The sequence below is a fragment of the Gambusia affinis genome, linkage group LG19 (genome assembly GCF_019740435.1).
Source record: "Gambusia affinis linkage group LG19, SWU_Gaff_1.0, whole genome shotgun sequence".
NCBI lineage: Eukaryota > Metazoa > Chordata > Actinopteri > Cyprinodontiformes > Poeciliidae > Gambusia > Gambusia affinis.
This window is the reverse complement of record NC_057886.1, coordinates 3,665,248-3,805,739: the sequence shown is the minus strand read 5'-3', so window position 1 is coordinate 3,805,739 and position 140,492 is coordinate 3,665,248. Positions and strand designations below refer to the sequence as shown.

Genomic DNA, 140,492 nt, shown 5'->3' with positions numbered 1-140,492 from the left:
ACATGTACATATGGGTAATGCATGCACATGTACCACGCCGGGCCCATTCTAGTAATTCAGAACAAAAACTAGACAGCTTCTCATTATGCTGCATTTTCATGAATGTCAGTGAAATTCCGTTAATCTTCATCACCTCCCGTCTCTCCTCGGCTGGCTGTTGATGCGCGCACTCATGTAATCGTCTCTGGGTTTTTATGGGGAGTCTGGGGGGAAGATCCAATCAAAGCTCCGTGTTTCCCTGACCTCGGGGCAAAGACGCTGACATTTCCTGTGAGTCTGGAGCTCTGTGTCATGACTGGGACTGCTTGAGTGGGAAAGGATGATGTTTGTTCCGCTTTTCTCTCTAAAAATATAAGTTTTAGCTTCACGATGCAGTAGAATCTCATATGTTCTTGGCAAGATGCGATGTTTTCTCAATTGTTTTGCTTCTACGATTTCGAAGTTTCGTGTTTTTATGCTGTAAAGCTCTTTGAATTGCCTTGTTGATGAAAAGTGCTACACAAATAAACTTCATTGCCTGATTATTAAGGATCAGTCTATGATACTTAGACTTAAACCAGATGTTTGAATACGTTGCCGTCTTCTCACTTTTCGCATTAAATTTGACTTAACGCTTCCGGTTTTATGCTAGTTACGATAGCCAAAATATATTGTTGCTGAATGTACTAATATGTTAAGGCTGCAGCTAGCGATTACTTTAGCAGTCGATTATTTTGACTATCTGATTTTAAAAATTAGCACACTGCAGATTTTTCATTTAACCATCCAAGCTTATTAAAAAAATGTATTTAAAAAAATCCAAGTAACTAATTTAATTCCTTTTTTAAGTAAGAAAAACATTAGCGTTGGGGACGTCTTAGCTGCTGCTACTCAAGCCTTTTTATGGCTTCACAGAAATGCCGACTTGAACACAGCAACAGTATTTTCCAGCGTGCCAACAGAACACTTTATGAAGCAGAAATGACTCCCCAGTGGGCCGAGCCGATTGCTGTGTCGTCCATTGCTGTTGTTTGTGGACGTTGCTTGTGCATCAGATTTAAGGGAGTACCAGAAACGCCCCAAAACAGAGGTTCTGGCTACCAATAAGTTTCCAGCTGAAACATTTGTATTTAATCTAATGCAACACGTTAAAATCTTGGCCCTAAAAAAGCAATCTTGTATCTTTCTGCAAGATCGGTGAAGTGCACGACTAGATAAATATTTTACTCCCTAAAATGCAAAAACGGAGCATTCCTTTAGCATATGCTTGATCTTTTGTAGCAAATACTGCATCTGCAGCTAATATATATATATATATATATATACATATACATATATCAGCATGTGAAAAGCTGCCACACAATGCCTCAACACTCCGTAAGGATAAAGTTTCAGTCCTGCTCCAGTGGTGCTCACAGAACATTTTTTTGAGGGGAGCCAGACCAGGCCAGTCAAAACTTTATGGATACACAGCCAAAAAAAAAACAAGAAAAAATAAATACATTAGGTTTTACATTTATGTTTTCATTGAAGAATTTGCCTTTGTATGCCTTTCCATGACAAGAACATGATTCTTGTCACGGCCCCACCCTAACCACCTCTTAGGAGCGCCACTGTGCAGTTCTTCATCGCTCCTGTTCTTTGGCACAGAACAGGAGCAAAGGTTTGTCCCAACCTTAGGCAAAGGTCCGAACTAAGTCTCACCTGCCCTGCCCTCCTTAAGGTGAACACAGTGTCCCGTTCACACTCCTCCCTTCCTTCCCACTATTTAACGTTCAACCTTCAGGTCGACTCCTTTCATGCTCCCAGATTAGATCAAATTCGCCAGGCTTGCTTTCATCATGCCTGCATTCACAAGCTGCGGCTGCAGAAGTCGGCGATAAATCTCGCCTGCCCTGCTGTCACCGTGCCGCCGTCCTGTCTTTAATCTCGGCGAGGGAAGTGGACCGCCCTGCTGTGAGGTGGATAATTGCTCATAATATGATAAACCATGTCACTTTCATTCTCATTATTACCGTTTTACAGGCCACTTAGAGGAATTCATCAGGGGACGGGAAATTTCCCAGCCGGACCTTGTAAATAAAGGATTAGCTTAGCAAGACGGTGTAAATTAATCACATCTATTAGAGAGCAAAACCTTAACTCAGCTCTTTGGGGTCGGGGATGGAGCTCTGATGAGACATGTGATTCATAAAAAGCCAATGATAACCCTGTTAGCCTCGTAGACAGACACATAAAAATGACAATTTGGGCTTTTGGTGCACACAAACAAACGTTTAACATAAATCCTTAAAATCTACTGCAATAATAAACATCTGAACTCTTAAAGTCAGCGCTAGGCTAGCTTTTACAGCCATTTTATACAACTGTTTACACTCTCATACACCAACTGCTCACCAATGCCTTCGAGCAAGACTTGTTTTATTGCATGCCACAGTCGGATTTACTCATTTATTAGACCCGGTGATTGTTTGGGGTTTTTTTTGTCTTGTTTTTTTTTTTTTTTTTTTTTCCTGCAGACCCTAAAACAGCAACACTGTGTGCGTCTATGGGAGTCGTAAAAGAAAAAGCGGAATTTGATCTCCGTCAAATATGCCAACTACACGGAGCATAACAGTTTAGCAATTTGTATCGCGGGCTTGAGCGAGGCCAGGCGTTTGCATGCAAATTCAAGGTCGCAAAAGGTGCATTCCAGACATATTCCTTCAAATTGTTGTCCTCTTTTCTTGGAACCACGAGTCACAGGTGTGGACATAACTGAGACGCAAAAGTAAAATAACAACTTTTTTCCTTTTCTTTTTTTTTTGTTGTTGTTGTTTTACACAAATATGATAACTGCCATCGTCTGTGTTTTATTAGATGTTCTTTTCAGTTACTCAAAAAGCATTTTCACAAAATCCTGTTTTTACTTTTACTTGTGTAATTTCTTGGCTGGATACTTTTTTTTTCTTTTTTCTTTTTTTTTTTTTTTTACTTTTACTCTTCAAATCAACATGTTGAAGTAGAGCTGCTCTTTCTTGACAACATGCTATGTCGTGTCTTCATGTGCATTTCATTCAGTCCCAGTGCAACTCATTGACGTTTGTGGCTGTAACACGAATAAATGTGCATTGTCGGCCAATCCCGCTCACGTATTGTCTTCCTAATAAAATATAAACAAATATAATAAAATAAAATATTTCTTCTCTCATTGGGGAATTCATGTGAACGAAGAAAGTATTTAATTTCTGCTAATTATATTGAAATGCACCTCCTGCCTCATGGCCTCCACAGGGCTGCTCCCTCGAGTGGCGTCCGATCTGGTCTAGCTGGCAGTTAGGCGTCGGATTAGATTGATCTCTAATCTCGTCTCGACTCACCCTTCCAGTCGACACGGAAACCTTTCTTGCACCTCTTGTGCTTGCACTCCCATGCTCTCACTCACAGTCAGGCATTCACCACGCCCCTTCACTTGCGCTCAAAAATGACCATTGAAAATGATTCACGCCATAACAAACGGCCTTTAGGTTTAGATTGAAACACAAGCAAGAACGATATTTTCCGGTCTCAGGTATAGACTGCAATCAAGTCTCCAAATTGATAAGATTCCACCTTCGGGTAGCTCTATGAGACGGTTGCCAATGGTTGTTGTTGATTCTTCCAGTCTGACTCTGACTTCCTTTATCACAAGAAGCAAATCAACATGAAAACAAAAAAGCCAAGAAAACGTTTTGAAAACGTATTCAGGGGCAAATATGTTAATTTTTATTTTATTATGTTTTCTGATGTGAACGGCAAGTACACAAGAGTGATTGACAGCGCTAAGACCCTCCTCCTGGCTTTGATCGGTTGTTTCTGACTGAGGCAGAGGAGCTCGATTTATTTTTATTTTTTTCACACATTATCTGTTTTATAGACAATCCATAAAACGTGACGCAATATGAATGAAATGTCAAGACATTCAATCAATATGCAAACAAGCATTTTGGATTAAAACATTTTCAGAAAACAAGTTTCCACAAAAAATAGTTAGTGTAGTAAATGTATTCCTTTGTAGCTCTCTTCCAGCCAGTCAGATATTAGCGTGGGTGCAGGTATTATTTGAGTGTGCTTAACCTCTCCAAATGAGGCCATTGTTTTATCAGCGGAAGGCCGTTGACAATTCAGACTCCCAAGTCTGGAACATGTTTTTGATTAGAGCTGGGGGTAGATAAGAAGTGGAGTCGAGATGGGTACAGTAAGAGTCAGCAGGAAGCAATGGCATCATGCTGGGGGAAGAGGTTATTCTAGAGATAAATGTCTCCGCTGTCGCTCTGTTCACGTGACGTCAACAACACAAAGGAAGGAATCATTCATTTGTCCAGGAGGAGTGAATGACTCCATGCAATCTGCCGTGTTCCTTAGAAAACTTTTTAATTTGACTAAAAACATTAATCTTGATGCACTAGCTTGCTAGGACCAATGAGAATGTATGTAAGACTGCATTATGATTATGTTTTGGTTTTTTTGTGAAGTGCCTTCAGATGATGTGCATCGAATTTATGAATGAATAGACAGAGATGAATAGAAGTGAGATATTCTCAGAAACGGAACGTGCGGTAGAACCAGACCGACGGCTTCAAAAACAAAGCAGTCAAACCGTAAAGTGGAGCCTTCCTACTGAACAGGTCAGACGGTTCTGCTTTGAAAAGAACCAACAGACTGCAAAATATTCAGGACCTTTTATTTTGAAACTGCGACAACATTTGTTTCACTACCTTTTCAACGAGCCTTTGTGGCAAGAAACGAACGCTCTCCCAAAGGAAGTGCATGTCTGAGGAAGAGTTTCCTCAAATGCTTCCTCTAACAAATAAAGTTTGAGCTTGACTAATGCTTACTGTGCAGTATAATTTAATACACAGAAAAACAATTATAGCAATTGATTAAAAAATGTTTCATTTAAATTTTTTTTTTAAGTCCCTTATGCCTTCAGCAGACTTCCTTACATTTCCTGTTGAGAAAACATATTGGATGCCATTTATATACTGATCAACCAGAAAGGCGGGAAGGACAGCAATTTCTGCTCAAAGTGTTCTGCAAATAAAATTCTGAAAAGTGTGGTGGGCATTTATATAAATCAATGCAAATAAATATTCAGTCCAAATGTAGCTGTTCTGTGAAGGGTTATTTTAGTGTGAAATATGGTGGTAGCAGCATCATGATGTGGGGAAACGCTTTTTTTTTTTTTTTTTTTGAGGACTGGAATTGAGAAGCGCTGGTCTATAGGGAAGCCCTAGTCGAAGCACAAACCTAAATCCAACTGCGAAGCTGTGCCGAGAGTTGATGCTGTTTTTATTCCAAACATTTGGAAGACAAGTGCAATAGTTCAACTCAAACATTACTTTGCGTTGCTCTCTCACATTAAGATTTCAAGATTTTTTTTTCCTAGTTTGATCATATCTGAACCAAACACCTTCTTCCAAGAATGTGGTGTCGTTACTTTTCTAAATTTTATTTATCAAAATTAATGCCATGCATGTGATTTATTCTGCTTTCTGCAGATATATCTTGTGAAATAGTAATAAAACATATCTAGCTAATTGAATTTGAATATACTTTTTACCTTTTACAAATGATCAGGTCTGTTCCCCGGTTTCCAATAAATCTGTATTGAAATGCTGTTGGTAGTGGTGATATTCCTAAAAGGAAGAGGGGCCCCGAATCAAATTCTGCCTAGGGCCCCATACAACCTTAGGCCAGCCCTGCGAACTCATCCATAAATCATATTAAAGCCTGGCCTTTGTTTCTCGTGGGTGTAGCCCGTGTATGGCAAGCCGTTTTGACATAAATTCGGTTTTGCCGCCCTTCCATTCCAGATATCTCAAATTGTATTATGACTAGACGTTTTAGCGATTTAAGATATCTCTAATTACATTCTGACTAGTCGAAATGACGTCAGATTTACCATTCAGTTGTATGGAGACTTCAATTCAAGATATCTACAATGAATTACTGACTATCTGAAATACACATTTCAGATATCTACAATTAAATTACGACTAGTCACAAAGTAAATTCAAGATATCTCAATTTTAGTTTTGACTAGTCATAATTCTCATTAAAGATATCTCAAATTACACCATAATTCAAGATATCTTAAATGTATTTTTGGATAGGAGAAATGTAGTTTTGACTAGTGAAAACTAAATTATAGATATCTAAAATGCAAATAATGACTAGACAAAACTAAATTTAAGATATCTTGAATTGTAATTTTGACTAGTCAAAATTCCTTTTAAGATATCTCTAAATGAATTTGAGATATCTTGAATTATTCAGCTTTTCCATTTAAGATATCTTAAATTAACATTCTGTCTAGTCAAAAAGTCACAGATTTACGTAACATATTCAGGCATTCTAGCCTTCGGTTACTTGATTATGCAGTGGTCCACAGTGTCAGATCAGTCCAGCTCAAATGTTCGTTTTTTTAACAATATTCAGCGCTGCAACTCGTGCTTGACATGAATTAAGAAATATGAAGACTTTTTCGACGTCAAGTGCAGAGAAGTCAAGGTAAGTGGATGCTCAGTTATCGGTTCATATAACTGTAGCTTTCCAAGCTACGTTAGCTTCGTGCTAGTGGAATAATGAAATATTTATTGAGAAAATTTAAGTAGCCTATTTAGTTAGCACTGGAGTTGCCATCCGCTTATAAAATATGGAATTGTCTACAAGATAGTCCGGTATTTTGGCAAATAAATTTTACGTCCCGAAGCGATATGGAAAGCAATTTGTAGTGTATATGATTTGTTCCAGCAGCGGGCGAGAGGCGGGGTACACCTGGACAGGTAGCCAGTCCATCGCAGGAGCTAAAGGATGGGTGTAGTGCCGTGTAGTATGTCAAAATCAAGAGCTGGCTGGCTTTACTATAATTTCCGAAAAGGCAGATAGCTTTACCACAGTATAAAAACTACATCTGGTTATTACTTGAACTGGCCCGGGCTGCGGAATATTAATATCAATACAATAAAATCGCGCTCTCCGCATATCCCATACTGAAGAGCTCTTTCTATATTGTGGCATTTCTTACAATTTTGTCCAAAACTGCCAGCGCCATTGAATTTGTTCAGGCAATTGTTTGGACAGCTCAGTACAGCCAAAGAGGGGCTTACACGCAATCTCTTAATTCAGATATCTAAAATTGTAATTCTGACTAGTCATAATTACGTTCGAGATATCTTAAATTATAGTTACGGATGTGTGACCCTTCTAATGACGAATCCGATGACGTCATTTGAGATATCTTGAAAGGAATTTTGACTAGTCAAAATGAAATTGAAGATATCTTGAATTATTCTTCCTAGTCAGAATGTAAATACAGATATCTTAAATTACCATTCCGGATAGTCAAAATGTAGTTTTGTCTAGTCAAAATGCAATTTTAGATATCTAGAATGTAATTACGGATAGTCAGACGAAACCGAATTTATGTTAAAACAGCTTGCCTTAGCCCGTGTCCAGGGGGGCGTGTGCACGCGGAGGCGGGTACGTGCCGACGTCACCGCTCGCTCGCTCGCTTTCTGTCAAGAGTCAAAATAAAACGACTAAAAAAAACAAAAAACTTTTCTATCGGTACTCTCGTGCGAAAACACACGAAAGCGAGGACATGAGGCGGTGAGAGAAGCCATTGCTCTCCTTGTTCGCAGCGGCTGGTGGGACGCGCGGCGCTTGTCTTCGTGGCGGGGGAAGGAAAGGCTGTTGTGCTGTTCCTCCGCTCGTCCTGGGGGTCTCGCTGGGAGAGCCAGTGGCGCCGCTTTCAGTTTTAGCCGAGCCGCTAGCTAACGTCAAGTTGAAGGAAAGTGGAGAGAAGACGCCCACAACAACACAGGTGCTACAACGGGGCGGGGGGTGGTTTGTCCGCCAACTTGTGCCCTATGCGACGGCTAGCAGGTAAAACGGACCTCATACCTCCTCTTCCACCGCTACGAGCCAATGTATTCTGTCTGCATTTTACCTTAGACTTTTCTGTTTGTCCTCCTTTTTATTCGTAGTTGCCAGCTCATACGTAACTCCGTGTTCGGACCTGGTAACGGGGACTGCTTGTTACAACTCGTTCCCCACCTGTCTGGGTTTGGATTCAAGAAGGGGAGGGGTGGGGGGGGAACAATTAAAAAATAAATAAAGCGACGTTTCTTGTTGCTGATGCGTTCCTCGCCAAATCTCGCCATTTTCTTGGCTGCCTGCAACGCTTTTGTTGTTCGTTTGCATCCAAAGAGCAGGGCGCACTGAATGTCTTCGTGGGTAGATAATCTCATCTTTGCTGCACATCCCGGATAGCGCGAGCCGCTCCGCGGTGGACGGCGTGCAGGTCCCTCCACATCGTGGAGGAGGGAGGTGGAGGTATTGTTATAGGGTCTGTGTGCAAGATGCACCCATCAGCCGTGATGTATCAGTATTCATGTCAGGATCCAGCATGCTGGAGGAGACCGGTGCGATCAGGCTTCTGCGGGAAGAGAGAGAGAGGAGAAGGAGGTGTGTGTGTGTGTGTGTGTTGGGGGGGCTATTGTGCAAGTCCAAGCCCAGAGGTTTGGTGTAGCAATGCGGTAGACTGGGGGTCGGTTTGGATTTCCAAACGAACAGAGTCGTGGGAGGGAAATTGAAGCGCTATTATTTATGTTTGGTCGATATGTCAGTGGGGGGGTTGGAGGGGGTGTCACGGTTTGCTGACAGCAGCAGGATGGTCCTGCGGAAGAAGGTCAGGAGTGGATGACGGAGCGGGCTCTCCTGTTCCGGGGCCGCGAGCCGCAGAGAGGAGGCTCCGCGGGCCGCCTCCTCTCTCTCCACGGGGCGGGATATGAAGCAGCCTGCCAGGTGAAGGATGCTGAATTATTCAGGCGCAAGCTGCATATATGATCAGCGCAGAAATGTGGGGAATAATGGGCTCACTGGGTGTTGTGGAGCTTTTCTCTGCTTTGCTGCTGAACCTGATAGTTTTTTGTTTTTTTTAATAATGAGGATTTGCACTGCTTAAAAAGTCTTTGATTAGTGTGTTTAATGCTGGTGACTTCAACTAGGAGTTGGCGATATGGACTTAAGAGTTTTATCACAATATTTTGTGGTACTATTGTGATAACAAGAAAATGACTAAAAGAACTACTTACTTTTTTTTAAAGCAACTTTAGGTATGGCTGTGACTGATAATCATTATTCCACAAACAAACACTGCTCCTGAAAAACAATCCCATTTATAATGTGCTTCTTTAGGACACCAGTCACATAAAGAAGTGTGATTTATGTCACTAAAATGTACAGAGGAACTGCATTTAATCATATTTTCAAATGCATTGATATCTATTGAACAAACAGTGGAGAAAATGGCAGAACTAACTGACATCATTAATTGGAATTTATCATGGCAACAATAACTTATCAATTCTTATCATGATGAGACATTTATCACAATAAACAATATGATGAATGTCCATTCCCACATTCAAGCAAAAAAAATAGTTGCCTGAAACTGCGTAGAACAAGATTGAAACTTCTGCTTTTTGGAGTGTAACTTGGACCAGCCATATTTTAAAATCGTATCCTTGTCAAGTAAGGACAGTTTGAGAGTTTTGGTACCTTATTTGTTGTTTTTCTATTTTACAATAAAAAAAATAAACAAACCCAAAGACTATCACCTTTAGTGCATTGTTTCACCAAAACTACTCTTAAGAACCACGGGTCTGGTTCAAGTTGAATATGAAGTTGTCCAGAGGAAAAGTCTGTAGGAATCCTGTGTGTGGTGGACCAACACAGGACAGGTCTTAATCGTCAAATGAAAGGAACATCTTTTTTTTTTTTTTTATTTATTTCTATTTTGCAAGCAGACAGGAAAAGTTTGGGTTCTCCCCCATTACCAATACCTAAATGAATAAAGATCTTAAAGTACCCATCCTCACAAACAAGTTTTAAAGCCACGGGATAAACCTACTTCACCAGACTCAGTCCATTGTTAAGACCGACTGGATCACCGTTCAGATAACACAAGTTCTGAAGCCCCCTCTGTGGGTCGGCTTGTTAGCGTACGAGCTAAAATCTGAGAATACTTGAGACCAAATGTGCTTCTATCTGCCTATTTTAATAGTTCAAACACTAAATAAACCTTAATATGCATTAATGCCCACAGTGCTAACCGTCTTAACACTACCACAGAAGCTAACATCTACAGTCTTCTTTATTTCCGGTCTTGGTGTTCAATCAATCAGTGCCAAGAAAAATAAATGGAGCTCTTAAGTTGGCTACCTTGCAAACGCCACGAAAGTCTGGTATAATATTTGCCGTGAGCCACGTGGAAGACGGCAGACATGTTGAAAAACGTGCTGCGGTCAGATGAGACCTGATAGTACCTTTTGGTCAGTGGGCACTACTCTGTGTTGGTCTATCGCATAAAATCCCAGTAAAATATAAGGATGTCTTTGGATTTCTGAACACTTCTCCAAATCACTGTAGGTGTGTGTACATCACATACACAAGGCGTCATGTGCAGCTTGGCGGTTAACCCACTTAGATTGCTTTGCAAACAGAATAATTCCACAGATCTGTACCGTATCAGATTCCCACTGCTCTCTGCCAACTCTCAGTAACCTTTGTCTTGCACAAAGTAATCTGTTAGCGGTAATTAGCGTTTGCATAACTCTCATAATTCTCTGGATTTAATCAGCAGTTCAGGGTATGTAGCAGGTGACAGTCCAGGCTGGCGCTGACGCAGGATCTCGCAACGGATAATAACTCCGGACGCAGGCGAAAGCTCATAATGAGCCTTCACCTGTTGTGACCTGCACTTTCCTGCTAACTTTACAGCCTCTTCTGCTTCCTGCTTTGTTTTTGTTCAGTTGGAGTTTTAACCCAAGAACAGAAAGCAGAAACAAAAAAACACAATTCAGATGATGAGGATTTTGTTCGATAAATAAATGTCCAAATAATAATAATTTTTTTTAAAAGGGTTGCAAGCGGCGTCCGCGTATTCATCAGTTAACACAAGTTAAGGACTGCTGTGTTTTTGGGAAGCAGAGCTGAGAGGAAGTCGACTTGACGCGTCTGGCGAATCAATAGTTTTGTTCTTGAACATAAGCAGCTGTAGAAAACTGATGAGAGCACGGTGTCAGTGTCGGGGAGCAGAGGATCAATAACCTCCACCACTATACTTTCAAAAACATCAAAGTTCACAAGAACAAGCGATCTCCTCTCAGTGCGTCTTTAATGTTTGTCTTCATTTTGCAAAGACAAACATCCAGTTTGTTGACCTCAGTGAAGGGAACCAGATTTCCCCAAAGGAGTCACTGTGGTGTGTGCAGTTCATGTGGAGACGGCTCACATGCGGAGTGATCAAAATCAAATTACTCATCGCAGAGAGAGTTTTTTTTTTTTTTTTTTTTCTTTGTTTACCCCAAACGGTTTACTTTACGACAAAAAAAAAAAAAGATTGAGCCCAGTAGAAGTCGCTTTTCATCCGAGCTGTTCACCGATTGCTACAAAAGTTTAGAAGTGCTTTAAATGACCTTATTGGTGTCAATATTGTTGGCATGGAAGTGGCCTCTAATATAAGGCAGCTGCTGCTGAGAATATTGCAGGTCACAATACTTGGAGTGCACCGATTTCAGTTTTCTGGCCAAACACTGATGTTTAAAAAGCCAATACGGATTTAAAAAAAAAGAAAAAGAAAAAAATATTTATGTTTTGTTATGAGGCCATCTAAACCGGTGTGTATATAAATAGGCAATATGATTAAATGTACTCATTTCATGCTGTTTAACTGTACTACATATATTATCCAGGACTCTGTATTATGCAGCGAACCGATCGATCTGCACCTGTTTTCTTAATTTTGAGTGATCATTCGATGATTGCGTCAAATGATCACTTTTAGAGCCGCACAGTTTATCAAAACACAGTATATACAATATCTTGGTTGCAAAATTGCTCACATGCAATATCTGTCGGGGTGCTTTAATAAAGGCGCCATACGTTCACTCTCTGCACGAGAGCAATGTAGTTGGCCTGTTGGATGATCTCCAACTGTTCTTGATGTCAACACCTCATGTATATTTATAGTAGTCGGGTTACTAAAGCTGATGGATATCAGTGTGAGAATGACACAGAATGAGAAAAGTGTAGTTTGACACAGTAGTATCATAGTTCCATATTTCTTTAAAATTTGTACGCGGTAATAATTCAATTAAAAACATTCCTATATTAAATTAAATGTCATAACATTCAAGTGTCTCCAAAGAGTTGTCCTACGATGATGATCCATAGTAAAATGTCAAGGATGACGCTGTCAGTTTGCAAGCTAGCACTGCTAATCCACCTAATTTGAAAATATCTCTGTCTGGCCGTGTTGAGATGCTTACCAGCTGCTCTCAGTTGTAAAAATTAGAACTTGTTTCCATGGTTGTACATCATAACATTTATAAATAAAAGCAAAAATTCCTCCAGCTGCACAACATACAAAACCAGAGGGAATAAATGTCCCAAAATGCAATGCTCCAACAGGAAGAGAAAAGAAAAGGCGATGAAAATCTACAAAAATAATGAATTAAAGCTAATGTGTCAGAGATACTCCAACATGTATTCTAAAATAATAATCCTATAAGCAAAGCTAACCATTGCAACAGTCTTTTAGTTTAACATAATTTTTATTTTATGGCTGTAAAAACTGACTTGGCGCAATGGGAATGTTTTAAAAACTGTGTTTAAAGTGTATTTAAATGTTTGGCCCTGGGCGAAATTCTGCCTTATGATGTGAGCCAAACACAGTCAAAGTCTCAGCTTCAAAGTAAAAGCATGAGCTACTTGCGCAATTTCAACCCAAATCTTTAGTAAATGTAACATTTGGAGAAAGCACTTCTACACCGCTGTGGTTGTCTAAATGCTAACAGAGCTAGCACAGGCTACAAACGGCTCTGTCGACACACAAGACGGGAATTTGATCCGTTTTCCAACCACAACCCGGCAAGCTGGACGGTGATTCCAGCAACCTTTGACATATTTATTGCCAGTAGATATATTTTATCACAGTGTGTTTCAGAGATTGTTTGCCTTTTGTAACTCGACTCTTTAAATACATTAGAGCTGAGATAAAACACGCCGACCAGGCAGTGTTTCACAACAAATGGTACACAAGAAGTATACATGAGTATCAACGAGTACCATGTTTTATTTATTTTTTTCTTTCTTTGGGGGGTTTAGGGTGAGGTGAATGACTTGTCCCAGCTGTACAAATTAAATTTTTGGTTTTATTAGCTCTGATACTCCATTTTGAAAGACATTTGCTGACAAGGAGGTTAAAAAAATGTACATTGCCTCGTAAAAGTCTTCATACCTCTTGACGTTTTTCCACATTTTGCATAAATTACAGCCACAAGCTTGGATGTTTGTATGTAGATCTATAAAGTAGGATGTGCAAGTGCATTTAGAATCATCTTTTGTTGCAAGCTGCAGGAGAAGACCTAAACCGGCTCAGTGTGAGCCGGTTTAGGTCTAGACACTAAAATAGTCTAGACACTATTTTAGTGTCTAGACTAAAATATTGACCCGTTCTTCTTTGCAAAATTTTAGCAAATTTGAAATTTTATTTTACATTAGCTGTCTTACCCCCAATTGCACTGAACAAATTTAAAGTTGTGTTGTTTTTCACTCGTTTGACCAAGCCTGCGAAGCTGTATTGCATCGGTATCAGCCGATGTTGCACCTCAGATACCTGTATCAGTATCGGACACAGTGGATCGGTGCATCCCTACTCTGACATTTCATACTTTACTCATCAGAGTAAAGAACGAAGAAAGCTAGCCAAATTTTTCTGGAGACTTGATTGTAAAAAGTGTCTCTCTTCTGCTCCTCTCCGTGTTCTAAAAGCCTTTTTAATAGTAATATGGCGAAATGTTCGAGCCATATGAACACTTTTTAGCAAGGCGCTGTAATGCCCAGCTGATTTAAATGTATTTATTTATTTAAAGCAGACTGTAGGAACAATGAACAGCATTGTTGAAGTAAACTCTTGTTTTGCAAACTGCTTGCGCCTCATAAGCTTCATCACCCGTTGCTTCATTTAAAAAAAAAAAAAAAAGACTTTGTTTCCTTCTCGGGGATTGTTTCTCTTTTTTTTTTTTGCCGGTTTCCCGGTAATCCGCTTGCAGAATACGCATAATGGAGACCTTTTATTCCAAATTCAGCTCCTGTGCTGCCTGCTGTATTCAGACTCATTTTCCTACAGATTCTCAGTCTTGTCCTTCTGCTTCCCTTTCCTCTGCTGTTCGTTTCGTCCGTAAAGCGAGGCTCAGCTGAAGCCCGCCTGTCACTTGCATTAGACGGCGTTTGTTCTCAGTTTATCTATTTTTCCCTCTGTCTCTTTCCTCTTCCTGTTCGGTTTGGTGGACTTGATGAACACGCAGCCTCCCACCGCCACTGTCACATCGGTTTCCTCTGTCGCCGCCGCCGCCGTCCAGGATGACTGACAGTGATCGACCCAACCTGTCTGTGTGGATCACTCACTCCATGTCCCTGTCCCTTCCTGCCCCCCCCCCCCCGGCCCCTCCCTGTTGTGTCTAGGTGAGTGATGGAGACGAGAGAGTTGAGCGTCGTGGCTGGCAGCTTCGTGGGCTTCCAGATTCTCTTCTCGGTGGCCAGTCCGCGGCTCTCGCTGGCCGTCACTACGGGTTACAAACAGCTACCTCCCACCAAGCTCACCGAATGGAACTCCAGGTGCGTGGGTGCGAAAACCTTACATTGTGAACATATTTATATTTTGCCTCCCATTCATGTCTGTCCACTTTGGCGTAACAGTAAATGATGCCACGCCAATTAATCACACGGTAAATTGAAGCGAGCGCAGTAATTTCCATCTGCTTGATTGCATTACTTTAAAATCATCTTAAAACAACAATACTATCATTTATTGCATTAATTTCCGGGATAATTTATTGTCCAACAAAACTTGTTATTGTGACAGACCGAATTATTTATATTGCAGTTGTAAAATACAATATAAACGAGGTGTCAATTTTTAATCAGATTTTTTTTATTTTATCTTGGAGTTTCATTGAATCTTAAGTGAGAACCTGTTGGAAAAACAAAAATATGCTTTTTTTATATCTTTTTTTTTTTTTTTTGCTTACAGACTAACCATTTCCTGTTTAAGATCACGTAGTATTGCCAAAGTTTCTTCTATTTTCTCAATCCCAGAATTAATCAATTGCCTGATCAATTGATACAGACTATTCATATAGTAAAAAAAAAATTTAAAACAATCCTGAAAAGCATACTCATTGGTGTTTTTACACGTGTTTAAATAAATGAAGATAATGTGTTCGGGAATCTGTAAGTTGTACACGAGGCTGAATCTGATTTTTGATGATCCACAGTCCACTTCCTGATATCTTTTGATCTTCCTGTGATGTCACACAAGGAGGAAGTGTTGCCTCCATGTTGACACAGGTCTCATGTGCGTCCTGAATGGTACAGTGTCTAGTCACTCCCATGCTGCATATGCTTTTCTACATAGTTGTTTGAACAGATGGACGCTGGACCTTCAGCCATCTGGATTTGTACTGTAGAAGAAACTAAACTTGGGGAATTTCAAATATCTCTTCCTGATATCTTGGCTGTTCTTTTTTTTGTTTTTTGGAAGCAGAACACCAGGAAGCAGCGTGTTAAAGTGCAGCTTTTGAATTCACCCACAGAAGTTCCTCATCAACCCAAATTACAAAACCATGACATCATCATCTGGGTTTTCCCAAATGGTTTAAAGGCACAAATAAAGGAATAACAAAACAGGAAACATTTAATCTAACTTAAGGCCAGACAATCGAAGGAAATTGAGTCTATTTGTCTTTTTATAGTCTAAAATCATCTAAACCAAAAGAGGATGTATATGATCATTTGATTCAGCAATAATGCAGTTATAGATACAACAGTTTAGTAGAATTATAACTTTGAGTAAAAATATCTGAAACGTCTCAGGCTTTCCAGAATATGTCACTTGTAGGTTCCATATTGCTGTTTTTAGTTTCCACATGGTATAAGTCTGTGCTAGCTGACTGTCAGGGCGCTGCAGCTAACAAATGTGACCCAAATCCGATTTTCTTTGTGCCGATATTCAACTCTTTCATGGCAGTCTGATCGGCCCAATTCCATTTTTTAAATTTATTTTTCTTTCACCCCAAAAAAATCTGTCACTTCCGTACCCGGTACTAAGTGAAATGAATACATGACAGTTTTAAAAGCGTCTGCAGTGTGAAATCTTATCCAGCTTTTATGTCGATGTGAGACATCCATCATAATTCTGCTCCAGAAGAAGCCTGATGTGGTAAATCCGGATGTAAACTATGACGAAAATGTATAATTGCAAAATTATGAAAGAGGTTTGTGTCGGTGAAGTGCATCACATCCCAGTCCCACCACTCTGGGCTCTGACTGCACCAAACTGACTTCTTCTCTACAGAGGTTGCAGTCAATGGCCCACAAAAGGCCGTTACTAGTAGTTCTGGTTTTCTTAGTTTCCTCCATCTTGTTATGATCTTGTGATGACACTGTCAGCTCCCATCACTGAATAAACGTTAAAATCGATCCAACGGCGGCGGCCATTTTTAATCTCATAAACCGTGCGACGCTGCGTAACATCTACGTTCTTCTTCTGCGCTTGTTTTGAGGTCGTAAACCGTTCACAGAGAAGTTGGATTCCAGCAAAAAGTAACTTTGCTCTTTTCAAACTATAACTCTCTCTCTCTGAATACCTTGAAGTCGGCTAATGTTTTTATGTATTGCAGACTTCTGCCCACGTCCCTCTTGAAAATGACATCCAGATCTCAATGGGGTTTAGCTGGTTAAATAAAGGGAAAAAAAAAAAAAAAGTTTCCAGTCGACCAATCAAACTGCTGCTTCAGCTTTTCTACCTTCCTCCCAACAAAGAGTTTACATCCAGCGGTCGCGAGGGGCAAGCATTTATGCCAAGTCCTCAGTGTATAGCGTTACAGTGAAAGGACATCCTCACCAAACTGACCCCTGAGTGTTGCTGATACTGACGCTGTCATGAGCCGCGTCCTGTCATGATTGAAGCAAACTCATCGTCCTGCACACGTGCGCCGCAGTGGGAGGCTTAATGTTTCAAGTGGAAGCCCCGTGGTTTGAGTTCAGAGGGCAACTGTCTGTTGTGCAACGTCTTTTTTTTTTTTTTTTCCCCCCCCACTGACCCCGATGCGTGCGTCCTCTCGGCCCGTTTGTTTGCTGTCGGCCCAGCTCCCTTTCATTTGCCCGGCCGCGGCTGGCATCAGTTTTTTGTTTGACCCTAGGAGAAAGAACGGAGTGCCTCGGCCAAGTAGTCCCAAACAAGTTGGAGGCAAAGCATCTACTAATGGGTTCGCTTCAGAGTGCTTCTCCGTTGCATAAGACCCAGCTCCGAGTGTGTCAGTGTTGGTTGCGTAAGAGTGACTTAAGTGCAAGGAGACAAGTGTGAAAGTATCTCCGAAGAGAAAGAACAGAATGTTTTAGTAAAGTTAAGAAAAGTACAGAGTTCTCAATCAACAAAAGGATTCACGCGTCTTCCTATTGTCACATTTCATGACGATACCTCCAGTATTGTCACTTTAAGACGATACTGTATTTTATGATAGACCAACACTTTTTTGTTTTTAGCACTTCACAGAGAGATGAACAACATAAAAGTAAACTGCTGTAGACAGAATCCCTTAATCTAATGGTTTAAATTAGGGCTGTGAACAATTATATTAGTAATTGAATAATCTATCAATTATTCTGATTTGTAATTGAATATGAAAATGTTCTCCTTCTGTTGTAGATACTTAAGCTAATGAAAGAAATATGAGAGAAAATGCTTGTAAATAAACAATTCAGTTCCTTTTTTTTAAAAAATAAGAAAGCATGTGGTCATTTAAAATGCAATTCGATTCAAACATCACTTTTATTCTGAAGTTTAGTCCCAATTTTACGGCCTTAAATTACAAAAGCAAATGTTTTCAAAGTCATATTTGATTTATACAGCATTTTTACAACAACTGAAGGTAACGTCGTTTCTGCAAATGGCACAATGTGCCTGGAAAATGCATAATGCCAGCCCTGTAAATGAAAAATCCACAGACGGTGCCAATTTTTGTTTGATTAATTGTCAGAATAAGCTATAGCGTTATCAATTACTAAAATAATTGTTGGTTGCAGACCTGCTCCAACTATAACACTTATAGTTGACAATGTTAAAGCGTGTCTGAAAGGCACCACAAGCCGCTGCTCTTCTGTCGGCATTCTCAGAAGCTGCTTGGTTAGCCGACTGTACAGCCAGCTGTGGCCAACACCTGCAGCCTGTGGACGGTCCCAGAGACCGAACAGTGATGGTGCAAGAACTGTGATCCTGGTAACAGGGAGATAAGAGCTGCTGGCTCTCAGGAGTTCTTCTTCTGTGACCCAGATAACCACTCCAAAGGTCAGAGGAGAGGCGAAATTTAAATGTCCCCGTAGGCTCAAATGGCTATTTATCAAGTCAAACTAAAGCTTCCTCATTATGTGGACAAAACCCGTTGTGGTCATCTTGACTCAATACGATCCTGTGTGTGTGTGTGTGTGTGTGTGTGTGTGTATTGTCAATCCCCAGGTTGGTGTCCACTGTGCACGCCTTGATCGTGGGGCTGTTCTGTTTGTACATCCTGTGGTTCGACGACGCCGTCAACGCCAACCCCGTCTGGTGAGACTTCTGGAAATCCCTCTGCCTCGTTATGTTAAAGTGCAGCTGCAGCGCCAACCCTATCGGGGCGGGGTGGGGAGAGAAAAGGGAACGATTTCTTTCGTTTTCACGTATCAGACTGGCAGGGGATCAAGAATTTGAAGCTGAAAAACGGTGGAGGATAGTCTGAGTTGAAATGTAATGCCTTCTGGGCTGACAAAGATGCCGTTCATTTCTTCTTTTAGACAGAGAGAGAAGAGGAGAGAGCAGATCTAACATGTCAGAGGAGTCTCCAGTGGGTTTTAGATTCACTGGATTTGGCCTTTTCCTCTCCTGTCTGTTTCTTCCCCTCTCTCTGCTGCAACTATTTTTTTCCCCCCACTTGCACAAATTATTATCCTTCCAGCCCCTCATTTGTTTTTCATTATATCCGTCTTGTAGATATTTTCCTCTTGAGTTTTTGATTTTTCTTGTCTTTGCATTCTTGCAGCACTCCTTCCTTCCTTCCTTAGTCTCATTTCTAGAGTCTGTTTCACTTCCTCCAGCTGTCCTTTAGACATAAATCCAACCAGAAAAACTCCTTTTCCTAGCCGTGGAACGGCAGCCTGCCTCATCGCGCCCCGATCAGCGTCCTCCTGCTTTCAGCTGCCCGGTGTACCCCACGTCTCTGGCTGAAGGCACACCTCACTTGTGTTCACTGTCTAACTTTGCTGATGGAGCAGAGAAGTGAAAGTGGGGTTCAGGTTGAAGTGGGGGGACGAGTAAGGAGAAAAGATGGAGGCGCCGCTCTCCTCTGTCCTCCTTGTTGCAGAGTTTCTGTTCAGGTTCTAAGCGGTTCACCCCACCAATGGACTGTTCTGTTGCACAGTTCCCTCTACTTTGTTTCTGTAACTTGCTTTGTCCTTTTTATTTCTTCCACTGTCTTGCAAATGTATTCAAACATTTTGTCACATGCCCTTAAACTTAAATGTGTTGTTTTTTTGTTGTTGTTTTAGCCACTTTTGCAGGCAGTTCTGCATGAGGGATTAACACGGTTTTGGTCCCTCTTTGTTTTTTTTTTGGGTTTTTTTTTGAGAAACAGCTCAAGCTCAGTCAAATTGGACCGAGAGCCTCAAGATGTCATTACAATTTACATCTGTACTTTTTCCCATTCTAACATTTGCTGGTAGTTTCATCTTAACCAGAAATGCACCCATTGCAGTTTTCTGACCAATCTTTAAAAAGCCTGACTTGCCGATTCCGGCTGATGCACTTCTTTTTTTTTTTTTTTGTCTAAAAAGTTGCTAATTAAAGCTACAAAGTTGCTAAGTCAGCAACATTGGGGTGACTATTGCTGACCACTCTTGCAGTCAAGACCTGGTGGCTGGTTCTCTGTCAACCCTCTCTTACAAAAGGAAACAGTGACTGATTTTCAGACGTTTACAGACGTAGTGAAGATCAGTGGATAAGAGCTTTTTCTCATGGAGGTATCGACTGATCGCCCAAAATGACAGAAACTTTGTCCCGATTTAGCAGTACACTCCTAACCAGCATATCGACTATTTAGGTCAGAGGTCAGAAGGGCTTATTACCATCACCCTAATCTTTAGCTCCCTCCACAAATTCTTTAGATGAAAGTGAAGAATTTCTCTCCAAACCACAAATTTTCCTTTCACCCAGAAGGAACATGTTTGTGAAAGTAGAAGTTACTTTAAAGCTAAATCTCTCAATAATGTTGAGCATAACTGAAAATACTTTCACAAGGCACTGTGAATATATCTGCTTATTCCTTCACTCCTCTTTTCTCAGCTCATCCTTTCCACCCACTAGAACTAACCCGATCCACCGCACGATCCTAATGGGTTTAAGGCTAACCTCCTGGCCGCTCCGCCGTTCTGCATGCATGAACTCTCCAGTCAGTCCGATTGTGTCGCAGCTTTAAGACGTGCCAAGCTGCAGCGCCGACCTCTGCTGGCTTCAGAGGCCAGAGCCAAACTGTTAGATGCCCACATTGTTTTGTAGCCGGCTCGGGCTCTTATCATAATTCGCCAAGTATCTCTGATGGCCTCGCCTGGCCTGCCTCTCTTGATTGGCTTATCTGGACTTGAACTCAGTAGGCGTGTGTGCGGCATGTTGTAGACATGGTGAGGCTTCAGGGTTAAAGACGTTGGACCACGTGTAGACCTTCAAACGTTATGGAGACTCAGCTGTTGGAACCTCACCAAAGACATTTCTAGGAATTGAATTGAGATGTTGTGTGTGTTGCTTAGCAGCAGTGAAGCTGATGGCATTGCCAACAATCCGCAGCAGCTACCAAAATAGTTGGACCCGGTCAGTAGATTATTTAAACCTAATGTCACATCCGCGTTCCCACTCTGTCTGCAGACACAGTCTTCACATGTTCTGATGGTGTTGGAATCCACAATATGTTTCTGCAGCCAGATATTGGTGGCACGGTTGTTACCTCAAGTTACTTTTTTAAGCCAATCCCTGACTAAAGTGAAGTTTACACAGCAGGCAAATGCAACCCGAATTTCGGACCCATTTCGTCCAGCTTTCATGTTCGGATTTATGCCTGAACGTAAATAATGGCTGAAAGTTATAGTTAGGATTTGCTGTGTCATAACAAATTAGAATTTGTTCTGACTATCTCACACTTTTCCAAGTGAGATAGTTGAACAGTTTCACTCTAAAACCACACTTCCAGTCTTGTCCCTCCATATTACACTGCTGATAAATTTGCGGTTGTACAGTGAACCCTTGTTTTTCGCGTTCCAAAAAGAACCCATGACAGGCGAAATCTGTGAAGTAGTTGCCTTTATTTTTTACTATTATTATAAAGCATAATTAAATACTTTACACTGAAACCAAAGAACAAAACCAGTTTCAGGCCCAAGCATTTCTTTAAACAAATATAACGCTGTGTTACAAATAACTACAATAAAATAATCATTTTAACCATCAATACGAAGTACACTAGGACAAATTGTGACTTGCGTATTTCACTGTTCCTCTGACTGTGACGCTGTGACCTCATTCTGCTCTCTAGTGTCTTTTTCTTCTGAAGCCTGTGGTGCAGGTGTGTTTTTTTCGAGAGGAGAACAGAGTTATCTATAGTTGTTGTCGCTCTTTTTTTCTTCTGGGCAAAAACATTTGCCAAAATTTGCCCAGCTGCATTACGTATATTTAAATACTGTAACGTTATTGGCGCTGTTTAGCCAATCAGGACGCAGAACAAAATGCACTGTGGGAAAAAAAAAAACGCACAAAAAACTCCGCGAAGCAGCGAGGCTGTGAAAGGAGAACCGCGTTACAGCGAGGGTTCACTGTATTTGTACCACCAACCTGAGTGTCCAGTGAGACTGAACCCTGGCTCAACCTAAGAGGTGGGCTGTAGAGGCTTCCTGCGGGAGTTCAGAGCAGAGCTGCTGCTCCTCTGCATCAGTAGTCAGTTGATATGGTTCTGGCTTCTGGTCGGGATGCCTCCTGAAAACTTCCCTCTTGGTTGTTTTTTGTCCCTCAAGGAGAAGACTCTTGGGAAGACGTCGTATAAATCCGCTGTGGCATGGGAAGAGCTTGGGATCCCCCAGAATGAGTTGGAGAGTATAACAGGCAGCCTATGATCTAATATAGGAATGCAATCTTTCTGACATATAGTCTGATACACTGAGTTTTGTAGAAACCTAATCAATATTTAAAAACAACAATACATTCGTTTATAAGATGGTTCCCTACACTTTGGTTTACTTCCAAAACGGGTTCCTGTCTAGGATGCACATTCATTCTACTCATGAAAAGCTGCCAGCAAAAGTAGCTCAAACTTTCCAATATGTGCATCTGGAATTGTAAGAAATGTGTCTGACTGCAGATCATACGCTCAGTATGAACACAGAAAATGTAAGGATCTTTTGAGACGAGGCTATCACGATCCTCCGAACATAAAAGGTATCCATGTCTGCTGTATTCCAGTCAGTTATTGACATATTGAATTAGGAACGCGGGTTTACTGTACATTTGATTAACTGCAGCTGAGTCACATTGATGTGATCATGGAAAAGACTTTGGACTCTGTGGCGGCAGCAGCCTGCAGGACCCCTGATTGTTTCACCACCGTTCAGGTTGGGTTCTGTTCAACCTGATATTTGCTCAATGTGTCTAAGTGTAAGTGCAGTAAGGCGATACAGCAGATTGGTTAGCAGGAGGAGCTCAGGGCTGGAATGGCCGTTAATGGAATGTGAGGAAAAGAGAGAATCCTGAATGATTCAATATCTGTTTCCAAAATGGGATAAAACTGCATATTATGGTGCGGGGAAAGTGACCGTTCATGTTTTGGGCCTACTATAGTGGGCAGCTATCCAAAACATTAAGACACCGTGTCTAACGTTGATTGTAAGTACACAGTGCACTGCCACCTTCTGGTCAACTAGTGTAAATGCATAAAAAAACAATCTTAAAACCCACATGGTTGGTACTAGTGCTGCGCAACATAATGAACTGCAATCATCGCAATATCAGTGTGAGCAGAAAAGCTGCAAAGGACTGATTTTATGTTGTGTTAGCATCGTGCTTGTTTTAAGTGTAATGCATTCACATTTTGAAAATCAATGATGTATTGAGAAAGTAGGATGGATTCTAATTGCTCCTAATGAAACACTCAATTTATATTTTTCAAATGTTTGTGGAGACTGATGGGGACATTGTGTAATAGTAAAGAACGATGAGAGTTAATCGTAGCTGTTATTCCAAATTTCAGCGAGACCCAAATTTGCAAAACATTGTCCCCATTTTTTAGTCGTCAGTCTCAGGTCCCTACACGCAGAGACGACGGCTGTAAATTTTTGTAAAGAGCTAAAATTAACACTGAAAGCTCTGTAGTGGGCATGCCGGGCCAATCGGTGGCGCTGTGACACTCCCACAGAAGGACACAAAAAACAAACACTGGATGTGGGATAGAGAGAGAGAAGGAGAGGTGGAACTGTGTCATCTTTTAAAAGAAAAAGAAACAAAACAACTCAGTGTAAACATGAAGTATTCATTTAAAAATGAATCCACTCTGGGACCTGCTTTCAAAAATGACCATTTCTGGTCTCCCAAAAAGCAGTCAAGACGACAAAGAAATCATTGCAGATGAACCTAAAATGGTCTTTGTGTGGACAGGACCTAAAATATCAGAGACCTAGAAAACAATATTGTATTAGTCCTTCTTTAGTAAGACACAAAAATATTGGGAGCAACAACTATCAACTAAGGACCAAACAAATTTATAGAATTTTGAAGATTCACATTTATATTGGGAAGAATATGCAGTTCCATTAAAGTGGAGGTCTTCTATCAATTATATTTTTTTAAATTACCTTTTTTTTCTTAAATATCCTGCCAGGTCCTGTCCTCACCAGCGCAGGTTTTGAGCTGAAAATCCGGCCAATCTGAGCCAACAGAATAGTTACCACCCACAAGTGACTAATTTGCCCACTAGACACAGAGTTCACGCTCAACTTTCTAGCTAATGCGCTCTCTCAACTAATAAATAGGATTTCTTAATAAGCTCTGGGCTTATGGCCGGAATATGACTCCTAGTACTAATGCAGCTACTTGTACTGACAAGCTATAAATATGTTTGTGACGCACTGAATAAGTGATTAGTGGCCACTAAGGAAAGAGTGAAAGATGATAGGAAAATCTTGGCTGACCTTAACATGATCCATGACAGTGGACGGTCAGCTGTGTTTAGGTCAAGGTCTGTACTGAGTTGAGGAGTCATCGCTGTGTCCCTACATGACAACTGAACAGGGTTCCCCCCAGAAAACCTGCTAAGTTTGATGTTAGGGGGCGCTAGCACAGTCCACGAGCGGCCCACCGTGTTTTTGTGGTGAAAAATGTTAAAAGTCACAAACATTTGGAGCAGACATTATAATTTGGAAATAATGGCGTGTGAGGCCAACTGGCAGGGACGGCGCAAATTAATGCATCAACTATAAATCTATTAGTCCATCTTTTCTGTCACTGTAAAAAACCTTATAAAAAACAGTTTGTTTTTTTATTTTAAAACCTGATTTAAAATAAACAACACTTAGCCTGGTGGAGGGGGGCTGGGGGCTGGTAAAGCCTGGAGGCCCGCCAGGCTTATAATAAACTGGAGGAAACCATGACTGGGCATATATATATGTGTGTGTGTGTGTGTGTGTTTCTGAGCGTTGGCTCCTTGTAGTGCGAATGTTTTTTTTTTTTTTATTTACAGTACATGTGCAGTAACGTGAGGTCCTGTTACAGGAACCGTCAGGCAGCCATGTGCCACACGACACCTGCGACTGATACCACCGTCACATGTAAACTGAAGCAAAGGCATCTCCTCCATTGCTGCTGTGAATCGACGTTATTCACAGACACTTAAAATCCTCCAGAGCCGGATCATAACCAGAACGTCTCTCCTCATCCCAAACGTACTGGTTCTTACGGTTATCCCATCAACATGTTGGTTTTAACTAACATGTAGCGACACACCGATAAGATATGATCTTGAATGACCACCAAGCATGAATGATAATGACTCTGTTCCAGATCGCCTGTTAATTAGTCTTCAGATATATGCTGTGCGTTTTGAAGCTGCCTATAAGAGTCAGCAGATCCCCCTCCTGGTTTGCTGACATTGATTGTAATATCGTCCCAGTTTCACTGCAAGTACCTTTAAACTTTGTTTGCTGTTCCACAGGGGTGACCCTAATCTGGTCAAACTAAATGTAGCCATAACCTGTGGCTACCTCCTCTACGGTAAGCGCCTTCCTCGACCTCTATTGATCATTTACCAACCTAACAGGACGTGGCAGGCATTATTTTGTTAGTTTCCTTATCAATACTTTTGCAACTTACCCTCTTGTAGCTTGTGTAGCTATCCTTTGAACCTTTTGTCACGTTACAACCAGATAGGTGGTTTTTCTTCATTTTTTTAAATAAATAGAAATAAGAAAAATGTGGCATGTATGAATCCAAACTCCCTCTACTGCATAATTGTTAGACACACTTTCTGTTTTTATTTAACTGCTCAGCAATAAATTTAACAAGCAGTATTTTTAATAAAACCGAGTCAGTTTTTTATTTTATTTACTTATTTTGTCAGTTTAAAAACAAAAGTTTTAAGTGTCAACAAGAAAGGAATATGAGTCGGTCTTTCCTTTGAATAAAAGCTTGCTGTAATTGAGCAATAACTTAATGAATGTACGTGCCTGGACCTGTTCTTCAGTAAAACTTATTGGACGTTTGTGCTGCCTGCTTTTGTGAGATTACAAAAGAAGAAAAAAATAATAATCTTCATATCTCATTGAAGCATGTTGGGGGATATTACACACAGCAACATTGTACTAAACAATTTCTGTTTAAAGTAGACTGAAAATTTCTTTGAAACTTTCAGCCGAAAAACGACAAACTGTCCATCTGTATATCAAATCCCTGTTCATCATACCATTCTTAGATCGAGGTGGAGGAAGCTGCATAATATTCTACTAAGGGCTGCAAAAAGCCTGGGAGCTGCACTTTGAACACCTCTCCTGGAAGAAAATCTGTTAGTCTGTGAAGTTATTGAGGCTGTGGTGAAGGTTCGCCTCCATAACCCCTCAACATTCATCCATAGGTGCAATAGAATGGTCAAGGTATAATCATGTGTTAGAATGGCCTAGTCAAAGTCGAAACCTGAGTCTAATCTAATGATTAGAGCTCCAGTTCTTTTGAAAATGAAAGTAAGCAAAAACTTGCGTCTCTAACAGAACAAAGCAAGTTAAGAAATACCTCAAACAGTAGTAGTGTTATCTTTTGCTTCAAAGGACTAAATATAAAATGCATTATTTTAATTACTTTATTTGCAATAAATTAAATTAAAAAAAAAACAAAGAAACACCAAAATAATTTCCACTTTTTGGCTGTAATGTGACAAAATGTATGTTTGTTGCCTCTGTTAAACCCAGAGAAATAATAACTGCTCATTGTATCCCAGTTAACAGCCCAAACATCTATTAAGCTGTTTACAATTTAATATTAAACGTCCTTTTGATCATAACCTCAGTAGTTCTTCCACCTTCATCTCTCCTCCTCAGATCTTGTCCTGCTAGCATGTAACTGGAGCACAATGGGGGACAGCTTTTTCGTCTGCCACCACTTGGCGGCGCTGTATGCCTATGGATTCGTGTTGGTGAGGACGCTGTTTCCCAGGAGGAGAAAACCAGATTAAACTCTTCCCGTGTTTCTCCGACTAATGCATCCATTTGGCTTTTGCAGACACGCGGGGTGCTTCCTTATTTCGCCAATTTCCGTCTCATTTCAGAGCTGTCCACGCCGTTCGTGAACCAAAGGTGAGACGGCCGCAAGTCAGGCAAATTCCTACAAATTTCCAAATTTGTGGTTAAGTTTAGGGTCAAATATAAAGCACAGACTTCAGTGCTTTATATTGGTTGTCCTACAGAAGCGTATTTCACTTTTTTGTTTTTATTTTTCAAGAGCAGTGATGTTTTTGTGCCGTTATGACTCATAACATACCAATCATGGCGCCCATTGTATGTTACAACCATACCTAAAGTTCCCTGCAATAGAAGTGCCAAATAATTCTTATTGTCACGTTTATCTCTGTCACAATAGCACCACAAAATGTCATGATGAAACTTCAAATATCACCTACCCCTAATCTGTGACGCAACAGTGTTCAAGACGTCAACCCCTCTGCCTCCTCTGTCCCTCAGGTGGTTCTACGAGGTGTTGAAGTACCCCCGCTCACACCGGATGGTGGTGCTGAACGGCGTTGCCATGGCGGTGGTGTTCTTCGTCGTCCGCATTGCCGTCATGCCGTCCTACTGGGCGAGCGTCTTCGCCACATTCGGCACGCCCGAGTTCGAGCGGCTGGGCCTGGGAGCGCAGGTGGCCTGGATCACGTCGTGCATCGCCCTGGACGTCCTCAACACCATCTGGATGTACAAGATCGCCCGCGGCTGCTACAGAGTCCTGACGGGGAGAGGCGGGCGGAAGGTGAAGGCCGACGTGGACGAGAAGCACGCGAACAACCACACGGACTAACGCGGGGACAAAGAACCCTCGACTGCATGATGGACGCGGGGAGCGGAGGCGTTCCAAACCCGCCCGCCCCTCGGCCTCGGAGTCCTCAGGTTTCCGACGAGGAGAGCACTCTTTGACTCACGCAAGCACCAGCGATCCCAACCTCACTGGGTGTTGTTTTTTTTTTGTTTTTGTTTTTTTTGTGTGTCTCTCCCTTCTCACCCAGTGAGCGTGATTACTCTACTGCTGGGAGGTAGCTTTCTTCGGTTGCAGAAAACAAATTAGAGATCACAAGCACACTTTTAGCACCATCTGTCACTCCCGTCTCTCGCCGATTCATCCCCAGCCTCCTCTTCAGCGCTCAACTTCAGCCAAAGCCTAATCCTCTGAAGTGCCTGTGGAAAAACAGGAAAGCAATAATAGTGGAGGTATAGCAAAGTTGAGGTTTCTTCCCCCTGCACCTCACCCCCCCGTCCCATCATCATCACCTCCATCCCTCCTTTCAGTGAACAACTGGGAGCTCATTTCCCGTCCACGGCGGAAGAGATGTGGTCAACCTACAGGGCTCTTGTCTTAAATCCATCAAACCTCAGAACAAGAGACAGAAAAAAAAACACCAGGATGCCTCTCCCAGTTTTTACCTGCTGTGGCCTCCTTATAATAAGTAGCGCCTCTCTGCGTCACCAGCCATGCTTCTCCATCCAAATCTCATCTAAGTACTCGACACTCTCCAGGATTTTTATTTTGTTTTGTTTAGTTTTTGCTGCTGCGCCAGTATCATTAGCTGTGACGGTACAACATCCATTACAACCCTCTGCCTCAGCTGGAATGTTTTTGTTCTACCTCTCCCCCCTGCCTTACAGACTTTGTAAATAATCATGGTTTACTCAGAAGCATAGTTTTTTGTTGTTTTTTTTTTTTTTTAAACTAAGGAGAGAGTTTATCCGTGAAGATCGTGACATTAAAATCTCCGAGGGACTTCCCATTTCTTCCGGTTTCGGAGGTCATCCCGGTCCATCCACCAGAACGCAGCGGCATCGCTCCGGGTTCTCAGAACGAATCATAAGTGCCTCGCAAAAGTTTTCAGACCCCCATTTTTAACTTCATTTTGTCGCGCTTCTACTACGAACCTCAATGTCTTTAATTGGGATTTTATGTGCTAGATCGACGCAAAAAAAAAAAAACGTGTAAAAATTCAGTCGGATAGGGAAAATGAAATTAGAAATTTAATTTTCTCACATATAAACACCTAAAAAGTGTGATGTCATGTCTTTGCAGTTCCAACTGCAAGCCTTTGTGGGTTACTTCTACATTGAATATCCTCTAGAAATCTATTCCAGATCTCTGATGGAATAGAAACACATTTGTTTCCCCACAACAATATTTAATTTAAGTATTTTTGAATTGAAGGAATTCGCTACCAGCGAGAATTTATTTAAGCTAATCTGAACACAAAGCACTTTATATCATCTCTCCACATTAATGAGCCGCTATGTGTTGGTCTATCATTAGATGAAGTCATCCTGTAGTTGCGACAGTCTTTAGGAAGAGGGGCGTGAACACTTTTACGAGGCATTGCAGGCCAACCCTGAGATCCGGTACCTGCCTGAAAGCATCGCTGATTATTTGACAGAATGTCAGCAGTAGAGTTGCTTGAAATCTCTCTCTCTCTTTTTTTTTTTTTTTCTTTTTTTTCCCCCCCTCTCGCTCTCTGTCCATGACTCAGATTGATTTGGAAACGCTGTGCTGCTGGAAGCGGCCCGGCAACCTGCATGCCCAGTTTTTCCCGTATAAACTGTAGATCTTCATTGTAGAGCATGGTAAGACTGACATATTTCTGTGATGCCTTAGTGAACTGTCAAGGTAGATGAACACCATCTAATTATTGATTGCATTAATCTAATTGTGGGCTGGGCGGGAGTGGGGTAGGAGAAGGGGTTGTCTTCCAAAATGTGCCCCCTCCCCACCTTTCTCCACCTCCTTCAACACAGAGCATAGTCAAAGCATGAACTTCTTGTACTTTTGATGATTTCTCCTCACTGTGCATGTTTCAGTATTTACACGTTCAGCATCTATGCAGGTGCCTTCTGCATAGCGGTAAACTCTCTTAATTGTTAACACATCTTCTATATGCCAGTTGCCAGTACTTGTATTTTGTTTCATTTAGTTGTTTTTTTTTTTGTTTTTTTCGGTTTTTTTACAGATACAGAGAGATTTCTTTGTAAGAGGTTTGCTAATAACCACAACCTGGCAGACAGAAACATGGGATCTCTCCGATTTAGTTTCACAAGAAGACGACGGGGATCGACATCATCACTGTTGGTCCCAGCCAAGGTTTCCTGTATAAGCACAAACATTAACCAAATGTACCCCGGAAGCAGAACGACTGAATGTTTCTAACGTGCATTACTGCGGTAGAGTAGTTCAAGAAGTGAACACTAGAGGGAGCAGCGAGATTGTCAAATCAAGCTTGTGTGAGATGAGATCTGTTATTCCAGTTGTTCTCAAGTCTTTTATAGCAACTTCCATCTCATTATCAAAACTTAGACTTTTTTTCTTTTTTTTTTTTTTTTACATTTCTTCTTATGTTTTTTAAAAAAACAAGAAAGACGTGAAGTCAGAATTAAGACAGTAACCTCAGAATCTAATATGGTTCCCTGCCATGTAAAACTTAGGGATGGTTGAAGTAAAAAAGAAAGATATTTATTAGAACTTTTGAGTTTTTGTATGTTCAGTTAGTCTGTCTCTCTCACACACACACACACGCACACAAGCGCCTTTTGTGAGGACATTGTTTGAAAGATCAAAATACGGAGAAATGTAGTACTGGACGCACAACGTGATCGTTTTCTTCTTTCTTTTCAACAGTTTCTGGTTTTTCAACTCACATTTTTGGTAAATTTAAAATTTACCTGTCCTAACAACAGAATGAATGTTCACAGCAAAATACAACATTTTCTTCAAAATAAATCCAAAAAATAAAATAAAATAAACTGGAATATTCTCCAGGTTATGCCAGAATATATAGCTCACACCATTTTCTTTTATTTGCTTTTCTTTCTTCTATTTTTTAATTGTAATTTTTTTTTTGCACAGCTGAAAATGTACACCACTATCAGCTATTCATGTTAGAACTAGAGGCTCCATCGAGTTCGAACATCTAGACGGAGTTTGGGTGAGCTCTGTGTGTTTGGGTGAACAGTCACAGTGACACGGCTCCACAACTAAATGGGATTTTTATTATTTAAAAACCAACAAATGATAACAGGGTCCCAGGGTTAAACTGTCTTTAGCATCTTCTATTCACAGTAGCACTAAGCATGAACAGCAGCCTCTTCTGCGTATTATTAAACCTCTACTTTAACTGAGATTTCCCAAAAATGGCCGACGACTTCTTTTTTTTTTCTTTTTTTTTTTTTTTTGTCCAACATGATCGATGCAACTGGACTATTTAAAAGAATAAAAAGCACTTTCTGCTGTAATGCGTACAGCTTCCAGTATCCTGCAGACGTCTGACTCAGTCAACAGCCAGCCCCAATAAAAAAAAAATTGTTTCCCTTCTTATGTGTTTAAAAGAGGAAAAGTTCTCGCCAGCTTCTTTGGATCTCTGATTGTTATTAGCTTGTAAAGCTGATGGCGTTTAGAACGGTCGCCATGAATCATCAACGCGTTAACACTTTGGCACCAGGGCACAGTTGAGTCGAGTTTGATATAATTTCCAGATTCGAGAGGCAGCAACATGTAGCCAGCAGCTCTTGCTTCAGGCTCACTACTGTTTTGTTGCTTGTTTTTTTTTTTTTTCTATATTTCGTTTCATTTCCGTTCCTTCAACTCCACTTTGCAAATAGTGATACCAAACTCTGCTCTGGGTAAAGGGCATTTTCATGACTAAGGAAAATGACTAATTTTCATTAGTCATCTTCAAATCTAGCTTGACTATTTGCAGTTCATTGACCCTAAAACAAGAATTGATATAACCTGTTCAGTTCATTCAAACATTCACATCGCTTCTCAACTCCACACATTGTAAAAGTCGCCTGTGTGATCGTGGATGAATGGGTAGTTTTGGCCGTCTGGGACAGTCTAGTTGTATTTTTCACTGTGGAAGTCTAAAGCACACTCCCTATCTCTGGGATGTCCCTTATTTCTGTCTGCCACTTACAGAGGAGGGGCTACAGTCTCTTGTGCCTTTTTTACACAAAGTGGATGTTGCAATCGGATTCGGATAAGCATGATTATGTCCTGGTGTACATGCCTTGTGTATATTTTTCTAAACCCGCCTGCACAACGATTATCTGGTCGAGTATCCTAACCCAAAGCTGATCCCTCTTAGGGAGCCCCCAATTGTTTTTTTTTTGTTTTTTTTTGGTGACGGTTTATCGGCGGGGCATACCAATGTGAATGCTGTGATGTGTTATTTAGTGGCCTTAGGGCAATTTCAGATGATAATGGCAATCAGAATATTCCGGCGTGTAGGGATTTACGGAACAACTTTCGTCTCATTTATTTGGCCTGTTAAGGAAAAAGAAGAAAATCTAAGAAAAATCATAGATTTTCTGAGAGTGGCTGAGATGAATCATCCAGTAATTTTTCTGGGTCTCCTTTAGTTTAGACAGAAGCTGCTCTTTGACGCAGCACTCATCGCACAACGTGAGAAGTAAACCACCCAGTCATCTGCATACAGGAGGACTTTGACATCTGATTAAAGTGGGATTTCAGTTTGGCCTCCCACCCAGGGCTTTGTACAAAAAAACCTGAATGTGACAGTGAATTAATGTGGAGTCTGACTGTGATTTGTAATCAGCACCATCAGGCTGGAACAACCACGATGTCCTCGGATTAGATAGGAGACAGCTGCTCGTTGACGAATGAATTACAGTATTTAAACACAAACGTATAACTGAAAATGTATATGAATCATGTAAAACCTTGAACTGATCAAAATGATTGACCTCTTCGGTGCAACTTATAACGAAGGTATTACTTTGAAGCGACTATTAGTTTTGTTTTCTTTTTATTCTCTGATGTCAAATGTGGTGATCTGTACACAATGAAAGCTAATTAATTGAACATCGCAAGGATGGCAGCGTTTGTTCGATAGTGGAAACTGAATGTAAAAAGTAATAATAATAATAATCAAATGTCTTGCCTGGATTTTTTTATTTTTTCTTTCCCAGTGAATAACTTTGTCAGTGTGGCTTTCCTTCCTCTTTGTTTCATCTTTGAATGCGATGCAATCGGTACGACCTTCTTATTTTTCTCGATTTTAATGTGAAATGGCCTACACTACGAAAAGGCCCATTGGGTCACTGAGTTTTACCACATGACTCAGACTTTTGTTCTCTACAATGACCACTACTAATTATCTTGTAATTGTAGTGATTAAAACGCTGAGAATTACTTGAAAGTGTTGTTCTTCAATAAAGATGAACACGAAAAGTTGACGGAAGACTCATATTTCCTTCAGTTTAAAGACCAGAAAAAGATTTATTGGAGGCTATGGTTGGTTTTGTTTTGTTTGTTTTTCTTTTCTTGTAAACGGGTGTTTTTGAAGGAGACAACGGCAGGAAGTAGTTGGACGATCATGGTGCAGCTTGATAGGCACATCTAAGGACAAACCTTGGAGTTTAAGAGCAAAGCATATGCATTTGTTAGAATGACCTAGTCAAAGTACATACCTAAAATCAACAAAGAATCTGAAGCAATGCTTGAAAACGGATGCTATCATCCAGTCTGACTGTGTTTGAGCTTTTAGTCATAAGACATGAATAACTGATGAAGATATACCCCAAAGAACCTCCAGGGGCAAGTGCAGTGAAATTTATGCCAAACTTTTGAAAGCCTTGTATCATTTTCATTCGAGTGCTATGAGGCTCCATTAGCAAAGTTATGCAGAAAAACAATTAACAGCAATATTTTTGGTTTATTTAGTCTGTCGTGGACAGGAAAAAAAAATGTGGGTGTTAATTTTCACCATGTTTTTCATACGTTTGTAAATGTCAGTTTCAAACTAATATGTAATTCACAAGCTAAATATTTAGCTTTTGAAATTACATATTTCTTTCCCAAACTAAATATTTAAATCCAGATTAAATATTTATTTAGTTGACTAAATATTTAGTTCCGAAGTAAGCATATACTTTTCAAACTAAATATATAGCTTGCTAGCCAAATTTTTTAGAGCGCTAGCTTAATAGTTTGGAAAATAAACGTTTGGAAATTGCTAATTTCCTTTCTCAGGGTAAATTAACTAAAAATATTGCTGTTATGTTTTTTAAAAGTGTAACTTTACAGACAGAACCCTATACACTGCTTGTTTGTGTTACTCTGGCGCAAAAAGAGTTTGACCGGAACTCGGCGAAGTTTTGACGAAACGTGAAAATACTTCTAGAGCACAATCCATCTGACTGAAAAACCAACTTCAGTGTGGTCCAGAGATGCTTCTTGTTGATCAAATGCATTATAAAACAAAAAGAAAGAGTGTGTGTGGGGGTGGAATAAAAACACAAAACCTAAAGCCAAATCCCTCCTCGGCATTCTGAAGCGACCCAGTCATTCGTCAACCTCTGGCCAAGGCAGCGTTTACCCAGACCTGCTACTGAAAGCTGGCACCGCTCCCGCCTTTTACTCCAGTTTTGGCGAGTAAGACGTCACTTTCAACGAGAAAAAGGAAACGGAGACCCAAACACGCAAAACGAGATGAAACGTTAAAGTAAGCGAATTACCAAGAATAGGTCTGAAAATGAGTGAAGTAAAGGATGCAGTAGGGATGGGGGTGAGATTTACTTTTTGTACTTTTTTTTGTTTTGTTTTTTTTCTTTGTAGGTCTTTGATTGAAACCATCTCCTGCGTGAGTGAGCAAGCAGCACTCGGTCAAGGGGGCTTGCTCAGAGCCCCGCTCCTGAAGAGCTTTACCAAACATGGTCACATAGCAGAGACTCAATGAAGGTTTCCTCCAGCTACTACAGCAGCACAGCCTCCATCCGCGCAGGAGCTCCTGCTCCAATTCATCACCTGCATGTTCAGTAGGGCTGAGGGGCAGCACCTGTCCATTACGGTAAATACCGCCAATCGTCACCCGCATCTGCACGCGACACACACACACAATACCGTGTGCTGGTGCTCGTACACAGCAGACTTCATGTTTGCTTTGTGGCCGCAGTGACACGAATTCATGAGTGCTAACGTCAAGTCTCCTCTATAAGAGGTCTGATGTTTCACACTAATCACGAGTCAGTGAGTGCGGGGTAAAAATGAGCAGATTATAGAAATATGTCTATTTCAGGAGGAAATCACGCACACGACTTTTCCCAGACTTAGAAGAAACACAAATAGAGGAGAGGGGGGTGGGAGATTGAACATTCCAGGCTTTGCAGGATCTTTAAACCGGGGTTCATTTAACAAGGTAGTAGTTAGTCGGTGGAGGGTTTAATAGGTTTTTAAAGCTAGCTTGTTAGCTTAATGTCGCCTAATACCTCGTGATACAGATGGAAAACCCTGTCCGAGCCTTCAGGGGCACAACTCGTAGATATGACGATTCGTCCAGAAAGCTCTATGAGTCAGCACTTTTAAGCCAAACTGAACTTTAAACAGTTCCACATCCAGCTGTGACACTAAACAGAAGCAAATAGGCACTTTTTATGTAAACTCGCATTTCATTCAGTGGCACCTCCAGAAACGTTTGGTAAGGCCACTAAAAGGAGGGAGCAACTTAAAATAAGATATGTAATTTTATGTTGTCATGGAAAAATTACTATAAGGTCACATTTGCTGGTCATGTCATATGATATGCTTATGAACTATCACCAAAAGAATTATTTGGGTTTCATGTAGAAGGTTAGAAGTTGTTTTTCCACTACTGCGTCAGAACCAGACTATCTCTCCCTTTGTTTAATTCTTTATCGTTGGTATAAAACTCATGTGTTGTCTCTGCCTGGGAGAGCTTAGCAAGCTTTTCATCCAGACCTGCTTCATTACTGATTGTCCTACAAGCTCTCTGTATTGTGCACAATATATGAATAAACCTGACTGAGTGATTTCACCTGAACAGTGCTTGGAAATAGAATTTTTTCCACGACAATTTGGTGCCGTGACCCGGATCCCTCGACTGGACATCCGAGGACGTCGACGAACAGCGTTAAGGCGCCAACCTGGACTAAACACCAGCCTCAAACCTCGATTAGGATTTAAGAGAGAAGAGGGCTGTTGGTCGGCTCCACGGATCCAGCGCTGGGATCAACGAACTCAAAACCACTGTTATCAGGTGGGATACTCACTCAGGCTAACAAATTAATTTTACAAATTCTAAATTATAAAATCTAAAATAGTGAAGGATCCGATAAACCTTTCACCCTGGGGAATAGAGATTGGCGTGTTAAGAAAAAAACGTTGGGTTAAAGTCCCACGAGAGAATAAATAAAAGAAAAGAAAAGAAAAGAAAAATATAAAAATAATAATAAAAAATTAAAAATAAAATAATAATAAAAAAAATAATAAAACAAACAAAAATAATAAAAACATAAGTGTGGGGTGAATGTCCCCTCGACAGCCGGTTTTTAGACCGAGGAAATGATAAAGGGAACCACTAGTTTCTAGGCTGAAGGTCCTAGTTAAAGCCCTTATCGGTGAATAAGGCAGGTATTTTCTTCAGTTTTAGTTTTTTTAAATTAGGGGAATTAAACCTTTAGAGAATCCTAAAGACCTTAATCGGAAATAAAGGCCCCTCTTAAAGGAGTAAGAGGCAGAGCGACCACAAAGCTGATTTGTTGGATTCTGCGAAGACGTTTGCAGTCTAAAGAGGATATCCCACCCAATTCAGGAAGAATGGGTCTACGTGGTTCCAGAATGCAATCTTCTCCTCAGGGTGAATTGTTTGACTATTTGATAATGAAATTTAAAAACAAAGAGTGTGCTTGGTGTGAATGAATGTGTGGAATGATTTTAAATGTGGAATTTTCCCTGCAAAGTCAATTAGAAGCAGAGAAAAACAAATAAGGAAAGAAAATGCTGAACATAAATATTTAGTGGATAAATTACTGGCCTTCATATTTAAAACAAAATTTGTTTCGTTTGATTTTTTCTCTCTTTGAACAAAAATGATTTTATTTCTTAAAAGTATCAATCAATAAACTTATTTATAAGGGACCCTTTCTTACTAAAGGCATACTGGATGGAGATTAAATGACTAAAACTATATGACCATGCAAAAGGTTAAAATATGATTCATAAATACATACTGTATGTATAGAAAAACAAGGAAGGTAACAAAACAAGCCCTAATCAACTTCTACTTGCTTCTCTTTCTCTCTGTCTGAGCCTCACTGCAGTGCATCTGACCTCTGACCTCAACTCCTCAAACCTGTCCTCCCATGGACCGGATGCTGTCCCTTCTACAAAACCAACTGATGAAAGTGACCAAGAGAATCAAGAAGATGAAGAAGACAAAGAAAACCTCCATCACATTCAGGGGACGACTGTCAGGTCTCCTGCTGGACATTCAGACTGAAAACTGAGTGCAACTGAGCTTTAAAATCCTCCACTGGTCTGAATCAGTGTGGAGAAAGAAAAGATAAACATGCTTCTGAGCTGTGACAGAAGAAGACGAATAACTGTTTGATGCCTTTTTCATCTTTGGACAACATGGACATTGACTGAGGGACGATTTGGACAACCCAAAGAGCCAACACGAGAACCAGTTGGACAGACAGGAAGCCGGAGGAGAGAGAGACGGGGGAGGATTTCGCTGCAGCGATGCCAGCAGCAGGAGTGGAAAGGGAGCGAAAATAAAAATAAAAGACATTTAAGATAAGTTATACACACACATACAGCCACTGCAACGAAGACTGCTTGCTACTAACCCTGTACACATTTAGAAATTAGTGAGAAAGAATGTCTTCAAAAGAGTTTTGTGCCCCTGTTATCTCTGAGTCCTGAACAGAAGAACCTGTATTAAAGGTCCTTTACGGGTCCATGAGCCATAGATTGAGAAACTGTGAAGGGAAACTGTAATAACTGTGCTTCTGTAATAAAATTATGCCATTGAAATATAACAAATAAGATGTTGGAGAACATTTTAACCAAAACTATGGTTCTGAAAGAAAAGTTTTAAAATAAATAAATCATTTAAAAGCTGAACTGTTGCAGACACAGATAGTAAATATAATGTTATCAATGAGAATTACAAAGTGGTCCTATATAAAATACTGGTGTCCCTTGACTTTCCTTTCTTTTTGAAATTCTATGCTGTATTACATAAAATATTACTAATTTTTTTTTCCTTTTGTGTTAAGAATTACAAAACCTTGCTACTGCTGTGTTTATAATGTTTTGGTATACCATATAATATTTGGTTGCGTTTAAATTGAACAAAGGAAAGTTTCTATAAAATACAGCTGTGATAAATTTGAACTTAGAGGTTAAAAGGATTTTGTTGTCCTGGAACTACTAGTTATGAAAAAAACTAAATAATTTAAATAATTAATGAAGCGCTTCAGCAAAAACTTGATCAATTGGTTGATATGATCCTAAATTTCTACCTTGATCTTCACTAACTGAAATCATCTGACTAAACCTGACTTGATGCAGTTTGTTGATGGTTCTGCATAATGTGACCATGCTACTGATCTAACTTTGTTTGCTTTTTTGCATAAATCACCTATGTTTGGCTCCATGTTCAAACATTTTCCTGCTAAAACGTCTGCGCTAGTAGCACTAACTGATGCATGAAAACTAGTTGCTTGTGTGCTATTATTCTCACTGATTCCAAGATTCTTATTATGTTGTCTTATTGCTAAAACTTGTCCACTATGCTTTGTCGAGCCTCACAGACAGTGAAAACCTTCCTTCCATTTCCTGCCAAAGTGCTGCAGCCATCAGACCAGTTGACGGGTCCAAATGCTGGCAGAGGCCGTTCCAGAGGATTTTCCAGGTGTAACTGGTGACCAACACACCTGCTGAAGTCCAGGAAGGAATAACCTGAATCCACACCAACCACTGTGAAGGACTACCTGTCTGTAATGTGACTACGTCACAACTCTAAATCTGAAACAACAACAGATTGGTGTTAAGTGCTAGTAACCTCTGACACCCAACATTCCAGAAGAGGAAAGAAACGGAATGAGGGAATATGGAAAAGATGGAAAATAACAACAACCATTGGTTGCTTTTGTACGTCAAAAGGCTCCCCAACCAAAGAACTATTGCTGGTCCACTGGCGAGTGGCCGAAGTGGGGAGTGAAGACTGAAATAAATATTTAGTAAAGATCCTGAGAGAGAAAGAAGAAAAACAAGGACGTTCATTACTCATTGTTCCAGTTACAGACATTTGTGTTGGTTATTTCTAATATTTCTTGTTGTTGTTGTTTGTTTTCTTTGTAAATGTTTTAATGTTTGTTTTTTTTCTCCTCCTTAATTAGTTTTGTATTATGTTTTTATTTTATTGTTTCTTGGATTTTTATGTCTTTAATCATTGGTATGATACCTCCTCACTTTTCCTGGACAGAACATATACAGGGCCGCCTCCCTGGCAAAGAGGGGTTGCAAGATAAGTTTTCCTACCCAACTCAGAGAAAATATTGTTATGGAGTAGACAAGGTTGCTGCCGGTAGGTTTCTCGTATCTTGCGTATATGTTCCTTTTGTTACGTCTTCCAGGATAGTGTTGTGTTATGACTGAGGAGGGAAATGTGTTGATTAATATTAAATATTTTCATATTTATTTATAATCAAAAGGGGGGAAATGTCATGGAAAAATTACTATAAGGTCACATTTGCTGGTCATGTCATATGATATGCTTATGAACTATCACCAAAAGAATTATTTGGGTTTCATGTAGAAGGTTAGAAGTTGTTTTTCCACTACTGCGTCAGAACCAGACTATCTCTCCCTTTGTTTAATTCTTTATCGTTGGTATAAAACTCATGTGTTGTCTCTGCCTGGGAGAGCTTAGCAAGCTTTTCATCCAGACCTGCTTCATTACTGATTGTCCTACAAGCTCTCTGTATTGTGCACAATATATGAATAAACCTGACTGAGTGATTTCACCTGAACAGTGCTTGGAAATAGAATTTTTTCCACGACAATGTGTATATATAATTTTTACTTTTATATGTATTGGTTTTTGGGGTTTTGCATTTACATAACCGTATGTCTCTCTATGCGATGAACATGATTGTCATGTCATTTTTTTCAGGGTTATTTTGGGCGCCACTGACTATATCAGGCTTTTATGTTCATGGAACAGCAAGAAGTCTCTCACCAAGAAGGTCCTGGGTTTGAATCCCAGCTTGGAGTTTGCATGTTCTCCCTGTTTGGGTTCTCTCCAGGTAGTCCAGCGTCCTCCCACAGTCTAAAAACATGACTGTTGGGTTAATTGGTCTCTCAAAACTGAACTACATTGCCTTTCTTGTCGCTCTGCAATGGACGGACTACCGTCCACCTGTGGCTCCTTCCTTGTCTCAGGTGGCTGGATCTATTCCGTTATAGTGCGCTGTTAGGGGCAAAAGTAAGACTGTTGGGTACTTGTCAATTTGTCTAGGGTGTACGGCTGATAATTGCCATGGCAACTGACTATTTTGCAGGTTAGGGTTAGTTATTTACCTTTTAAGTCACAACTGAAAGCAATTGTTTGCATTGGATTTTAAGTTGGGGTCTTAAAGTAAAGGGGGCTAACCTGCCACAAAACCATTTTAAACAACTTCACAGTCACGTCCTACTTTGTGTTTGTTTCTTACATTAATAAATCCCAACAAAACGCCCTGAAGTGTGTGGTTGTAGCGCAGCTGAACTGACCAAACCCAGGCTTGTTTGAAGCTTCCCGTCGTTCTGTAGCTACAAGTTGGAATGATGATGCCATGAACTCAGAGCTCTGCTGAGTTGCTCCGGGCTGAGAGGCCTCCTACCATAAATAGCCAGAGTTGGGGTAGAGAGGGATACTGGCTCTCTGCAGAAATGCACCTGGGCGTTCCTCAGAGCGAACCGTTCCCCTTCCCCTCTTCATCCACCTCATTTTCAATCCTTTAAGCCCACAAACGAGTCCTCCTGTTGTAATAGAAGATCTTTGTATTCAATCTAAATCTAAGATAGGAATTTTATGTATGTAAATAGATAAGGATATATATACAAAGATCTGATCTGGCAAGAGCTTATGATCTTTTAAGCTCTATAATAGTGCTTTACAAAAGTAATCTTATCACTTCCACGTCTTCAAATTACATCACAACCACAAACTTTGATGTATTCTACTTTTATGTTACGTAATCCACCAACATAAAGCGATGAATGATGAAGTGTGAAGAAAAAGCCTGTCGACGCTTTTAACAAATCGAAATCTGAAAAGTGTGGAGCGGATTTGTAGTCAGCCCTTTTTCTTTTTCTTGTTGAGTAAAGTTCACCTGGTCTGTACCTGATTTGAACTCTTTGGTCGACCTGCAGATCTAACCAGGCTCGTCACCCGAAGTGTGCTATTCCCGTATTGGAAAATCCGGCGGTGGCAGTATCATGCGGTGGGGATTCTTCAATGAAGATGGAAACAGGAGAATCCTGCGAGGAAAGCTGTTAAAGGTTTTAAAATGGCTACATTGTAATGGTTTAGATGAACGCATATGCCATTTGAACGGCCTAGTAAAAGCCCAAACATTAGGTTTTTATGATTATATATATATAGTTTTTGTTTTTACTGTATTCCTTATTTTTATGTATAAAAATAGTTAGCTGTTTTTCTGCACTTTAAAAGTCGTGTATATCAAAATACATTTATAAAAATGGAATTGATGTCATTGTGCTAAATGGAGGTATTTTGTTTACATTTATTTAACAGAAAAAAAATCCGTAACTAGTTAACAAAATACCTTTCGTGCATGTTAACATTTTGTGTGAAATGGATTCAAGCTACTTGAGAATCAGGCATCTGTACTTCTCAGTACCACAGACCTCAATTAAGTATTCAAATAAACGCACTGCATCATGGGATATCGTAAGACTACGGATGGAAGTTAGCATTTCGCTAAATCCTGTATATCTGCGACAACATTTTACGTTCCCATTTAATTAAAAATAAATCAATCTCTCAGCTAACCTTTGCAAATCTGTAAAGTCTGTGGCAGAAAGGTAAACGTTGAGGTTCACATGAACTCTCTATCCAATCTGACGCAGTTTCGCCAGGAAGAACGCATTCTTTTCCTTCCGCCTTGCTTCCCTTTCTCGCCCTGTCTCAACTGAATCCCAATAAAGCGCTTCGTGATTTACTAAAAGATCCTCCCGGGCGATAAAAGCTTGGCACGTTCGCTCGGACTTGACGCTGTGCGGCGGGAGAACGTCTTCCCGACTCCGTCCGAATCGTTTCGGGTGTCGGATGACGCGGAATCGGCGTGAATATCTGACTGTAGTCTGTTAGTTTTACTGTGAGGGATTCCTGTTTCGCAAGACGTTTACCTCTGGAGCGCGGTTAGCCTAGCCCGCTCCATTCCCTCATAATGCCCAAATAAAGTGTCCAAATTCCATGTGTGTGTGCTTCTTCTCTCTGTGAGATGTTTACAAGACCCTCGCTTGGACGGCGTGTGTGTGTGAGTGAGAGAGAGAGAGAGAGTGTGAAGCAGCAGAAATGAGCCTGACTGTCAGGGTTTATCACATATAGCTTTTATGTTATTTTTTTTGTACTATAATGTGTAATAACTTATAGCAATGCAATAAATGAACGGCGGCAGTAGCTCCATCCAAGAAAGACGGACAGCTGAGCACAGAAGCAGGCGGCCAATGGTGGCAATAAAAACAGTTGGCGCTTCAGTCCAGAAAAAGAGAAGAAAACCCAGAAATTCACCAGAAAACACGCAGAAAGGCCCCCTCTTCCCAGAGCCAGTCAATAATGTTAACAACTGAACCACACTGAGCGAGTAAGTACTTTCTATGAAAAGTGAACACACACACACACACACACACACACACATAGAAAGAAAGAAAGTCCTCAAAAGTCAATGCTAGCAATGATGCTTACAGTGATTCTAAACAACAAACTCGTCATGGTTCAGTAAATCAAAGCTCTCTGCTCAACACATGACCAGGCGTACTTTCTACAGGAAGCGTCTTCTGCTTCTTTTCTTTAAATTTTGTTTTCTTTCCTGACCGCTTTCTGCATCAGTCCGTGCCGGGCTGTACATCTAACACGAAGGTGTAAACACAAACACATTCCAAATGTAGGATTCGCTCCGCCACGGCGGTGAGAACAATGCTCTCACTTGTCCGTCGCCGACTTGCTGGTCCGACCAGGGTGGGCGGAGTGCAGCTAGCAGATTGTGTCGGACATTTATTTACTTCCTCATCAAGCCGCCAATCATTTACCGGGCTTCAGTTTAGTATTAGCCTGATTCCTATAGCTTGAGGTTCGTATGGTTAAAGCTTCCAGCCACTGTTCGCTTTAGTGGATGAGACGGAATGGTCAGAGTTCAGTGTTGTGCATCTTTCTTTGTATCCCACCAGCTCTAAACCATGTTACATCCAAAGATAATTAGTCTAAATCTTTGGACTTTGTGTTTAATCACAATGAGAAAACTCAAACTTCAGTGATTTAATGACAAGTCGCAGCTTATAGCAAGATTCTGAACTTTTATCGTCTGGTAGCTGAGACATTTTTCTGTTTTAGCTCTCTAAGCACTCAAAGTGTGGCGAGTGGGCCTTTATAGGACCTCCGAGTGATTTTGTGCGGTCTCTACTGTAGCCGGGAATAATGCAGCACACGGAGCTTCAAATAAAATGGGTCCTTTATTCTTTTAGATGAAAAAGAGCACTTTTCTCTCTGAGTTGCAAAGAAACAAATGAAAGAATGAGGATCAACATAGGCCGAAAGAAATGACCTGCATTCTATCAACGTAAAGCCTCAGCTTCAGGGAAAATGGCGGGCTCACAATGCAGCAACTAGTTTCACATAGAAACTTAACTTTAACAAAAGGTATAATAAACGGCAGTGGCACTTCTAAAGGAGGACAAACAAAGAAAAACATAACATTAACATCCTCTCCTTAGCTTTGTTCACGGAAGATAATTTAGCTTGACATTAATTACCAAACACTTGGATTCTCCGCTTAGGTGGCCGTAGTCATCCTTTTCAACAGGTCTTGGCTCCAAAAATGTCCTTCTCTTCCGTTCCACCAGTCAGAGTGCCACAATACATAAACAAGAGGTTTTTTCCACTTCCGGTAATTCTAGACCTCATTGTAATAACAGCACCACATGCTGGCAAAAACAAGAATTACAACCATTTGGTGAAATAAATCAAAACATGGTTTACAAAAATACATTTTTTTACATGTACCCATTTTTCACCTGGTTACATTCTCCCCTGCTTAACCGTCATCGCCCCTCGGTGACAAAGTAACTGTTTTACTTCTTTTAAAGCTTCTCTGAAAACACAGAACCTAAGCTTGCAATGATTTGTGAAACCATTGATGAGTTTAGTTCTGGCTCCAACACTGACCTAGGTTCATGATGCGGGTTTGAGTGTTTTCCTGCATTCAATCTTTTACTTCTGGGAGCAGGTATGGGAACTTGTCTAACGCAAGGAGGAGATACTGGTATCTCACACGTTGGTCAATGGTGCATGTTTCATTGTCAACATGTTCAGTCTCCACCTGTTCAATTACAGGAGATTCATGTTCTGAAATCAACTGAGTCTCTGCTCGCTTCTCAACACTTTCACTAATAGGACAGTTTTCTAAACCTGAACAAGGAGTTAAGTCAAAAGAAACCTCCTCAATGACTATACCCCCATCATACTTATCAGATGAGTCAGTGTGTGGTTCAGTAGTGTTTGTCTGTGTGGTCACAGTGTTTTCAACGTGTCTCTGGGTTGTGTCTGGCAGATTAACACATGACCTGATGTCAGCCCTATTAACCGTTTTTGTTGGTCCTCCCTCTACAGGTCGTACTGTGCAAGTTGTGCCTACTATGTCTATGAGTTGGTAAACAACAGGACTCCATGCATCCTGAATTTTGTTACGACCAGGTGGTCTGTGTCTCAAGTAAACATACTCTCCAACCTCAATTGAAGGACAGTACACTTTGTGACTATGCTGAGCAATGCGTTTAGCTGCTTTCTGCTCTGCATACTCTTTTGCTTTTGCATGTGCCTCTTTGAGTCTTTGCTGGTGCACAGCAAGCCAATCAAGATTTTTATCATGGTGACTTTCATTTGCAAGCAATGCATCAACAGGAAGATGTGGATCAACCCCATAGAGCAAGAAGTAAGGGGAATATCCTGTAGTCGCGTGTGGAGTAACATTATACGCATAAACCAGCTCAGGTAAATGTTCAGGCCAACGCCTTTTTTTGTCAGGTGGAAGTGTGCAACAGTTCATGCAAAGTGCGGTTAAAACGCTCACACTGTGCATTCCTGTCGGATGATGGGGTGTTGTACGCGTTTTTTTCACACCATACATTCTGCAAAGTTCAGCAATAACCTCGGATTCAAAGTTACGGCCCTGATCTGAGTGCAGACGTTCAGGTACACCGTACTTCATAAACCACTCCTTTAAGAGGACTTTAGCTGTGGTCTCTGCTTTTTGGTCACGTGTAGGAAACGCCTGAGTGAACTTTGTAAACACGTCGGTAATGACTAGAACGTTCTCACGGCCGTCTGAAGCTGGTTCAAGGAGCGTGAAATCTACTGCCACAACTTCTAAAGGTCGTGTTGCCAAAAAGGATTTCATTGGAGGGTGAATCTTTGGGTTGGGCATTTTTGTGAGAATACAACGTTCACAATTCTTGACCCATCGCTCAACATCTTTGTGCATCCCTACCCAGAATGCTCTCTGTCTCAACAACTGTAATGTCCTCTCTATTCCTTGATGTCCCATGGAGTCATGGACACTCTTCATAACAGCTGTTTGTAAACAACCTGGAACAAGCAACTGAAAGTATTCACCAACGTGATCATCCCTCACCACTCTGTACACCAATCCATCACGCATCTTAATGTGTTTCCATTGTTTCCACAATGACTTGGCAGCAACAGGAAGATTCTTCCTTTCTTGTGAACTTGGTGGGCTGCCTCGATCCAAAAACTGTTTTAAAACACTAATCACTGGATCTTGACATTGAAATGTCTGCAGCTCTTCCTTGGAATAACCTGGAAGAGTTGGTGTAGCCTCTTTAGCATGTGACTCGAACTTACCAGTTTCTGCAGCCCTGATCTGGTTTAACTGACAACATTTGACCCCAGCTGTAACCAGCTCCGGTTCAAGGGCAGTGCCTCTACAAATCAAATTGCAAATTGCAATGCAATCATCAAACTCCTCATCATCATTTGGTTCTGGCTCCCCTGCTAACGGGTGTCGTGACAGTCGTCAGCAGCTGAGTTGCACCGGCCTGGTCGGTACTGCACATCAAAGTCGAAAGCAGCTAACTGCGCTACCCATCTCTGTTCAATAGCTCCAAGTTTTGCGCTTTTTAGATGACATAAGGGATTATTGTCTGATATCACAGTGAATTTAGAGCCCAGCAAGTAACCCCGAAACTTTTCCACTATTGCCCATTTAAGCGCGAGCAGCTCAAGTTTCATGCTGCTATAGTTTTTATCATTTCGCTCTGCATTTCTCAGCCGTCTACTTGCATATGCAATGACCCGTTTTTTGTCACCTTGCTGCTGACACAAGACAGCTCCTAAACCCTGACCACTAGCATCGGTTTCCAAAATGAACGGACAAGTGAAATCTGCATAACCCAGAACAGGAGCAGTCACAAGCTTTTCTTTCAATGTGTCAAATGCAATCTGACTGTTGGTATTCCACAATGCACTTAGTTTTTGACTAGCTTTGGCTGTAGTAGCAGCTCCTCGGCACTGATTCACAAGGTCATGTAGTGGGGCTGCAATCTTTGAAAAGCCCTCAACATATCTTCTGTAGTAGCTACATAGGCCTAGAAATGATTGGAGTTCCTTAACAGTGCCAGGCACAGGCCATTCCTTGACTGCTGCAACCTTGGAGGGATCAGTTGAGATACCCTCTGCTGAAATTTGGTGTCCAAGAAATTTTACTTCCTTCTGCAAGAAGTGACATTTTTCCCATTTCACTTTTAATCCTGTGTCTCTCAAACGTTTAAAAACTAGGTCTAGCCGTTCCAAATGAGACTCAAAGCTTGGTGAGTACACCAAAATGTCATCTAGATAGACTAACATGATGTCGAATATCAGATCGCTCATAGTTGCTTGCATCAACCTTTGAAATGTTGCAGGCCCATTACACACACCCATGGGCATGCGTACATACTCAAACAGCCCAAAAGGCGTGGTGAAAGCAGTTTTATGTCTGTCTCGGTCATCCATGGCCACTTGGTGATACCCACTGGCAAGGTCAACTGTGGAAAAGTATTTGGCACCTTTTAACGCATCAAAACTCTCATCAATCAATGGAAATGCATCTTTCTTAGTTTTTAGATTTAGCTTTCGATAGTCTACACATAAGCGTATACTGCCGTCAACTTTGCGGACTACCACAACTGGTGAGGCGTAAGCGCTTTCACTTTCCTGTATAACCCCTTTTTTCAAAAGTTTAGAGATATGTTCTTGTACTTCCTGGTATTGGTTAGAGGTATACGTCGATACGGCTGTGTGACAGGTACGTCATCGACCAGCTTGATCGCATGTTTCACTTTATCTGTGTGACCCAGATTCTCATCATCATCTGCAAAAACATCAATGTAACGAGACAGCAATGCACAGAGAGCAACACGCTCTTCCTCTGTCCCCCCCATGTCAAGTCTTTCCAAAATGGCTTGCACTTTACTGTCAGTTTGCACTGTGTTGGAGTCCACTGAAACCTGTTCAACATCGGCAGAGATGCGCTGAAACTTTACTTGGCATGTCTGCTCACTCTCAACAGGCTCAACCTTTGAGATCACGCCTAGCCGGGTTCTGGGGCCCAACCACACTTCCTCGGCGGAGAAATTAACTACCTGGAGCGGAAGAACATGGCTGGTCTTTGTGACAAGTGTTGGGATAACTGCTAATCCGGGTGGTAGAGGAGTGGTCACTGGTTCAATGATCAACTGAGAGGCTGCATTTGAGGTTTTAGTGTGACCTTTACGAACACAGTGGACACCGAGGATGCAGGAATACGTACTTTGTTTCTGCCTGCAACCCGAACTATCACCTTTCTCTCTATGCAACAGGTCTGTACCTGTTGAAAAGCTGTCCTCCACCCAGAGTCTAAGGATCCACCCAAAGTGTTGTCAAACTCTGATGTCACCAGCTGTCTGCATCTGTGAATGACATTCATACCAATTATGCATTCTTCAGAAACAATAGGATTCGCTGAAGGCTTCAAGACCAAGAAACCACAATTTGGGATCTTTAAATTCATCGTCTCAACGTCCAGTTCAATATATCCCTGGTAAGGGATGTCAAGTCCATTTGCAGCAGTTATTTTAAGCCAACTATTTGTAGCTAGCATGCTCTCATCATTACCAATATATTTTCTGAAAAACTCATCTGTCATAGTACTGACTTGGCTGCCAGTGTCCAGTAAACAATGAGCTAACCGGTCATTAAGTTTTAGATCAACCACTGGACATTTTCCTATGGCACTCAATGATTTGTTCTCGTGTGATCCCTAGTGTATTTGAGTCTTTGACATGACCCTGCATTACCCGACTCACTGCAACCAGGGTCTCTCGTTTCCCGACTGACCAGAAACAGGGGATTCATCAGAGTTTTGTGTCTTTTCTGGGGACACTGTTTGGCAACATGACCAGCAGTTTGGCACTTGAAGCATATTGGCTTACCATCAGGGGTAAATCTTGGAACCGTTTTGATCTTATATGGTGTCTGGCTACTAGGGTCTTTGCTCTGAATTGTCAACTCTTTCACAGCTTTAGTGAGTTCTGTTATCACTTTCCCTTGCTCAGTGAGCACTTTAAGACGTCATCAATTGAGACCGACTTCTCATTAGGTCTAGTGGGAGTAGTGATTTTGTCTTGCTCTTTAAGAGTTTTCATCACATCCTCCAGGTACATTGGATTTCCTGTCTCTTAACTGCACAGCACTGTGCTTCTGCTGTAACATTACTGCAGGTCTTCACTTTACTCCTAGCCATTTTATGGTAGGGGCTTGGTCTAAGGACCACAAGTAAGCTTCCTCACGCACCTCTATAAAAGTAGATGCAGGTTTTCCTCTTACATATTTTCGGAGTTCTCGTCTCAGTGAGAGGTCTCTGATGCCCTCAATGAACTGGTCTCTCAACACTGTGTTTTCATTAGCCACGGAATTAGGATGCTGATTCCGTACAAAACTAAAGGCCTGAGATAATGAATATGAAAAGTCACGTATGTCTTCACCTTCCTTCTGTTTACAGTTGTAGAAATTTTGTAAAAGTTGGGAAGCACTACGTTTATCTCCAAACGCATCTGTTAGGTAAACAAACAGGTCTTTTACAACATCACCATCAGCTTTGCGTAAACGCACTTCTTCCAGAGCTGAGCCTCTTAACAGTGACAGCACAAAATCAAACTGTTCAGGTGCAGATTGATTTCTAGCAGAAATTACCCTTTCTACTTCTTCAATAAACTCATCTACACTCCTCCCATCTTTGTCAATGTCTCCACTAAATGGTGAAATGTGCCTTTCTCTGGGTACATAGACATAAGATCTGGTAGGCTCAGTATTTAGTGATGATATGACTGTCATGACTTCTTCTTGTCTTCTGGCTAACTCACTTAATTGTTGTAATACCCCAGCTTGTTCAGTGTCATTTTGTTCATTGTTCTGTCCACCATCTTGTTCATTATCCTCATCATTATGCACTAACTGTTCATCCATCACAAAGTTTTCATCTTGGTTAGACATGTTCAAATTTTTTTTTTTTTTAAATCAGTCAGTTCACAGAACAGTCAAAATAAATTTAAATAGCAAAGGATAAGTTGGTCGAAGTCCCGAGTCCACCGGATGTTCCTGGGCTGCTCCGAGACCGCTGCAGGGCGATGCTCTCTCCCGCCTGGGATGCGTTCTGGTCTGATGATCACCTCGGCTGAAATCCCTCACAACCACGCGAGCACCAACTGTCCAGCAACTCCTCCTCCGATCTCGAAACAGATGCCGCCACAAAGACACGATACCCAAGTCCACTCAGGTTTAGGCCACTTCTTCACCACTCAGATAACAAAGCTAACGCTGCACCGCCATGCACATGCCCTCACAGAGAGGAAAAATAAAACAAGCGAGACCCCACTCCTGGTACCAATATTTGAAGCCGGGAATAATGCAGCACACGGAGCTTCAAATAAAATGGGTCCTTTATTCTTTTAGATGAAAAAGAGCACTTTTCTCTCTGAGTTGCAAAGAAACAAATGAAAGAATGAGGATCAACATAGGCCGAAAGAAATGACCTGCATTCTATCAACGTAAAGCCTCAGCTTCAGGGAAAATGGCGGGCTCACAATGCAGCAACTAGTTTCACATAGAAACTTAACTTTAACAAAAGGTATAATAAACGGCAGTGGCACTTCTAAAGGAGGACAAACAAAGAAAAACATAACATTAACATCCTCTCCTTAGCTTTGTTCACGGAAGATAATTTAGCTTGACATTAATTACCAAACACTTGGATTCTCCGCTTAGGTGGCCGTAGTCATCCTTTTCAACAGGTCTTGGCTCCAAAAATGTCCTTCTCTTCCGTTCCACCAGTCAGAGTGCCACAATACATAAACAAGAGGTTTTTTCCACTTCCGGTAATTCTAGACCTCATTGTAATAACAGCACCACATGCTGGCAAAAACAAGAATTACAACCATTTGGTGAAATAAATAGCTTTGTTCACGGAAGATAATTTAGCTTGACATTAATTACCAAACACTTGGATTCTCCGCTTAGGTGGCCGTAGTCATCCTTTTCAACAGGTCTTGGCTCCAAAAATGTCCTTCTCTTCCGTTCCACCAGTCAGAGTGCCACAATACATAAACAAGAGGTTTTTTCCACTTCCGGTAATTCTAGACCTCATTGTAATAACAGCACCACATGCTGGCAAAAACAAGAATTACAACCATTTGGTGAAATAAATCAAAACATGGTTTACAAAAATACATTTTTTTTACATGTACCCATTTTTCACCTGGTTACACTACGTTTTGGTTTTTTTTAAAGATCCTTGATCGGTCAGAAAACTGCAGTCGGTGCCCACCTACTGAAACCTGCAACATCATATAAAGTGCAAAATGAAGGTTACTAAGTTTATGTCTAAAAACTCTGAAATTTCAAGACTAATCTGAGGAATTTTCAAGAAAAAGTAGAAAATTTCTGCGCATGAAAAGTCGAACGTTTGAAAAACCTAAGATTAATCTCAGAAATTCTCTATTTAAAAAAACATGATTTCTGGGATTTTTGGAAACTCAGACATCTCCTAGATTTTTTTCTGGAAAGTTCCTGAAATTAATCTCCGAATTTTAGTTAGTTTTTTAGTAGAAATTCACTCTGTAGATTATTTTCTCTCTACAATGTCCCTCATACATCATCGTAGAAAACAAACGGGTGTCTCAATTTTCATTCAGTCTGTCACACAGAATCCAACCCAACAATTTGAAAAAGTTAAACGTCAAGTTCTGTTTGAGAAAATTTGAGAATGATCTCATAAATGTTTGCAGAAAACGTCTTCCCGCGTCTTGTTTTCGTTCTGCCGAAATTCATGATACATGCACCTGCAGCACAGTGGACACAGAAATGACTCCCTTTTCTCCCCTCCTTCATCCATCCAGGAGGTCTTCAGCCTGCTCCTCTCCAGCTCTGACAATAAGCCCAACATGGCCGTGACACACAGGCTCGAGCCAATGAAAGGTCAGTGGATGAATCATGCAGTCCGTGGAGCAGCGTCCCCGGGATCCCGCTGCATTCCTCTGCCCGTCCTGGTCCGTGGAAGGGACCGGGGGGGAGGAGGAGGGGGACGCAGTGGGATAAAAGAGGAGAACTACCTCATTGTTCCCAGCGTGACGTCAGGCGTTCTGCAGTGGCTGTCATGCACAGTCGAGCACATGTCGGACACGCTGCCACCGGCCCCGCAGCGCCGCGTGTCTCTGGATTCAACTGAGAGTTCATCTACAGAACAATATCTGTCTTCAAAGTGCCTAGAAACTCGTTGATATACCAGACTCTGAAGAGTTAAAAAGAGTCCTTTAAGGGCCAAATGGAGGACCACGTGGAAGAGGACAACTGAAAAACAAACAAACAAAAAAAACTCTCACTTATTCTCACTCTGAATTCTGAGGGAAAAAGATGGAAGAGTTCCAAGTCCAAAGTCACTGTTGATTTATTTCAAAAAATAAAAAATGAAAACCTTCAAATTTGCCTGAAAATATCTTGATGATCTCCTGCCAGGTGTATAATTTCATACGAAAAAGTTTCAAAAGTGTAAAAAAAAAAAAGATTAACAACGACAACAATAATAATGATAAAATACAGTGCAGTTATTAGACTAGAAATATCGTAATCATCATATATGTACAATTGATGAGTTTTGTTTTCTTTTCTTTCTTTTTTTTATTTTTTAGAATGGACGTAGTGTGCGTGTGTCTTTAACAGACTATACAAAACAGTATATCAGCGCAGAAAAACAGATGTTTGATAACAGCGAAAATAAACTGCAAATAAAAAGAAAAATTGCAAATAAAGATATCTGTGCTGATTTTTTGGCCGGCCGATTTACCGGTATCGCTGCGCTCCGAGTTATTAGATTTATGGGGAAATTACTTTTCAAAATGGTTCGCTTGAAAAGTAGTTTCCAATAGTTGTTCCAATGGCTTTTTCCCCTCTTGTCAATAAAATGGTTCTAAAAGAGATGTCCACGTTTCGATTTCATAAACCATGACATCTAATATTTCTAAAATAACACAGATTGAGTGTTTTTGAGCTCTGAGTGATAACAGAACATTCCATCCGAACACCCGAGCAGAACTCACCCTGCCTGGGCTGAAGGTGGAAAATGTGACACTGATTTAAAAAAAAAAAAACGAAAAAAAAAAAAAAAACAATATCCGAGCGATGACATCACTCCCCCTTTGACGGAGAGGTTCCGTCCGGATTGGACAGCGGCTGCAGCCAATCAGAGAGCACACACATGGGAAGCGTTTAAAAAGATTCCGAAAAGAGTTGGAAGGTTGTCAGAAAGCCTCAGCAGCTGGTCGGTACCGCAGCTAATTAACATACAGCCTGTTTATTTAACTCCTCCGGGTTTTCTGAGGACTTCCGTGCTCTCGGACAGAGTACCGCAACCTGTTTCCTCCATTTTTTCCCCCCTTCTTTTTCTTCTTTTTCTTCCCTCGGCTCCATCTGCTGACAGACACACACTGCAGGATGACAACACATTTCAGGAGCGGCCCGGCTTTTGGACTTTCTGCTGAGGTCAAGAGTAAGGTATGTTGTTGTGAGGTGTTCACAGGATGGCGCGCGGACTGGACTACCCCCGGGTGGGATCAGATGTGAGCTTATACTGTGGGCTCGTGCTCGTATGGTTTCTGTTATGATGTATTAAAGCTTTTGGCAAAAAAGTAAAATGAGACATTGCAATGTAAAGCGGAAGGGTTGGCTTATTTAAGAATCGAAAAGTGATGGATGATGCTTTATAGTGCACACAGAAGGCTTGGCTTCTCTGTATAATTTATGTAAAAGCAAAAATATATGTTTTTTTATTTTATTCATTTATTGTTTAATATGACCATGTCGCATGTTGATGTAAACAAAAAAGTTTCGAATGAAAGTTGGAAGAAAAAAAATATCTACCCCTTCTCTTAAAGGTCAGCTAGCTACTTGCAACTAGCATCAGTCAAACATCCAGGTAGATATACTTTTAAACACAGAGCAGGCTACATATAATAATAATAATAATAATGACAAAAAATATATTTGTAATAATACAGCCCTTTACTGAGTCTATTTACTTCATTATACTTTGATAGAATATTGAATTATTTTTCTCCTAAAAGTAAAATAAAAAAATATCTACTCTCTGGTTTCTTTAGACCACAGGTGTCAAACTCCAGTCCTTGAGGACTCGCCGTCCTGCAACTTGTAGATGTGCCTTTGCTGCACCACATGCACCTGAATAAAATAATTAGGTCATTAGCAAGGCTCTGGAGAACTGATCTACACAAGGAGGAGGTAATTAAGCCGTTTCATTCCAGTGTTTTGTACCCGTTTTTAGAAATTGTGGCACATCTAAAAACTGCAGGACACATTGAAGAGCCCTTGAGGACTGGAGTTTGACAGCCCTGCTTTAGACTAGTCCATAACAGAAATGCAATGTTCCATATGTGTAGTTCTGACTTTGGGATTAAATATGTATGTGTGTCTATATATATATATATATATATATATATATATATATATATATATATATATATATATATTTATATATATATATATATATATATATATATATATATATATATGATCCTCACAAATTGTAAAAGCCATCTCTTGTAATAAATCTTTTTTTTTTTTTTTTTCAAAGTAAGGGGCAAAGATAAAAAAAAAAAAAGATGCAATAACCTGGTTTTATGTTTTGCACAAACTGCACTTTGTTGAACAGCATTTCACATCTTGACTTGATCCTGTTCGCTCACTCCACCCTGCTGAACGTCGCCGAATCTCTCAGATGAACTCTTACTTTTGCTCTCCTAAAGGCTTCTGCTGTTTACTTGTAGTCATGGTGATGCTGAGAAATGAACTCCCCTCTTTATGTTCAGCTTTGTGCCACCTGAATTTTCACCAACCCAAGCCCCATATGAATTGTGATGCTGCCACCACCATCTTTCACAGCAGGTGTGGTGTTCTTTTCCTTAATGCTGTTTTTGTGCTTCTGTTTTTCATCGGACCATAATTCTCCCTCAAAATTTTGAGGTATTTCTAGACAGATCTTAGTGTCTTATCTGACTTTAGTCTCTAAAATCTGCTCCTTAGCCTCTGACATATGGAGGATAAAGAAGATTGTTGTCGCATATAGAATACAGCTACTGTTAATTAGAGATGCCTGCTGCTTGTTGAGTTGCTGACCTGATTCCATCTTCTTTTCTGCAGTCTTGTTTCTTTTTCCTACTGATTGATGATTATTTCGCTCTGTGCTTTGATACAGCTGTAATGATGTTGGGGATTGAGGCCAAATTTTACAACTTGAAGGCTTAAATTGACTGTAAAGTGGCTTCTAGTAAATTGAGTTAATCAGATCTTGGACTGAAGAAGAAAACGGCGGTTTAATAACTGACTAAAGTGATCTTCCTGAGACGAAACTTTGTAAATATCCCACATGAATTACCGGTTCTGAACTCCTGAAGAATAGAGACGGTAATGTGTGTGTGTGTGACAGCAGTTAATTTTTAATTTTTCCATGAATGGGACTCATTCAGAATGCTTTAATCGAGTTCATTGCAGAGTTTGTAATTATTCCCATGTTAATCAAAACCCATATATTGACAAAATAAGTAACATTTTCAATTCTAAAACCCTTTTGCTGATGTTTGAATAGACATGAGCTCAATAGCAAATATATCTGTCTTTTGATCTGATATTGAACCATCAGATTGGTGCATAGCTCTGTTATAGCTGTATGTTTGTTTTTTTAAAAGCCTTTCAGGAACCCCTGGTCATTCATGGAACTTCTTTGGAAAAAATACTGCTTTAGAAATTGAACTGTGGGTGCTGAAACTAGTGTTGAGGAAATGAACGGGTGAAAGTCCTGGCCCTAATCGTTATGTATTCTGCATGCTGCAGTGCTTAGCCTGTTGGTCATTCGGTACAGTGCTTATCTTTGGTGGGGAAAGTTGTCGTCTTGGAAATTGTGATCAGGCGTTTTGATTCCTGCTCTTTGGTCCAGGTCACTTTGCTCCTTTGTCATTTCATAGAACGAATCACTGCATATCAGCCTTAATGCTCATGTATTTTTTTGATTTTTGGCTGTAAATGCTCTTGAAGATGTCTAATACCACTCTAGTTGGAATAAACTGACTTCTTTTGTAGAGAGGAAAGACTGGTACCAAACTTTAATCCTGCTGAATCTATTCAGGGTTATTTTATTTTTTTTTATGAATGATATTTGCTTTTTTTTTTTTTTTTTTTTTTGAATAGTTCTATAAAGTTACTTTTCTTATTAGTAATGCTAACATTTTATATAAATGTAACAATTTGGGGGCTTGTCCGGGATTGAAGAGCCAAAGACAGAAATGAAGTAAAAATTCTCAAAGGAAAATGGATCTCTGCTTGTGATATGCTGTGGTGATGGCCTGAATTTAGGATGGTAGAGAAAGCCAGCTTATAGCTGTTCCAACATGCAGATCATCATCATTGTCGTCGTCACCATTGTTCTGGGGGGATGTATCCTGCCCTCCCAATAGCTCCGTCACTCGACGCTGGTTTAATTTCTCTCTGCTCTCGCATGTTAAGCTCAGATTCCTTTCAGTACATCCCTTCAGCACCAACCCATCTGTTATTTTCCAGCTGTCTGTGTGCCATTCTGTAGAATGAGTTGTAATTGAGAATTAAAATGGAATCAGCAATTTAGTGTGGCGTTAATGGGCTCTGAGATTGATGCTTGCGTTCCTGTGGGATGACATCAAGATTAGAGATGCAACTGAAAAGAGTGACGGGTACATCAGAACCATCTGATGGCCTTTTAAGGAGTGGCCAGGGCTCTGGCTGGGAATTTGAGAAACTGTCCCTCTCTAAACAGTTTACATCAGAGTCAAGGATGACAAAACAGTGTTCTGACAGAACACAGGAGGTAAGAAAAGCCCAGCCAGCAGAGGGTCATCTTAGCAAAGCACAAGCAAATCTGGAAAATGGTGTCGGTGGATGTACAGTACCTTCCAAAAGTATTCACATCCATTCACTAAAACATGCATTTCAATGTGCGTCATTAGGATATGTTGTAATCAACCAAAACAAAGTAGTGCATAATTGTATAGTGGCATTAGTGTACATGGGATTCAGACAGTTTTTATGGATGAAAAATATAAAAAGCTTGGCTGACATTTGTATTCAGAAATTCCTGAGTCAGTCATTTGAAAGGTAATTTTATTTCCATAGCATATTTTCAACAACAAGGCAGTTCAAAGTGCTTTACATGAGTCAGAGGAAGTCCAACCATATTCTCAGTAACATCTCTACAAGCGTCGCATTAAATTCCTTCTTACAAAATACAAAAATGTTAGCAAGACCATATTTTACTTTCTTTTGAGTCCAAACAATTGAATTTATGCTTGGACTTTGGTTGGATGTATCCTACATACTAATGTGATTATAGTTTAGGCCAGTGGTGTCCAAAGCGCGGCCCTGGAGCCAATTGTGGCCCTAGGAATAATTTTATCTGGCCTTGACTGCAGTTTGAGTCTGGTATAAATTTGGCTCTCTAATAACAAATTTTGCTTCTTAAATGGAAAATGTTGGGTGTAAAACTGCATTTTCCTTTCATTATTTTTGTTTTTTGATTCCATTTTAAATACTAAGTAAAGGTCCTAAACATCCAGTCAATTTTGTTTTGTTTTTTTACTGAAATACAAACTTAAACTCAGTGGAAAATATTGCAAGGATATTTAAAAAGTTCACATCTTTGTTGCTGGCAATAGGTTAATAATTTGTAATGCAACAAAATACAAAACTATTTGACCTATGAAATCTGGAACCCTTCATTGGATCTACAACAACTTGTTTTCTACTTTATTCTGCACTTAATTTATTGCTGAGCAGATAAATGGAAAAGAACTGACTATAAAATAATTTAGTATTTTTTTAATTAGGGGAGAAAAACCCCAGCTATGTCCTTTGAGGACTTTTAACTTGGCAAGTTTGGCTGCTTAGGTGGACTAGGTAAGTTTGCAGGTGCGCTATAATCTTCCTGTTTTTGGCTTGGTTATTTTATTTGGGGGTTGCGGGGGGAATCTGGTATTGCTGTGTTGATTTGTCTCCTTCCAATAAAATAGTTTCTGTTTATGTGCAGCTTTCACTACACAGCAGAGAAAACAGCTAAACATTGTGAAAGTCTTACTGTCTGGAGGTCTTCCAAGAGTCTGACTTGTTTTTCGGTGTTGGCTGATAAACGGAGAGGGATTCTAATAAACTGTAGATTCCTTTTTTTTTTTAAGAGTAATATCCTGTAGCAAATGCCACACTGGATCCAGGGGGGGATCTCCACTGCTGGATCACTTATTGCTCTGGGTTCAGAGTGATATTTACCTTGGTGTTGCATATTATGATCTTTATGGGTTGTAAGATATTATATATATATATATATATATTGGTAATTGTATGGCTGTCACTGCAAACAAATATTGTTGTTGGAAAAACATTCCGATTTGAATGGAGCTTCTTCATTTTTACTTCCTTTATTCTTACTTCAAAAAGTGACTTTCATCCCTGAATTGCACACAGTAACTTCTTTTAATAATATTTTACATTTACAAATATTTATTGATTGCACAGTGGAGAAAATTGGAAAAAAAAAAACCCATTTCTGATCATATGGTTTTGGTTTTTTACTATCAATAACTGCAATTGATTATGACCACAATAAATAAACTTTCTAAAATTGTTCACAATGATATACGATAGGATAAATCCCCAACCCCAGTCTGGACTAATATGATCTACATGTTTAGATTAGACCTGACATGAAATGCCGAGAAGCAATATATAGATGAATGAGACCTCTTTAATTATGTTAATACAAAAAAAATTAATTTATTTAAATGTGCAAATTTCTTAGACTGTCTCTACTCTCTATTTTGACTATTCATCAACTGTTTTGTCACAAACCTTGACATATTTTATGTGATGGACTAAAACAAATGAGTGCATAACCAGAAAAAGAAAAGCCGCCTCCCACAGCAGCTTTTTGAACATAAATATTATAATTAAGTCTTAAACTCTTTTCCAGTTTTGATCTAAAGCAGGCATTGTTTGGGTTAATTAAGCATGTACCAAAGCAGCATACCTTTGGTATGTTGGTGCTTAAGAACATTACCCAACAGACCATCTGGTTGACTAAAATCTTTACCCATCACGGGTAACGTGACCAGTTTTATCTGACCAAACCTTCAACAACAAGTCATTGAACGCCCCTAACAGGACTGGAGGTGTTGACTTCATGTTACCACCAGAAGCCAACTTACACCACCGAAGAGAAAGCTGTTTTTAGCAGAGCCATGTAACTGCCAATAAAGCAACTTCATGGTAACTTTTGTTGTTGAAAAGGTTACGAGTCATTTATACGTTCAGTAGAAAACTCTTTTGGAGTCTTAATTTCACATAAACCCAAATCTGGACCCGGACAGAGATATTTTTTTATTTATTTATTTTTTTAAAGCTTCTTTTGATGAATTTATATATTTAATTTTCATATTGCCTTACTTCTCTGTTGGACAGTTACTCTGAATGAAAATGTTCCACTCAGTTTCTGCGTTTCACACAGAAAAATCCCCTACCTGTGCAAATTATGATCAGTGTGTTCTAATGTGACAGCAGTTCAAATTAGGTACTTTTTTTTTTTTTTTTTTCTTCTAGCTGGTCTGAGAGCAAAATTGCAATTGCAGCTTTCGATTTGTAATCCAATATTTATGTTCAAACTTCAGGGGAGGGAGCGGCCTGCCCGTCGGAGAACGTTCCAACTGTATTTACCGAGTTCTGCTATGAAAAGATGCAACAGTCCTTTAATTAAAAGACGGAGTTAAACCGTCTGCTGGAAGCAGAACCTGCCCGGCGCGGCCTGCGCTCGTCAGATGTGGGCAGCCTGGCTGGTCGGTTCACTGTAAAAGGGCACATTCTGGAAAATCCACAGAGAGAAGAGGAGGAGGAGGAGAAAGCATGTGTGAGGCGAAGAAATACGAGTGAAGCCAATAGGAGACTGGGGGGGTCAGTGTTTAGCAGAGCTGTTTCTCCCAAGTTTGGTGTGATGGACTGGAAGCTCGGCTGTCCCTGCTGCTTTGAAATACTTGTTTGTGTTGGCTGCATGGCCGGCACTGAGAAGACTTATCTGCAGAACGTTGAGGAAACATGTGCAGATTAGCATGTGTTTGTGTGTGTGTGTGTGTGTGCACGGAGGGAGGGAGAGATCAGGGGGGAGGGAGGGTGGCCCTAAACCCAAATACCAGAATTTAAAGTATTAGGGCTGCAGCAGCTTTTGTGTCAGGATGGAAATACATGGAGAGCAGAACTGGTGAGGCTGAGAGGTTCTAGATGCAGGAATGTCCACAGGCCTATTTAATTTTTATTCAACTTCCTGTTCTGGTCATGCACCTCACCTTGGTTTTAAAGCTCTTATTACACTGTAAGAGTCCCAGTTACGCTGGACGTCTGCTGTTTGTTAGAGGAATGAACGAGAACGCAGTTATTTTAGGAACTGGACCCTGGAAACGGGAGTGGAGTTAGCCAACGAGGATTACAAGGGAAAAACTTGCATTTTATTTCTGAATTTATGGGTAGCGGGGTAAATAAGGCTGAATTTTGATAGCGGTTTAATATTTTCCCTCCACTTTGCTTTTTTTTTTTTTTGTGTGTGTGTATGTTGAACTAACACATAAAATACACTCAAGTCAGATCTTGGGGGGGAAAAAAGTTCCCTTTTTTATAAAGCACAAAAAAAAAGTGTGGAAAAATGCATCATTTGTTGGACTTCAGAACTTGCTGTAGTTTGTAGCACAACAGCAGCGTTCCCTCAGTCAGAATCTCGCTGCAACTCAAACCACTGCAGAGGTCCGTTCCTTCACACAACCGCCACCATTTCTATTTCAACTCAAAAATGCTTTATTGAGCCAAATAAATGAAACGTTGCTGTAACTCATGTCATCCAAAAGAGAGGATATTCCACAGAAACCTGTACTGGTTGACACCATCAGTTGTTGGCAAATACTGCTAATGCTCCTCCTTTGCTGCTGCTACTCTTTAAATCTGATTGGCTGTAAAGTTAGAGACGCTTTTATTTCGGGATATGATTCTTACCTGCTGTGATCCTTAAAGGAAGATGGTTTAACGTCCTCCTTCCATTTGGGGTCGTAGTTCAGGTATTGGTTGAGCTTTTTGGACATTAATCAGCTGCTCCGAGTTGTAAAAACTTTGGCCCAGTCAAAGTCCAGACGTAAATTCAGTTGAGAACCTGTGGACAGCTTTGAAAATTTGTCTCATTTTGACCTCCATTTTCAGTCACCAGTGAAATGAAAAACAAAAAGAGCAGCAAACAGTTGAATGTTTGGTGGAGGGAAATGGGTTTTCTTTTTAAGTAAAGGTAGAAACTCTTGATTTAAACACAACATCCTGAATTTAAATGGTTAGTAACTTTGGGTAATTTAATTAGCTTCTGCTGTATTTATTCACTATATTTAGTGACTTCTAGACCAAAGCAAATTTGACTAAAATCAGAATCCGTAGATCTCAGTTTTTAAATGTCGTTGATCGGCTGGAAAACTGTGAAAAACAGTTTGTCCCTCCAGTCTGTCGCACAGAATCCAAACCAACAAAATTCATTAGTGGTTTGAAGAGAAAAAAATAAATTGAGAAATCTCTAATGGCAGAAAATGTTTTTTTTTTTTTTTTTTTTTACTACACTACAGAGTCTGCTCACTGGAGCAGAATGAAATGGAAACATTTCTACTGCTTTGGTCAATGAGAGCCAACTTTGCAAATTTGACTGTTTAGTGACTTTTAAAAAAAAAAAAAAAAAAACCTGAATTAGCAGGTTAGACTTTTTAAATATGAGTCATTGGCCAGAAAACTGCAACCGGTGAACCCCTAAATTGAATACATTTCAACACAAAACCAATAAGTTGTCTCTAAAAGTAGCATAATTAGATACTAATCCACACAAGAAAACAACCCAATTCCATCAATCTCAATGTTCTGAGCGCCGATCAGTGGAAATCTCCAGTCTCGTACTGATTCGCGGCTTTCTTTCCATCAGCTGGCTGGGAAGTACGACCTACACAAGGAGGAGGAGCTGAGGCTGTGGATCGAGGACGTGACCGGCAAACGAATCGGAGAGAACTTCATGGAGAGTCTGAAGGACGGAGTCTTGTTGTGCGAGTGAGGCGCCGCCGGCTGTAGACGCACAAAACTTTCCTAGCCTACTGGGAAGTATCCTTCTAACTCAAGTTTTTTTTTTTTTTTTCCCCTCTGTATTTGTAGACTTATTAATATTCTACAGCCAGGTTCAGTGAGGAAGATCAACCACTCCAGTCAGAACTGGCACCAGGTACTGCAGCAGCAACACAACACACTTCTGCTTCCCCCTTTTCTTTCTTTCTTTCTTTATTTTTTTTACTTTTCCCTTCACTCTGCTAACTCTGCGTTCCGCCACGTTCCAGCTGGAAAACATTGGGAATTTCGTCCGCGCCATCTCGGAGTACGGCCTGAAGCCGCACGACATCTTCGAGGCCAACGACCTGTTTGAGAACGTCAACCACACGCAGGTTCAGTGCTCCCTCATCGCCCTGGCCGGAATGGTGAGACGCTGCAGTAGATCTTAATGTCGGTAAATCGGAATGTCATAAAAAATGGTTCATTTAATCCGGGTGAACAAAGGTTTAAATGAAGTGTGAAATGGAGAGCAAACAACCACAATTGGGCTTGTTGTGGTCTTGTTGGCCATGAGTAATCACTAAAAAAAAAAAAAAAAGCTGCATCCATGCATTTTAATGGAAAGTTAAGTGGAAGGAAAAAGTGCCTAAAAAAGGTGCACAAGACGGTAATCTTTGAAGCCCTCCACAAGGAAGCAGAAGGTCATCGCTGCTTCAAAAAATATGGATGTTTAGTAAGCTGAATTCATATATTTTAATTGGAAGTTAAGTGGAGGGAAAAAAATGTGCACAAAATTCCAATTGTCCAGATGCAAGCCATCCACAAAGAGGGTAAACCACAGGTCTTCCCTAAAGAAGCTGCCTGTTCATAAAGCCGCAGCCATGTATTTCAATGGAAAGTTAAGTGGAAGGAAAAAGTGTGGTTGGAAAAAGAGGCACAATTAACTGGAAAATCCACAGTCTTGAGGAATACTGAAACAAAGCTCCTCTTTATTGGGCTTATGAAACATTCTAATCTGTTGAAAGTCCATCTTCAGTTTTTATTCATTTTTAGCAACAATTCTCAAAATGAACAGAAATAAATGCTTGACATGCATCACTTTATGTGTTATAGATCCATGCACTTTAATGGACAGTAAATTTAACTTTTTTGAAAGAAATTATGTTTCTGATGACATTCATTTTTTATTTATGAATTTTTTTTTGGATGCACTTGTAGATCTGCATGTTGACTCTGCCCCATATGGACATCGTGTGACTGTCGAGACATTTTAAAAGTTTCTTCTTTCTCTTGTTGTCAGGCCAAATCGAAAGGTTTCCATTCAAAGTACGATCTGGGCGTCAAGTACGCTGAGAAGCAGCAGCGGCACTTTGCTCCCGAGAAGCTCAGGGAAGGACGGAACATCATCGGCCTGCAGGTGAGGAAGGACCAAGCGGTTCCACCAACGTCCTGGACGGTTTTAACACACTGCCGTGTTCCTGTGTCTTCAGATGGGCACCAACAAACTCGCTAGCCAAAAGGGCATGACCTCCTACGGTACACGACGCCATCTTTACGATGCCAAGATCGCCATGGATACCCCATTGGACCAGTCCACCATCAGCCTACAAATGGGCACCAATAAGGGGGCCAGTCAGGTGAGGGGGGTCGGGAGGGAACCCTCCATATTTTGTTGATTGTCATTTGTAAAAAAACAAACTCATTTTAATAGCTGATTATTTTCACTTTCTGCAGATTTTTTTTAACTGCTTGACTTTTTTATTTTTCAACAATAATATAATTACATTAAAATTGCTAATAACTTAGGGCTGCAACTAGTTATTTTAGTAATCGATTATTCTATCACTCATTCTGGTGATTAATCAATCAAGCATGTATTATGAATTGGCACATGTTGCAGAGTTTTTATTTAATCACTTGAGTTTATATTACGTAATAGAAATGCATTAAAAATGGTAAAAATTAGCTTTTTTAATGCATCTGCAACTAAAAAAAAAAAAGTCTACTTTTGATTACTTAATCCAAATAAATGTTTCAGCCTTAGCTTCAAACTTCATAACTTTAAGGCTTCTTTTAAACGCCTTCATTTAACTCACCCTCTTGCCCCTCCCTCCCCCCCCAGGCCGGCATGATGGCACCAGGAACCAGGCGGCACATCTTCGACAAGAAGCTGCAGCTGGAAAAATGCGACACCTCCACCATCTCCCTGCAGATGGGCACCAACAAGGTGGCCTCCCAGCAGGGCATGACCACCTACGGCCTGCCCCGCCAGGTCTACGACACCAAGTACTGCGCCAACCCCGTGGACACCTACTACAACAACGGCAGCGAGGTCGAGTTCGACGGCTACAACCAGTACTCTGACTAAAGAAGCCACGCCCCTCTCCCCACAGGGGTCCCTCCCCTTTGCTTTAACGCCAGACAACCATCCACAGCGACGAGCAAAGCCTCCAGACTCTGAATGACGTCACGGCGTCATTAGTTTCCCCCCATCGCTTTTTTTCCCAAACATGTTTTTACAGCGAAGGATTTTATATTTTGCTTTTCCATGAGCACAAGATAAAATAAAATGTTGTTTACACTGGCCTTGCGTTGCAAAAAATATAGGTCATGCTGTGGCTGACTTCTGTTGCCGTGGTTATTGTTGTTTGTAGAAAATACCCACGCAAAGAAGTTGAGATATATTGATCTTTGCTATTTATAGTTTTTTTGTTTTGTTTTTTTTCGTTTTATAGCTTTTTTTTTTTTTATTCACAGATTTTAACTCTTGACACCTTAACTTCTCGTTCTGATGGGAGTAGAATCAGGAAGTTGGTGCTATTGAACTTTGACCCAGCCACATTAAAAGTTCCGCAGGCTGGAAGGAAAGTTTGGGAAGTAAAAGTCGGAGCCCCGGATTGATCCGTAAAACGACAGACGCCGATCCAGCAACGTTAGCCATCAGGGAGCGCTGACCTGTGGGAGCGCTGACCTTTGTTGGCGGCATTCGGTTTTCCGAGGAAACGTTCGGAATGATTTTCAGTCACAACCGTTCACCGCTTTCACAGAGGAACACGCGTATGTGTAATGTTGTGTAGTCATAGGTGTGGAAAATGTATTTATCAGTAGTTTCTTGTATTGCACGCAAGTCCACTTAAGTCACTCTTTGTGCTTTTGTCAGCAGTTTCCTTTAGTTGTTAATTTAGGCTTTGGTGGTGTTTCTTCACTTGCACTTGAGGTTTTGCTTAGAAAATGGCGGTGGAATGTCGCGAGCTATAGTTATTCAGAAACGACTAATAATTTAGTATCACTACAGTGGCGCCCCCGGGAAACGCAATTAAAGAACCGCAACCATTAGCAATTTATTAAAACCTGCAAATAACTGAGACTCCTCTCAAAAGTTCATCACTAAGGGTGTACCGATTGCCATATTTTGGCCGATCATCGACCGTTAAGGAGCCTGGCGATTTTTATTTTTTTTGTATCCCTCCCCCTCTAAACGTGGCTACGAAGTTGCTAAGTTGGCAACAGTGGGGTGACTACTGTTAAGCGCTCATGTACCGATGTGACATAGTGGGCAGATTTCCGTCGGCACTCTCACCGCAGAGAAATGGGGAAACGGGCTGATATTTTATTTTTTTTAGACTTTTGCAGATGTAAATAAGACCCAAGTGTACCTACCGATTATCCAAAATTACGTAAATCAGTCGGCCTCATCAGTGCCCCCCTATTTAACTGCCCTTTCCTTTAAGTAGTTCAAATACTAAACATACCTTATATTATTTTGAATTTCTCAGATGTGCTCTGCAGAGAAATCAGCAAATAGCCGATTAATTTGGTTGTCTGCTGAAATGAGAAATCTGCGTAGGTGAATCTGTGAATACTGGTCCTCAATTGGGCCGGGGGCACCACTGTACACATATCGATGATATCAAGTGAAGTAAAATAATTTCTTTTGCCTGATGAATAATAATGAAGCATCACTTTGCTTGAGATGTAGGAGATTAATCTTCAATGGTGATTGATGACCAAAACCCTAGGAGGACTTTCTCCAGTCACTAATGTCTTTTGTGGAATCTGGAGGGTTTTATTGGCCACAACGGCATCAGGAAAACCCTCACCCTCAAATCCAACTGTAACACCTGGGACCAACCACAAAGAGCAGGTATCGGGAACAGCGTGCCACCATTCTCAAATCTGATTGGCTTATAGACGAGGGCTGAGTACCAGCAACTAATGGAGAAATAAATGGGGCCAAGCTGCTTGCTGAAACCTTACTAAAATCAGACCTAGAGAAATATTTCTGATCATTGTCACTTTATTGTAAGGTTGCAGATGCCACTCATCATTGTGATATATTATCCAATTAGCTGTTGCTAAGAACGTCTGCAGTTCATATTAATTGGAAGTACGCCATCTAGTGTCGCTTGCATGACTTATCAATCCACCACTTTTATAAATTCTTTTTTATTGTTGTTGTTGAATTTACTGTTTCCAATTTAGTTTTTTTTTTTGGATTGTGCACTAAACTGAATGTTTTCATTCTGTCACCACAACAGCAACGATGTGGGCTTCGTTGTAAATAAGCAGTTTCACCGTAAAATTCTGTTCCAGGATCGCTGTGCGCCTTTCACAAAAAAAAAAAAAAAAAAAAAGTATTTTAAAATAAAAAACCAAAAAATAAAACTTTAGTGCAATAAAAACACTTGAAAATGCCAACTGTGATTTCATTGTTTTAATCATCGTCGGCACCTGCAGGTGTGGAATACATCACAGTGGCACGAAAACAGACGATTGTGAAACCACCGGGATAAAAAAGTTGGCAAGTTTTTTTTTTTTTCAGTGAATCACTGACCTATGTTTGCCTATGGAAACAATACTAAAATAATAAAACACAATTATTAAACTTTAGACAATCTAAATAAAAATGTAAATGGCAGATCATTTATTTAAATGGGTGGAGGGGGGGGGGATATTTTAACAGTGGAAAATCTCCAAGACAGTTTGGTCCATTAACAGTAAAAATAAAACATTTACCCAGAGCAAATGGAGGCTACATACAGATGTGAAACGTGTTTATATTTACAATGGAAAGTCACTCCGACCAGAGGAATGTGACTCGGTCAACAAACGTGGAACTAAAAAGAATTCGACACGCTTCAGAGAAACAAAAAAAAAAACCTTTGGCTACGTGAAGCGAACCCAGAGCGAGGCTCCGAAGGAGGCGTGAGTTGTGTCAACGCGACTACTGATTGGCCGCTTCGCAGGCGTCGATCCAGTCGCTGTAAACGTCCACGGGCTCAGAAAGATCTGCGGAGGAGTCGCTGAGGAAGAACATCCTGTTGGTGCTGATTTTTCTAAGAAAACCTCTGTTTTCTGGCGCACTTTCCATTCAAAACCTGACATCCCGGTTGGTATTTCTCCACTTTTATGTGTTTTACGTTTGCGTAGCAGCACCGGAGCGCCACAGGGCACTGCACTCTCACCATTTCTTTTCACTCTACACACCTTAAGATCAAAGTGTTTTTGAATTTCAATACTATTAAAGTAACAATAAAATATCAATTCACTATGAAATATAATAAAATAAGACATCTGAACAGTTGGTGGCACTGTTGCCCTGCAGTGAGAAGGCTCTGGGTTGGAATCAGTGTCTGGAAACTGTCCATGTTCTCCCCAGAAATGGATTATTACTACAGCCCAAAAAGCTCACTGTAAAGTCAGCTGGTCACTCCGTGACATTTGTGTCCAGTGTGAGCGTCCGCTGCTGTAAGACTCTGTCCAACTGGCTAAATATTACACTTGCATGTAAAATGCAAGTTCATAAAACTTGGAATCAGTGATAAAACAGCTACTGAGCCCCAAGATGTCCTTTGTGATACTAATATTCTCACACACTGACATTGTGATGTTGATATACTTGCAATAGAACCTTTGTCTGAAATAAGGAAAAGCTATTTGAAAAACTGACATGCTTTAAGTAGGTAGCTCCTCCAGTATTTTGTTGTTTTGTTATGAACGTTAGTCTTCCAGAAGATCTGTGCTGCACTTTATTTTCTGCGCAGTACACCTGTGATTGCCACGTTTTACTTAGTAAGATACTTTCAGCTAAAATATCAGTGTGCAGGTGTACCACCTTTCATTATTCAAAAAAGGATACATGTTATAGGAGTCTGAAACTCCTCCAAGCACACGCTGCACGATATGATTCCTGTGTTCCGCGTTCTCTCCCTGAAACACAAAATATTGTACACATCTTTTTGTTTGGTTTTTTTACAATCGGTGTCATTTCAAAAGCAAAGTCAGTTCCATCGGGACCCTCACATCTTGACGTCGCAGGACTTCTCGTGGTTACAGAAGGGACACGTGAACTGGGTGTCCAGGTTGCCCGTCATCTTCTTTTTGGGTGGTGGCTTTCTCTTAGACTTCCTGCGTCCCATCGTATCCCTGCAGGAGAGACAAACACCACCATGTTAGTGTTCTCGTTAACTGGATATAGTGATAACTGCTTCCATAGCATTTTATTTAGAAAAATTTAATTACAGTAAATATGAAGGCAGGCACAGCACACTTTAAAGATTCGATTTTAAAAACCTGAGAATCTTCACACTGAATCAGATAATCCCTATAAACAAATATTTTCCGACTAAATAAATAAATTCAAACACTATCAATAATTTTGCAAATACAGTCTTAAAACCTTTGTTTATTTCGGAATTACTGGATATATTTTCTACTACGTTTACGACACGTTTCTTAACACCAACATAAAGCTAATACGGCATTTCAAATGTTTGCAAACGCTTCATTTATTTACCAAAGTGAAGAATGATTGAGAAAGAAACAACGGCACAGAGATGCTGCAAAGATGTAGCTAGCAGCTGCTAGCATGTTTAATATGCTAAAAGGTAACTGACGTTTGCTTGTAGCGCTTATCAAGCGGACAAAAGTCAGGCTTTAAACGCGCCGAACCTTTATCTCCATGCTTTACCTTTTCACCATTTGACTAATATCGTTACCGTTATCTTACCAAAATGATGACGGCAGCGGAGGATACTCTGGAGTTCGTTTACCAACCCGTTGCGTAGCCAATATCTGTTAGAACGTCGTCCATTGGTCAGGAGAGGCATTACGCGGGTTCTGGTTGGTTCCAAACTGTCCAATAGTGGCGCTCCTTCTCTAACACCCGCCTCCTACCGGAACATAGAAAAGAAAAGAAAAGAAAGAGAAGAAAAGAAAAGAGAAGAAAAGCGTTTTGCACAGAAAAGGGAAATAATTTTTTTTAATATCTTTTTTTGAAAAAACAGGACATATACTAGATATGGATATTTCTGTGTAGAAATACATTAAATAATACAAGAAATGTCTACATTTTTTGATAAAGCATTTCTCTATTTAATGTAAGGTGAAGGTTGTATTTTAGTTTAAGCTACCTATGATTTATGTTGCGTTGTACACTCTGAAAGAACGATGTTTTCTATTCACCAAAAATAAATAAAATATCACAAATAAAATATTGTGGGAAGTTTGTCATTTAAACAGAAACGCTTTACACACGTGCTACAGTAAATAAAACACCTATGGAGATGTGGAGAGGCTGTGACAATACATGTCTAAAATGAACCAATTAAAAACAGTGTCACGACAAAACGGTCGCTTAGCCAAGAATTGTGATTGGTCTGTTTCCATGAAAGAGGCGGGCCTATTGATTCCTGAAATTTGACAGAGGAAGTGTCTGTCCCTATGAACTTTGGTTCATACCCTCTTTTATAAACGGTGGTTGTCCTTCCTAACAGCGCTCTGGACTAAGGTAGGCATTGTTTTTTGGGCATGCTGAACTTCTTCCCGCTGTAATTATTCAAAGTAAATCGTAAATAAAGCCAGTGAAGCTGTGGTGGTTATACTTGTGCTATTAACTGTGCTAGTTGAGTGGCTAATAGCTCGGTATCGTTACTTGCACGCTTACTTCAGGTTTTTGTTGTTGTTCTTTGCAGTTTAGATTGTTTCTATACCTTCTTCCTCTTCTCCTCAGTATATTGTCTTTGCTATGCTAGCATATCATTTTACCATGAATAAAGAGTGGAGTGAAATTACTGTTCTGCCTCCTTCTTCTTATCGCAACCTGGGTTGCTTATCTGGTCTGCTGCATGAGCGACGTTGAAGCGTCAGTGACGCCAAAGTAATTTTTTATCTTTGAGACCATTAGTTTTTCTCAAACGTCTCCCGGTTTTTTTTTCTGAACATTAAAGATTCTGTTTGGGAAAAGGAAAATAAAACAACTTCTTTTGCAACAGATTATAAGGTTTTGTTTTTACAAGTGGGAGCAGCTGATTTATAATTTTAAAAGCTGAAATAATACCGGAACTATGACCCGAATTCCCAGAGGAGCTGACGAGGAGGTTTCATGGATGGAATAAGGACGTTCAAACCATCCCTTGGCAATTGGCAGGAGGAAAATGAATTAGTTGTTGTATTTTGTTCTGACTTAGAAATTAGAATGTAAAAAGTGTTGTTTGCATTTACTTCAGCACCCATTACTGAATGGCTTTTAGCAAAAATAGTTGATGAGTTGACTCACCACTGATTGACTCAGTGGTGAGTCAGTCAACTCACCACTGAATCTGGTGAATCCATCGAGGTTTGGGACGTAAAAGGCTGGCCATGCACAGCCAACCCTCTTAGAACAGCGCCCCCCAGTGGCAGGAGGAATGAACAAGTTATAGGCCTGATGAAGTTGCTGAAATGTGCATCTTTCCTCAGCTTGTGAGAACCAATTTTTTCACTATCCGTCTTGTTTCCGTAGCGATGCCATGGCGACGGAGGGGGAGCCGACCGACGCGATCAAAGTGTTGCACCTACTGCTGCTCGCCTTCACCTGGGGCATGCAGGTGTGGGTCTCCTTCATCGGAGGTAAGAGTGGGCCAAACCGGCAGAGGAAGCGAGGCGCGGCAGAAGCGATTCCGGCGATAACGCCGTCCGGTTTTCCCTCGTGTCCGCAGGTTTCGCTCTGGTGAAGCAGGTGTCGCTGCATACCTTCGGTTTGGTCCAGAGCAAGCTGTTCCCTGTCTACTTCTACTGCCTGCTGGGAAGCAACTTCACCAGCCTGGCCGTGTACGCCGTGTACCACCCCAGAGAGCTGCTGGACTGGCACGAAGGCGTGCAGGTGAGCATCGATAACTCCCTCTTTGGCGGTGAAATAATACTGTTGGTTTGGCGTCGTTTTCTCTTCCTCTCGTCGCCCCAGATGCTGATGTTCTTCGTGGCGCTGATAGCAGCAGGCCTGAACGGCCAGTGGTTCGGCCCAGCGGCCACCGAGGTCATGTTCCAGATGAGGGCGGTGGAGGAGGAGCACGGTCTGGGGAACCAGGTGGGGCTGGGCAGCCAGAGGGAGGAGTACGCCAAGCTGAAGGAGCAGGACCCAAAGTACCGGGCCTACAGGAAGACGTTTGGGCGGTACCACGGCCTGTCCAGCCTCTGCAACCTCGTCGGCTTCCTCTGCGTCACAACTAACCTGGTCTACACCGCTCTCAAGCTGTCCACCATTTAAACACCGGTCATTTCCAGGCGTATCAGGTCCACAGGCATTCATGCAGCATTTATAGTTTCAAAGGTTTATTGGGATTTTAGTGGGACAAACAAACATAAAAAAGTACTGAAAAGGGAAATGGTGTTTCAAATCTACAGGGGACGTAAAGCAAACATCAACTAAATATATAGTAAAAAAAAAAAAAAGATGCCAAAATAAGCGAGCGAGACGCTCAGATGTTTAAGAATAAAGTGCAGTACATTTAATAAAATGAACCCACTGTTGTAAATGTTAGACAAAAAGGGGGAGAAAGTATTCTTTAAACTGAGACGCTCCACTAATATATAATATATGAGTCAAGTGGTTTAGTTGGGGTTGAATTGAAAGAACAAAATCTTCTCCAATAAGAAGAATTTATTTATAATAAATGCAGACCAAAACACAATATTATTGTCCAAGACTGGAGGAAGTGAATTTTTATAGTAAAGTCAACATAAAAGCTTCTTATAAACCCCAAAATGATCTTGTATAAAATTTAAAAAAAGACAAATGTTTTGAAGCGGGTTTACAAAAAAGTTTAATTTCAGGAATATAAATATTTTTAAAACTGCAATTCCTTTTTATTTTGTAAAGACGGAGAGGAAGATGCAAAAATGTTTTGAAGTCTGTGGAGCATTTGCATCTTGTGTTGATGTTCCATTAAAAACCATGTTTCAATTTTTCTTTTCACTTCTCAGTCACACCACGTTGTGTTTCTATACCGGATAAAATTCAGCCACATCTGTGGTTGTATCACGAAACGAATGTGAAAAATGTTCAGAGTGTGAACAAGATAGTCAGAGGAGATACTTTTATGTAGATTAGTTTATGTCATAAGTGATCCAGAATTTGAAATGTAATTTTGCAATCGCAGCACAGACGGGACGGAGATGCGCTGACGGCGTTTTGTCAACCTAAGCAGAGATTATGAAACAAATGTGCAGCTGTTGCCTACTTCTGACTTTTACTGAGGAAATTATTCAGCCATTATTTTTCTTGTAAAGGATCCATTGATTTTTTTTTTTTTTTTTTTGCTTTAACTACATGTACATTGTCTGCTGAACAATATTTTTGGAGCACTGTGGAACAAATTAGAATATCTTTTTGCAGTTGCTTTGTTTCTCCAGCAGATGGAGACACTTAGCCATAATTTCCCAATCCGGATCAACATCGACGCTGCATTTCAGTTGTTCTGTTTTATGTTATGTTATGTTATGTTATGTAAGAAGCGTTTCAGCTTGAAATTAGAACTAATAATGGAATAAATAGAAGCTTTATGAATTATGTTCGTCTGTGGTTGCAGAATCTGTTAAACAACGATGCTGTCCTTGTATAATTTTTTTTATATACTTTATTTTTCATTCGTATAAATTCAGACTCAAGCAGGCAAGCTGGATTCCTATTTGGTGCCTTTTAATGAAATTACTTGTGTTGCACATCGGGTTATGAGAGTATTTTACAGGCTTGCCGCAGGGAACCGCTGTTCTCATTTCACTATCTGCACTAATGGCTTATGATGGAGTCCCCTCTTAATATTGAAAGCTTGGACTTATAGGAAACGGATGAGCTTGCACAAATGTGAATTAAATCCAGCTTGGCGTCGCAAATTTCTTTCTAGTAAATATAAAATCTTCCTAAAAAACAGACCCATTGTGTTTTTGTCGACACGACATACCAGAGTAACATGTTACACAGGTAGGTTAGGTTGTGGGAAGCACGTCGCCCTCACATCCTGTGCCTTCTGGGAAACGTTCCCTAATCTGTCTGCAGCAGCGCCATCAGGAAGTAAACTTTGTTTGGCCAGAGAACAAGTTTATCCACGTCTCGCACCTGAGATGGAACGGCGGAGAAATTTCAGATGAAATGTTTGCATCTCCAGTGCAGATTAAGGAAACCATTTTGATAAAACTTTAAAAAAAATGTTTAGCTAGGAAGGATGATAAAATGTTTAATTTAGGACAATTCATGAATCTTTTGGTAAAAAGGTTTATGTGGCACCAGAAGGAAAGTTTGTTGGACTGGCAGGAGGCAACATAATTCCAGAGATAGGAGGAAGTAAAAGTTGTGGCCTAATTTGTCTGAGGAGGAAACAGTGAAACCAGCAGGTGTTCAATCACAGTTACTACTGAGGGTTCACTTTGTTATTTAAAATAGATTTTTCTCCACCGCGAAAAATCAAAACTGCTCTGTTTTAACCCTCCCACTGCGTTAGCATAACCCTCAGGAGGAGCCCTTAAAGTATCAGGGTTGGATAACGGGAAAGCAGGATGTTGTCCCATCAGACCGTCAGTTCCTAGAACAGCACACACACAAAAAAAAGTAAAAAAAAAAAAAAAAAACCTCAAGGGGTTGATAAGACCACATTTATCAAGACTCTAGGAGGGTTTTAATTTTGGCTCAATATTTGATTGATTATCAGAATTGGTTTCTAAATTCAATTTTGAAACATTGTCCATTCCAACTGGACAATGTTTGGAACACCTGAATGTGTCCAAGTGTAAACCAGATGACAAATATTCAAAATGTTGTTGTTGGGTTTTTTTTAACTAATGACAATGTCCAATTCTGGTCACATACCGTCTGCTCTTTGTGGCTTAAAGTAAACTTTAAGTTGGACTTGTTATGACTTTCTTCTTGCCATATTTGTGCGGTTTAAAAGTGACCGTGGGCTTCTTGGCTGCTTCTGACGAAAGCCAGAGTAAAGAAGGCTGATTACGCTTGACTTTTAATATTTTAATTCTTCAAAATTATGAAAGCCAAGTATCTCTGCTCTTCCACTCCAACATTAAAAGCTGTACTAAGTGCTTTGAAAACACAAATAAAATACATAGAGCTTTCACTATCGTTCGAAGGCGGAGATACTTTAAGCGTCGCTTGAATTTTGTCGAAGGTGTGCGCGTGCGTGCTGCTCGCGCGCAAACTTCCAAGCGCCCAGCCCTCCTCTGCAGCTCGTGGACTCATCCCTCCTAACAACACCTCTCAGTCGGGACCATCATCCAGAGAGGGCGGGCGGCAGCTCTGTAAACACACCGGGAACTTGTCAGCTGCTCCGGGACAACGACACAAGGACGATAACATAAAATAAAATAAATAAATTAGCATTCTGTGTAGAAGGAAGCACGTCGGCTGCTGTTGCTTCTGCCACTGAAGCAGGAAGGGGGTTTTAGGAGCACTTTACTGGCGAGCGAACTACCCCGGCACCTTACGGGCCAGGCAGAAGAGAGCAGAACCAAACAGCCGAAAGGGGAACCAAGTAGGGCGGTTCTTTTACTGGGTGAAGAGGTAAGCTTCTTGTACAGGGTGGTGGTCGCTTGCTTCACTCTTCCTTTTCTTTCGGACGCCTTACTACGTAGCATAACTCTTACCGTTTACTTGCAAGAACACTTAATTTCCCCCCCCCCCCGTTTTATTATTTATTGTATATTTACAAGAGGTGGAAGCGCCTTGGAGTCTGTTCCCCTTGTCAAAAAAAAAAAAAAAAAATCACCTTCTCTTCTTGTTTGAACCCTCCTCCTAATTAAGGAACAGATGTGGCAGCTGGCTGAAAATCAATAGTGTCCATTTCCTGTTGGTTGGGTGTGCAAACAGTGCCAGCTGAGGGACCTGGCCGCACCGTCATCAGCCTGTTTGTTTTACTGAAACACGGTAATGAGTCATAAAGTTAGCCTCGCTGCCTGGACAGAGATCACTGTTATGATATGACAACCAGTCGGTGCTGATGTGGGACTCCTTATCAAAGCCATCACTTGTACCGCAGTGGGATCTGTTTAGTCAGGTGTTCTGTCAGGTCTGTCTTTCTCCAGGGACATCCATTGTACACAAAAGGAAAGTGACTGAGGTTTTCCTACGGTTCCTGTTAGCTGATTGCAGTGTAAAAGTAGATTGCTTTAAGTTATTTACTCATAGCAGTAAGTACATGCAAATTCCCCCTCTGGGTGCCTAACATAGTGATAATGTGACTGAAGAACCCAGAGCCAGTTTCTAACCTCAGATTTACATTAGCACCTAACAGAGGAGCATTGTGGGAAAAGCCTCAGGTCACAATGAAAACAAAGTCATTTCAGCAAGAGGTGACTGCACTTTTCTTGGCCAATCACGAGCTTTGAAAAGCCTCACCTGCCCATTCCGAATTTAGCCAATGCTGACTTTTGTTTTATTATTAATTTATAATTTTTTTTGTCTGTAAAGTTGTTAAATACAGTGACTAAGTTGTCACCAGCGGGTGCCAATGGTCAATGGTCCAATTGCCGATTGGTGGCAAATTTCTGATGTATAATTCTGTTTTATTTATTTATGAATTGGTGCTTCTATCCTTTGTCTGTTTTTGTTCAAAAGCCTGGCTGCAAAACAAGTTTCCCACCTGGGCGGGACAATGAAGGAACTGAACAATCTCCCAAAATTAAGGAATTGATTCAGTGCCAATTTCTCGATGCGTCCCAAAGTTGAATTTGATTTTTAGCTGTTAAAATTATTCCGATTTTAATCTTTAATATTAGCTTTTAAAAGTAAAACATTTACAACTTTATTGATTGAATTGAATTTTAATGGAACCAAAGTAAACAGTAAACAGTAAACAGTGAGCTATTATTCTCAGTTGTCCTTTCAAGCAGAGAAATGTAAGCCTGATGTTTACATGTAAAGTTTTTGAATTAAATATTATATAAACTGAGTAAAAGTTATGAGGTGCCATCAACATTTAACTAGTTCAGTGCTGTCAAACCTGCCACACTATGAAAACTAATATTTGTGAGTTTATTAAATATTACCTATTAATATCAGTTATTTTCATTAGTGGTGTGCCGTGTCCAGCCCACACTGTGTTTAAATGGCTCATTATATGAAAGCCTATCTCAACACAGTTAAAGTCAGAAGCTCTGATAAAACTTGAGGTTGTTAAAAGTTTCTGCTTTAACAGAATTTTAGTTTAATTGTTTTAGCTAGCTCAGCTACAGCGCTAAAGCTAAAGCCAAACTTGGTACAGGCAGCGATGTTCCACCATACTTAAAAAAGAAAAAAGAAATAGAAAATGTGAATCTTAAATGTCACTGAGATGGTAATAAAGCATTTAGGTGTATTTTTTTTTAAGAAAAGGTGGCATAAAAATATTTTAAATAAATGCTAATGTCACAGTTCTTGGGAAGTGTTTTGGGACAGTTGTTGCTAGTGGACAGTTGTCGGGTAAAACGGTCCATATGCCACCTTATCAGAATAGATTTTAAAAGTGTTACTAATGTCTTCATCACAAAGAAAGCTACGAATGAACATGAAATAATCTCAATAATTTTAAAAAGTTTACTTTTATCTTCTATTTCATTTACTTCAGTGTGTATAAGCTGAAATAAATACATTTTATTTCATTTAGAAAGAGTGATGTTAGATATAGTGATTAAAATTCATCCACATTGCATGGCTGTTACATAAATTTTATTGGTCGAGTTGTTTTTTAAGCAGCACAATACCTAGAAAACCTTCTTCAGGGGAAAAATGACTGCGCTTGTAGAAAACATGGGCCTGGCTTCCTTTTTAAATAATGAGCAAAAGTTGTGAAAGCGACAGAGTTTCACCATCAACCAGCACACAAGACGGCACAAGTCTGTGGGTGTGTTGAACAAGAAGCAGAAGATGTTTGAGAGGCAACAGCTGCAAATGTGTGCAATATTTGTTGACGTCCTGATAATGTCGAAACGATCCAATCTCGCAGTGGCCGCGTTTCCATTAAATGAGGAATACAGTTAAAATCTCGCGAACCAGTCTGCTCACAAGATGTCATTAATAAACAGATCACCCTCATGCCACTTCCTGTCGTCTGCTTCGTCTTTCCCTCCAGTAGTAGCATCCCATTTGTTCACCACACCACCGGTGTGATGCCAAAAAAAATGTTTCCGTTGCAGTTTTGCGAAATAAACATATTCCGATACAACTGGAAAAACCACCCCAACTTTTTTTTTTTATCAGAAATGGGGTTTTTTTTGTGTGTGTTTTTTTTTGCTATTGGATAATTTATTTCTGTAAGTGCAGTTTACACAGTATTTAAGCTGGTGTGAAAACAACTCTAGAAAGTAAAACCTACCTACATTTAAATCGAAAGCAAAATGAACTTGAAAAAACAGCCTTTGTCTTCCTGCTTTGTTACTTTCAGATATGCTAGATAATTTTAAGCTAAATAATTGAAAACATTGTTCCTATTTATACTTCAATAGAAAGTCACAGGATCTTCAATCGACTCATCATGCTTGTGTGGAGGGGAAGAACTCTGACTCGACCTCTCATAACCTGCAACTACTTTGCAACTACATGTGTTGAATGACATGCTTTCTGAAATGTGCAGTCTGTTTTTTATTTATTTATTTATTTTTTTGATCTCTTTTTGCCGTCATTATTCCACCAGATCATGTCTCTATATCCCCACTTCATGTCGAAAACCTCCATTTAGCCACTTAAAAGTCAAACGAACTGACTGCTCCTGACCGCTAATGGGTCTTGCACGCGGCCGAGTCGTGCTCTGGTCTCCACGGAGACGGGGTCTCGGTAGACAGAGGCAGCGCAGCGCTGCGGCGTTTGATCAGCCTTGTGCTTGAAAGCGTAGAGACGGCCAACTCGTTGCTCTCCACTTAATACCCAAAAGCCGAGCAGCTGCTCCCCTCCTCCCACTGTTTGGTCCACTAACAGTGAAAGGGCCTGATGGCAGGTAATCTCATATCGGCCCTCAGGAGAGATGGCAGAGATTAACGCTTTAAGTAAAACAGTTGGCAGAGCTTTGTTTATCTAGAACTCTCTAACCTTTAGATGTTTTATTTTACACATTTTCATCTGTCTGGTATTTGACCCGCTATTGATTTTGTATGTTTTTCCATCTATAAATAACATCTTACTGTGTAACAAGAGTCTGTATATAATCCACTCCTTCTTTTGAAAACACAAATCTACTCTGGGACAATGTGAAGCAGTAAAAGTGACTCAAATTCTGAATCGATTAAAGCATCTGAAGTGTGACCCAGGGGCCGTTTGCCAAACTTGGATGGATTATATGTGGCCCTGTTTCACAGTTCAAAAATAGCCTAACTTTGGTTTGTCAGTTCGGTTGATGTTGCAATAAATTAATTATAATCGCATGATTAACGCAATTAAACAAGCTTGATAAGTTCCACTTGCATGATTTATCGTTTTTCTCTTTTCTCTCTTTCTACCAAAAGCTGTATGACAAAAGTCTTCAGACTGGTCTGTTGGTCTCAAAGAGCCGGTTTTGTTTTGGTTTTTTGAAGAGTAATTTTGTAATTTTTTGTTCATTTACTGTGGATATTAAAAATGTCTTCCAGTTCAAATGCTAAATGTTCATTAGAATTCAAACTGCATTGGTCTCAATAATGTTTTCTTGTGTTATCATGCCATTAGCATGAGATTATTTTATCACTTGATAATAGTCTCAAAACAACAATATTATCGTTTAACTCGATAATTTCTGGGACAAGTCATTGTCCAGCAAAATTAGTTATATTAAAAACAACATTAAGGTGAAATAAAAATAAAAAATAAAAAAAACAATACAAAAAAATAAAAAAAGATGTTGCAATGTGCAACATAAAGTATTCATCCAGGTTTTTGTCTTTAGCTTAATTTATTAGTAATGGGGACCAAAAACATCCAGTGGCTGTTACTGAAATGCGGACTTGGACATGCCCATTTAATACACTTGGCAAAGTAAAGCCAGAGTGAGTCACATCCTGTTCATGTTGCTGAAAAGATATAGAAAAATGTAGGACATGTTTGCTGTTTCTTTCTTGTTAAATCTGGCTAAACCTCCAGGGTTTTTTTGTTTTTGTTTTGTTTTAAATCTACAATGATTTATGAATCGCTTGTCTACAGAAATCCGACTGCTTTGCCTATTTCATTAAAATATAGAGTTTATTTAGCAGGTAAGAATCAAAATGTAAAAGGGTTGTTGCAGTTATAGTTGAAAAGAAAAATACTAAAAATGTTGTGGTCCTGGTCTAACTTCCTGCATGACATTTGTGGCCCTAAAGCTTTGTGGTTTGGACGCCACAGGTTTAAAGGGTCTCCATGGTGGCTTTAGTGACACCTGTTGGCAAGTTGTAGATTGCAACAACCTGTCATTTAGAAACTGTTGAAAACTGATAAAACTGAGTGTGACATTTTTGGATCCTGCTTTAGATAGGATGAGATTCTCGCGGTAAGAATACAACAAAAAAAGTTGTCTAAAAATATTTAATTGCTCTGGTTGAAAACAGAAAGCGAACAATTATTCTGACTGCTGCTAAAATAATCTAACATATTGATGATTCGAATTTTAATAATGTCATCCTGAAAATGTTTTGTTTTTTGTTTTAGTTTTCATAAATTAACCAGTCTCTCCTGTTTACTTTTGTTTGTTTGTTTGTTTTGTTTTTTTAATTTATGAATTCAGCCTTCAAATTTACATCAAAACTCTCCGACGTTTGATAATACACCACCTGTTCTGGTCAATCGACTCTTTTCTTCTTCTTCTATGTATATATTTTGGAAGATGTTTAATCAGAAAAAATAGTATAAAATTTCTTGCAAGTACTTCTGAAGTAGAACCACAAAATCAGTGATTTTGACAGAAAGAAAACCACAGCAAACTTTGACATCCCAGGGAGAGTAATTAATTTAGGAAGAGATAGATGATCAATTCTATCTGGATTAAAAATCAGTTCCCAAAAGGTCTTCCAGACAGACAATAACACACCAAAACAACTTCAGATTTTGGACTCAAGTCTCGTGAACAATTAAATCCATTCAAGAATTACGTTACAATAAAGATTTGAATGAATGAATTCAATGATAAATAAGTGTTATAATGGAGATGGAGGTAAGGTTTGGTAAGGGAAACTTACCTCCATCTCCATCATAACACCTCCATCTGTAAAAAAGACTTTTGGTTCTTCAAAATAAAAGAAGTTCTGGTAAGATTTAGAGAGAAATTTGCCATCTTTTCTCATTCCCTGACCGTTTCTTATTTATACCAAACCATGTTCGTTTCCACTTCACATTGACAACAAAAGTTTTAAGCGCAGAGTTAGTTCATGGCTTCCTGGTAGGTTTGGAACTTGTCAAACGATTCCAATGTTACTGACTTGGACTTGGACTTGGATAAACTCATGTTCCTCAGTCTGTACTACATCTGTTATTTCTAACAATGTTTGCAATAAATGCTGATCGCAGTAAGGATTTCATAGTACACCATTCATATTTTTATTAATCCTTTTATACTCCCTGCTCTGCAGATGGCGTCTACCGACTCACGGCTCCATCAGCCTCCCTCGCAGAAAGACGCGGCCGACCAAAACTTCGACTACATGTTCAAGCTGCTGATCATCGGGAACAGCAGCGTCGGAAAGACCTCCTTCCTGTTCCGCTACGCCGACGATTCCTTCACCCCCGCCTTCGTCAGCACGGTGGGCATCGACTTCAAGGTCAAAACCGTCTTCCGCAACAACAAGCGGATCAAGTTGCAGATTTGGGTGAGTGGGTGAAGCTGGGATTGAGATGTTAGGCCACACCCAACTGTGGGTTGAACAATTAGCAGCAATTTGAATGTCTGTGATAGGTAGTACTTGAAGTGGAAACCCGTGTTTGTCTCTGTGGGTTTGGCCCTTGAGCAAGTTTTTCTTGTCAGTCGTGCAAATGCAGAAGAATGACTTCCTCAAGTTTTCACATTCTTACTTCCTTCTCTTACCTGGCATCTGCTGAGAGTTCCTGGTTGATGCTTGGGGAGATGGTTGTACTGATTAAGGAGGTGTGGCTCTGTTTCAGGTTTCCAGAGTTGCACTTGATGTGTCAAAGCTCAGGTTAAAAAGAGTTAAAAAAAAAAAAAAAAAAGACTTGTCAAGTTTTTATTGGTTTATTTTAAATCAATAGTTTTTGAGGCCATGTTTAAACACGACTTTACAAAAGAGGAGAGACAATGACACTTTCAATTTTTTGATTAGGATTCAGATATTTTATTGCCATACCAGCTGATGTTTGCATATTTGTGGTGGGAAATTCAGACTCGGCATAAATCCAGATATGAATCCAGATTTGTTTGTCCCAGGGGCCTGATGAGACCCAGAGCTACAGGGAGCTCTGCAGTCTCAAAACGTCACAGCAGTTTATGCAAACACGAGTTTATAAACCTTTACCACATTGTCACATTTGCATTGGGTGGTTATTTATACAGAAGCTGTCAGTCATTTACAGGAGGAATGGAGGCAGGAGACGGTTTAATCTTCCTGTGAAAAAGCTGAACGAGACAAAGGGATTGTAAAAATCTACTTAAAAGTATTTATTTTAAGTACTTTATATATATGTGTATATAAAGTACTTAAAATAAATACTTTGTTTTTTCTTTCACCACTTAATGCAAATGTAGTGACAGTTCCAAGGTTTATATAAAATATCATTTGCATCCATTACTGTGAGGTGTTTTTGAGATTTGAGATGGTACTTTGGTCTTCATTTCTCAAATCTTAAATTAAGGCCTTAAAATATTTGTAATGAATTTAAAAAGTAAGTTGTCCTTAAATTAGTTACAGAGGTCTTACATTTTAATCTAAGACCTATTTAATCTTGTAAATTTTGTGTTTCTTTTCTTTTTGTCAGAAAAAAAGTTTGAGTCACACACAGACATCTTCATTACGTGCTGTGACTACTAGAAAACCCCTTGCCAGCTAGCTAGCTAGTTTTTTTGTGTTTGTCATGGGTTAGTTCAGATTTGCTTTAATCTATTTTGTATATATTTTTTTTTTGGAAATCTGAAATTTAATTCCTAAAGGTCTTAAAAATATCTTAAATTTGAGTTGATGAATCTGGCAGAAGCCCTGAAAATGAAGGACATTGGTTCTGATTTGTGGGGTGTGTTTCTACTTTTCATGGATGCCAGAGCAGAATACTCCGATGTCAGACGGATAACTACAGCAGCCAACACACTCCTCTTAATCTGGGATTATTTCAGTATCCTTTAAACAAACACCACCATATAAAACAAAGAATCAGTAACAAAACGATTTTTCTCTGAACCTGTTGTGTTCAGATTTCTGTTTTTGTCTGAACTAATTTTCCATCTTTCCCCTCCAGTACTAGTCTAGTCCAGTACTAGTCTAGTCCAGTACTAGTCTAGTCCAGTACTAGTCTAGTCCAGTACTAGTCGAGTCCAGTACTAGTCTAGTCCAGTACTAGTCTAGTCCAGTACTAGTCGAGTCCAGTACTAGTGTCTGCTCCACCCACCTGTCTGCTCCTTACAGGAACCAACCAATCCCATTGGCAAGTCAAACAGATGATTCATTTGAACTAACAATCTGTGAGCCACTGTATGGTACACAAATAGTGTGCAACATTAATCAGCAGCACACACCAAAACACACATCCAGTCGCCTACCTGGCCAAACATTTGGCTCTCAAACTCTGTGTGCAATGTTAGTGTACTCTCTAGAAAAGAGCGTCTGCTGAAGTAAAGTCCTTGAACTCGTCGACTACAACCAGAAGACCTGAGAGGTCTGGAAAGCTGTTCCGACGACATCAGGTCTTTAATGCATTTTGGTGCAATGCCCTGTTAAGTATATAATGAGCTTTCTTTCACCAAAATCATCATAAAACTCTTGTGTGGCTGCCTGGTCTTAGTGGAGTCACTAACTGTGCTGCTAGATGACAAAGAAACCTGGTATTTCCTAAACCCAGGAAGCAGAGGAAGTAGCCTATCAGCATCTGACCGGGACTCAAAGGAGATACAATGCAGTGCCAGTGTAGCAGTGTGTTTAAGGCGTGTGGAAGCAGCAGGCATGTCTTAAGTTTTGGTCCTCGTGCTCAGTTAATCATCAGCTCTGTAAAAATGTTCTCACCGTTAATCATTTCAGCTCTCATCTCACAAAGATTTCACTGGATCCCTCAGAACAGGCGAAGCGAACTCGTCTTTTCGTCAAACATGTCACTGATCTTACAGTAAACACACACACACCTTTCATATACACTTTGCATAAGCACACCCAGACATATGGTGAGTGTGTAGTGTGTGTCATCCCAGAGGATGTGCTTTGCTGCTTCTTTGTCGGCAGCCAATCTAAACACAGGTGACGCATGTTTGAGGAGCAGGGTCCCAGTGACGTCCGACTACCTGGCTGTGCAGGAGCCTGATTTAAACTGCTTCCCACACACACACACACACACTCACTGGGAGGCAGGTCCTGTCCGCTGTTGTGCTTTGTTTTGTAGCAACCCTCAATACGCTCTGTTTGGTTAGTCATCACATCTCGATGGCTAATATTTGATTCTTTCTGCATGGTTGAGACAGCGAGGGAGCTAAAGTGACCCTGGTTTCACTAAAACCAGATCCTGGAGGGATGAAGGGAGAATTCAACGGTTCCCATACAAGGTGCTGCTCTGTCCTGTGCATTATGAAGAGAGATGAGATGTGAGGCCGCCACCTTGGAATGAAACATTCATAACCCTTATTAGTTTCTGGTTACTTACACAACCTGCTCCGTTTCAAACACTGGAACACACACCAGAGTCCTGATGCAAACCGAGGAGTCTGGAATGTCACTGGGCTGAAAGGATTTATCAGATTAGTCATCATTAATCGTGATAATCAGAATAATTGTGATTCATCAGAATAATTGTGATTCATCAGAATAATTGTGATTAATCAGAATAATCGTGATTAATCGCGACCAATTGTGATTAATCGATTGTTGAAATAATCGTCAAATTAGCAATTGATTAATGGTTCACAAGATAAACCACACAAGACAAAAAACACAAAAGGCAATTTGCCGAAAGAACAAATCAGAGACGTAATTAAGCCAAAACTGTTCAAAAATACATTTTACATATAAGATTAGGAGAAAAAAAATAAAACATTTGTCTGTAAATGTGCTCTAGTCAAAACTCAAGTGTTAGTTGTGGCGCATTAAAAGCTTGTGGTTGTAACATGACCAGATGTAAAAACGGGTAGTTGTTTTTTGTTTGTTTTTGTGTAACTGTGTTTCATTTTTATCATGTAAAACACTTTCAGCTGCCTTCATGCTGACGACTGAGCTTTAGCGTTAGCTGTTCAGTTTTTATAGAAAGATTAAAGGCTTCTCTGAAGAAAGGTGCATGAGATGAAGGGTTGTGTAAAAGATTAGACAGTTTTTTTGTGTCATTTCCAGGGGGAAAAAAAGAAGTAAAAATGTAGCTGTATACTTCCACAATACTTACAAAAAAAAGTGTTTTGGAAAGATGTTTTTTCAGAAATAGTCATTTCAAGTTTTAAATGGTTATAAGACTAACATCGAAATGCACCAGCATTTCCAATAGCAGATTGCTATTGGAACAAAAGGCAATTATAACGTTGACCCTGCTGCCCCCTTGTGGTTTAACATCATACATACTTGATCACGCATGAAAAGATTGGTTCTCCTGATTTGTTGACCAGAATCAGAGTTGGGCAGTAACTAGATACATTCACTTCTTGGAAAAAAATTTACTTTTAGGGAGCATTTTGACTACGCTGTAGTTTTTACTTTTAAATGAGTAACTTTATTTTTGAAGAGTCGCTATGGTTACTACCCACTCTGAGTAACTTCACATAGTGAAGAACAAGATTGTTTTAGCCAAAAGTTCACCAGACACAGACACACACCTGCAGTTGTTGTTAGTTTTATTTTGAAAGAAACTGCTTTGGATTTTTTATTTTTTTGTGTTACTTATGAATTATTGTCCTTTTCATCCTTAACATACCAACATTTTCACTCCACTTAAGGCTTTCTGGTTATGTAACTTTGAAATATTAAATGATTGATAATTTGATGACTCACTACTTGAGTCGCCTTTTTGCAGAATTCTTTATTACTCTTACTTGAGTCATTTCTTGTTTGGCTCCTTTTTACTTGAGTAAAACCATGTTGTAGTGGTGCTGCTCTTTCTTCAGCACAATTCTTGGATACCGTATTCACCTCAGCCTGACTTTGAGAATTGAATGTTTCTGATGGCGTTTCTGTGTTTATCCCCACAGGACACAGCAGGACAGGAGCGCTACAGAACCATCACTACAGCGTACTACAGAGGAGCCATGGGCTTCCTGCTCATGTATGACGTCTCTAACCAGGACTCCTTCGGTGCAGTGCAGGACTGGTGAGTAAACAAGTTGAATCTTCATCTTTTTGTTCTACTTTCTCAAAAGTGTTTGTCCAGTGAACGACTGGTACCTGTTGTAAATGTTAGCTCCCAGTTCTTCATTTTGGCTTTATCTGTTCCTCGTGTTTCTTTAGTATTCCTCACATCGGCTGAAACGTCCTTCTGAGTAGAAATGTTCTTCATCTTATTTGCATCTGAAGTACTCCGGTGGCTGTTTACTGGTGGGGATCTTGTCTTCCAGGGCGACACAGATCAAGACGTACTCATGGGACAACGCTCAGGTCATCCTGGTTGGTAACAAGTGTGACCTTGAGGATGAAAGGGTCATAGCCACAGAGGACGGCCAGCGGCTGGCTGAAGAGCTCGGTAATTACCGTAGTAGCACATTATTATTTATTAGTAGAGCATTGTGTTACAGCAGACGGATTAGAGTTGTGAAGATGTTTAAAGTAGGGTTGGATGTACTCAGGCGCAGACTCACCACCAAAGATTGGTAGCTGTCATTAGCTGTGCTTCTGTTGACCACATCGTTGCAAAAATACATTTGCTCAATGGAAACATGGCAACTTTGAATGAAATTTTACATTTTTCACAAAAACATTCTCATCATCACTGTATTTTGCAAAATTGCAATGGAGACACTTCGTCAGCATCATACATGTCATGTGATCAGCAACAGGATGGGAAAGACAAAGAAGAAGTCAGGCTTGTTTATAACGACTCATTGCGTAAACAAAGTTATTCCCGAGTGATTTTAATTGTGTCTGTTTTGTTTTTTTCCAATCTTATCAGAATATTGACAAGGTTTTGCAGTGGAAACGCAGCTAGTGTAGGTAGAGGTGGTTCTACAAAAACATTGTCATGCAAGTCACACGTCTGCATTTTTCTTTGCAACGATACGCCACTACTTTGTGTCAGTCTATCACACACAAAATCCCTGTGAAGATCAGGACTGGAGTGTAACAAATGAATACTTATGAAATACTAGACAGGAAACTGACGTCTCAGTACAACCTTTCCCAAGAACAAAACATAAACACAGGACACGGTCCTTTCATTAGATGAGAGGAACAAAACCTCCGGACACGAACAGCAACATATTGACAACATAAAAACACGGAGCACATGGAATGTGAAACACTTAGTACTGGTAGTTTGTTGTTTTTTTTAAGGCACTTGTGTCGCCTGCTTCCAGGCTTCCGTTTCTTCGAGGCCAGCGCCAAGGACAACATCAACGTCAAGCAGGTGTTCGAGTGTCTAGTCGACATTATCTGTGACAAGATGAACGAGACCATGGAGGAAGAGAGCAACCTCACAGCCAACCACATGACCCACGGCTTTAAAGACTCTTCAGAAAGCAACGGTGCCTGCGCCTGCTAAGCAACGGGCCTTTTTAGAAAGTCTCCAATCACACACACACGTACACTGATATGAAGAACAACTTCCACTCTGTGTCTGGACTGTGGAAAGTGCTACAGAGCCAGTTGGCTAAGTGGCTAACTGAGACGGTCTTGGTTTGGCCTCTCCTACAGGGCTGTCGTTTTCCGTAAAATGAAGCGTTTCGTTCCATCTCTGTTCTTTTTCTCTCTCTCTTTTTTTTTTTTGGTATAATAATTTATAACTGTGTTCTGAAGCCTCTCGAAGTTTCAACATCCTGGGCTAATCAGCGTTTAATATTTCCAGTGCCTGCTTTGTGGATTTGGTTTTCTCACCATCAGGAAACCACCGCACACCGATCTAAAGATTGACTCATCCGACAGCACTTGTACCACAATAATATATATACCTTTTATTTAATATGTATTTTATAGGGAAATAAATGTAAACCTCATAATGTACCAAAGTCACTTTACCTTGTGGATTTTAACATCTGCCAATATAAGATTTGCATTGATTTGATTGACTTTTTTTTTTTTTACAGACGTGTGGAGAAAATACAATAAAGAAAATACAATAACTGTACAGATGTAGATAAATCTGTTGGCACCAATGGTAAAGCTGAGTATGAAAAATTTAATAAAATAAATCTTTTATCACAGCAAAAATCCAACCTACATTTCTGTTTCAGAAAATGTTTTCAGTGTGGGGAAAATAAGTAACATGTTAGGAAATGATTAGAGTTGAGAAAATCACTGGTTGTAGGAATCCCCTCCCCAAAGTTTGTCTTTAAAACAAATACTGAAAAATGATTTCAAATTCAAACTTACAATTTTAGGTTGATCTTAAATTTTAGGAAATCTTCTTGTTGGTGATTCAGGACTTCTCGTTTCACTGGGGTATAAATTAGACGCGACACACAGGCCCGGCTCTTAGACTGCTGGACTGGAACCGTGTTCATCCAGCCAACACACACAGTGACAACTATTGAAAACTGCTGCCCTAAAAACAGTCGAGGAAACCAACTCTGTGTTTGCATTGACGGAGTATTAATGTGGTAAATCATCTTGTTGTTGGCGTAATTACTCTCCTCTAAAAGTGAAACAGTCGGTGTGTGTGTGTGTGTGTGTGTGTGTGAGCTCAGATAAGGCCATCAGTCAAGGCCTCTTTTGTCCTTTCTTCCTCTTTACTGTTACTTTTTCTTCACAGCATTAATGATTTCCCCCTTTCTGAATCATATATAGGCTATGTATATATAAAATTGAAGGAATTGAAAGTTTCTCTTTGGGCCAAGTTTCAGTAGTTGCAATCTGCCCCATGTGACCAAACTGTTATCACCATATATGTGCTGGCCACTAACAGTCACTATGAACCAGATGTGTGCTGATAAGCCATCGTTTGAGCGGCTCTTCCCACTCCACACGCTGCTGTTAACATGAGCCTGGGGGGGGGGGGGTTACGGCCAAATCGAAATAGGTGCATATTATGGAAGCCCATTTCCGCCATGAAAAAAAAAGACCAACTGGAAGTCATAATTTCGACTTTCAAAGTCATAATTATGAGATTCAAAGTGATAATTTCGACTTTCAAAGTCATAATTATGAGATTCAAAGTGATAATTTCGACTTTCAAAGTCATAATTATGAGATTCAAAGTGATAATTTCGACTTTCAAAGTCATAATTTCGACTTTCAAAGTCATAATTATGAGATTCAAAGTGATCATTTCGACTTTCAAAGTCATAATTATGAGATTCAAAGTCATAATTTTGACTTTCAAAGTCATAATTATGAGATTCAAAGTCATAATTTCGAGATTCAAAGTCATAATTTCGACTTTCAAAGTCATAATTATGAGATACCGGAGCAGTTGGAGACAAGCCTCCTTAGAATAACCGCGTGCTCCAGCTCCCAGTTAAATATGATCCTAAATCCAAGGTCCAATCTTTGCTACTGCGTTAAGAGTCAGTAAAAGGTAGGTTCGCCTTTTTTGATTTTTGATTTTGTTTAGATTCCTTCGTTTTGATTGCTTTTTGATCGTGTGGTGTTATGTACGTCGTTCGTTGTTTGAGCAACATGAGCTAGCTGCAGGTTAACCGTCAAACGTGCTAACCTTGATATAGCATATTTAACAGAGTTTTTTTTTTTTAAGTAGTCCGTTAATTAGATTGTTTTTATTTCAGAGTGCGATAAGAAGTTTGTACTCCAAAAATTCAATAAGTTAATATGTATAATTATTTTGTGGCATAAATACAAGCAATAGCTAGTAGGTTAAAACAAGCTCCACAGCTCGTTTTATGCACGTTTTGTTATGCATAATGTGATTCACTATCTTTCCCGTTAAATTGTTTTTTTTTGTCGATACATAGACAAGAGTAAAAATATGGAAGTACAATATGCATCAGTTTTCAAACTGTTTTCTTAGCAGTTTCATGTACACTTATGCTAATGCTGGAGATCTACAGATTTACATTGACAATATTTATAAAAGCAATTCAAAATACGAAAAATTGAAAAACAAGGAACTTAAAAAATCCCCAAAACAGGCAGGCCCTGTTGAAAATTTTAACTCCTCAACTTTACTCAACTTTCAGGATACCTACAAAAGAGACAGAGGAGGTTCCTTTGACCTGAACCTAAACCTAAACAGAGGTAAGTTGCAACTCTTGTGAAAATCCAATTTATCATATTATCTGTTTAAATGAAAGTAATTAAGATCAAAACTGAAATCATTCTGATGATGCTCATGCACTTGACTCTTTTATAAAGATGGGAATTTCATTTTGAGAATTGTTCAACCATTGAAATATTTTAGGGGAAAAATGTAAACAGAACTTTCAGACCTAAGCTCTACACTTTACCATTTAGTTGTGGAGACACTGGTAGATTTTTCTTTATTACTTTAATGTAGTTTCTCTGTGTATTGGTTTATTATTGCAGATCTGTACAGCTGTTTTGTTGTCTATCGTCTTTATTTTAGCAGGAGCTTGAGTCTGAAATGTTTCACCACTGTGCCTCATAAATGTTTTTAAAAAAACATTATGGTGTGAAAGCTGTGGATAAAATGGGAAAGGTCACATCACCAGTTTGGCAGTATTTCAGATATAAAAAAAAAAAAAAAATTGATATAAAATAATAAAAAATGCTTGAATTGTGAAATGTTTTTCAGTAATATCATTCAACCCTATTCACATGTTCATAATAAATTTTTTGCAATGTTATGTTTTATTAGACATTATTCATTAGTTATTGTGTGTAATTGTCACAGGATGGACGAGATATATGACTTCTTAAAATCACGGGATGTTTCAGAGGAAGTCATACAACGACTGCAAAAGGATAAGGTAGCTAGATTGCTAAGGAAATCAGTACATTTAGAAGTTATCATACAACACTATTATAGAGACATGGTGAAGACAGATCAGTTTTATCATGTGGCTGTTTTTACTGGGTTTTCCCCCCATTTTTATAGGTTAAATAACTGTTTTAACTTTTGTTTTCTAGATTGACTCCAGTGTCCTTCTGCTCATGACAGATGAGCAGCTTAAGGAGTATCTCCCATCTTATGGTGACCGACTGGCACTTCTCGGATATTGCAGACGAAGGGAAAATGATCCTGCTGGCCGGAAATCAAAACTTTTTGACCGACTGAGAGCCAAGATTTCAAGGAACAAAGGCAACGATCAAAAGCAGATCTCAGAAAATGTTAGCATCGGAAATGCTCAAAAAACTGTTCGAAAAGTTGAGATAGGATGGATGAATTCTCGAGATGGGAAGTTTTTTAAAGTTCGGACAAAGAAAGGTGGTGGAACAAGAAAAATTGATGTGTCAAAGGAATGTAGAAAAAATGACTTAATTGAAAAGGCAGTGGGTTTGTTTTTTCCGTCTCAAAGAAATTCACATGGAAGAATTACAGATTTTGAGGTTGACATGACAGATTTCCAGGAACATTCACTTGATGAACATATTACAGTTGGAGAACTTTATGAGCAGACAAAACTACCTGTTTTGCGTTTTTACCTAACAACCAAAAAGAAGGACACTGGCAGCGACTCAGAACCAGACAACCCCAGTGGAAATGACCAAGACACTTTAAGGTTTTCTACTTACTCTCAAGTTTGCACACCACTGACTCAATCCAAAGCACCAGACAGCATTGATGCCATATATGTTGGAACCAGCAGTGTCCTGACAAACAGCAGCAGTGATAATGTTCACCTAGTTCACTCTACTGATGACATGGGTGATTTGTCCAATGTCCAAGAGCTAGACGCAGGAATCAATGGGGACATTTTAGAAGACAGTGGCACTGTTACCTTTTTCACAGGACACATTTCTGACACAGATGGTCTCAGTCTTGATGACACCCTTCCTCTGTCTCCACAGCCATCTACTCCAGTGCTTTCTTCTTCACAATTTGATTCTTTGAACGAGCCGATTGTTCAGAGAGAAGGGATTAAGAAAATCCTTGTTCTTCACCGTGGCCAGATCCTGAAAGAACTAATTTCACATTTTTGTGATCCAGGTGTCACTCAGGAGGACATATGTATTCAAGTGGTGCTCCCTGATGGAAGGCAAGAAAAGGCTGTTGATGATGGAGGAGTTTTGAGGGATGTCCTCTCAGAATTTTGGCAGGACTTTTATGAACAGTGCACAATGGGCAATAACTTTAAGGTGCCCTACTTGCATCATGATTTTGGACAGCAACAATGGGAAAGCATTGGCCGAATTATTGCCTTTGGCTGGCAAAAACAGAAGTACCTGCCTATAAAACTAGCTCCAGTAATACTGGAACAAGCAGTTCTTGGTTCTATAAAGAGTCCTCTTGTCGATAGCTTCTTAAGGTATGTTACAGAGTACGATCGGATGGTGTTTGAATCTTGTCTTTCAGATTTTCAGAGTGTTGACAAAGAAGAGCTTCTGGAAATCATGGATATCCATAACTGTCGAAGAGTACCAACAGCTGATAACATAGAGCTAGTACTTGAGGAGCTTGCCCACCAAAAGCTCATTCAGGAACCTGCCTTTGTTATTAAGCAGTGGAGAACTGTCCTTTCCCCGCTGAGGTCAGAGATGGAAAGTATTACAGCTGCATATGAAAATCTCCAGCCAACATTAAGAAAGGTTATACATTCAATTGTATATCCTGCAGTCATGAATGCACTGCAGAAAAACATCAGCAAATATGTAAGTTCTTATCTCAGAGAATCAGACTCACAACACCTGTCACTTTTTCTGTGGTTCTGCACAGGATCTGATTTGTTTCTTCAAAAAACTATCAGTGTTAGCTTCACTCAACTTCAAGGTATTCAGAGACGGCCAGTTGCCCACACATGCGGTTGCTACTTAGAGTTGCCAGTTAATTATGATAACTATCCAGAGTTTCGACACGAAATAAACAAGGTCCTAGAGAGTAGTGTATGGGTGATGGATATAGTCTAACAGACTTCAGCTGAAGAACATGTGAGTTTAAGGAATCTTTGGTAACACCTTATTTGAAGGGGTGTGCATAAGATGACATGATGACACTGTCATAAACATGACAATATCTGTCATGAACATGAAGGAGTCTTTATGAATGTTTATGACAGTTGTCATGAAGTGTCATTTGGTAAATAATGACACTTTTAATGCAAAGTTGCTCTAAAAGTTGCATTAAAAGTCCAGTAAAAGTGCCAACTTTGCATGATTTTGTGAATTATGATAATTTAATGCAAAGTTGGCACCTTTGATGGACTTTCAATGCAACTTTTAGAGCAACTTTGCATTAAAAGTGTCGTTATTTACCGAATGACACTTCATGACAACTGTCATAAACATTCGACTTCATGTTCATGACAGATATTATGTCATGTTTATGACAGTGTCATGTCAGTCTTACGCAAACCCCTTCAAATAAAGTGTTACCAAATCTTTTTGTTTTAAACTTTCAAAGTTTAGCATTATCTTAACAAGATGTTTTAGCTCATCTTAACTCCACAGAGTTTCTACTTTTTGCAATTTATTTTTCTCTGGAGTATTTATAAGACCTGCAATGTCACAGTAGGCCCTCCACTACTAGTGTTTTTGGGGGGGTTTTCTGTTAAAGTACTCCAAAGTTGAAGTTTAAAGCATAAATTTGAGTTGGCAGTAAAATGTATTTTCTCAATATTTTGGGTTTATCACATTTAAATATTTTATATTGTTACTAGAATTTTTTTTTACTTTTAATTTTACTTGAGGCTGCAAAAGTTGGTTTGTTCCACAATTAAAAATGCAATATGGCCGCCGCGCTTGTAAACAAGCAGCTCTTAGTTGCATAAATAATTTCTGAATAATTTCTGATGTTTTGTTTCTTATATCAGTCACATAATTTAAATGTTCAGTGGATGAACATGTTGCTACTCTGTTTGAATGCAGTTCTGGAAGAAATGGAGTAAAGTGTTTCATTTACCCTTGTTCCTCAAAAATGTTCTTTTGTTTACTCAGCATTTTATTTATATTTTTGTTTTAAGTAAACATAACCTTAAATATTTTCAATAACAGATTGGTGCCATTGCAATAGCTCAATATCAGATTTAACCAGAAAACAACTGAAAAAGAACACTTTTTTCTTTCTTTTTTTTTACACCTTGAAGCATTGTCATTATCTTAAATAATTATTTTAAAACACTCAAAGGCTTCTCTAATAGCTAAATAGAGACTTTAATTTTGAAGTTCAATAAAGCGCTTTTTCCAGTTTATATGTGTGATTTATTTGGGGTGGGGGAAGCTTTAAATCAGCATTGTGTTGCACACCTGAAAAATAATGAGGTTTCTACAGCAGTTCTCAATTCCTTTATTTCCTGTTTAGTAATCAGCATAATGTTCAAACTGCAATGCAATGATATTGATAATAAAGGGAAAATATCAAAACCAAAAATCATCTGTCCAATGCATCAATATGTTTTTCTAATGTCAGACTTATTTTATCAGCTCAGCATGATTTATCTTATTTTAGTGTCTCTTTTTGCTTAGTTACAGAGCTTGTGAATGGCTTTGACCCATCTTTATACTGGTGCAACAATGTGTTGAAGCAAATGCTGCCACTCTCAGAATGTCATCAAATATCTACTGAAGTCCAAATTAGGGACGAGGTAGCAAACTGTCAACGCAACAAAATGTTTTTACATTTATCAATGCAGCTCCAAATCTCTGGTAATCAGCTGTATAGATCAGTTGTTGCAAACACATCATCTGTGACATTCAGGTTATGCTCTGAAATCAGGTCCACACAGATACTGAAGACATCTTCATCGCATGGAAAGTTTTTGAAAACACAGTTTTCCTAGCAGGCTTCAACCCTGTTCAGATCAATGCTGTGTAGATAGTCTCTGGTTCCATACACTTCAGGTACTGTGTACATCATGAATGGTCGCCCATGAGGACTTTGTGAATTGTGTGTTGGATGTATCCTGTGGTGGTTCCAAGCTGAAACAACTTCATTTAGTTCTTTCTAGAAGAAAACAAAAAACCAGACTAAACTCATAGCTTTGAAATAAACATTCAAAAGTAAAACGGAAGTGTAAATCTAGCACGACTGTTATTTATCCAAAAACAGGGAAGTTTAAATCAAGCAACTACCCAAACATGCAATCTGTGCAATATTTAAGATATGCTATTAATTTACTATCATACTCAGAAAATAAATCTTTGCACATCATAACCACTTTATGGCAATCATAAATATTTTCAATAGGTGAGAAGACAGAGCAGCTCAAATCAAGCTCACCTGTATTATGTGGAGAAAACAGAACTGGATCAAGGCTTTGTCCAAGGAGTTATCCGAGAAGTGTCCATCTGCTTTCAGTTTGTCAAAGAGGTCCATCCAGAACTGGATACATTCACTTCGCAGGGTCAACCACCATCTTTCAATCCGCTGATTTCCAGTGCTTGGACCAAATATTACATTATCACTTTGAGGTTGATCTTCTGTAAGATGCAAATATCTTTGCATGTCAGCTGCATTAACATTTTCTGTCCCTAAATCCACTCTAAGTCTTTCAGGACAACCCTCAGCTTTAATCACTGCATCCATGAAGTATCCAGCAATGACTCTCGGATCGTTATTTGTTTTGTATGCCTCAAGCCATATTAGCCTTCTGGAAAAACCGTCAATGCAACCATTGATCCCAATTCCAAATGGTTTGAGCTTATCGTAGCCGTCCATATGCCAAACATAGTTTGGACCACGACTATAGTAAATCCGTCTCCTCAGTCGATTTCTTGACCTTAGGTCTACTCCTTCACCATCTAGTAAGCGTAAAAGGACTTGAACTGTTTCCCTGTCTGTAACAATACCATTCATCCAGCATTTTTGGCGCATCCATCGATATCCGTGACATTGTCCAGAGGTTTCAAGTTGCTGACGAATGAAAGCTGCCACTACACTCACATCAGTTTTGTTCTTTCGGCGCCAAAGTTTCTTCTTATTAAGAATCCTTTCTAGTGTCCTCTTGCTAAGAATAACCCCATGAACCTCAGCCAGCAAAGCAAGAATTTCATCATTGGTTAAACCACATCTGAAATACTCCTCAATTTGTTTATAATCCATTAATAGAAGAAAAATCTGTTTTCCTGGTTAGACAGATCAAATGGAATACTGTGTAAATCTGACACAAGACAGCATGTCTGTTTTTTTGGAAAAATCGAAATTATGACTTTGAACGTTGAAATTATGACTTCCTGTTGGTCTTTTTTTTCATGGCGGAAATGGGCTTCCATAACGAAGAGAAGGAGGATGATCATTTGTTTCTTTCGGACATTCATCTGCATGGTTTATGAAAAGTTGCGTGTTATACGAACATGTTGAATCCAAACACTGAGAATGGCGCTTCATTTAAAATAATGAGTACATTTGTTTGGCAAACTTAAATCGCCAACTACAGTTAAATTCCGCACGCCGCTTCAAAGTACAGGCGGATATGCGCCAGTGGCTTTATGTATTATGAATAATGCTGTTTTCGTCTGTCGTCGCCATTATGTTTTTTTTTTTATGGTTTATCGCGTGAAAAAGCTTATTCACATGTGATTTGGAATTCATTTCTCATCCAGTGGATATGTTTTCCGCTAAATGAAATCTTATTTTGAAACCTATTTTTTTAACTTACTAATTTATTTGGTCTGAAATATTTGACCAAAAGGAAACCATAAACGGTAAAAAAAAAAAAAAATCACTAAAGCGAGAAAATACTTTCGCACAACATACATGGAAATCTAGATCATTACCATCTTCAGTAATGGCAATGAAGATGGTAATGATCATCTTTATGGTGATCATGGTTAGAAAACGGGCCAGAAAACGGATTTCTACCCTGTTTTCTAGAAATCCGTCCTGAAACATGAGCAGCAGCCCGGTTAAACCAAAGGCGGCGGCAAACCGAATGTGATTTATGACCGCAGATTTTAGCTCTCTGTCCATAACATGAAGTCCCGGTTTTCATATTTTTATCTGAAACAGCAGAGAAAACCACAGTAACTCAGGTTTCCTCTTCCTGTCAGCACGGAAACAACTAGGCCACAGCCGAGGACTCGAGTCATTCTGAAACAATTCCCACAAAGAACTTCTCTTAAACTTCAACCTAAAGTTCATGTAAAAGGTGGATTTGAGCATTAAGATGTTGTCTCGAATACAACTTCAACTTTTTGTTCACATCAGGTGATGTAAAGATGCCCTGAATTGCATAGGATGGGGATGGGCTGCTGCTACGCCTCCACCTATCCCCCCAAACTCTCTCCCTCACACACACACACACACACACACACTCACTCACGCACACACACACACACACACACACACCCACACACACACACACACACGCACACACACATACACACACACACACACACACACACACACACACACACACACACACACACACACACACATCGAAACCACTTATCACGAGTGCTGAAACACGGTTCTCTGCAGCTCTGATAATGCTGCGCAAACGATGAAAACATGCGGGTGCAGAGAGGAGATAAGAAACCGTTTCAGAGTTCCTCATCTGGGACTGAGAGCGCTGCGGTTTCCCCTTCATGAAGCTACCGAGGGTCAGTCAGAGTGCTACCTACCTACCTATCTATCTATCTATCTATCTATCTATCTATCTATCTATCTATCTATCTATCTATCTATCTATCTATCTATCTATCTATCTATCTATCTATCTATCTATCTATCTATCTATCTATCTATCTATCTATCTATCTATCTATCTATCTATCTATCTATCTATCTATCTATCTATCTATCTATCTATCTATCTATCTATCTATCTATCTATCTATCTAATTTGGTTTTTATGTGGCAGATTTGACACAAAGGTAATTGTGAAGTCAGAGGAAAATTGTTTTCAAATAATATCTTAATAAAAATTATTGGTGTCTGTATCGATCCAGTCATTACTCAGTTCGGTGCAATAACAGCTGCAAACCGCGTGGTGTTTATTTATTTATCATTTTTATTATCGTCGCATTTCGGCCTGAATTTGGGTTCTTCTAAACTCACAAATATGCATTTTCTTGAAACAAAAGGTAACATTTTGTGGAAAATGACAGTTTTTACGTCCATTTGCAGACATCTATCGGTTTTTATCAAAGGGGAGAAAAAGGGCTAACTACAACAACAAAAAAAAGGCTAACTGCACAGATCACCCTTTGTTTCACAACAAAGAGTGATCCGTGTGGTGTGGTTGATTATGTGAACAGACTAGAAATATGTTCTAAAGCAACAAAATAGGAAAAAATTGAGCTAAGATCTGGTTTTTATTTTAAATAAAAATCACATGCCTTAATTTTAGTGAAATCCCTCTTTACATGTCTTACAAAAATAGATTTTGTTTTATTTCATTATCACATTGCATGTCAAATAAAACAAAATAAAATTCTAAAATAAACACCAAGGATTAGTGGTAGTTTTATACCCATCCATCCGTTCGGTGCACTTAGACGCGCAGTTCGGATCTCAGCCACAGACTCGTAAACATCAATGACATCCCGCCTCCCGCCTACAAAAAAAAAAAAAAAAAAAAAAAAAGAATAAAACTGCTTTTTTACGGTTTGTTTTTCGCTCCACCTTCTGTCCCCTCCGACTGTAGAGCGTAAACAGCTCGGCGCCGCGTCTTATCGCTGACCAGCAGGCGCGCAGCCGCGTTGCGCCATCGCAGTCATATCTGAAGAAGAAGTAGAAAGAAGAAAAAAAGCCTGTTACTGACAGTTGCATCCAGGGATGCATATTGGACGGCAGAGAGTCCCGAGTCTTTCAGACTAAAGGATGACATGTGAGCGACTCGTCCGGCTGCTGGCACTTTACCTGACGCTCTGCGCCGCCGCGGCGGCTGGAGACGTTCAGGATTTCAAACGAAAAGGTGGGTTTAGCTTTTATGTAGTTGTTATTTTCTGGCAGAGCTGCTAAATATGAACAGAAGTTATTCAGAACGCTTGTTTTATTTTCCTGTCTGTGCAGCTTCCATTCTTCTAAAGGAGGAACCAAAGAACCCGAAATGCTTTGCGGAGACCATGAAGAACTTTGTGTGTTTCTGGGAGGAAGACGAGGAGCGGGCCGGCTCTGCGGATCAGTACTTCTTCAGATATGCCTACCAGTAAGTCCGCTTCCGATAGAAAATTAAAAAGCATATAAATACAGCTACTGACAGCCCACTAGCATCCAGCGTCTGATTTCTGGCCTCTCGTCACTTTTTCTGTTCCCATTAGATATGAGAACGGCAGCACGTGCGCGCTGCAGGTCCTGCGGTCAGCAGGTGGGAAGCGGCTCTTCGTGTGCCGCTTGGACCGGGTCCAGATGTTCAACCAACTGGACATCCGAGTTTATCGGGAGGGGATCCAGATCCACAACCGCAGCCTTTTCATCCAGCAACTGTGTGAGGGAGACGCCGCATTTTTAAATATTTTTTATTGGGATTATTGTCCCCTAGGAAAAACTGGAAGGCGAAGGATGTACAATTGTTTTTTCTAAAAGCAACAAAAAAGCGTTCAGCTAATTAGAATCTACAAAGTTTGAGTTGCGTTTGTGACAAAAGTTCTCCTTTTCAGCAAGAGAGCAGCTCTAATCATACAGCTAGAGCTGCTAATGGAGCTAGATCACATGACCCGGTCTGAACTCAGACTCACTGCAAATCCAACAGAGTCTGTTGCAAAACCTGAAAAGTGTTGAACTCTCCATGAAATCTGGCTGATCTGTGTAAAGAATGATGCTCAAACGTCTAAATCTACTGTCCTGCAAAGCTGTTGCAAGGAGACACAACAGAGAGTTGCAGGTGGCCGATGTAGACCAAATGTACATAGGGAGGGAGGAGGGGAGGCAGTGTTTGTTTCATAAGGGGAACAAAACAAAAGGAAAAAATGAAAAAAAAAAAACAAAACAGGGATATTCAATTTTTTATTTTTTATTTTTTACATATTAAGTGAGCCACAGACCACAGAGCCACGTGCAGATCTGGAGCTGCAGGTTGCAGCCCCCTGACTAGCAGATGGAACATGTGATCCTATCTCTGCTAAAACCGAAAGCTTAATTTTGAATTCACTGTTGGAAGTAAAACTGTGAAGGTTAAAAAAAAAATAGAATTGCTCCAACGGAACGATTATCTACAGTTTCTGGGCCACATTACTATCAGAAATCGATCTGGCATTATCATTTGAGGCGCTGACCCCTGCTGACGCCCGTCTAGAACCGTCCATGCAGATGGAACTGCGGCAAAGTGTCGACTAGTTGGGCCTAGAAATGCACAGCACTCTCTTAAGATTCCTAGGGGATGTGAATGCGATTGCAAAGCCACTCTGTGTGCAATAAAACAGTGAAAAATTGTCGGATTAAAACAGTTTTACTTTTTCTTTTTTTATAAATCATTGAATTATTATTATTTTTGTTTCTGGCAGTTCTGCTCGACCCTCCTAGGAACGTGACAGTGAGCAGCACAGGCCGTCAGGGCCAGCTGAACGTGAGCTGGGTGGGGCCGTCTCTGAAGTACTTGGTCGACAGCATAATCTACGAGGTTCTCTACGCTCCAGCAGACAGTCACATTGGGCAGGTATGACGGCTATTTAGTGACCCCACCAGCAGTCAAAACGTTTTAGAATTGTCACTGCGTGTCTTGAGCTCCGTACTGAAGAAGAGAATTGTGTTTGCTGCAGGTGGAGGTGATAAAAGCCTGCTCCGAGATGATCCTGAGGGGCCTGGGGGCCGGTGTAAAGTACAGGGTTCAGGTCCGGGTCAACATGGATGGCATCTCCTATGGCGGGTTCTGGAGCCCCTGGAGTGACCCTGTGTTCATAGAGACTTTGCCTGCAGGTGAATGACCTACACACGTTGTGTTTATAATGGAATACGTATTGTACGCCTTCAAAGTAGGAATATCCTAAAAAGGATCATTCTGTATGCAGTTTCACATTTTTACAGCTTCCAAAAGTTATCCAAAGTGCATTCTGGGGGCCACTATGGCCCCTGGATGGATTTTTATTTTTTTTAAACTACCATTTTGGAGACGTTTTGTTAATATCTTACAGTTGTAATTGTCTTGGGTGAACCCAGATTCATTTATTGAACTTGGCTATATGAAGCGTTTTCATGAAAAATAACCCCAATGAGGTTCTTGTTTTTTAAAAGAGCCAAAATGATGTCTGCCAAAAGTTTCCAAATTGGAAATCTTTCAATTAAGACACCAAAAATGTGCAGAACTCTTCTGTTTTGTACCGAAGATTATTTAAAAATAACTTCCATACAACAATCTGACTATGTTATTGTTCTAATTAAAATATTGTATTCTTAGTTTATTGATGGGCAGGGAAACAAGGAGGAATCGCAATCATTTTTGTTTTCATACTTGTCATCTTGTGGCTTGTAAGTACTTTGGACATGACAAAAAACTGGGATACATTGATCTAAATGGTAAATGATGTGCACTTGTATAATCCTTGATCAAGTCCAGAGAAACCCAAAGTGCTTCACACTACAGTCAGTCATTCACAAGGTGATGATGGTGAGTTACATTGTAGCCACAACTTCTATGGGGCACCACCAGGTCCTCTGACCATCACCAACAGGCAAGGCTGGTGAAGTGGCTTGTCCAACAACAGAACGACAGACAGAGGGTGTGGGAGTATGAACTGACAACCCACCAGCTGCAGGATGAACTCCCACCATCGTCGCCCACAAATTAACCTGACCTTGCTTTGTACCCTACAGAACTTGACCCACTTATCGTGTCCCTGACCTTGATCGTCTCCTTCATCCTTGTTCTGCTTTGTCTCAGCATGCTTCTGTCCCATCACAGGTCAGTGCACTAGGAAAACACAATCATGTGGCTTATTTTGTAGCCATAAAATTATGTTGCTTGCTTTTAAAAATCTATACAACTTTCAGGTGAGACATTAGATAGCACAGCATTAAATCTTTGCTCCTTTTTTTAGGTTCCTTATCAAGAAACTTTGGCCAGCTATTCCAATTCCTGACAGCAAGTTCCAAGATCTTTTCACAGTTTATGGTGGGGACTTCAAGGTAAGAACAAAACTAAAATTCTCAGAGTTCTGCTACCTTTTTAGGCATTTGGCATTGTGCTTACCATGACCGTGGTCTCTAATTTTGCTGTTGTTTTGCATAGGAGTGGTTAGGACAGACCAGTGGAAGCTTATGGGTGACTTCCCCTTTCATCCTCTCTGAAGAATGCCCTTCTCCATTGGAAGTACTCTCTGAACTCAACCTTTGTCCTCCACTGTCCTCCCCACCTCTTCCACCAAAGGCCACAAAAGCTTTGACCATTGTCAGAAATGAGGACAGGGTTTTGAGCAAAGGTCTTCTTGACGGAGATTCAGTGGACAGGGTTGATGCCCTTCAAACAAACGGATGGAGGACCCCACTTCACGACCACTGGCTGTTGGATCGTCTGAGGGAGTTCCAACAACACCCCGTCCCCAGGTCCCAGTGTTCTCTACTGGAATCTCAAGACACCTACATCACCCTCAGCGGCAACAAACGCACTGAAGAAGAGCACACAGAGGACACTCTCGATGAAGCCTTACCCCTGGGGGTGCTTTTTGCTTCCAGAAAGCCACTAAAGAGTGAGTCTCACTCTGACCTGGGCTCTGTGCAGCAAAGCTCTGGTTCTGGGAACCTTTCATCTCAATCCAGCTTTGAGTATCCAAACAATGTCTGGATAGCCAAAGATCCTGGATACACCTACATGGCAGTTGCAGACTCTGGGGTCTCCATGGATTACAGCCCAATGAGTAGAGCTGACGACATTGGCAAAGTGGTTATCTATGCCAATGACTACAAAAATGAGATTTCCCCTCATAGAAGACCTTTCCTGGTAAGGCAGTACCCTGTCCATGATGATGGCTGAGAGGATACCAACTTGAATTGCAGGGCTGGAGAACAGCATATGGACATTCACCGCAGGCTAATGATGGCCTCTCATCAACTGTTAGGAAAATATTCGTGGAACGAGCTAACAGACTCAAAGAGAATGACACTTTGGATATTCTGTAAAGGACATGATACTTCCACAAGCAAAATCAACTGTGATTCATAGCAAATATTAACACTCAACACTATCCACCAAACCTTCCAGATTAGATTGGAAAAAGTGTTTCCAGTGTTTTTTTATTTGAAATAATTGTGTTTTTGTTTATCCTTCAGTGACAGGATTGCTACAACACCTCAGGCATGGTGAAAAGAAAGACTGCTTTAGCTCTGGAAGTATTTTATTATGAACAAATTTATTAAGAAAAGCATAATTAAGCTATTATTACCTCAGTTTTATTCTGTCTATAGAAGCCTAACTCAAATCTGTACAACTGTGCAGGCATCATTCTTTGGCCCCTAAGTCTTTTTCTAGTTGTTTAAATGATTTTTGGGCCTTAAAGTGGTTATGAGAGTCTGTATCTGTATACTTTTATAAATCTCTGTTTTATACACTTGCATTTTATTAGGAATTCAAAAGATTGCATTAAGTGCTAGCAGCAGTTCCTCTTAGCTAACAATGTTAACTAGCTAATATGCTTACGCCGCTGACAATGCTAAAGTTTGTTAGATTATGATTTACCTTACATACAGTGTTTATCCAATGTGTTAACATGCTAACATTTCGTTATTAGCACAGAACACAAACTGAGATCAACTATTTTTTTACCTTTTCATGTTCAGACAAAGGAACAACATTGTCGTCAACATCCAAACCTTCTTGAAAAGTTGGTGCTACATTTAAAGGTGGTCGAAATATTCATGAATTATACACGTCCAGAATTAACTTGGCATGTTTTGACATTAGTAAGGCAACATAAAAATGAATGATTGTTTAAATTTAATTGTGGTAGACCTACATCACGACTTGAATTTTGTATGCTTTTGTACATTTTCCCTTCATTTTGTTCCATCAGAAGGTTGTAGGTTTGATTCCAACTTCCTCCTGTCATATGCTGATGTGATGTGCAGGCAGGGGGCAAGTTGATGAGTTGCTTGCCAATCTGGCGTCGGTGTAAAAATGTGTTTGTGAGCCCAAATGAATTAATGTGGCTGCAGTGTAAAGCACTTTGAGTTGTGAGTATGATTGGGAAAATGCTGTAGAAGTTCAGTTCATTTACCATCATGCTGATTTACCCACTATACCAAAACTACATAATATTAATAATGCTCACTGCCGGGTCATTTCTAAATCTAAAATCTAGAATATTTGTGTGAAATATGAAATTCTTAAATAATTGCATTGTTGTTTCAGATAAAAATTTTATTTTTTTAATCATTTATCAAAACAGAACTTTTAAAGTATATTCAGTGAAATTCTTGTTACTGTAGGCTATGCAGCATTGCTTTAAGATAATTATATTTAGGCAACGGTACTTAATAATTTCTTCTGTTGTACATCTTTGGGCCAACACTGCCCCCTAGAGAGCAGAACCTGGCAGACTAGAATTTTCCGGTTCTGATGAACCTTTTAATAAGCTTATTTGCTTGCTGTGAAGGATGAACTTGTTGCAGCTGAAATTGTAAATTGAATTGTATTACTGAACTTCTAACATTATTGTTTTTTTTTTTTAGTAAAAAGTGTGCGTGAAGCAACCATTTGTAAGCAGAAAAAATCTGCAACTGTTTGCCTTTCAATCAATCACATTTAAAACACGACTGACTTGAACATTCAAATTTGTATTTCCTCAAACTGAGACACATCTTGTAAGCCTAAAAGCTTTTTTTTTATTTTCACAAAAAATACATATTTGTGATATGTTTGCTTTAACAATAAATACATTATTTGCTTTAGTAATAAGTTCTGAATATATTTTGATAAAAAAAAAAACCCAAATTAACCTAAAACTTGCCCATAGTCTTTCACATAAAACAATTAAAACTTTTAACAATCCACAGAAATCTTTCCACAGCATAAAATTTATTTTGGATATAAACAAGAACATCTGGAGAACAGAAAAGGATCATTTCATCATGGTACTTAGTTGAAAACGCATCGTTTTGCACCACTATTTAATCTCCTTTCCCTTCATCAACAAGCCAAACACTGAAAAACCAATTTTTTCCTAGTTCATCGAACTCATCAAACCTTCTTCCATGTGTTTGTGCACACATCGACCGTGTACTTTCCTAAACATTTTAGGAGTAAAACTCAAAAGGTTATGAAGAAATGCCTTGACCTCTATCAAAGAACCTGGTGCATATTTTTCTTCTCTTTTATGTCATGTAGTAGTTTTTATTTTTAAAAATCCAATCAGTAGGTCAGACGTTACTGTCGCTAAAGAAAACCAGAAATCGGTCTTGGCTGGGAAAAGCAGATTGGTGCACCTTTAAAAATAAGTGGATGATTATATTATATGTAAGAAAAAATAAATACAAAAAAGTTTCTCTATCTAACTCAATACAGAATAAGAAAAATCAAATAAAAAATAAAATTAAAAAACAATTTTATACCTTATCTTTCTATAGCTGAGGATGTATTACACATTTCTTAAGGCCTTGAGGCAAAAACATTGGAGTGAACAAAAATAGATCAGCTGTATAAAATACAAATTTGATTAATTTGATACCATTAATAGTTTACTTCTCAGCCAGCTGTGGTAAATTAAAATGAAGTGCTTTAACATCGGGACACCAAAGCCTTTCAAACTAACTTAAACTCCATTAAACCCTCGGGGAAAACTAAGAGTTTCCACTCCTGTGCCAAAGCGGGATCCTCCTCGCGGTCATCCGGGATTTTAGTTCCAGACAGGTAGACGTGCCAGGCCTCCTGCGCCGCTGCGGCGGCAGCTTCGTAGCTTCTGTCCTGGTCCAGAGTGCAGCGAGCTTGGAAGTAGCGGTCAAGAACGTCCAGAATGGGATCCGTGGCTGAGGTGTCCCGGCTTTCCTGCCCGCTGCTGTCCGCGTCCGAGAGGAAGGAGGCGATGGAGCGGCAGGGGGCCGAGCTGGAGCCCCTCTTTTCCAGGACTTCGGTGAGAAAGGCAGCCGTGTCGCAGAGCAGCGCCGCCAGATGAGCGGCGCGAGACTCGTCTCCTGAGTGAAAGCCAAGGTGGCTGCCGGCGACGGCGCCTCGCAGGAAGCCGTCCAGTCGGTCGATGATGATGAGGGAGGGCGGGCAGGGGGACTCGTGAAGGCTGGCGACCTGCTGGAGTAGCTCCTCCAGGGTCCGGGGATAGCTGAATGTGATTTTCTTCAAATAAACAGTAATAATAATATTAATCATAAAAAGTTACAAGAGTGAACCACCAGACAGTAGCTGAGACTGTAACTCAGATAATCCTGACATGCTGTAATGAATAAGATGCTAATAGTTTCTTACTTTTTAGGTTAGCAAACATACGCAATCCCACACCGAGCATCACCGGTTTCTGTTTCTTGTTTTCTTCCCCATATTTTTGTCAAATTAACTCTAAAGATGAACCAATCTGATGTTAATATCTATATTGTTCCAATATTGAAAAAAAAAAAAATCTAGCTCAGGTATTGATAATAATGTGGTCAGTCCATCAGGGTAGATCTATTCAGTCTAATTCTATATTTTATATTATGAGCAACATCATGATTTATTATTTATTTTACGTTGGCTGTTCAACTCCTAATTGCACTGACTGAACAAATTAAAGTTGTGTTGATTTTATATGTTTGACCAAGCTTGTAAAGCTGCTGGTGTATTTGTAGTGTGCTGTACTGTTTGCAAAGCTATCAGATACATTTGTACTTCAGTACGAAATATGTCAATGTTTTTTTCTTTTCTTTTTCCTTTTTAAAGAAAAGTTTTAAGTCAACTGAGCACTGTTTTTCTGCATCGGATCGGTATCACCCAATAGATATCGGTATCAAAAGTAAAAAAAAAGTGGATTGTGTATTCCTACTTCAAACCTCATCGATTGCTTCAATGAGCTTGCCTCGTTGGCTCGACATGTTCTTAAGTATTTTATTGATTTAATCTAGATTTACTCAAATTAAAACCAGAATTTCTTGAGCTTCTATTTGCTCCTGAAGGTTGCTATGAGGTGAGGTGTCCTCCAGGTGTCGCTGTTTTTAAATTAGCCTGAAGTCTTGTTTTTTTTTTTTTTTTGTTTGCCACCATCTGCCCATCAGAGCTCGCTTTTACTGTGTGCAGCCTTCACGGAACTGTTTTAAAGTGAGATTATGCCACACATACGCCGGTTTTGCTTATTAAACAGGGACTTCTGGATGCAATTAATTGCACTAAAATTTATTTCGCGCACCTTTTTTAAGTCAGTATCTCTTCCAAGCACTACATTGTGTTGGTGTGTCACATAAATATTCCAATAAAACACACAAAGGTTTGTCGCTGTAACGTGACAAAAGTGTAAATAGACTAAGATACAGTCAGCTACGTTTTTCTCCGTAGTTGTCGTGGTTTTCTGGGTAGTTTGGTTTACCTTCAGACCCTCCGGGTTCTGGGTCGCGCTGCATCTCTGCAGACACTCCGGGAGGCTCTGAATCTGAGTCTGGGCGAAGAAAGCCACTCTGACGCCGAGCTCCGAGGCTGCGGTGACGGCCGCCAGCAGCAGGACGGACCGGCTGAGGCGGTGCTCTCCCACTACCAGGGCGCTGGAGCGGGGTGCTGGGGATGGAGGACCGGCACTGGGGTCCTTGTTCTGACCTGTCTGTGACGACAAGGTCCTGAACACCAATGTTAGGATGTCTGTCATCAGAAACCAAACAGAATTCACCTCGCACTCGAAGTTTCCCGCGACTGTTTTCAGGTGGCACACCGGTGCTACAGCGAAAATGGTCCGGATAGAAAACAAGCAAGTGTCACCATATACATAATTATATTTCTGGTATTCAGGGTTTATTTTCACGCAAACTCTTGCGTGTATATCTATATTTAGCGTTGATTCTGTACAATAATAAGCTCAACATAAACTAAAATATTGTGCTTCCTGTGAGGTTTAAAGCAACTTCCGGTAATCACGGGATCAGCTGTCGGCGTTAAATACCAAGATGGCGCACTGTCCGGCAGACTGTCCTTCTGAGGCCGACCAAGCCGGGGATCGAGGTGTTCCGAGGCGGTGTAGGGGCCGGCCGAGGCTCACGGACTCAGACCGAGCTCAGAGGCGGCTGGAATCCCGAAAGAAGTACGACGTGAGGAGGGTGTACCTCGGAGAGTCCCACAAGCTGTGGAGCGAGCTCCGCAGGAGGACCAGCCTGAGTGATGCTGGGCTGGCCGAGTACCTCATTCTGCTCAACTCCACTTATGGAGACAAGTACCGGCAGGAGTCCTGCGGGTAGGAGGGGGAACACGAAGCGCACATACAACAGGGTTCATTTAAATCCCATATGAAAGTGATGGTTGTTGTGTTTCAGAAAGAAGACCACAGCAGGGGTGACTGGGAAACAGAAAGGAGGTGTGTGTGTGTGTGTGTTGTCTTTGCTTATCTGGGAATATTTTCAGGTTAGTTTCACGTTTCTATTTTGGGATTGTGGTGCCTCCCTACTTTCCACTATTTTGTCATATTCAGAGCACAGACTGTACTTGTTTGGAATTTATGTAGGAGTACAGGAATAAATTGGTCCTGCTACTTTTATCTAAAACTTATCTTTTCCACTGATCTTATTATCCGCTTCTGCAAGGTCTGAAATCAGCCACTTTCCTCTTTTGTTCTGCCATGAGACAGGAAGAGGCTCAGAGTGTGTGGCTGTTTGGTTGTTGGAGAAATTAGGGAAGTTTTTTTTTTTTTTCTGTTCCTTTTCTCCAGTGTACACTGTTGCCAACTTAGCAAATTTGTTGCTATTTTAGCAACTCTTCAGACCAAATAATTGGTATCTGCCAAGTCGAAATGTGGAACAGGCTTTTAGTGGATCATTGATCGACCAGAAAATTGCAATCGATGCACCCCTACATTTATTTGACTTAGAAGTGTTGCATAAAATTGATGTGAAAAGACAGAAATACATTGCTTTCCTTTCTAAATATGAAAAAAAAAATTAATTGTGCTCTGCCTTTTATATTTATGCAAGTTTGAAATTAAATCTTTATTCTAAAAACATAAAATGTCTGAGAAAAAAAAATGACTAAGAAAATAAAAACACGTTTTAATTAGACCTGTCACAATAAGAAATTTTGCTGGACGATTGTGATAAACAGAAATTTTCAGACAATGTTCAATTTATACAATAGAAATAACATCTATCCATCCATCCATCTTCCGCTTATCCGGGGTCGGGTCGCGGGGTGAGCAGCTTCAGAAGGGAGGCCCAGACTTCCCTCTCCCCAGCCACTTCTTCCAGCTCTTCTGGGGAATCCCAAGGCGTTCCCAGGCCACCTGAGAGACATAGTCCCTCCAGTGTGTCCTGGGTCTTCCTCCTCCCAGTGGGACGTGCCCGGAACACCTCACCAGGGAGGCATCCAGGAGGCATCCTGACCAGATGCCCAAGCCACCTCAACTGGCCCCTCTCGACGTGAAGGAGCAGCGGCTCTACTCTGAGTCCCTCCCGGATGACTGAGCTTCTCACCCTATCTCTAAGGGAGAGCCCAGACACCCTACGGAGAAAACCCATTTGTATCCATGATCTCGTTCTTTCGGTCATGACCCAAAGCTCATACAGTACAGACCAAAAGTTTGGACACGCTTTCTCATTGAACTCGATGAGAAAGCGTGTCCAAACTTTTGGTCTGTAGTATACCTACTCAAAGATTATAAAAATGCTCATTTCTGAAGCACCGGAATTAAAAAAAAAAAACATTTTAAATTTTCAAATTAAAAAGCAAAACAACAATAATTAAACTAGATTGTGAAGTCTCTGTAGCTAAAATTGCATTAAAAAATATTAATCATTCATCCTTGACAGGGAAAACAAATCTATCATGCGATTAATTGATTTATTGCTTATTGTAACCTACCTACCGTCAATAATAATAAAACAACAACAAAAAAGTTCAGGTACAATTTGAAAAGGGTTAGGAAAAAATTGAAGCTTATTACATCTTATCCTGATAAGAAAATTTCTCCTTCTTTTTTTGTTTTTTATTTTATTTTATTTTTGTGTGTGTGTGTTAAAAATGTGGTTATATTTGCTGTGTCTGCGGTCTATCAGGTAGGAAGCAGCGCGTTTCCAGCCTCCAGAGTCTGGTGAGTTGGTACCGGGAGCACTCGGCCTCCTGCCCCCACGAGCCTCAGCTCAGAGCCCTGGAGCCGAAGGCGAACCTCTCCACCGCCGCTGTGTGGCGCTGCGAATCGGACCACTCCTTTGTGCAGTACCTCTACTCCCCGCCGAAGGAGGTCAGCGACTCGGAGCGTGAAGAGAGAGGGAACGCCGACAGCGACGGAGAGGCCGCCAACAAAACGGAGCCCCCGCTGGCTAAAGGCGTGGCGGGCAGACAGAGAAGAAAGGAAGGGCACAAGAAGTGTAAAGGTGCATTGTAACCAATTCATTAGCTTTGTTTCCATTACAAATGTTTGTCTTTGTCTGTATTCTGCTAATGTCGAAAATATACAATTTCGCAATTGCGTTATTCTCATTAAATACGAAATGAAATTATAATTATTCACGCGATAATTTATTTAAAAAAAATATGCCAGTGACGGATGTAAGCTATTAGTTGAGACATTTTCATATTTCAGCCATGGCGTTAACAACCGTCTCTGGGAGCGTCTCTTGTTTTGGGGAAATTGATTCAACACTTCCGAATGACGCGCCACTTTTTATGAACTGTGAGAGCTCTGGTGGAGCCAAAACAAAACGTCATCCTACTACCACTTCCTGTCTCCGACTTCGATGGTTTCGGCAGTAACAACATCCGGCTGTTGATCACGTCACTCGTGTGATGCTAAAGAAGTGTTTCTATCTCAGTTTTGCGAAATACATCAATTTCCATATGGCGAAAAACCCACTTAAACGCATTTTAGCAAATTTATTTTGGTACTTTAAATTGGCTCAATTTTATGGTTATTGGAAATGCAGGTAGTGTGATTCTTCTAACTTCTCTTTCTATGCATTGATGTTTGTTTTTATTTTGTTTAGATGAGCTTATTGATGCCACGAACCAGACGGAAGAAGATGGAGGCCAAACGCAGCAGCCAAGGATAGAGGCTTCATTCTCGCTGACAGGACAACCTGCCTGGGACGCGGCGTCTTTACACTCTGCCTCTGCTGAGGAAGAGGAGGGAGCAGCGCTGGAGGATGTGGACGAAGGTACAAAACAAGAAGGAGAGGCGGAGAGGCTGAGGAGTTTAGCGCCCGATTACGACTACAGCACAGCAGCAGAAGCGTCTTTACCCGATGAAACGAAAGAGAACAATCGGAGCCTGAATGGATCCGTCCCGCTGAGTTCTCATCTGGAGATGTCCGACCCGCCGCCTGCGCAGGTCCAGGTTCGGACCCAACTGTTCCAGCCTCAGACGGCGGCGGGAGCCGGCTGCGAACTTCCCAACCAGCGGACGGCGTTGGAAGGCTCCCAGGTAGGACTGCACCTCATGTCAAGAAGTGTTTATTACTGAAGGACCATGCAGCGTTTCCTCCGGTGTCTGATAAGCCTGGCGGGCCACCAGGCTAGTAAAAACGCTCTCACTCATCTGAATGCCAGGTTTGCTTCGTGGTCTAAAATAGCCTAGAGGTGGATTTTTAAAAATATTTTTTGTTCTTAATTTCCTTCCTTCCGTTTGGTCTTTCCTCCATTCCGTTCATCTTTACATCCCTCTGTCTGTCCTATATTTAAATTTTGTCGTCGTCATTCATTCCTCTCATTCCTGCCTTGTCCCTCCTCACTTTGCTCCCCTTCTGTCTTCATTGTTTTCTATATTTCCGTTTTCTTTCTTTTTTTTTGCTTTGTTTGCTTCCATTGTCGTCTTTCTTGCTTTTCTTCTTGTTCACATTATTTTTCCTTTCTTGTTTGCCTTTTTTTTCTCTCTTTATTACTTTCGTACTGTTTCTTTCTTGTTTTCTTTGTCCTATTTATTTCTCTTCCTCTTTTTCTTTCTTGCTTGTTTACTTTTTTCTTTCATGTTTTCTTTGTTTCTCTCATTTCTTTCTTTCTGACTTTTGTTCTTTTTCCGCTGTAAAAAAATTCCTCCATAAATTCAAAGTGAACTTCAGCATTTTATATTTTGCAATAAACACAAAACACCGATGACTCTGCTTTGTCATTATTTTGATCAGGGTAATAATAAGTTTATAATAGTGGGATTATGAAATGTGTAGGTTGGTAGGAGGCCTGTAAATCTTTGATTTGTCTTCCTCCTTCCGTTCCCAGTTGATCATCATCACTGGTCCCAGTTATGAGGCCTTGGCGTCAGAAGGAGTCCAGCTCAACATGGGCAGTGGAAACATGGAGGAAGTCACCTGCACTGTGATCGGCGGCGTCGCCTACAACCAGCTGTGTTCGCCTGACTTCAAAGTCCGAGACGCGCCAGAGGAAGATTCCCTGACAGGTAGTGAATGTTTCCAAGGAAAAACCAGATGCAGTTTTTTATGGAAACATTAGGGAGTTTTAAGCCTGGATTATTCTTCTTGAGAAAGTAATAGTTTCTGTTTTCCCAAAAAGACCTTAGAAAGTCCATTGTTCTATCTAAATTATTACATTTTGTTGCCTGAGGACTCATTATGTCCTTATCAGCATATGGAGGGCAGTGGAGCACAGCAGCAAAACACTTCCCTCCCGACATCTAGTAAATCAGTTACCTCCGTTTCTAATTGGAGTGCATACACAAAAACTCCACGGTTTTGATCAGGGAAATAATGTCCAGATGGTTTCGGTTCTTTCTCGTTAACCAGCGCTCTGCAATTTTTTGGTTAAACATTATCGGTGTGAATTTTCCCCCCGTTGTTTTTTCCGGGAGCAGTAAGCATCCTTGTTTTGGATCTTTGGAGATTAGTAACCAGCCGGAGCCGTCGGAGAGCGGCAGTACGCCTTTTATGGTGGATCCAGAACGCAGGAGGCAAATTATGTCTTCATGGTTGTTGCAATCTGGGCTCCTGAAACCCGTTGAGGAACAGACCAGGGTTTGGTTTGTTTTGTTGTTTTTTTTTTCTGTTAAAGTAATAAATAAATTAATCTTATTTTGACGTGAGACATTGTTTCAGTTGATAAACGAGTCAAGAATGACACTGAACGCATTCTGATTCGTATTTCAATCGAGGGTCAAGCAGAGAAAGAAATGACCTGTGAGAGTCCCGGCAGAACCCGGGAGTGAAGAAGAGAAGAAGGAACATCGCTTTTAATATCCACCAGCCCTCTTACAAAGCGGGGAGGAAAAGGGAGTACCCACCAGTTTCTGTCTACTTCACATCTATTGCATTTGGAGGATTCAAACCGAGCTCAGAAATGCCCTTTATTGTGTGTTTCCAGCGAGTTGAATCCAACACGAAGGGTGCTTTATAGGTCAAATTGATTGACTGAAATAAAACAAAGTTTTGCCATAACATATGTTGGTAATATTCAGATTTTAAAACTACCTTTAGATTTTTTTTTTCTGATCAATAAATGCATCTTATCTTATCATGGTAACAACCATCAGTGTGGATGGCATTACTGAGCAAAGAATAGCCAGTTAGCTGTCTTTAGCTCATCTGAAGTGTTACGAAGTGTAGTCGGAAACCTCAGACGTGAGAAGCTGTTTTAAAAGAAACATTTTATTTTCTGAAGTGTCCAGGTTGTTGGACACCAACACTTTCGACAGCTAACAGGAAGGCTGAACGAATCACAGTGGATTTTCCGTTTGAGCTGTCGGCCGCCGTCCGTCACGAAACATGACGGAAATAAGCCTCTTGGAAATCTCGTGCCCCTTTCACATCGTGATTATTACATCATATAAGTCAGAGTAGTCGGGTCATGGCTGTGTGAGCTTTCAGGTCTTCCAGGTGCGATGACAGAAATAAGGGGCGTAACCTACAAATTGCTGTTTTTACATCAGCAACATTTGCTGGCTGACGTTCATCTTCACCTCTGGCTCTCTTCTGTTGCCGGCCCAAACGATTCTACATCCGTTCTGTTCAAAAGCACAGCACTACTACATAAAATACGCGTTTTTCTCTTTTGTACATTTCTGTTGCGATGCAGGTCTTAAACGTCATAACGGTTTTTAAAAACGTCTTAGAAAAACTTTAGAGTTGAGTTGGTGAAATCCTGGACCAGGCGTTCCTGTAAACTGGATTAATGCGACTAAAGTCCCAGAGGGAGCTGAACGCTGTGGCTCTGTGAAACATTTTCTAATCCCTCCAATTCTCTGCAGGTTTGAGAGAAGCGCAGCTGGTGCAGAACTCTGATAAGCTGGAGTTGAGCAGCAGCAGGGAGCTGCAGCAGAGCCTCGGCCGGTACGTGGCGGTCAGACTGCTGACGTTCTTGGCGTTGGCGGATCCTGCAGTCCAGGTGATTCCCTGCCGTTGTTTTTCTCCGTTTCAGGTCAAAGAGAAACAGGCGCGGGCCGGTCATCGAAGCCGACGGCATGCTCAAGATGTTCCACTGTCCCTACGAAGGCTGCAGTCAAGTTTACGTAGCCATCAGCAGTTTTCAGGTAAAACGCCACAACCTGTTCTTTCTTCATCGATTGGCTGGAGTTCCCTGGGAAGATTAAAAGTAACCGTTTGTTGTCTAGAATCACGTGAATCTAGTTCACAGGAAAGGAAGGACCAAGATCTGCCCTCACCCCGGCTGCGGAAAGAAGTTCTACCTGTCCAACCACCTGCACCGTCACATGATCATCCACTCAGGTGGGCTGTGGACATGTCAGAGACACACGTCCTGATGAACTGCTTCCTGAAAGACCAGCACATGTATTTATGGGTGTGTGTGTGTGTGTGTGTGTGTCTGCAGGGGTCAGAGATTTCATCTGTGAGACGTGTGGGAAGTCATTCAAGCGGAAGAATCATCTGGAGGTCCACAGGCGGACACACACAGGAGAAACGCCGCTCCAGTGAGTTACCGATGTCACATCCTGCTGTTACCGCCGAATACTTTCAAACGCCACACGACCAGCGATTACAGTTTTCTAGCAGACCACTGATCTTTGAAAGGCCTGACTTACTGATTCTGATTTTGGCCGATGCAGATTGTTTTTTGTCTGCATAATGACTAAATATAGCAACAAAGTCAATAAGTTGGCAACACCTGGGTGACTCTGGTCAACCCCTCGCATGCAGGTCAGTCAGGAACCTTTCACAGCAAAGACCTTTGCAGAGGTAGAAACTATCGGTTTCTGACGTATCGGCTGAACTCCATTCTCTTCGTACAACATATAGAAATGTGAACATTTGGAATACATGCATAGAAAACAGGATGTGACGTTTGCTTGTGTTTTTTCTTTTACTGCGAAATTCTTTCCGTTTCTTTATCTGCCTCTCCTACCTTATCCAGACCAAAAATGTTTGAACAGGAACATTTATCTGAGCATAAAGTTTCTATTGTTACATTCTGTGTATACATGGAAGTTTACAGTTGTAGCATGTGAGAATGTTAAAGTAGCATGACAGAACCTCAAAAGAAAAGATTAAGGAGTTGAATACTTTTCTGATTACACCTACATGATCATAAGTCCCGTCTTTCTTTCCCCTCCGCCTTCCTGTGTGAAGATGTGAAATCTGCGGCTACCAGTGCCGCCAGCGTGCGTCCTTGAACTGGCACATGAAGAAGCACACACCCGAGGCGCTTTACAACTTCACCTGCGAGTTCTGTGACAAGAGGTTCGAGAAGCTGGACAGCGTCAAGTTCCATAAACTGAAGAGCCACCCGGAGAAGCAGGCGACCTGAGATCAGAGGAGTGGGAGTTGTGGCAACTCTCGGGCAAACGGAGGCTCTCCTCGGATCCGCACGGCTGATGCCTGGTTAGAGGGAGCATCTCATCGCTGGGATGAAGCTGAAATGAGGCGGACCAGCAGCGGTGCAGGACGCGGGCTGTCACAGAGCAGAAGGTGCTGCGGGATTTCCACAGGACAAAATGTGAAGGAGGTTCCACGTGTTCTCAGTAACCACTGACTACCTTACTGACTGCAGCAGTGACTGTTGCTTTCAGGGAGGGTGATTCAGATTGTTCCTTTGTTTTACTGCCATGTGGAGGCCACGCCGGGATGCCTTATTGTCAAAAATGAAGTGAATTGTAACCTGTGAAAGTCTAAGCAATTCTAGAAATTGGAGGATTTATTTTTTTTGGATTGTTTGTGTTTAAGCAGCTAAAACAAAAAAGAAAAAAAAGAGTAATTTCAATATTCTTTAATATCCAACTAAGAAAGGTTTTGGTTTGTTGCGGCTGGTTAATATTAAAGCAGTGTGACGAAGTTCTGGTGAACAACCAATGGCTGTTTGAGGACCTGACTGAGGCATTATGTTTTAATTGTAGAGAAGTGGTGGGTCACATGTCAGAGTATCCCATAAATTTATGAGCTTAGCAACTCGTCTCAGGAAAACAGCCATAAAATCCATTTTGTTCTTTCTCTGTTTCACCACCTAAATAAACGCACTTTTGCTTTTTGGCATCAATCTGTTGCGTTGCGAGTTTTAATATTAAATGTTTTAACTCGATGTTTTGTCCTTTCCTATACATGCTTCTGTCTCATCTCATAAATCTCTTCTGAGAATGTGTGTGTCGCGTCCTTACAGACACTAAAAACACCATTAAATCTGTTGTGACTCCTAAAATCATAAAGTCAGTCGTGGATGTCGGAGTTTCCGTCTGTAGAAGGTGAAACGTGTGTGGAAGATTTCGACAAAATTGCCCTGCTTGTTTAAAAGTGTTTGTCTAGGAAAAGAGACGGGTGAAAGGGGAAGTGTGCCAGGTGCACCTTCCAGGTCCGGGTGTCGAACTCATTTTCATTTTGGGCCTCGTCAAAAATCTAAATGTTCTTAAATGGCCGATGGAGCCAGAATGTATTGATAAAACCCAATACATTTAAATTGTTAAATTATCAATAAATAGCCGTTTTAGCATTCAGCAAGCGTTTCTTAAAATGAAATGATATCGAACATCTTTTCACACTGATTGATTTGTGATAGTTTTTGTGTTTTTTCCTGCAATCAAAATTTACACATTTTGTGTTGCTAATTTAGAAATACTTGTAGCTAATGTTTTATGATATTTGTGCTAATATATTAAATGTGCCTTTTTGTTAATCACTTTATCGCTCATATACATACTGTAACTTCACATCGTGTAAAGCCGAGGCAGCAGTCTCTTAAACCCAAAGCTTCTGGCCAATTTTGAGAAAAAATGTCAGTAAAATGCGGGGATCTGTTGATTTTGTGCGAATTTTTGTGAAAAAAAAAACAAAAAAACAACTAGAGGGACCTATTGATATAATGGAATCTTAAGAGAAGTAAATACAAAAGTACTGAGCCAGGGGTACTTTCTACGGGAAAGAAAACGGAGGAAAGTGCTTTCACAGTTGGCTCTACTTCGTTGCTCTCATCTCCAAAAGAGAAACAATTGGACACAAAATGCTTTACCAGGAGAACCTTCCAAAGGAAAAAAATTAGCTTGTTCTGCTACTGGCACTTTCTAAATGCGCCTTAAATTGAGAGAAATGCGAAAACAGAAGTGCTGTGCCAGTGTGATCATTCTGTGAGTTTTGATTGTGTTTGTTTGGCTTTAAGTTAACTTACAATTACTTTTTTTCTTTTTTACAAATGAACTGTTCCACTTAGTTTAATGGTCATGTTTATGGAGTTTAGTGGCGTTGGTGAGTTGAAAAAGTTAAAATATAACACAGTAACTACAGGACTATTAGGTCGAAGTCCAGGAGGCTGAAGTTGTTCAGAAAACCTGATTTTTTTCACCAGGCCAAACCGGATGGGTCACTTCAAAATATGAAACCAGACATCGACCTACACTGTAGGAAAATCACACACATACCAGCATTGTCTACCGTTAAATCTTTTTCTATTTTAGGATTAAAAAGAGACTGAATGTGTTGCTTCCTTCAAATGTGGACAAAAGCTGTGACTTTAAGCAACCTGGGAGTAGTATAGATGATGATGTCAGGTCTATTTAAGGTAATGAAAGGTTAACTCACGACACCTGATCTGTTTAAGGCAGCACATCTAAAACGCTGCTTCCTGGTGTGACATGGGACAAAAAAAAATCTGAAGGAAATCAGATAAAACATGAAAAAGAGTTGCGGACCTCCATAAGCCCGGCTCATATACGCGTACATTTTACTTTCATCAGTACAAACAATTAAATCCGAGCACAAAAACCAAGAGGTATCCAGTGATCGAACTGTTCCAAGAAATAGACGGGTTCTTTTGTTCCAGACATGAACATGTTGTGAATTCAATACAAGGGCAAAAGACTGAAGCTGGAAGAGTTGAAGAAGTCATTACATTAAAAATAGCAAGAAATAAAGAATAAATAAGCCAGATAACAAAAATCGTAGTTTTTGAAAACATGTTTTCTAGTCTGATGAATCTAGAGTTTAAGTGTTTGGCTGTAATGACCGTTTGGACAGTACAGGAGTGGCAGTATCCTCAAAGGTCGGCCTCAAATGTTTTCCTTATAATTGGCGACAAAGTGTCTTCGTTACAACAAAGTCAAAATCTTTGTCACCAAACTCTAACCTCTTCCTTCAAAGAGATCGACAGGCCCCGCTGAACTCAGTTACACGTCCCGCCAGGAGGAACGCACTGAAGTTCTCTCTCTCTCTCTCTCTCTCTTTCTTTCTTCCTCTTTCTCTCTCTCTCTCTCTCTCTCTCGGCATTTTGCAAATTGAAATCATTCTGACAAAAACGGAAAGCGTTCAGTCTGATTTAAAATTAGACCGAAGCAAAAAAAAAAGAAGAAGTAAAAAAGATGGACCCTTTTTCACAGCATCTAAAAATATTTGACTTCTACTGGATGAAAAACTGTTTCCTGTTAGAGGTGTTACTTCCTTAAATGCAAAGCGTAAGACCTATATGCTTTGTACTTAATTGAAAAAAAAAAATGAATAAAATGCGCACAGCAAAAATGAATATACTGCGTCAATATACAAAAAAAAAAAAGAAAGGGGGGAAAAAATTGTCTTCCACTAAATCTCACTGCTGGAAGCCATGAGTCTGGATGCGCATAAATCTGTAATAAAAGAGCAGAGCGCTTTTCATGGTGTGGATAATACATCAAACAGAACTTTTTCCTGCCCTGAGGTACTATTAAACCCCTAATCGTCATCAAGACAAACAGTTTCTTTCTTTCTTTGTTTCTCCTCCCTGCCTCACCTTGGAAAGACAAACCCATCCCAGCTTGTGTTGTTTGCCATTTTAACCTGTTTGACAACTTTCCTCTGTTCTGTTTTGGAAATATAGAATCCATGACGTTGCCTTTGTTGCAGCACATGATGTTGAAGTCAAAGTAATATATAGTTGACTTTGTTTGTGTAGCAGTAGCTCAAAACCAAAACAATTTTAATGCGCTTTTGAGGAGTTTCATTGCTGTCCATGTAGCGTGGAGCTCAATTCAAATTCCATTCAAATCAATCTGATTGGGATGAAACACAAAACAAAAGCAGGGGGGAAAAAAATCACTAGCAGTCATTCTGTGAAGTTCAAAGCAAATTGTATTCCATCTGAATATCATCACATTATTTAAAGTTGGCGGAAAGTTGTTTGCATTGCCTTGAGCCACTGTTTTCAGTGTGATCTCATATGCTGAATATGTATTCTTATTCATGTTCGTATTGAATGTGAATTCTTATTCATATGCTGAATAAGAATTTGATCGAAGTAGAAAGCAGGCGTGGGCATTTTTCATGTCGATTATCATTTATCAGGATAGATTTCTTGCTGTGATCAGACTTCTCATGAATCATTGTCGCGACAAATTCCACTTGATCATTGTTAAACCCCTCCTAAACCGTCTCTGTTTCAGGATTGTTAGCTTTACTATTTTGTCTACCGTTTGCTCAACGAGAGCATCATAACCAATGCCAATAAATTTGAAAATATGTGACACAAATCACACTTCTTGAAGTGACTGGTGTCCCACAGCAGAACATTACATAATGCAATGGTTTTTTCAAGAGCTGTATTTGTGTTTGTGGGGCTGTTATCGCTGTGTCATGCAGTCACAGTCACACCTAAAGTTACCTAAAAAAAAAAAAGAAGCAATAAATAAAGTTCTTATTGTAACTTTCAACATTATCAGTAATACCACAAAAAATGGTGAAAAAACCCTGTTAAGTCCATTTCGCCCAACCTTAGTAGGACTTAACTTATTTTCCATGAGAAGAAACGTCTGTCAGAACCGGGACAGACGTCGCTGGTTTGAAGCGGAAACCCAGAAAGACACACAGCTAAAACACAGAGGCGCCGGACCAGGGGAACTTAACTATGAGAAAGAAAATACTTCTCTCCTTCCCATTCCCAACCATTTCAACCACAGTAATAGAAGTTGATTTTGTTATTTTTGAGAGAGCTGAACAAAAAAATAAATAAAATGAGATGGAGGACAGTGGGTACATTCAATAGTAATAAAAATAAAACAAACAAAAAAAAAAACACAGACGACTTGTTATCCAATCCAATATCCATCATGACACCATTACTTCTAGTGGAGATGGCATTGAGCCACTAACACTCCTTTTTTCTTTTCGTTGTGCATTACAGGTCCGGTCTAATGGACAACACGTCTAATATTTCCTAAAACGTCTGTCTGAAACTAGAGCTGTGTTTCATGGAGCCCACAGATATACAGGCAGATATGTTTTCAACATTTGCAAACCCTCTGGTCATTTGCATGCCTACTATAGTTGAAGTTGTGTGGCGACGCACAGGTGAGTTTTCCCATCTTCCTTCCCTCCCTCCCTCTGGAGTTAAAAGGCTCCAGCTCCATGGTGATGTGTCATTACTCAGCTGCTTTGGTCACACCCACTGCACCCACCCTCCCCTTCCTAGTAGCTATAACCAGTCAGTAGCTTCAAAATAACATGATACTGCTTAGAAAGTACTCCTGGAGCTCTTTTGTGCGCAACAGAGTGACAAAGGCAGAGGGAAACTAAGGAGGCAGTGAACATATTCTGGGTCATTTATTGAAGACAGAGTGATCTCGTGTTCCTGTGACCTCACAGTGTTCTCCCACAGCAACGGCCAACCAGTTTCACTAGTGAAGGTAGAGACTGAAGCAAACCACAGAGCTTCTCACCAGACGTCTACCGCAGCAGGTGAGTCACTCAGCGACCCAACTTTGCGGCTTTAGGCTTGTGGAAGAAAAAGGGTTCATGCGGTTGGTGTTTTACAGTCTTGGTATGGTGGCAGGGTGAGGGATCCATCCAACAATGATCCTTTGTCTCCAGGGACCTGCCTGCCTCTGAATGAAGCCCTTTGAGTTTTATCCATCTTTGTTTTTGATGGAAGTCAGAAACACTTCGGTTTTCAAGATGAGCAGTTCCAAGCTGTGCTGTACTCTTGGTACTTCGTTTACAGGTGTTCAAACACAAGCGCCTGAATTTTTTGCATCACCAGTATGGGTTTTTTTTCTGCTTGTGGGTCATTTTCCAGACTTTGCTGAGGTACTGTGAGGGAGTTCCGTGTGACTTTAACTTGTTAATACATCACTTAGCTGATTCCTTGGTGTCAGAGCTCAAGTGCTGACCACGGGGAAAGCAGGAAAGGTTTCTGAGCAGGGAAAACATTGCAGGAGTTTCGGGGGTTGTCCAGGTTACAGCCGGTTACATTTTGTACACCACCCGGCCGGTGAACGTATGGTTAACTCGAGGCTTTCCGCTGAAAGACCAAACACCAAACTCCTGTTTTCCTTAACGTACACATTTTGTAGGAAAGGCACATAAACAACAATCTAGGAGATAAGAGGTCACGGGGGATTGTTCTTAAAAAGAAGCTTGTTGCTATAGACAATAGGGATCTGCCCTGTCATTGTCTGTGGGAATACAATTTATCTGTTATGTTGCTCCACACAAAGAGCACTGTTTCCCCGTCTTGGAGGTCCAAAGACGTGAAAGCTTTCAGAGGAGGCGATCTTAAAGTGACTCTGGACGAATAGTTGGTGTGAGATGGAAGGCCAGAGTTTCTATGTATGCTGATGACAAAGTGCTGAAGTGTTTCTGTGTCACCGTGAAATATTTTAACACTGAAAACTGTAGGTACATAAAAGATATGCTTACGAAGCTGCGCTCAGTGCCGCATTTGTTTTATGCTCAGGTAGATATAACTTTTGGATCAGTTTACATCCCCATTTGATACTCGCTGCCTACTTCCTACTTCTATTTTGTACCTGTAAAATAAATGTTTCATAACTTTGATTGGTAGTCACTGTATATTAGTTGAGGTGATTTTTCTTTTCACCTCCTTTTCATTTAATACTTCATCCATTTTGTTTGTTTTGAACCTCATTTTTTCAATACACAGAGCTAAAAACTTCATCTATTTACATTTGTTTCTGACAATGTGTCAATTTCTACCCTTCAGTGGGACGTTTGGATCCTGCTTTGATAACAGATTAAAAGTATTTTTTTTCAATACGATACTAACAGTCTACTGTGATAAATGTGGTTTTATGACTCTGAAAAATAACATCTTCCAAACGGAAATCCCTCAGAATTAGTCAACTGGGCGAAAAGGAGTTTAATCTGAACTGTGTTGTAATGCAAAGTTCAAACTGAGTTTATTTTATGACTACTTATTGTCATGTTTGATAAAATTACCTAACTACCCACAAAAACGAACTGATGTGTTGTGGTCTAAGAGTATGAGCCAGCTTGGTGACGCTTATGAAATAAGAGTACGAACTGACGAAGGGTCAAACTGACCTTTAACCCTTTTCAAACAGAGAATTTAAAAATGCAGAAGAACATAAATACAAGCAAACATACATGCTTCCTGCTTCCATTTTACACCGTTTTTAAATCCATTTTATCAAACTCCATTTCAATCCTGGCGGTTCTTTTCTCTGTTTGTTTAATCAGAGATTTCTGATTAAACAAAATCAGAAATGAGTGACCTCCTGCCTTTGGACCACATTTATCATCCATCACCACATCTCTCCCCAATGCCCAATGTGACTTCCTAACACTGGAAAATGATAAATCAATGATTCAATCATCAACAGCTTTCTTATCTGATGATCCAGTACTTTTTTTAATATAATATAATCAGGTAATCAACAGAAAATCTGGTTGTATGATTATTAGGAAGAGGTTGTTATTTCTAACTTAACTGGCTGAAAAAGATCAGAACTTAAATCACTGTAAATAGGATGGTGTTACATTTCCATCCTATTAATACCTCCACCCCCCGTAAAACTAAAATATCTTTCTTCTGAAGGATCTTGTTAAAAAAAAAAATGTGAGAAAAACAGAGAAGCATACTTCCTGTATCATCATCCTTCCTCTCCCACATGTGCAAGGCGGGTAGTAAACGCTACATAAAGGACTAAAGTTCTTTCAATGGTTATGAAGCTCACAAACAAGGTATAAAAAGCAGAGTTATAACATAATTTCCTATTCCTGACCTGTTTCTCCCACATAACAGCAGAAAGAGCTTCTCTCAAAGTCTAAAGTGTCCAACAATGTAGCACACTTTATCACAAAGTGTTCAACAATGTTTCACGCTGATGAGATGAGTCATACTGAAATGCACGTATTCTGTCGTCATGATGATAAGACGTATGATGAAAATACTGAAAAGTCTATGAATAAAACTTTGAGTAATGTCAAAACATCTTATTTTTTCTGCCTTTATAGGAACCATCAGCTGGGAGAATGGGGTGTTTCGGATTCCTCAAAGCCATGATGATCGCTTTTAATGGCATCATCTTCGTAAGTAGCTTCGACTTTTCGTACTAAAACTCAGCTTTTAATTTCGCAGGAACATCCGTGTGTGTTTGTGTGTGTGTGTGTAGGTGCGTTTGTTTCTAATACCTTGTGGGGACCATTTTCCTGACATTTACTACATTGTGGGGACCCACTGCTCCTTGTGGGGACCCACTGCTCCTTGTGGGGGCCGAAGCCTGGTCCCCACCAGGGGAATCGTTGTTTAGGGCTCAGGGGTCAGATTTAGGACTAAAGTGTGAATTGAGATACGGTTAGGGTCAGGAAAAGGTTTAGGCTGTAGAAATGAATGGAAATCAATGGAAAGTCCCCAATGTGTGTGTGTGTGTGTGTGTGTGTGCGTGTGTGTGTGTGTGTGTGTGCGTTGGTATATGTGATTTAGCAGGACATTTCGTCAGAATACACACCACACTAGAAGGACATTTTGAATTAGCAGGACAGGAGCGGTGTCCTGCTAAAACAGAGAAAAATCTAAAAACGTAGAAAGGTTTCTATTGGTCTATTAACCCCAAAAATGCAAAAAAAACGAGATGTCCGCTTAATACACATAAACCTGATTTTGTGTATAATCTGTGTATCACCACAGTGCCCCCTATGGCAGGTTTGTGTAATAGCAGGACCTCATGAATATTCACACAAGGTCTTAATCTGATTGGTTGTTTACCGGAAGGTCCTGCTAATTACTACAGTGTCCTTCTAATTCACGTCTTGCAATTTACACTGGGGATGAGTTGGCAATATGATTATTCTGTGCTATAAGATACAGAAATGAATATATATTTTGGTCAAATATTGTTTATTTAAAATATTATGACTAATAAATGTGTGACATAAGTGCATGGATTAAAAGAAATATAAACCATAAGAGAGCCATTTTTTCACCAAACTATTTATACACTCCACTGCTAACATTTTGTTGATTCTGGCTTGCTCTGCATCCATAGAACCAGAACCAAGCATTTTGAAGCAGAATTTAGCTTCAATGCACCACAAATCTTGAATAAAGCTTGAAAACAGCTGAAACAATGAATTCCTTTAAATCAAGGCAAAAACACAACTATTTACAATTGTTTCTGAATCTTAATCAAAGGTACATGTATCATTATATTTGATGTATATGATTTTAATTTTGATTTTACTTTGAATTTAATTTCTTTGTTTTTCTTTCTTAAGGTGAATGCACACCATGTTCTAAATTATTATGCAAATTGGATTTAACTAAAGATTAAATTTTTTGTTGTGCTATTAAATTTATAGATGGTATTGTGTGTCAGGGCTCTTTTAATCACTATAATTAATTTCGGATTAGTTTGTCTGGTGAGCTTAATTAAAGGAAATCTACTTAAGAAGGATGTTCCACATTATTAAGCAGGCCACAGCTTTCAAGCAATATGGGAAAGAGAAAGGATCTCTTTGCTGACCAAAATCATCAGATAGTGTAGTGCTATATGACAAGATATGAAAACATCAAATATTTTAACTGAAACTGAAGCATTATTGTACTGTGAAGAGATTTGTGGCTGATTTAGAACAAAGATGGGTTTGTATAGATAAAGGCAGAATGAGGAAGGTTTCTATTAGACAAATTCATCAAATTAAGAGAGCAGCTGTTAAAATGCCCTTACATAGCAGCAAGCAGTTACTTGAAGCTGGAACCACAAGGTGAAGGGTCCTCCAGAGGCTTGCAGTGCATGAACCTACTATTTGGCAGCTCCTAACCAGAGCTCACAAGCAGAACCGGGTGCAGATGGGCCCAACTGTACATGAAGATTGATTTTCAAACAGATTAGTTCACTGATGACTGATGTGCAACCCTGGATAGTCCAGATGTTCGCAGTAGATTGATGATGGATGGCCACCAAATTCCAAAACAGCTGTGACATCAACAAGGAGGTAGTGGAGGCTGAAATCATGGAGAGAGCTGGTCAGCCCCTTCAGAGTCCCTGAAGGCTTGAAAATGACCTCAGCAAAGTATATGGACTTTCTGACTGATCACTTTCTTTCATGGTTCAGAAAGAAGAGCCATACCTTCCATACCAAAATCATCTCCATGCATGACAATGCATCATCTTATGCTGCAAGGCCACTGTGTATAGGCATGAAAGGGGAAAAACTCATGGTGAGGTCACCATCCTCCTCTGATCTCTGACCTCAACCCTACTGAGAACCTTTGGAGTTTCCTCAAACAGAAGATCTAAGGGTGGGATGCAGTTGATATCAAAACAGCAACTCTGGGAAGGTATTCTGACATCCTGCAATGAAATTCAAGCAGAAACTATCCACAAGCTCACAAGTTCAATGAATGCAAGAATTGTGATGGTGATATCAAAGAAGGGGTCCTATGTGAACACGTAACTCAGTCTATTAAGAGGTTTTTGATTGAATTAGGTTTTGATTTTAGTACTTGTGATGCTGCACATTCAAATATTGATTAGTTCAGAGAACTGTTTGCAGTTCTTTATAATCCATAAAATGTTTAGAAAATCTGCTGTGCATATTAATTTGGAACAGTGCATTTTGAGTTTCTTTTTGAAAAAATACTGTTCTCCTTGGGAGCTTTGTTCAGTAAAATTTTATTTATACTGTAGTAGTTCTTGACTTGACAATCATACTGACCATCATTTCCATTGACCATTTAATAAAATCTGAGAAGATATCAATTACATAATAATTTGGAACACAGTGTATGTTACTTGTATGACTTCTTAGTTCTGTGTTTCTTTGATGTAAAGCACTTTCAACTGCCTTCCAGCTGAAATGTGCTATACAAATAAACTTGACTTGACAGCAGTTTTCAGATCTTGCCAAAGATTCTCTTGAATTTATGTCTAGACTTTGACCTTGCCACTCTAACATGAATGTTTTTTAAACCATTCCATTGTAGATCTGGCTTAATGTTTAGGGTCATTGTCTTGCTGGAAAGTGAACCTCCGCCCCAGCCTCAAGTCGTTTGCAGACTCCGGCAGGTTTTCTTCCAAGATTGACCTGTATTTGGCTCAATCCATCTTACAATCAAGAATGAAGAAAAGAAATGTTTGTCAGTGGGGAAGGTGTGTTCAGAGTGATGTGCAGTGTCCATTCTCCACCACAAGTAATGCTTTGCATTTTTGCCAAAAAGTTCAATTTTGGTCTCGTCTTATTGTTTTTGCTGTATCCCAACATGGCTTCTGGCAAATTGCAAATGGGACTTTTTTATGTTTAGGTGGATGGCCTTGTCTTGGTAGGTTCACAGCTGTGCCATTCTCTTTCCATTTCCAGATGATTCGTGGAACCTGTTTATAACCTAAGCCTGCTTTAAGCTTCTCCACAACTTTGTCCCTGAGTTGTCTGGTGTGTCCCTTGGACTTTGTGATGCTGTTTGCTTCCCAATATTCTCTTAACTAACCTTTGAGGCAGTCTTAGAGGAGTTGAACTTATACTGAGATTAGATTACACACAGGTGGACTATTTAGTCATTAGCAGTCATCAGGCAACTTCTGAAGGCAATTGGTCGCACTTAGGGAAAGGGGGCTGAAGATTTTGTACACTGCACTTTTCAGCTTTTATTTGCAGAAAATGTTTTGAATCATGTATAGTTTTGTTTCTACTCCACAACTATATGCCACTTTGTGTTGGTCTTTCCCATAAAATTCTGTAAAAATATGTTTGCGGTTGTAATGTCAGAAAATATGGAAAAGTTCAAGGGCTATGGATACTTTTGCAAACTACTGTACCTACAATAAGTAAGGCAAGTCCAATGAGAGAAACAAGGTCCAGCAATCAACAGCTATGCATGGACAGTTATCAAATACCATGCTGGAATGATAAGATGGAAAAGGGAGGAAACTCAGTCCACTGATATAAGAATTCAAATGCTACTGATGATGAATGGAAAATTGTGCCTCTCAAGGTTGTAGCATATTGGAGTAGCCCTGTTCTTTCATTGAGAATTTAACTTTTTAAACTTTCATTCCTGCCTTTCTGGGGGAAATATAGCTTTTGTTTGGACAAAAGTTCCTTCTTGTTTTGATACTGTGTATTTGGACTGATTTTTGTAAATATTTTTTATACTTTGCTATTTTGTTATGATGCATAATCATAACAACAGGGTGTTTACAATAGCGAGCAAACAATACTACCAATGGACAAAAAGGCTTAGACTGAAACACAGCACAGAGGTGGTATTTATGGTGGCACACAAGCAGGTGCCTAGTACCGTAGCAATAGAGGCCAATCCACATAAGTGGATGACTTATTTTGGGCTGTCTAGCCCACAATAATAAATTTAGCTCTACATGGGATTGGGTGTCCATATGTTAGGTCATTATTTTATGACTTAGTGGTAGTGGAAGATTATTACATATTACAGGCTAGACCCAAGATGTTCAGTGTTTATTGTTGTGGTGTAAGTTTACAAAAGTTGGCAACTGTAGAGATTTACCATGGTGCTAAACATGGTGATTTAAAAGGAATAAATATTTTTCTGAGAAGAATTATGTCCACATATCATGTAAAAAGATAACTCATTGTGTTAGGAATCATTAGGGCCCAATCAGCCCCAATAATAAACATTAATTAATAATGCATGCCATGCAAAAGGTTAAAAGAGTGTGGAAGGTGTGGGCAACAGTAGTGCCTGTGGTCACTGAAACCCTTGGGGTAATGACCCTAAACTGGAAGAGTGGCTCAAACAATACATCATCAGACCTCTTGATACAGAGAAGCACACCTTTGGGAACTGTTAATATACTGTGAAGACCACTCACACTCCAAGGCCTGTGGTAGAGGACCCAAGCTTTTTTTAAATTTAATGTCCTTTTTAGGATCAGTAAAGTTTTTTTGAATTTGAAAGAAGGGATAACCACTCATGGAGTAATACAGAATTACAAATATAAATATAAAAAGCATTTATTTAAAAATATTTAAAGTGCCAAAAATATTATGATTACTTATGTTACTGTTAGCACAAAACTTTAGATTGATATTTTGTCATTATCTCAATGTCACTACTCTGCATACATGCAGATTGTCTAGGTAGTCTAATTTGTCTGTAGGCAGGTACATAAGACAACCTTTTTCTGCTGGTGTTGTCTGCCATTAGACAACAGTTTTGTTTTTATGATTTAAAGTGTTTTGAACACTTTATATCATAAAGTGATCTAGTGTGTATATATATATATATATATATATATATATATATATATATATATATGTGTATATATATGTGTTGAAATGTGCTATAGAAGTAAACTTAAATAATTGATTGAACAGAAATGATTAAAAGAAGTGACCTTCCTGATAAAAGATTAAACATTGCTGGTGAGAGATACCATCTTACTGTTGTTTCCTAATTAAAGAAAGATGTATGATAAACTATTTAACTTTGAAATATTGAATGAAAGTTACAAAATATAACTCAAATAAATTTGTTTTCTTGTTTCTGAAAAAAAATCTGACCTTGTGTGCTTCAGAAACAAAATGGATTTCTCCTTTTGTTGTACCCCTCCTACTCTATCAACATGGTACAGTCCATCAAGGCCAGGTGCAAGCCATTAGTATTAATTGAACTTCTTTTGCGTGGAAGAAGAGGTAAGACTCATACAGAATCTCTTAAGACATTTAAGTACATATTGATTTGTAATTCTGAAGAATATTGTAGGTTACTTGATGTTTGGATGCACCAAAGCATCTGATTTGCTTCAGTTTAGCTAGTTATCACCAACCATCTTAGTCAGTGTACCAGAGTTTAAAGGGAAGGTGGCTCACTCCAGAATTAGACAAAACTGTATTTGGACATTTTCTGTGCATCAGTGAGTGATATTCTTTCACAGGCACAAATTATCCTTTGTAATAATCATTACTATTAAGATAATGTTTTAATATTTGAAGGTTTTGAGAAGCTGTCAATAGAAAGTCAATTATGCAATACTGTGTACTTCAGTACAGGTTTTTCGCATACAATAAAATCAAATCATATTGTGTACAGCAGAGGTGTCAAACTCAAGGTCTTGAGGGCTTGTATACAATAACTTTTAGATGTGTCTGTGATGCCACATGGCTGGATCAAATGAGGTGGTCATCAGCAGGTCATCAACTTGACTGCCCTTAGAAGCTAATTCAGTCATATAATTCAGGTGTTTTGGACCAGAGGAACATCTAAAAGTTGCAGTACACTGCCCCTCGATGCCTGGAGTTTGACACTCCTGATGTACAGCATCATGTTGTTACTCAACAACAAATTACTCTGATCTTTGCAGGAGATGTCAGCAACAAGGTCTCAGAGAGCAAAAAGAAATCCCAAACATGATGCCAGCTATTATTCTCCTTGGGTGAAGATAAAGAGGGATTTGATGTAAAATACATCAATTCATTTAAAGGTGAGTTGTGACTTTTTTACGTACAGGATTCCAGAGTTTATTAAAGGATTGTTTTTGTTTACTTTTCTCTTGCTTTTTGACTTTTAAACTATTTTTGTACTGCACACTAGCATATATATATATGTATATATATATATATATATATATAAAAAAAAAAATAATTCCCTTCTCACCCACCGCGGGTGGTGATTCTTCTTCCTCTTAGCTCGGGTCCTCTACCAGAGGCCTGGGAGCTTGAGGGTTCTGCGCAGTATCTTGGCTGTGCCTAGGACTGCACATTTCTGGACTGAGATGTCTGATGTTGTTCCTGGGATCTGTTGTAGCCACTGTTCCAGTTTGGGGTGACTGCCCGAGGTCCCGATGACCACAGGCACCACTGTGGTCTTCACCTTCCAGGCCCTCTCCAGTTCCTCCCTTAGGCCCTGGTATTTCTCTAGTTTCTCATGCTCCTTTTTCCTGATGTTGCAGTCACTTGGTATTGCCACATCCACCACAACGGCTTTCCTCTGTTGTTTATCCACCACGACTATGTCTGGTTGGTTCGCCCTCACCATTTTGTCTGTCTGGATCTGGAAGTCCCACAGGATCTTAGCTCGGTCATTCTCCACTACCTTCGGGGGTGTTTCCCACTTTGATCTTGGGGGTTCCAGTCCATATTCTGCACAGATGTTTCTGTACACTATGCCTGCCACTTGGTTGTGTCGTTCCATGTATTCTTTCCCTGCCAGTATCTTGCACCCTGCTGTTATATATATATATATATATATATATATATATATATATATATATATATATGTATATATATATATATAAAGGAGGACTGTGTTTTGAAATTCCAAGTATAAAAGAATGAGTGACATTTAGAAGCACCACTCAGCTGACAAACAAATGTTCAAGTAACACAGAAAGACCTCAAATTAGATCAATTAACTGATTTTGAAAAAATTTTAATAATCTCATTTGCTACTATTTGAAAGATATGCATTGTTTAAAGTTTATTCAACCTTACTCATTATGTTTACCTGCAGGTCGGGGTGTGTTCAGCTGCCAGTGCTTTCAAAAAGGAGATTTCCTTATTGAGTGCAGAGGGGAAGTCATAAGTAGGAAGGAACAAGAAAACCGATTGAAAATTTACCATGATGCACTCCAGGCTTTTATGTTTGATTTCAAGTTCAATGGACAACAGCTTTGGTATGTGACTGTTTTAATGTTGTTTTTTATCTTATATTTAATCAAAGTGATGTAAACATTTTCAGCTTCATCAGTAAAAGTAGTTTTAGTTGGAGGAGGAATATTCTTCTGACATGCAAACACCAAATATGCAAAATCATTTCCGTTGCATGGTATAATTATTCTTATAGCATACTTAATATTTTAGTGTTGATGCTGCCAGAGAACATGGATCATTGGGGAGGCTGGTAAATGATGAAGAGATGAACAAAAACAACAAAATGAAAGTTACAAGGGTGGATGGAAGACATCATCTCTGTTTGTTTGCACTCAAAGATATTGGTCCAGGGGAAGAAATGACTTATAATCGTAGTGATTCTGACTGGCTATGGAGAATAAGGGTACTAGTAAGTGTGAAAATACTATCACAAGTCATTCTACTAGCATTGAAAATATTTTTGAAGGAAATGTCAAGTTGTAGTACAGAGTTTCATTATAGTTGAAAACAAGAAGTGATTAGCAGAGTGCCTAAAAACCAGATTTTGGAGAAAGACTTAACCAGACCACTATTTCAACTTGTTCAGCGCTATCCAAAATGCTAGAAACTGTCATATGTAAATTAATATATTTTGACCTTATATTAATGAACATTTTATAGCAGGAGACATATTTCGCAGTGTCAATACATAAAATGTCTGTTTAACAATCAGCTGGACAGGTTCATTAAATAGGTGGATTTTATTTTTCTATGGACTCATTCAGTATACATCTCTTCATTTCAGATTTCCAAAGATGAATTGTGTCAGGCTGGTGATGTGGAAACATGCGGATCCTGTTCAACCAACCCTCCAGAGGTAATTTTGGTGTCCAACGACCAACATATTATCTAAAACTAAGTCATTGAAATGATATTAAGTACTGTTAAAACACACAGGTATTGTCTAGTACTTGATATGTAAAGCTGCATTAAAAGGGAGGACAGAGGTTTGAAATTACAAGTACAAAAGAATGAAAGTTACATGTAGAAACGCCCATACACAGAGGTCCTGTGTAATACTCATCATGTAAGGTGCCAGAATAAGGAGGACATAGCTTTAAAATTACAAATACAGAAATGAAAGTGACATGTAGAACGCCTATACACACAGGTCCTGTGTAGTACTAAAATGTAAGGTCCCTGAATAAGGAGGACTGTTTTCTACATTGGGAACAAACTCACATTCAATGAGTGTTCTTTACATTTCAGATTTCCAAAGATGAATTGTGTCAGGCTGGTGATGTGGAAACATGCAGATCCTGTTCAACCAACCCTCCAGAGGTAATTTTGGTGTCCAACGACCAACATATTTTCTAAAACTAAGTCATTGAAATGTTATTAAGTACTGTTCAAACACACAGGTATTGTCTAGAACTTGATATGTAAAGCTGCATTAAAAGGGAGGACAGAGGTTTGAAATTACAAGTACAAAAGAATGAAAGTTACATGTAAAAACGCCCATACACAAAGGTCCTGTGTAATACTCATCATGTAAGGTGCCAGAATAAGGAGGACATAGTTTTGAAAGAATGAAAGTGACATGTAGAAACGCCAATACACGCAGGTCCTGTGTAATACTCAAAATGTAAGGTCCCTGAATAAGGAGGACTGTTTTCTACATTGGGAACAAACTTGGATTCAATGAGTGTTCTTTACATTTCAGATTTCCAAAGATGAATTGTGTCAGGCTGGTGATGTGGAAACATGCAGATCCTGTTCAACCAACCCTCCAGAGGTAATTTTGGTGTCCAACGACCAACATATTTTCTAAAACTAAGTCATTGAAATGTTATTAAGTACTGTTCAAACACACAGGTATTGTCTAGAACTTGATATGTAAAGCTGCATTAAAAGGGAGGACAGAGGTTTGAAATTACAAGTACAAAAGAATGAAAGTTACATGTAAAAACGCCCATACACAAAGGTCCTGTGTAATACTCATCATGTAAGGTGCCAGAATAAGGAGGACATAGCTTTAAAATTACAAATACAGACGAATGAAAGTGACATGTAGGAAACGCTTCTATACACACAGGTCCTGTGTAGTACTAAAAATGTAAGGTCCCTGAATAAGGAGGACTGTTTTCTACATTGGGAACAAACTCACATTCAATGAGTGTTCTTTACATTTCAGATTTCCAAAAAGGAACCGTATCAGGCTGGTGACGTGGATGCATGGGGATCCTTTTTAACCAACCCTCCTGAGGTACTATTGGTCTCCAAAGACCAACTTATTTTCTAAATGAAGTAATTAAAATGGTATTAACTACTGTTCAAACAAACAGGTCTTGTGTAATATTCATCATGTAAGATGCAGGTATATAGAGGACTGAGTTTTGAAGTTACAAAAAATTGAAAGTTACATGTAGAAGTGCACAGACACACAGGTCTTGTGTAATATTCAACATGTAATGTGCAGGAATATGGAGAACTGTTTTCTACATTGGGAAGAGACTCACCTTAAGCAAGTGTTCTTTACTTTTCAGTTGATTAACCCCATATTTTTTATATGTTCTTTTCAGCACAAAGTAAACACAAATGGTAAGGGGAAAGAGCTCAACAGAAAACTAAAACAGAAGGACATAGAGCCAGCGCGAAAAGGAACACAAATAAAAATGCTGGTAAATCACCACACCTACACAAGTCTTGAAACACCTAAGCTAGTTAAGCTCAAAAGCACAACTGAAGCATGGTCAAAAGTAATGATCTACACCACTGAAAGGCAATAGGGTGACCATGTTCTTCTTTATGCATGATATTTTGAGCAGACATTATCCAATATGTCATCTGGCTTAAATTACCACACACATACCATTTAACTGTGCCTTGTATTAAAATGATAAACTTTCACACAGCCAATGTTCAGATGCTAGAAAATCTAATTTGGTGATCAGTAATGGGACTGTTTATATTACTTTCTCTATCCCAATCTTAATCTGAAATACATTCACATATTTATATTTTTTCAAAATATCAAAGCACCACAAAACTAATAAGCAAAGTAATCAGAGTATATCTTTAAATTTGGTTAATTTTAAGATATTAACCAAATTTAACATCTTAAATTTGATTAATCTCTGGTTTTAGGAAACCAGAGATCTCAATAAAACGCCCTTAGCTGATGCTGCAACTGTACAGAAACTGTATTTGGGTTGAGTAATTGAGATTGTTCAGAGTGGGATCTCCTTCACTGGAAAAAAGACTAGGCACCAGCATTAGAAGGAGGAACAAGTCTTTTGGCTTTGGATGGTTCTTCACCAGCTGCTGAGGCCTGTTTGTCAAACAAATGCAATTTTAAATTATGAAAAAAAAATTTTTTTTCTAGAATTCCCTCAAATAATTAATCATACATACCAAGCAACCATACCAAGTGTTAACCTGTTTGGCATTTGCAGAAATTAATTTTCATCGATGCAACCTACATGCTCATTTCTGTAGCTTCTCCCACTAATGTATGTTCTTTATGAATGCTTATTTGAAAACAGGCATTACATAATTTATAACCAAGAAAAATTAACAATTGGAGTTGGTTTTCACTAATGAATTATTTCTTTTTTCTAGCATCTATGGAAAGTGCTAGGAGAGCAAAAAAGCATCCATGATCTCCCTGGAGATTGCTGCGGTCATGAGGCACTTTGGCGAACACATCAAGAAAGGACAACTGGCCACTATAATAGAATGCCAGCATTATCTTTTTAATTTAACAATAGACCCGTAATTCATTTAACTTTGCCATTCACAGATTTTCCTTTATGTTCACAAACAGAATTGTTGCTCTAGTTCTTAGTGAAGGTGCTGTAAATAAAGTCCACTTTCTGTGTAGCCATATTCCATATTTCCATGTTTGGACTTAATACATATATATTTCATGTTTGTGTATGCTGTGGTCCTGATAAATAAAATTGGCCCTGACAATTACTGTTGGTATCATGGGCGGAGCCAAGCACCTCATTATCGTCTGTCCTTCTAATACAGCATTGCATCAGGTTCTTGTATTTTGAGTTCTGATGTGTGTATTGAAGTTTTCAAGTGAGATCTATGTTGTGTAGCTCAAACAAGATTTTTGACAACTTACTACGTCTTTCTAGCACAAGTGGAAAGGGGTGACTGTTTAGTGTTGCAAAAAACTGGTTTGAAAAAATTGTCCCTCTAAACCACCAAAACCCGTATGTGTGTGTGTGTGGGTGTGTGTGGGTGTGTGTGTGTGTGTGTGTGTGACCTCCATGTGGTGTCAAACAAAGCCACCATCTGAACTATTTGTTACAAAAAATTTTATGCAAATATAGAGAGAGGATATATAAATATGACACACATTCATCAATAACTCCTTGTGAAAGACACCCAGGAGGATTTGAATAGGACATCACAGTATCTGAATGGGTTTGTGAGTTTTAACCAAACATTTAACTTGAGTCAGCCAGATACAGAGAGACTCTCAGGTTTCCAGGAAGTTAAAGGAGCACCATGCAGCAAATACTGACATCTAGTGGTCATGTTGAAGAATGCATGGATCTCAGATTCTATCCATTAAAACAAACTAAAACTGTAAGGAAAATTACCCAATGTAGAAAAAAAATAGTGTTGTGGCAGAAAACTTTAGTTTTTAATCAGAATATTATTTCTGTGGAAAAAATGATTTTATTTATGACTTAATTCTTGGGATTTGTTTCTCTCTTGATGTTTTTCCTTTGTTCATTTAGCAGTATGCATTCAACAGATTAGAATATCATTGAAAATACAATTTATTTGGGGAACTTTATCACAAATTGAAACACATTATGTAGATTAACTACATACAGATCGATGTTTGAAAACTTTTATTGCTCTTAATCCCGATGATTTTCCACTTATAGCTAATAAAAACATGACATTTTAAATTACATTATTACACCAGACCAATAAAAGTATTTTTATAGAAGTAGGCTAAACGAAAAGTATGTTTAATATCTGACTGAAGGTTGTTATTTTCAAAGGGACTTTTGAGCTGTCAAACGAGACTCATCCAGACGTATTTTCTGATTTAATGAATTTGACTGTGTATAACTTTGATCTTATAGTTCAACCAGAATGATTTTCAAGGAACCTAAAGAGTTAAAGTTAAAATTCTAATTCTAAGGCTAAAGATGCAGATAGTTGGTGCTAGAAATCAGTCAGCCTTACAGTTGTGGTGTCATTTATTATAATCCCACGAGAAACGTAAATTCCCCTCATGTTTTCACAGACAAAATGAATTGACACAGTCGGCATTCAGTACTGTTCCAGTATTCAAATAATTTTGCATGTTTTTTTTCCTGTTTTATTTATTTATTTATTTTTTTTGCCCTCGCTATCCCAGGCGGTATAAGTTCTCCTCTAATACTCTGTCTTCTCTCCCGTTCAGCTGGCCGGGATCACCATCCTTGGCGTGGGGATCTGGGTGAAGGTAGACACCGGCTCCATCTTCAACTTCCTCGGAAAAATCAACGACGTCCCACCGGAAATCAATCAGGTGCTCAACGTGGGATACCTGCTGATCGCCATCGGCGTCCTCCTGGTCGTCATCGGCTTCCTGGGCTGCTGTGGGGCCATGAGGGAGAGCAAGTGCATGCTGCTGCTGGTAGGCGTTTCTCAAATTTCACTACTTCAGAAATGGTGAAGTTTCAAAAGTCAAAAGATCAAAAAGTCCCATTTGTCAAGTTTCACCATTTGAAAAGTGGTAAAACTTTGTCAAATTTGAAGAAATTTGATAAATGTAATGATACAAGTGGTACATCGTCAAAAAGTTATAATGACAGTATTGCAATTTAATAAGCGACACATTTTGTCTTTCTGATATTGACGTATCAGCTAACAATACCCGGAAGTTCTACTTCTTAAAATATCTCAATGTTACTTTACACAAATAAAAAGTGGAATATTTATATGGAAAAGTTATATTAAAAGAATCGTGAGAAACGTAGGCAACGTTACAGCTGTCCAGCAGATAACCACTGATATCCTCCGTAAGAACAGCAAGACAGAAAAGGTCAGTCCTAAGGAAGTTTGCTTTTCACACAATACTTTGTCTAACAATATTAATGGAAGGTTTAGTGGAAGGAAAACATACAGTCAAAAAGTGTTCAAAAACAAGCACAGTTTTGGTTAGGAGAGATTCAAACTATGTTCTATAAAATCCTTCAGTAAAGTTTACCTCATGACGCCTCAGATCTACTTTCTTGTTCATTTCTGACTCTCACAGTCTAAGAAAGAATGATAATTAATAATTAATAATTAGCTTATGCTATACAGGGAAAAGTTAAACCCTCCATATGTAGAGGGTGGAATGAAAACAAATTACAAATACCTGCATACCCAGGCCCATCACTAGGACAGGTCAATAGGTCAACCCAGGGCAACACAGACAAACATTGGACATGCAAACACACACACACACACACACACACATTCCTAAGGGCAATTAAAAGAGTCAAATACATTTGGCATGTATGTTTCTGGACTGTAACAGGAAGCAAAGAGAATTGGACAGACACTCTTTGGTCAGGATTCGATCCCAGGACCTTCTGGCTACAAGGCATCAGTGCTAATCACGTCTCCACCATGTAGCCTGCAATAGTAGCAGGTACATGTTGTTGGCCTGTTGTTACAGAATTAAGTTATAACTTTCATAAACTTTAGAGGAGAGATGTCCTTCACAAGATATTTCCTCGTCCGATTTATTTTGTGTGGTGGACCGTGATGTACAATAGTAGCAGCATAGTGCTAGCATTTCTAACAATTCGAATCTTATTGGCACATATTCATAATGAGGTCTTCCTCCAGTAGCGTTTAAACACATCAGACAGGTGCGATGCTAGTAGCGATTAGCATCACAACATTTAGCAAATCCTACAGTATTTTAGACTCGCAACTGGAAGAAACTCAACTTGAATGTTGTCATTCTAGTATCTGAGGCAATTACAACCCAGTGTCTGCATTTTATTTCAAAAAGTTAATAAAAATATCTGTCCCAAGCAGGTTTTAACTTATATTTTATAATAAACTGCCATCACTTATATCCTTTAATCTGATCTTCTCTCCAGTTTTTCATGATAGTCCTGCTGGTTTTCATCGCTGAGGTGGCGGGGGCCGTGGTCATTCTGGTTTTCAGACCTGTGGTAAGTGACCGAAGGAGTTCAGACCAAACGGCCTTCAAAACAAGATAACGTGGACAGGAGGCAACATCTAATGCTGTATGTTTCTGTTAGGCAGATGCACTGTTTGAAAAGGTTGGCACAGCAGCAGTTAAGAACATCCAGAAAGACTATGGCAACAATGCTGACGTTACCGGACTGTGGAATACCACCATGGACGCGGTACACAATACGTCTGAACCAACGATAAGCTCTCCTTCACAACGTTTCTCATCAGCTCACCTGATCTGCTCTCTATCTCTCTCTGCAGTTAAAATGTTGTGGATTCTACAACTACACAGACTTTACGGGTTCCCCGTATTATACGAAGCACAACAACACCTATCCACCACGCTGCTGCCCGACCAACAGCCCATGCAACTCAACTGTGGCAGACGCAAAAGTAATGCTTTTGAGTCTAGGAGACAATATCACATTTAGTCATTTAGTTACTATTTATTAATATCTGCTGTAAATTAAATCTTCTGTGTTTCAAAAGAGCGCAGATGGCTGCTTCACAAAGATCAAGAAGCTGATTGATAACAACACAGTGGTGATTGTGGGCGTTGCTCTCGGGATCGCTGCTCTGGAGGTAAGACCCCGACGTCCAAAAGGGGAAAAGAATTATGTATAGGAGATAACTTCACTGTCATACAACAGAGTAGGGCCATGCTAATCAAAAATAATAATAATAATAATAATAAAAGAAATTACGAGAACAAAGTTGTAGTATTGTAGAATTTTGACAATACAGATAATATGAAGAGGACAAAGTCGTGCAGGAATAAATACGAATAATTTCGTAATTTCATTTATTAATTTAATAAAAAAATTAGCCTGACCCTAACACTCCGTTGTATCCATTACAGCGTTCATGAACTCTTATTATTATGTTCCCTCTCCTCAGATTTGTGCCATGATCGTCTCCATGATGCTCTACTGCAGAGTAAAATCCACCATGGCCTAACGAAGAGCAGGAAGTCCTTCTGCTTCCTGCCTCATCGGGGGAAAACATCGACTGCAACGTCAGGTCTTGTGCAATCGAGGACAACTGAATGATATTTTTTACTGCATCTCGATTTATGAAGTAGATTTAATTTATGGATCTAAAATATAAATTTTTCTGAGAAATCATCAAGAAATCCCTCTTTCCATTGTGTATATATGAAAGAGAACTAAAGCATTTCACACGTATCCAGTTGTTGGGGAATTACATGATGCAGTTTCTGTAATAATGAAGCAAAAGCTGGTTGTTGTGTTTTAGAGGTGAATGACGTACGAGAGCTTCTTGTATGCTAAATGTAGTTGAGCAATAGTTGTTTGTTTGCTGTAAATTGATTTGTATTTGCAATAAAATCATATATTTCCGTGTAAATGGCTCCGACTGTTTTGCTGCCATCAAGTTATTGAATTTGTTTAAATGGAAAATGTCACATCTGTCATGTTTTGCGGTTGGAGGTTATGAGGAAGACGCTGTGGAAATAAAGAAAACAAACAATTTTAAGATAAAAGTCAGAGATACAAAGTCCAAAGTCAGGCAGCACAGAATGAGCGGAAGGCTAAGAGCTCAATAAACATCTGATAATTGACTTGAAGGCAGACGAGAGGAGGACCCAACAAAGAACACAGGTGGGTTTAAATACACAGAGGGTAATCAGGGAAACGAAGCACAGCTGGGAACAATGAAGGGAGAAACAGGACAACATGGAGACCCAATAAACACAGAAACCTGAATGAACGCACAGAAAAAACAAAATCCTTACAACATCAGTGCTGGTTAAAACTAAAAGTCTTGAAAGCAACAAAAGTAAATAAAAATCTAAATAAATCGGCCTGTCCATTGTCTTTGAAAGTAAATAATAAATAAAATAAAAAGCTTTCGAGTAAATCTTCCATAATGCAGAAAGGAACTGCTATACATATGGATGATGATGTCACATTATGTAACAGCTGTTATTGTCTGTTGTGAACAGAAAACAAATCTATTTTTTGAAAACCCTGAAAGCTCCAGTATGTCAAAAAGGCATTTATTGGATTGAGTGAGCGCTCTTGACTTCACCAAAGATTTTCTCTGCAGGAGACCAGGGTGAGCACCATGGCAACGGAGAGGTGAAGAGGTCAGATTTATCAGGTTTTTTTTGTCACTTTTCTTTAAACTTTGGTTTAAAGACAAGTGACAACTCACTCATTGTTATCTACACATAAAAACAAAATGAAGGTCATTTTAAAATATATTTAAGATATAAACCATAGCTTTAACCAGAGTTAAACCTATGGTTAAATGCACCATGAACCCCGAAATGTCAGGAGACATTTAATTTTGTGGGGGAGTGCAGCACTATGAAAGAGAAATGAATCAAATTAGTAGCCCCCCAATTTTATGTTTCTTACCGTCAGACTCTATTATGGATAAAAGCGTGTGATTTTCGCCAGCAGAGGGCGCTAAGTGATTAGTGAATTAGTTGTTCCAAAATAACACACTTTAAGTTTACTGATGATTAGCCTGGCTTCAAGCATCCTGAACTATGCTAACCTACTTTCTATATTGATTTTTCACCAGGTTCTAGACTCCAAATCACTTCAGTAACTTCCTCCATTTTTTTCACAGATCCCCACATTTCTGTCTGATTTCACTGCTAAATTTTTTCAAAGTTGGTCAAAAACATTGGGTTTAAGTGACTGCTGCCTCAGCCTTAACTTGATGTGAAGTTATAGTCAGTGACAGATATGACAAGTAATACAAAGTCACATTTAACATCATACATTAGCACAAATATCATAAAGGTTCCTTACAAATATTTCTAAAATGAAGCCTAGGCGCAAATTCAATCTGGA

General features: G+C 39.8%; 10 protein-coding genes and 2 long non-coding RNA genes across 19 annotated transcripts; 9 read left to right on the top strand and 3 right to left on the bottom strand.

Annotated features, from left to right (window-relative positions):
- Window positions 1-6,483: 6,483 nt before the first annotated feature.
- Window positions 6,484-33,108, top strand: tlcd4b (TLC domain containing 4b). 3 transcript variants are annotated; one of them, XR_006369019.1, is made up of 8 exons: window positions 6,484-7,887; window positions 14,533-14,685; window positions 18,584-18,673; window positions 25,341-25,399; window positions 26,716-26,810; window positions 26,897-26,970; window positions 27,355-29,262; window positions 29,391-33,108. XR_006369019.1 is itself a non-coding variant. In XM_044099333.1 (7 exons), the coding sequence occupies exons 2-7, from the start codon at window positions 14,540-14,542 to the stop codon at window positions 27,683-27,685; spliced, it is 795 nt and encodes a 264-aa protein (XP_043955268.1). In that variant the 5' UTR covers window positions 6,484-7,887; window positions 14,533-14,539; the 3' UTR covers window positions 27,686-33,108. The 3 variants fall into 3 exon arrangements, 2 of the variants coding, with proteins under 2 accessions (XP_043955268.1, XP_043955269.1); XM_044099333.1 differs by having other exon boundaries at window positions 27,355-33,108; XM_044099334.1 differs by lacking the exons at window positions 6,484-7,887; window positions 14,533-14,685 and having other exon boundaries at window positions 18,592-18,673; window positions 22,156-25,399; window positions 27,355-33,108.
- Window positions 33,109-52,734: 19,626 nt separating this feature from the next.
- Window positions 52,735-66,294, top strand: cnn1b (calponin 1, basic, smooth muscle, b). Its single transcript, XM_044099324.1, has 7 exons — window positions 52,735-53,042; window positions 61,567-61,688; window positions 61,791-61,857; window positions 61,970-62,107; window positions 62,983-63,099; window positions 63,173-63,319; window positions 63,805-66,294. The coding sequence occupies exons 1-7, from the start codon at window positions 52,983-52,985 to the stop codon at window positions 64,048-64,050; spliced, it is 897 nt and encodes a 298-aa protein (XP_043955259.1). The 5' UTR covers window positions 52,735-52,982; the 3' UTR covers window positions 64,051-66,294.
- Window positions 65,128-68,924, bottom strand: elof1 (elongation factor 1). Of its 2 annotated transcripts, none has more exons than XM_044099332.1 (4): window positions 68,692-68,924; window positions 67,986-68,108; window positions 67,822-67,892; window positions 65,128-66,971 (listed from the first exon to the last, which is right to left on the bottom strand). In XM_044099332.1, exons 2-4 carry the CDS (start codon window positions 68,099-68,101, stop codon window positions 66,907-66,909), a joined length of 252 nt encoding a protein of 83 aa, XP_043955267.1. In that variant the 5' UTR covers window positions 68,102-68,108; window positions 68,692-68,924; the 3' UTR covers window positions 65,128-66,906. The 2 variants fall into 2 exon arrangements, with proteins under 2 accessions (XP_043955267.1, XP_043955266.1); XM_044099331.1 differs by lacking the exon at window positions 68,692-68,924 and adding an exon at window positions 68,479-68,673.
- A 435-nt stretch (window positions 68,925-69,359) lies between these two features.
- On the top strand, window positions 69,360-72,510 carry tmem205 (transmembrane protein 205). Its single transcript, XM_044099330.1, has 4 exons — window positions 69,360-69,471; window positions 70,465-70,571; window positions 70,661-70,824; window positions 70,906-72,510. The coding sequence occupies exons 2-4, from the start codon at window positions 70,472-70,474 to the stop codon at window positions 71,206-71,208; spliced, it is 567 nt and encodes a 188-aa protein (XP_043955265.1). The 5' UTR covers window positions 69,360-69,471; window positions 70,465-70,471; the 3' UTR covers window positions 71,209-72,510.
- Window positions 72,511-74,109: 1,599 nt separating this feature from the next.
- Window positions 74,110-87,433, top strand: rab3db (RAB3D, member RAS oncogene family, b). Of its 3 annotated transcripts, none has more exons than XM_044099328.1 (5): window positions 74,110-74,508; window positions 80,490-80,726; window positions 85,235-85,353; window positions 85,598-85,722; window positions 86,552-87,433. In XM_044099328.1, the coding sequence occupies exons 2-5, from the start codon at window positions 80,490-80,492 to the stop codon at window positions 86,734-86,736; spliced, it is 666 nt and encodes a 221-aa protein (XP_043955263.1). In that variant the 5' UTR covers window positions 74,110-74,508; the 3' UTR covers window positions 86,737-87,433. The 3 variants fall into 3 exon arrangements, with proteins under 3 accessions (XP_043955263.1, XP_043955264.1, XP_043955262.1); XM_044099329.1 differs by lacking the exon at window positions 74,110-74,508 and adding an exon at window positions 74,772-74,871; XM_044099327.1 differs by lacking the exon at window positions 74,110-74,508 and adding an exon at window positions 74,805-75,013.
- Window positions 87,434-89,251: 1,818 nt separating this feature from the next.
- Window positions 89,252-90,848, top strand: LOC122821423. Its single transcript, XR_006369018.1, has 3 exons — window positions 89,252-89,384; window positions 90,001-90,076; window positions 90,237-90,848. It is a non-coding gene; the product is annotated as an uncharacterized LOC122821423 (long non-coding RNA).
- Window positions 90,849-92,667: 1,819 nt separating this feature from the next.
- On the bottom strand, window positions 92,668-95,879 carry LOC122821417. Its single transcript, XM_044099323.1, has 2 exons — window positions 94,483-95,879; window positions 92,668-94,206 (listed from the first exon to the last, which is right to left on the bottom strand). Exons 1-2 carry the CDS (start codon window positions 95,302-95,304, stop codon window positions 94,039-94,041), a joined length of 990 nt encoding a protein of 329 aa, XP_043955258.1. The 5' UTR covers window positions 95,305-95,879; the 3' UTR covers window positions 92,668-94,038.
- A 794-nt stretch (window positions 95,880-96,673) lies between these two features.
- epor (erythropoietin receptor) lies at window positions 96,674-104,584 on the top strand. 2 transcript variants are annotated; one of them, XM_044099321.1, is made up of 9 exons: window positions 96,674-96,803; window positions 97,850-98,119; window positions 98,218-98,353; window positions 98,466-98,632; window positions 99,648-99,799; window positions 99,903-100,059; window positions 100,954-101,041; window positions 101,178-101,265; window positions 101,369-104,584. In XM_044099321.1, exons 2-9 carry the CDS (start codon window positions 98,026-98,028, stop codon window positions 102,107-102,109), a joined length of 1,623 nt encoding a protein of 540 aa, XP_043955256.1. In that variant the 5' UTR covers window positions 96,674-96,803; window positions 97,850-98,025; the 3' UTR covers window positions 102,110-104,584. The 2 variants fall into 2 exon arrangements, with proteins under 2 accessions (XP_043955256.1, XP_043955257.1); XM_044099322.1 differs by lacking the exons at window positions 96,674-96,803; window positions 97,850-98,119 and having other exon boundaries at window positions 98,216-98,353; window positions 98,466-98,630.
- swsap1 (SWIM-type zinc finger 7 associated protein 1) lies at window positions 104,131-107,265 on the bottom strand. The gene is made up of 3 exons (XM_044099326.1): window positions 107,202-107,265; window positions 106,638-106,978; window positions 104,131-105,418 (listed from the first exon to the last, which is right to left on the bottom strand). Exons 2-3 carry the CDS (start codon window positions 106,908-106,910, stop codon window positions 104,873-104,875), a joined length of 819 nt encoding a protein of 272 aa, XP_043955261.1. The 5' UTR covers window positions 106,911-106,978; window positions 107,202-107,265; the 3' UTR covers window positions 104,131-104,872.
- Window positions 106,930-115,673, top strand: znf653 (zinc finger protein 653). 2 transcript variants are annotated; one of them, XR_006369017.1, is made up of 10 exons: window positions 106,930-107,489; window positions 107,569-107,609; window positions 109,300-109,617; window positions 110,227-110,663; window positions 111,455-111,632; window positions 113,433-113,514; window positions 113,603-113,714; window positions 113,812-113,910; window positions 114,014-114,113; window positions 114,769-114,809. XR_006369017.1 is itself a non-coding variant. In XM_044099320.1 (10 exons), exons 1-10 carry the CDS (start codon window positions 107,206-107,208, stop codon window positions 114,944-114,946), a joined length of 1,845 nt encoding a protein of 614 aa, XP_043955255.1. In that variant the 5' UTR covers window positions 106,933-107,205; the 3' UTR covers window positions 114,947-115,673. The 2 variants fall into 2 exon arrangements, 1 of the variants encoding a protein (XP_043955255.1); XM_044099320.1 differs by having other exon boundaries at window positions 106,933-107,489; window positions 113,796-113,910; window positions 114,769-115,673.
- Window positions 115,674-120,074: 4,401 nt separating this feature from the next.
- Window positions 120,075-139,036, top strand: tspan35 (tetraspanin 35). The gene is made up of 8 exons (XM_044099313.1): window positions 120,075-120,321; window positions 122,860-122,934; window positions 135,890-136,105; window positions 137,568-137,642; window positions 137,733-137,840; window positions 137,929-138,060; window positions 138,157-138,249; window positions 138,565-139,036. The coding sequence occupies exons 2-8, from the start codon at window positions 122,878-122,880 to the stop codon at window positions 138,622-138,624; spliced, it is 741 nt and encodes a 246-aa protein (XP_043955248.1). The 5' UTR covers window positions 120,075-120,321; window positions 122,860-122,877; the 3' UTR covers window positions 138,625-139,036.
- Window positions 129,241-133,046, top strand: LOC122821411. Its single transcript, XR_006369012.1, has 5 exons — window positions 129,241-129,302; window positions 130,331-130,493; window positions 131,255-131,326; window positions 132,644-132,715; window positions 133,032-133,046. It is a non-coding gene; the product is annotated as an uncharacterized LOC122821411 (long non-coding RNA).
- Window positions 139,037-140,492: the final 1,456 nt, after the last annotated feature.

Bases quoted from the DNA above. Each gene is read 5' to 3' on its own strand.
- tlcd4b (XM_044099333.1), top strand. From the start codon at position 14,540: ATGGAGACGAGAGAGTTGAGCGTCGTGGCTGGCAGCTTCGTGGGCTTC. The intron at 14,686-18,583 runs GTGCGTGGGTGC...GTCAATCCCCAG, and splicing joins CTCACCGAATGGAACTCCAG to GTTGGTGTCCACTGTGCACG. The intron at 18,674-25,340 runs GTGAGACTTCTG...GCTGTTCCACAG, and splicing joins GTCAACGCCAACCCCGTCTG to GGGTGACCCTAATCTGGTCA.
- cnn1b (XM_044099324.1), top strand. From the start codon at position 52,983: ATGACAACACATTTCAGGAGCGGCCCGGCTTTTGGACTTTCTGCTGAG. The intron at 61,689-61,790 runs GTGAGGCGCCGC...CTGTATTTGTAG, and splicing joins GACGGAGTCTTGTTGTGCGA to ACTTATTAATATTCTACAGC. The intron at 63,320-63,804 runs GTGAGGGGGGTC...CTCCCCCCCCAG, and splicing joins CCAATAAGGGGGCCAGTCAG to GCCGGCATGATGGCACCAGG.
- elof1 (XM_044099331.1), bottom strand. From the start codon at position 68,552: ATGCTAGCAGCTGCTAGCTACATCTTTGCAGCATCTCTGTGCCGTTGT. The intron at 67,893-67,985 runs GTGAGGGTCCCG...TTTGTGTTTCAG, and splicing joins AAGTCCTGCGACGTCAAGAT to GGAGAGAACGCGGAACACAG. The intron at 66,972-67,821 runs GTATCCTTTTTT...ACTCCTCCGCAG, and splicing joins GTTTCAGACTCCTATAACAT to ATCTTTCTGAGCCCGTGGAC.
- tmem205 (XM_044099330.1), top strand. From the start codon at position 70,472: ATGGCGACGGAGGGGGAGCCGACCGACGCGATCAAAGTGTTGCACCTA. The intron at 70,572-70,660 runs GTAAGAGTGGGC...TCGTGTCCGCAG, and splicing joins GTGGGTCTCCTTCATCGGAG to GTTTCGCTCTGGTGAAGCAG. The intron at 70,825-70,905 runs GTGAGCATCGAT...TCGTCGCCCCAG, and splicing joins ACTGGCACGAAGGCGTGCAG to ATGCTGATGTTCTTCGTGGC.
- rab3db (XM_044099327.1), top strand. From the start codon at position 74,945: ATGTGGGACTCCTTATCAAAGCCATCACTTGTACCGCAGTGGGATCTG. The intron at 75,014-80,489 runs GTCTGTCTTTCT...CCTGCTCTGCAG, and splicing joins TTAGTCAGGTGTTCTGTCAG to ATGGCGTCTACCGACTCACG. The intron at 85,354-85,597 runs GTGAGTAAACAA...CTTGTCTTCCAG, and splicing joins TTCGGTGCAGTGCAGGACTG to GGCGACACAGATCAAGACGT.
- LOC122821417 (XM_044099323.1), bottom strand. From the start codon at position 95,304: ATGGATTATAAACAAATTGAGGAGTATTTCAGATGTGGTTTAACCAAT. The intron at 94,207-94,482 runs GTGAGCTTGATT...GTTTTCTTCTAG, and splicing joins GTTTTCTCCACATAATACAG to AAAGAACTAAATGAAGTTGT.
- epor (XM_044099321.1), top strand. From the start codon at position 98,026: ATGACATGTGAGCGACTCGTCCGGCTGCTGGCACTTTACCTGACGCTC. The intron at 98,120-98,217 runs GTGGGTTTAGCT...CTGTCTGTGCAG, and splicing joins TCAGGATTTCAAACGAAAAG to CTTCCATTCTTCTAAAGGAG. The intron at 101,042-101,177 runs GTCAGTGCACTA...TCCTTTTTTTAG, and splicing joins ATGCTTCTGTCCCATCACAG to GTTCCTTATCAAGAAACTTT.
- swsap1 (XM_044099326.1), bottom strand. From the start codon at position 106,910: ATGACAGACATCCTAACATTGGTGTTCAGGACCTTGTCGTCACAGACA. The intron at 105,419-106,637 runs GTAAACCAAACT...GTTTATTTGAAG, and splicing joins AGAACCCGGAGGGTCTGAAG to AAAATCACATTCAGCTATCC.
- znf653 (XM_044099320.1), top strand. From the start codon at position 107,206: ATGGCGCACTGTCCGGCAGACTGTCCTTCTGAGGCCGACCAAGCCGGG. The intron at 107,490-107,568 runs GTAGGAGGGGGA...GTTGTGTTTCAG, and splicing joins TACCGGCAGGAGTCCTGCGG to AAAGAAGACCACAGCAGGGG. The intron at 107,610-109,299 runs GTGTGTGTGTGT...GCGGTCTATCAG, and splicing joins GACTGGGAAACAGAAAGGAG to GTAGGAAGCAGCGCGTTTCC.
- tspan35 (XM_044099313.1), top strand. From the start codon at position 122,878: ATGGGGTGTTTCGGATTCCTCAAAGCCATGATGATCGCTTTTAATGGC. The intron at 122,935-135,889 runs GTAAGTAGCTTC...TCTCCCGTTCAG, and splicing joins CTTTTAATGGCATCATCTTC to CTGGCCGGGATCACCATCCT. The intron at 137,841-137,928 runs GTACACAATACG...CTCTCTCTGCAG, and splicing joins GGAATACCACCATGGACGCG to TTAAAATGTTGTGGATTCTA.